Source organism: Pinus tabuliformis, chromosome 6 (assembly GCF_031772625.1).
Source record: "Pinus tabuliformis cultivar Carrire ecotype Pingquan chromosome 6, CPIR1, whole genome shotgun sequence".
NCBI classification, from domain to species: domain Eukaryota; kingdom Viridiplantae; phylum Streptophyta; class Pinopsida; order Pinales; family Pinaceae; genus Pinus; species Pinus tabuliformis.
In genome coordinates, this window is record NC_142292.1 from 254,121,803 (window position 1) to 254,265,981 (window position 144,179).

The following is a 144,179-nucleotide window of genomic DNA, read 5'->3' on the forward strand; positions in this document are numbered from 1 at the left end:
CATGGAGAGACATCGTCTGATTACCAGCCATTAATGTAAGCCATTAACGTACACGAGAGGAATCACCGATAATGATAATGACCCTCAAGGTACTGCAGTACATTTCACATGGTGTGAATAAATGATTTGATGTCAAACACCATACGAAGTCTTTCGGTCGAAGGCCATTGAAGTCAACCTATCATCGGAAGCGATAAACCTACCATTGATGAATGCAAGCCTCAAGGTACTGAAGGGGTGTTTCTAAGTCAACTTCTTGGATGATGTGTTGATGTCGACAAGAAGTGACTCGTCGAAGGAGGGCCTTGATGTATCCCACATCAACGACACGAAACAAGGTAAATGATTTTAGGAGATGAAACATCGACTAACGACACAAGGTTTAGGAATGGCAGACATGAAATCAAGGTTTATTGTATTGCAAACGATGAAGTTTTGCACTAAATGGCTTCTCTTGAACATATTGGCGACACTAAAGTGAATTGGTAGCATTGACCCAAAACAAAGTGATGGATGGTATGATAGACCAATGGTGTGATAACCATCAAGCTGAATGACCCAACCCACATTGTCACGGTGATGAGGTGAAAGTGTCATGTTCAAGAGTGACCTACTACCATAAAGTGCTCCCAGCTTTTTCCATTTTCCCCAGTCATTTCTGACCAATACCTCTTTATTTTTAATCAATATTGAGGGGGATAACATATGCTTGTTGTATAATTTCACCCTTCGACTGAATCCATCACTATTTGGTGTTCTAATGAGTCTAGCAAAGGTGAAACTCAGTCTTGTCTAGATGGACAAGTTTGTCACTATTTGATGCTTTTAACAAGTTTAACAACTAAGATAACTTGGTCCTTTTCAAAATTAGAGAGTCTGAAAAGGGACTAAAAGAAAACTCCAAAAGTTCTTTTTCGTACATTTGTCTCTCAAGCTTGAAAAAGAATAAAACAATACAAGAGATAACCTATTGATCATGTTTGACCAATGAGTACCTTTTTGCGTAGTTAATCTATCTCAGCCCGAAGAAGAGGTAAAACTATACTAAGTAGATATTGATTCTAATCCATTAATGAGCTAGAAACAACAAGTGCTTGGAAATATTTTCATGTTTAGAGAGTCTGAAAAGAGCTTAAAGAGGACTCCAAGGGGGTTCCTTTTTTGTTTTTAACAAAGCTCGAAAAAGCGATAAAAGTTTGCTTTCTGGTCAAAGATGTTTAATTTACACGTAAGCACATCATAACTACTTACGAGTTGTTAATCCTGCTCAAGATTCCATCAAAAGATTAAAAAATACATGCTCATGGATCAAATAAATGAAAACCAATTTTTACTCGATTAATGTGCAAGAAATAAACATAAAAATAGGTTCTGACCATTCATTTTCACCATCTTGTTTTCACCTTTTGATCTCTGGAGCAGTTTTTTCCCGAAGTTCACGAGTTTATTGCAGAGGATTGGAGGGATCATTCCTTGTGCTGTTTGGACCAGGTAGAAACTATCTCTATTCTCTTTCATTTCACTCTATTTATCTCCTATTTTAGTCAAGAACATTTTAGGGTTTTGAGTGTCCCTAGGTTTTCTTTTTCCAATTCAGAAATTTGAAATGGTAATCATATGGAGAGAACTAGAGCATGAAGAACAAGATATCATAGCCTTGAGAAATCAGGGAACAGTCCAGGCCCTAAAAAATTGTGGGTTACTCAAGTATTTTCAATTATCCAACATGCGGCAATAGATGGATCTTCTATGATTCCTTGCTCAATCATTGGATCCAACCGATCAGTGTTTTCACATTTGAGACAAAGAGGTCCCTTTTACCATCGATGATATATACTTCCTAACTAGACTATCGAGGAAAGATGCCCCCATCTCACTAACATGTCTTGCCCACGAAGGTAGACCAATGAAATATTATGTGCGACAGTTCTGTAGGCCGGGTGCCCAGCTTAGCAGAAACGGAATGATACTTATCAAGGATGTTAGTGACTTACCACTAAGGACGATCCTTTTTACCATTACCAGATTGGCTGGCAGTTCCACGCTTCATTTGGCCAACAAATTATACATGCAGTATGCCTTAGAATGTTTAAATCCAAAAGTATTCAACTGGTGCGGGGTTGTCTTTTCATCTGTGAAAGAGAAATTGACCAAGGTGAAAGAAGGAAAGATCAGGAATTTTGGCTATGGGTCAATCGTGATTTCTTTTTCCTTGGAGATAATACCTCTCTTGTAGCCATAGCTCATTTCACTGGGTATATCGAGACTAAGAGACCCACGGATGTAGAGGTGGACAGATCTTATGGCTAGGCATGGTGCCCATTCTTCGATCATTTTTACCCCTACATTATTTGAATGGTTCAATTGATAGGAGATGACTTTCACAGAATATCCATATTTAGGAATGGATTTCCTCGGTGATCCCGATTTACCACTACTAGTTGGAGCAATGTGGGGTGCTATTGGTAAATTGTTTGACCAAGTGTTTTTAGATTTTAAAAAGTTTTTGCATTTTTTATATTTTTAATTAACTCCAAGACTAAACAAGATCAATGTTTTATGTATAAATATATCGGACATGTTCAACCCATGGGAGACTCACGAGATGTAGCTAGACCAGCACAGAGAGATGTAGGGAGAGAAGTTCTCCGAGACTTGGATTTGGCCGAGACTCTAGCTGAATTGCAAGATCACATAGAGGGATTAACCCTGGGTATTCTGGATGTTCGGATTGAGGAGCTACCTATGCGATTGGAATGCCACACCATCAGTGTACCGGGTCATTGGATGAAACTCTTGCTCATGATAGCACAGGTAGTGACCTTCTATCATGAGCACCACTAGTTTATTAAGATACTTTTTCTGCATACATTCTAGTTTTTTGGTCAGATGACCAATTTTTGTCTTGGACACAAACTGTTTGTAATTTTTTTTTACAATTTACTATTTTACTTTTAGGGTTTTATTATGGTTGAGTGATGCAATCCTATTCAATTGATGATGCTAATTGAAAATATTTACTTTACATATGTTGCAAATGTATGTTTAACACGTAATTTGCTAGAGAGTCAGTTAATGTGTTCAAACTTCTGGAAATATGTTGATATTAAATAAACTCAAAATACCTTTCCAAAATACGAACTCTAAGGAACATACGATGAATGGCTGGGTTTTGGACAATATAAATGCCAGTAAGATGTAGCAAAATGAGCTGTGAGTCTAGCCTAATGATGATTCTGCAAATGCCAAGTGAAATGGAATTAGAGAGAAGTTCAATCAACACGCTATACTCATAGATATTGTTTGTCGATCGTCCAATACAAATCCCTCTAAAACTCATTAACTCACTGTTTGGAGCGAAAATAGTCCATGCTATAGAAGATAGGTTCTGCGTACTACGACTAGCACTGTCGGCGTAACCAACAAATGGTTCTGAAAAGTTTTACATATGCAACAAATGCGAAGTGGATTACTTAACCAAATAAAATCCCTGAAAGAAACACACTCACACATGCAATCCAAGCATATTTACATGATTTTTACCATACTTAAGTAAGAATAGTAACGTTTTAAATACAACCCATTTGTGGGTTTAGACAATGGAATTCTGTCATAATCTACTAACTCATACGCACCTTTTGTCAAAATGCCCTTAACAATATAAGGGCCCATCCAAAGTGGTACGAATTTTCCTGCACCAATTTTATCCAACTCTTGATCATAAAGCAAGACTACATCACCTTCTGAGAAGAATCGAGGCTTGACATTTTGATCATATTGCGTCTTTATCCATTTCTTGTGCGCTTCATTAGCCAATGCGGCATCACGATGAGTTTCATCTACATGGATTAATTCCAAGAAATGTGCTTCTTCGTCAGAAGTGTCAGGTAGTAGGTCAATTACAAATTTGAGTGATGAAATTTCACATTGAATCAGCAAGACTACTTCCAAACCATACACCAACTGAAAAGGTGTGAATTCGGTAGCATTTCTCACCGAGGTCTAATATGCCCACAAAGCCGAGTACAAGATTAAATGCAAATTTCTTTTGTGAACTCCAATCATTCCTTGTAACATGCGCTTAAGGACCTTGTTGATAGCGTCAAATTGTCCATTAGCTTGTGGATAATATGGAGTAGAACTATCATGTAACAATCCTAATTTTGTAGCTAACTCAACCATCATGTGATTGTGAAAATGTGACCCATGATATGTAACTATGGCCTATGATACACCAAACTTGGCAACCATGTGGTTGAAGAAAAACAATGCATCCATTCCACCACTGTCGTTTAATGTAGACATCACCTCGACCCATTTGGTAAAATAGTCAACAACAACTATAATAAACCCATGTCCCCCAGTCGAGGTGGGGTTACATGTCATGAAATCAATGCCCCATTTTGTGAATGGTCCAATAACAACTACCAGATGCAAAGGTGCACGTGGTAGTCTAGCTTTCCAATCGAATATTTGACATGCATGACAACGTATGATGGAAAGTATGAGATCTTTGAATATTGTTGGCCAAAAGTATCTAGCACATAGAATTCTCTGTGTTGTTACATATCTAGAAACATTTCCACCACAGGCACCTGAATGACATTCATTCAAAGCTTTCTCAGCCTCCTCATGAGTGAGGCCTAATTGATAAAGCGTTGGTCTACGAAACCAGAGATTTTTGGTTCGATCCCCAGTGGAGTCACCATTTTGTTTTGGGCAAATTTAGTGTTTCTTCAAATGCGTAACCCTCTAGACCTAGTAGCTAGTATACAAACAATAGACAAAGTAATTTGTTGCTTTTCCTATAATTAACAGATAAGAGAAGGAAGAAAATGAACCAACCTGTAACTTTTGCTCGATCCCTCTCTCCTTTGACTGATTTCACCACTCCTTTCCGTACTTAACTCACTTGGATAGTACCTACACACAAGCCGAGACAGAAACCCATCAAAGCATACAATAACGATCTGTTAACTAAACATATCATAGAATCCAGAATACTATATGCATCATATAAACACATGAATGGAAAAAATTTAGAATTCTTTATTAATAGAAGGAAGGATTACAACCCATGAATATTCATGCTTGATTCAGTGTCATCCTTCTAGCTTCAAACCCTTCTCTCCTCATGAAGCAACAATTCGACATCATTACAATACTCTTACTAATCTCATTCAAACAACATTTCCTTAGCTCAAGAAATTACAAACTAGACCAGCCTTTGAATTCTTGGTCAATTTATACCTGAATGGAGGAGGTTAAGCCATTAATTCCCCTCATGAATGCTCTGCCAAAATTGGGAAGTGGTTCCATGGAGGAAGGGATGATGGATTAAGGTTCATTCATCCTCTTCCTCATCTAAAAGCGAGCTCAATCCATCTCGAAACATCCAAAAGCTTTCATTGGATGAGGAATCCAAAGGATTCATTTCAAAAATTCGATGAATCTCGCTCATCGTAGGTGAAACAAAGGCCAACTGTGCTATAGTGCACCCAGACAATGAAATTCCTGCATTGCAATGCAGCTTGATAAAGGGCCACCTGTGATAATCTCCTTAGGGGCATTTTTTGGATGAATGGTGACATGGAAACTCTTGGGAGGCAAGCATGATCTGGGTTGACCTCATTAGGGAATTACAACAACTAAATTAGGGATTGGTGGACCCTAATAATATGGATCTGGAAGATGGGGTTGATGTGCCCAAATTGACCTGTAACAACTGTTATAGTTAGAGGGCTCATTATAGATCTCGCCCTAGAGCTCATCAGTAGGGTAACCACACTTCCCCTAGGAATTCCATGGAGAAAAGAAGAAAATGCAAACATTCAAGTGCCAAAAAGGAAATTTTTTTTAGAAGGTGAAGAACCCACAGAGGATAAAAATGGAGTAAGGAGGGACAATCTACCATACCCATGGAGTGAGGTAGGTGAGGGTAGATACAATGTTGTTTATGGATACCATTTTAGAATGATTGAAGAATTAAGATTTGGGGTAGAAACACTATTTCACCAAAGACTCAGCATACCCTATTTTTTGATGAAATCACTAATAGACTCAAATATTAAGGTAAAGGAAGGGAATTCCCAACATTTGGATCAACATGGGTTGATGAGGTTCCTCATTGAGGATGCCCTCCAAAACGTCAGGATCCCTATAACATGGTCAGTATTTAGAGAGTTACCAGTAGAGGATAACATCAAAAACCTCACTTATGATGTTAGTCCTTCTATTAGTGATGAGGAGGCAAAACAAGAAGAAGAAGATACAAAGCTAGATGGGGATGAGATGAATGAAGAAAAAACTAAGAAAGAGGAATATTATGAAGCAGAAGACAATGAGGATGATGCTAAAACAGAGGAACAAATGAAGGAATAAACTAATGGAGATGAGAAAGAATAGCAAGAGGAAGAAAATAAGAAAAATAGAGAGGAAGAAGGCATTGAAACAAAAGGGGAAGAAAGCAAGGAAGAGTTACCTAGGGTGTCTCTAGAGGTCCCTGCGAGGGAGGAAATAGCTTCCCTCACTACTCTTAGCACCCCAGTCAAGAAAAAAGGGAAAAGAAGGAGGCAAACCCCTCTATATTTCAGAACAAGAAAGAGCACAAGAAGAAAACAAGAGAAGATCAAGGAAATGGACAAAGAGCTAAGTGGCTTAAGAGACAAAGAAGCAATAATGAGAGATCAACTCGAGAGGCAAAATGCATGGCTAAGAGAACAACTGTAGGAAAGAGAAACCAACTAGCATGTTGGGTGTGGAGCCTAATTATCTTCTGTACTCAAAGATTTCAGTCGGATGTATACCCCAGGAAGACTGTACACCCCTCCATGCGATGGGATATGGGGGGGCTAATCCCCCCTAGCTGGGGGGTCCATGGGCCACCGGTCCCCCTGCAGGGGTTCGGGGGCAACACCTCCAAAGCTAAAGTAGATGTAAAATTGCGTTGTAAAAGTCTAATAATTTCTATTCAATCTGGGCCGTTCATTAGGCAGATAATCTGACGGTAGAAGTATATTTAATTTAGGGTTTTTGGCCCTAGAAGGCAACCCCTCACTATATATGAGGGAATTGTATTGCGTCTATGTAGATCTGTATTTTGAGTGAGGAAGAGAGAGGAGATTGAGAGCGAAGAGGGAGTTACAATGGATCTGCTGTAGGTTGTATCTCTTCAGTTTGCTAGATAATATAATAAAAGAAGGACTGGCTATTTCTCTATGGACATAACCCAAACTGGGTGAACCATGTATATCTATGTCTCTCTTGTTTTATTCGTTTTCTGTGTTTATATTTCTGCAATATTTTATGTGTTCCATTGATCTATAATATATAATTTTATAACAACTGCTATTAGAGACGAAGGTCTATTTGGTTGATAAACTCATAGGAGAGAAGGGTTCCTAGGTCAGGTGGGAGCAATGGCGGAAGATGGTAGGTTTAGGGTCGAAAAATTCAATGGCCAAAACTATCAGCTGTGGAAGATGCAGATGGAATATTATCTGTGTCAGAGAGATCTGTACCTACCATCGAATGGAAAGACAAAGAATTCAATGAGTATGACAAACACATAATGGGATATTCTTGACAAGAAGGCGCTTGGAACAATACAGCTGTGCCTAGCAGTGTCTGTAGCGTTTAATATTTCAAAGGAAATGAAAATAGAGGGTTTAATGTCAGAATTGGCCAAACTATATGAAAAACTCTCGACCTCAAATAAGGTGTTTCTTATGAGGCATTTATTTAATATGAAGATGTCAGAAGGTGGATCTATTGCAGACCATTTAAATGATTTTAATATAGTTACAAGTAAGTTAAGTTCTGTAGGGGTAAATTTTGATGATGAAGTTAGGGCTCTGTTATTTCTATGCTCATTTCCAGAAAGTTGGAATGGCTTAGTTATGGCCATTAGTAACTTTGTATCTAGATCTAGTACTTTAAAGTTTGATGATGTTGTCGGTGCAATCCTTAGCGAGGAAATGTGACGGAAAAGCTCCTGTGAGACATCAGGTAATGCTTTGACTGTGGAGACTAGGGGAAGAAAAATGGAAAGAGGAAAGAACCCACGATATCACAGTAAGTTGAAAGAAGGCAAATCCAAGTCCAGATCAGGGATAGTGTTCTAGAAATGTGGGAAGAAAGGACACCTGAAGAAAGACTACAAGTCTTGGAAGGGAAAAGAAGGAGACGCACAACAAGAAACTAATCATGAAGTGAATGTGACAGGTGATGCATTTCAAGATGCTTTGATTCTTTCATTAGAAAATATTATTGATGCTTGGTTGGTAGATTCAGGGGCCTCATTCCATACCACACCTGATAAGACACATTTTCATGATTATGTTCAAGAAGATTTTGGATAGGTTCGATTGGGTGATGATAAACCCTGTAAAATCATTGGAATGGGTACTGTTTTCATAAAATAGTAGAATGGAAATCAATGGCTATTGAAGGAGGTAAGGCATGTTCTAGATCTGAAGAAAAATCTGATTTCAATAGGGTAGTTGGGAGGTGAAGGTTGCATAAGTACATTCACAGATAAAACCTCGAAGGTCACTAAAGGATCCTTGGTAATAGCGAAAGGAGGAAAGGTTGGTACATTGTATTTATGCAATGGTATTTCTAATTCTGTTAATGCTTTAACCTCTACAGGAGAAGATATGGCATTGTGGCATCATAGGCTCGAGCACATGAGTGAGAAGGGGATGCAGATTCTTCACTTAAGAAATTTGTTGCCAGGTTTGAAGCATGTTAATTTAAAATTATGTGAAAATTGTGTTTATGGAAAACAGAAGAGAGTCGGATTCCTTAGAGTTGGGAAATAAAAGAAGAGTGAAAAATTAGAGCTTGTGCATACAGATGTATGGGGACTTGCTCATGTATCATCTCTTGGTGGCTCTCATTATTATGTTAGTTTTATTGATGATGCAACCAGAAAAACCTAGATTTATTGTATTCGAAATAAATCTAATATATTTGATACTTTCAAGAAATGGAAAGCTTTGGTTGGAAATGAGACAGAGAAAAGGTTGAAGTGTCTCAAATCAGATAATGGAGGTGAATATTGCAAAAAAGAGTTTGATAGGTACTGTTTAGAGAATGGAATTCACAGAGAGAAGATAGTTCATGGAACACCACAAGAAAATGGTGTGTCAGAAAGGATGAACAAGACAATCATGGAGCGTGTAAGGTGCATGAGATTCCATGCAGGATTGCCTTTACAGTTTTGGGAAGATGTTGTAGGCACTGCTATTTATCTAATAAACAAAGGGCCTCCAAGTTCCTTGGATGGTGGTATTCCAGAGGAGGCATGGACAGGTAAAAAGGTAAACTACTAACTTTTAAAGACTTTTGGTTATGAAGCCTTTGTCCACATTAATAATGAAAATAAAGCAAAGCTTGAGGCAAAATCAAAGAATTGTACCTTTACTGGATATGGTGTTAATGATTTTGGTTACCGCTTATATCATTATGAAAATCACAAAATCATTAGGAGCAAAGATTTAATATTCAATGAAAAGGTCTTGTATAAGAATCAGTTGCAGGAAAAGAAACAGGAAAAAGAAAACAAGGAAAACACAGTTCTTGATGAGATCACTGAAAAAGAAAAGGTGCTTGAAAATAATAATAATCAACAATCACAACAACAACAACAACCACAACAACAAAAAGCATCTCAAACACCTGAAAGTGATGTTAGAAAATCTACCAGGATAAGTAGACCCCCTGAACGATACTCTCCTTCATTATATTATGTATTGTTGACTGATTCTGGTGAACCAGAATATTATGAAGAAGCAGTGCAGGGTGAAACCAGGAAGAAGTGAGGGCAAGCCATGAAAGAAGAGATGGACTCCTTAGCACCTAACCATACTTGGGACTTAGTCAGGTTGCCTACAGGTAAAACAACATTGCAAAATAAATGGATTTACAAGTTGAAGGAAGAAGATGGAGGTAGAGAAAGGTATAAAGCTAGACTTGTGGTGAAAGGATTTGCATAGAAAAAGGGTATAGACTTTGATGAGATATTTTATCCTGTTATGAAAATGACTTCAATCAAAACTATTCTAAGTCTAGTAGCTGCTGAAGATTTACATCTTGAGCAGTTAAATGTAAAGACAACCTTTCTCCATGGGGATTTGGAGGAAGAGATATATATTCAGCAACCACAAGGATATGAGGTAAAAGGGAAGGAGAAACTAGTGTGCAGGTTGAAGAAGAGATTTTATGGTTTAAAATAGGCTCCAAGGCAGTGGTATCTAAAATTTGACAGGTTTATGTCTGAACAAGGTTATACTAGATGTCACTCTAACCATTGTGTTTATCTCAAAAGGCAAAATGATGGCAGCTATATTATATTGTTATTGTATGTAGATGACATGCTTGTTTCAGGTTCTAACATGCAAGAAATAAATATTCTGAAAAGGAAATTGGCAAATTCATTTGCAATGAAGGATTTGGGTGCTGCAAAGCAAATCCTTGGTATGAGAATAACTAGAGACAAGAAGAATCACAAATTACATTGTCTCAAAGTGAGTACATAGAAAAGGTGTTGAAAAGGTTTAATATGCAGGATGAAAAACTAGTTAGTGTACCTTTGGCTAGCCATTTCAAATTAAGTAAGGAGGCGTGTCCCAAGACTCAGGAAGAAATGACTCATATGTCTAAAGTTCCATATGCATCAACAATTGGAAGCTTAATCTATGCAATGGTATACACAAGGCCTAATATTGCACATGTAGTGGGAGTTGTACGCAGGTACATGAACAATCCAGGAAAAGAACATTGGATGGTAGTGAAGTGGATTCTCAGGTATTTGAGAGGTACCATAAATCAAGCATTATGCTTTGGTGGTTCAAACATTGCTCTACAGGGATATGTTGATGCAGATATGGCAGGTGATAGAGATAATAGGAGGAGCACTACAGGATATGTATTTACTATAGGTGGAGAAACTGTCAGTTGGGTTTCAAAAATCCAAAGTGTTGTTGCACTTTCAACAATAGAAGCAAAGTATGTTGCTTCTATAGAGGCTAGTAAAGAAATGATTTGGTTACAAAGGTTTTTGGATGAGTTGGGTAAGAAGTAGGAGTTGGGTAGCTTATACAGTGACAGCTAGAGTGCCATACATCTTCCAAAGAACTCTACATTTCATTCCAAGACTAAGCATATACATCTCAAGCACCATTTCATGCGGTCAGCATTGGAAGATGGACAGTTGAAGCTGGAAAAAATACACACTAGCCAGAATCTTGCAGATACGTTAAGAAAAGTTGTAACTAGGGAGAAACTGAGAATCTACTTATTTTCAATTGGTCTTCAAGTATGATGAAGAAGATGAGAAACAACCAGGTCCAAAGCGGAGTCATTGTCTAGCAAATGAAGCAGCAGTGGAGTTGCTATAATTAGTCTCCAAGTGGGAGAGTGTTGGGTATGGAGCTTGATTATCTTCTGTATTCAAAGGTTTTAGCTGGATGTATACCCCAGGAAGACTGTACGCCCCTCCAAGCGGGGGGTGTTCCCCCTGTGGGGGTCCAGGAGGGCTAATCCCCCCTGGCTGGGGGGTCCAGGGGCCAGCGGTTCCTTGGCAAGGGTTCAGGGACAACGCCCCCGAGGCTAAAGATAGATGTAAAATTACCTTGTAAAAGTCTAGTAATTTCTAGTCAATTCGGGTTGTTCATTAGGTGGATGATATGACGATAGAAGTTATATTTAATTTAGGGGTTTTTGCCCTATAAGGCAACCCCTCACTATATATGAGGGAATCGTATTGTGTCTATGTAGATCTGTATTTTGAGTGAGGAAGATGTTAGCGCTCGAATCTGCCTCAGGCTAAATGAAGGAGAGGTTCAAGGCAACATCAAACCAAGCTCAGTCTGGTAGCTAGCCCTACCAGAGCAGGAGAGGGCTCTCTCCAAGTCACATTCAGTGAATGGATAAGAAAAATGGCCTGAGATGACTTACAATGCGATGCTTACCTTAGGCTAGTAAGTGAAAAAGAGTTTTAGAAAAGATTTTTGAAGTGACCGAGCTTCTGGGATGTATATGGGACTGGCGCTTAGAAAAGAACAGAGAATTGAGAATGAAGGCACAGATTATTCTGTGAGGCAAGGTAGGCGGGAAGTGCAGCAATTTCAACTTAAGGTGACGCAAAATGGAAAGATTGCTGAAGATAGCTAAAAGGAAATGGTCGCATGAATCCTTTTCAACAGAAGAATAACACTGCACATGAAATTTTCCCATGGGTAGAGCAATATAAATTGAATTCTACCTAATCTCACTTAGAAAATATCACTGAAATGAAACATGAAATTAATTATGAAACATAACAAGATACATATGGAACATAAGAAACATTTTCTACACTCACAACCACAAGAATCTCATGAAACAGAGCCGCTTCCTTTCATTAACTCTCTGTCAAAATATACACAGTGCAAAAACAAAGTTTCTTTCCCACAGTCTCCCAGAAGTTATAAGCCAGCCAACCCTTTGCAAATAACTTGCATACAATATATAAAAAGTGTAGAGAATAGATGGAACGCCCAGGGGTTTGGAAGTTACTCAAATCATTTTGAAAAGGAGATGGAGATCCAACCATCAGCTACAGGTGCAGCGCTCTCAAGCATGACATTTGGCTATGGTGACCCTTTGCATTCTTTTGCCACTTGGATAGATGCCCACCTGGAGAGAATAGTCTTTAAAAGCTTCCCTTGGTGCCAAAAAACTGAAGAGTAGATGACTGGGCTCACTTGGAGAAGTCGCGACCTGAAATTTCACGAAACGGAAGCATTTTGGCCGTTCTTTCCCCTGTGCGCCGCGCCAAATTACCTGTGCGTCGCACCACATTGGAGCCTATTTTGGGGAACTTTCAGGTGTCCAAGATGTGCCCAAGTGGGCTTGCTGGAAATCCTATCTTGTCTACTTTCCAACCCAACTGGAATTTCTAAATTTGAAGCTCATTTGCCCCTTCAAAACTTCATTCTGCCAAGACTTCTTTTTGTGTGTCCAAAAAGTGGTAGAGAGGCCATTTTTGGGTGTTTTTTGACCTTTAGGAGACCCAAAACTTGTCAAAATTTCTTGCTCGGATACCAGTAGACGTATTTTTCGATGCTGAATCCAAATATGCAAGCAGTTTCTTCTTTAGAACCCTATAATTTTAGCGTCCCTCCAGTGGCGCGACGCACAGGGAGAAATTTCCTGTTTTGTGCCCAAAAATTTTGCCTGTGACAAAAATTTGCCCAAATTTTTTGAAATTTGGGCTGGAGGTTCCCTATGAAGTGCTTTGCTGTGCCAAGGAAGCCTCAGCCAAGATTCGAAGCTGATCTTGCTCCTTTTCCTCCTCTGCCTCTTTCGCCTCTTTTCTCGCTTTGTTCAATTTTGCCTTTAGACTCCTTATTCTTGCTTTGGAACTCATGTTTCGGGCCTGGTAGTGATGATTCATGCGCCTCAGCATGTATTTCTCCCTATTTTCTTTGTCCAACCACTACTCCAAGTTAACGTTCACTTTCTCTAGCACATACTCACAGTCTTCATCTCTTTGCTCCATAGGTCTGCCTTGCGTTGCTAGGATGTGTCGCCGCTTCTCCTTGATCATTTATAACCCTATCTCAGCTAGCTGATCCTCAAGTTGCTTGTTCCTTTGCTCTAGATACTGCACATTCCACTTGGACCTATCCAAGTCTAGTGATAGTTTCTCAATCATAGATTGCTGCTCTTGAATGATCTCTCCTAGCTCAGCATTTGTAGGTTTTGTATCTGTCTCATCATCCTGGAGGAGAATAAGCTCGGTCTCTTGCTCACCTGATGGCCCTTCTTCCTGCACTGGCTCCTTGCCCTTACCCTGCTCCTGTGATGCTGATGGCGAAAGTGATGCCCCTTCCACCCCGGGTGGAGATAACACCCGCTTTGTTGCTGCAAACAACGGTCTGGTGCCTTTCGGATAACCTCTATGATATGTGATGAAAACTGGCATGGTGGCAGTCTCATGGCTCCCAAATTGATGTGAAGGACTCTCCATCTCATGCTCAAACTGATGTGCAGGACCTCCCGTGTCATGCTCAAACTGATGTGAGGGACCTCCCACCTCATGTTTTGCCTCTGATATCACCGGTGCAGCACTGAAGAAATCACGGGAGATGAAGTCCTCCCAAGCAATACCCTGCAATCCCAACTGATTGTCCACCAAAATCCGGATGAGAGAAAAATGATAGACACTGTTTAGCTGTTGTTGTGTGGTCTTGCACTGCATGAAATTTTTCATCTTCTCAATGTTGTTGCAGATGAAGAATGGGAGGCTCATCATCCTCACCCTGGTGAAGTGCATGAGCAAGCGGATGTGATAGGCATAAAGGCAAGAAAACCTCCCCTCGCAACTGAAATATTTCATGATCAATCTCATGAGTGGGGCATACTCCTCCCTCAAAAATCTGAATGGAAAAACTCTAGTGAGCTGGCTCAAGCAACTGTTCTTGATGTAAGGGTCATAGTGATGCCTCTCCACCTTCTTTTTCTTATGCCACTGCTCCCCAACGTTAGGTATCCCTGTTGCCACTGATATAGCCTCCGGTGTCAAGGTGAAAGTGACCCACCCAGGACAGATTGGCCTCCCTGTAGATGAAGTGCGAAAAGGTAGGCCAACTCATGATGTACTCTGACATTTTGCACCCTTTGGAAAAATTCATAACTTGCCAAGTGTTGGAAACAAGACATGGCTTGTGGGCATGCCTGTAGCTCTGTGACGGTGTTGGGCTCGTCTTTGAGATTTTTGCCACTCTGGTGATGTATCCTATGGGCCCTCTCTCCTGAAGATGTGTCACTGTGTGTCTCCCCCTCATAATCTGATGAATTTTCTGATGCCATCACTGCTGCTTATACCCTGAGTTTAATGCTACCCTTTGAATCCAATGACACTGATGAATGCTCTAAAAATATGTTGCCAAGGGGACAATAAAACAGGGTAGTGTTAGGAGGGGAATGATGAAAAGGGGAATAAGGGTTTAAAGGAGAAATTTATCAGGGATTTGGGAGTGTTTGGGGTATGGTTTTGACGGGGTAGGGTTAAGGACATTTTTAGCTATAGGAGTAAAGGGGACAAAGGGATATGTTTACAATGTAGCTAGGGTAACTATTAGGAAAACTTGCTCCAGGATAATTTAGCTAATAGAGATAGGATAGGAGCATATCTAGCTATCATGTTACTGTAGCAAAACCCTAGCTCTTTGTCCCTCTTTGTGTCATTTTTGTGTTTGCTTAATAAAAATTTTCCTTTGATTTCAAGGCCACCAAAATATATTTTTCTTTGAGTTTAAGGATCAATGTTGAAAGGATGTATGGCCACCTCTGCAAATTTGAGAGCCATTTATGAAAATTTGGGAGATTTGGTGCTTTTTTAGGCTCACAGGCCTGTGCGCCGCGTGCTTTGCCCAGTGCGCCGCGCGCCGGGTATGCGTCGCGCCAGTGCAATGTTGACACTGTGGCCGGGCTCCCAATGCACCATGTGCCCTTAGTGCGCCGTGCCACCTTGTGTGTGCATCGTGCACTGTCAAACGACACAACTTTGCTTGGAACTCCGGGGATGGTTCTTAGTGGGGGCTTCTAGGGGGTTTTCCTTGGGAGACAAGGTGGCATGGAGGTGAAAAATGATGAGGAGTGAGGGGGCGAGGGGATGGGAGCAACCTTGGTGGCATCTTCACAAATTTGCAAAACCCGTTTATCATCTTTGTTTTGGCGATTATTTGCATGAATGGTCAATATGCTTTGGATCTTTTCAACATCTTAGAAACACCATTCATTGACCAAATTGACAGAGAAGAGGTTTGATTTGAGCCTACCTCTTGCTTGCTAGCCTTCAACCGGGATATAAAACTAACTTGCAAGTGTTATTGAGCTCCCTGGCTGTGTGCGCCATGCGCCAAGCCCAACGCGCCGCGTGCCCTGAGTGCGTCGTGACCTTGTTGAATTTACACTGCGGGCTGGCTGCCAATGCATCGCGCCTTCCGTGTGCGTCGTGTGCCCTGGTGTGTGCACCGCGTCCTTTGGAAACCAGCTCTCCTCCACTCAAACCCTCATGAATTTGCTTTCTCACTTTTCTAATTTCTCTCCAAGCTATCCAAAGCACAAATGATTTTTGTTTTGGGCCATAACATGTATATATAGGCTAGGGAGAGGTGAGTTTGATTTTTTCTTCTTTGCAAACCCACTTTATAATGTTTAAGTTTTGCACTTTTTATTGACTTTAAAAAACTCTGCTTTTTCCCTTTTTCTTTGAAATTTTGGCTTTCATGATAAATTTTTCGACATTTCTTTGCGGTGACTGTGTGATTCGGCACCTGGCCATGAAAACCTTGACTGCATCTGAAAAATCAACTGGCGATTTTTTGGAAAAAAATTTCATAGTTGAACTTGTTTGACTTTTCTTCAAAATAGAGTTTTGAAGAAGAGTCGATGTCTCTTCAAGTGATGATGATGCTTTCTGAACTATAGTTGTATAAGATCTCCCTCTGACCTACATGGCTTGTTTCTGGACATGTTCTTTCAAAGACCACATTGATGATTTCTTAGACCCAACAATAAAAATGACTCTGTGTTGTAATATGACCAGACCTTGACTGTCATGAATTTCATTGATTACAGACCAAGACCTGAACCAACATAGGCCAGACATGAGGGGAAATGAGTAGCATGACTTTCTCCGTCAGATCATGGCATGTCCCTAGTGAAATATAGCTGAGTGGATGGAGCGGGACACCTAAAATTGAAATGCACAAAGAGCTTTGATCTCTGACGGAGGGCTGACTAGACCGACTCTAATAGAAGAGAGAGGAGATTGAGAGGGAAGAGGGAGTTACAGCAGATCTGCTATAGGTTGTATCTCTTCAGCTTGCTGGATAATATAATAAAATAAGGACTAGTTGTTTCTCCGTGTACGTAGCCCAAATTGGGTGAACCACATATATCTGTGTCTCCCTTGTTTTATGTGTTTTCTGTGTTTATATTTCTGTAATATTTTATGTGTTCCATTGCTCTGTAATATATAATTTTCTAACATAGCATGTATGGTTAGCCTATCCTTCGAGGTCATCCAATGTATGATGCCAACTAAATACTGTGCTCTTTACCTCATAGAACAATGACTGCAATTTCAGATTAAAATGCTAGCACAAAGTGGCACCATGCCATTTCAGGACTACAGGCAGTCTATTGATCTTTGTGATCAAAGTACACTAGAGGATAGGGTCAAAATGGTTGAGTTTTACTTGCACAACATGTCCCTCACAGACATCAATGTTTGGGATCCTAATGTCGAGCTAGGAGATCTACAATTAATGGATTTGGCATCATGGATGAACCATGTGGAGTCAAGGGTTGCAAAGATGAAAAGTATATTATCAAAAGAGAAAAATGAACCTATTTTCATCAGAGCTGAACAATCAAATCCCATGGCCCTAATCAACAACTATAATCTAATTCCAAATAATCCGCAGCTGGCACCTAGATATCTTACTGCCCAAGAGCAAGCTGTTTCACATTTTGAGGATATGTTTAGGCTACTAGTAGATGATAGTATACATGCTTACTCCAGGAGATGGAAAAAACTACCACACAACTTGAAGATCAGATAATATCACTCCCCTTAAAGGTTGAGAGAGGCACTCAATAGGACACCTATGTATAAGAAATCAATGCAAAGGTTGAAGTTGAATTGGATAGGCCTAAAACTCAATCCACCAGTACTCCTAGGGATTCTAGAAGGGAGAGAAGAAGAAGAGGAAAAGAGTTAGTGGGAAGAAGTAGAAAGGAAAGAAGGATTCTATGAACAAGAAGAAGAGACCACAATAGAAGCATGGGATGTCAGAGAGGCTACCAGAGCCATGAATGACATGGACATTGACTAAGTTTCTTAGATGATGAGCAACACTTGCAGTAGGGGGGTGATGATGAGCCTCATAATAGGATAATTATATGGGCCTTAATTCACCTCCTAGCCTAGTCAAACCAACTATTCTCACAACTTATTGCGTACTTCTGATTATATTTTGTTTATGAGATGAGTTAGAGTTGGGTATTTTTCTTTATTGTCTAATGTGCATGTAATTTAGGATTAAAGGATAAAAGCATGGAATTTTAGAAAATACCTTGGTCAAAACTCAAATGGGACTAGGGAGAGGAATTATAGGAGGAAAATCCTCCTCATTTACTACCCCTCTATTCGAATATTCCTGCATCAGCTCAGAGTGCAACCAACGAAATCATGAGGATTAGAAGGTAGCCGAGTGAGTGGAAGTCAAGGCACCAATTTATCTCTAGTTCGAGAGCTGAGCCTCCCTAATTTTAAGGAAGTCGTTGAGGACTTCAGATGCATAAGTAGAGAGGCCTAGGACCTCAGTAGGATTCACATTTTTAATTGTAAAACTCTACTTTATTTTTGAGCTGCAAGACTTGTGACAGTTTTTGATGTAATCCATTGTTTTGATAATAAGAATGAGTTCCGTTTCAAGCCAGCATTGAGTTAACTCAGAGGGTTGAAGCTCTTGGGTTAGGGCCCAACCCTAGTAGCTAAGGCTCCTCTTTATTGTACATTTATGTTAGCATAGATTCATGGTTTAATAATTCATTTGCTTAAGTAGTTGCATTTCCATTACATTAGTGTAGTGTAGATTGGTGGTGTTTTAGTTTGCTTTCATTTGTACCTTTTTCTTTAGTTAGCAGGTTAGCAAGGATTATACCCATAGATTTCCTTTCACAACAACCCTAAACAACCACCGTCAACTATGTGTTGCATAGATTCTTCGTATTCATTTCAATGTTTAAATTCATGTGCTCCAAATCTCCACCGTGATTCTGTATAGTTGGATCCGACAGCTATTGCATCATCTCGATACTTTATGCGCTCCCAATCTCCACCATTGATCAAACCCACATGATCTGACAGCTATCATGCAATCTCGCACAACTTATTGCATGGTCGATATCTGCTCGAGAGCACGCGAGAAAAGTGGTTTTCTCATGCTTCATGTCACCTAGTGAGTCTAATCATGTAAAATTTTGGAATTCCTCTTACAGCCTTGAGGGCGTGCGAGAAACTTCTTACCGCCTACGAAAACCCGCTTCATCATTCTATGCATTTTTCCTACAATAAGATCTCTATCGCTCATCCTCCATTAATAATGTTCATCCATCTATTACTTAATCTCCCGCAATAAGATCTTTGTCGGTCATCTTCTATTAATCCTGTCATCCATCTATTCACTCAATGTCATGAGATAGGATCTCCAACATTCATCTTCTGAGTAGTTCTGTTTGTCCATCTCTTGACTTAACCTCCTGCGATAAGATCTCCACCATTCATCCCTCGTTAATATTATTCATCCATCTATTCACTCAATCCCCTACGATAAGATCTCCACCGTTTGTCTCCCGTTAACCCTGTTCATCCATCTATTCATGTAATCTTCTATGATAAGATCTCCACCGCTCATCTTCCTTTAATACTGTTCTCAATCGATCCAACAATTCCTATGCACTTCTTCTTCATTACGTCCTCCCTTCACTGATTTCAATCTTCACTTGCTCTTCTAGTTGACTCCTTGCATGCTTGATTTTACCAAAACACCAAAAATGTGAAAACAGACTTAGTTCACTTTCATTGCTACACATTAGTTTGTTTTGATGCTCTTTACTTCTGTAACTTAGATAGCAGCATTAAGTTAGTGTTGATTTAGGAATTCTTCTCAGTTTAGCTGTTTAAATTGTTAATTAGGATATGGTGTGATCTAGCATTACATGTTGTTTTATTCATTACTACAGTAGAGTAGCTCTCTTAGAAGAGATTTTTTCTTCTTCCATCAAAGGATCAAGCTTCTTCTAACTCTATAGAAGTTTGGATTGGAACCTAGGGGTCTCTATGCAAGATGAAGAAGTTACAATAGGTAGGACCTTCACTTCTACTTGTGCATATAGCACTATCACCTCCAAGTTTGTATGAACCATGGGTTGATAAGTAAAGTTGGTAGCCTACGAGTTGCAGCATCCTTGCTGAAATACTGACAGTCATAAAAATCATGGTGCAACTCCTTCTATTAATTCCAATTTGAAAATATACATTTGAGTTCAAGTCTAGCCTAGAATGAGGGCAACAACGAAATTACAAATAAAGCAAAAAATACAACTATCTGCTATCGCTATCGCTTTCTAAATTATTTCTATATGAAAGCTACATTTTATACAACCCTTCGGCCTGTGGCTGTAACCAAAAATTACAGTCATTCCAAATAAAGCCTTTCGGTTGAAACGAAATAACAAACAAAATTAAAAAATTAAGCCAATGGCTATAATAAGGTGCGAACTATTTGTTTGCCATAGACCTGATCCTGGGCCATATCCCTGATTGTCCTCTGCTTTGAGTTCAACTCCGGATGACTTCAGCCAAATTGGATGACGTGGACCAAGATTCCCGTATGAAGTGATCGAATTGTTACGAAGATCACAGAACAGATAATTGTTGGTGGTGAAGGAATCTACCTACACTAGATCAAGCTAGCATAACGATTAATACTTTCGCTTATCAAATACTCTAGGAACGTAAATATAAGTTCCAAGAAATATTAAAGGTGTGAAATCTATTTAAAATAATTAATTAAGCACTTAATAAACCTTAAACATGAAATCTGAAGTTTATGTAGGAATAGATAATATTCTTGGACTAGTGCAGGAATGAGGAGGTTTACGTAGATAAACAGATGTTAATGATTGTGGTTTTGTAATAGGAAGGCGATAAAAATGGAGCATTTCGGCCTACCAACAATTGGTAGCTATGAGGATCCATTTTTGTTGGTATGATGTGGTGGATGGATTTCTCCAATGAAATCTAATCCCCATTGTTGGAAAGGACTTTCAATAGATATGGCTTTTAAAGGGAGAGGCAATAATTTTCTTTTTCCCTTCAAATATTTGGCATTTTTGGAAAGAGGTTACTTTCTTATGAACATCAGGGAAAAGAGTAGGCCAGTAGAAACCATCTCTAAGGATCTTGTTAGCAATGATTTTCTAGTATAGATGTCCACCGCAATCACCTTCATGGAATTCCCACATGGTTCTTTCTGCATCATCCTTCAATAGACACTTTAGTAAAATAACACCAGCATCTTTCCAATATAAAACATTATCTATGATGCAAAATTTCACTTCTTTTAATTTCAAAAATATATCCTTTGTCTTAGTTAAACCAGGAGGAGCATTTAAATTGAATAAAACAAAAATGAGGTTTTGCATATTAGAGTGAGGTTATAAAAGCTTGATCTAATTGTAGATTTGCTTGTTCCTCTTGATTATCTAATGCAATTACAAAGTTGATATCCAATGCATTAAAATCAGATTCAACCATCAATTTGGCTAATCCTTGGCCTTTGATAAGCTTGGTGGGTTTGATTTCTATGTCACACTCAAGAATGATGGCAATCCATTTGCCTCTTTTACCATCTGGTCCATTTTGGGTTAAAATATCCTTGACCACAACATTTGTTACATAAGAAACTATGTGAGAATGGAGGATATAGCCCCAGAAATATTTTATTTCTTTTATTAATGCAAAGGCTTGTTTTTCCATTATGTTATATTTCAATGCAACATCCCTTAAAGCCTTGTAGAAGAAAGCAATGGGTTGTTCAAATCGATCATTGCTTTTCTATAAAATAACAATTGCAATAGTGTATTTAGATGCAAATGAAAATATTATAAAAGATGAAGTCTCGACTGATTAGGACTAGTGATTTTGTGAATGCTTGTTTAACTTGATCAAATGATTTCCTAGCTTCAATGTTCCATCTTAGTTTTGAATCTATTTTCAACATATTTGTTATGTTTCTGAGGAGTTCTTCAAGGTTGGGGATGAATCTCCTTAGGAATTTTATCCTACCAATAAATGATTGAAGTTCCATAATGTTTCTAAGATGGTTGATTTTCAAAATGGCTTCAATCCTTTTGGGATCAATTCTAGTGCCTTCCTAAGAGATGATATGACTGAGAAGTTTTCCCTCTTCAAGTCCAAAAAGTGTTTTCTTAGGATTTAGTGAAATCCAAACCTTCTGCATTTCTCAAATACTCTTCTAAGATGTAACCGATGTTCTTCATCAGTCTTGGAATAAACAGTAATGTCATTTAGATAGATCACAATAAACCTGCCAAGTTCATCGGCAATGGAAAAATCCATTGCTCTTTGAAATGTGGCACTAGCATTTATTAATCCAAAAGACATCTTCACATTCTTGAAGGTACCCCATGGAGTAGTGAAAGTTGTTTTATATTGATCATCAGGGTGAACTAAAACCTGATTGTAACCTAAGAAACTGTCTAATAAAGAAATCCTAGAAGATCCACATACATTATGTAAGATGTGATCCATTTTTTGCAAAGCATAGTTGTCCATTAGGGAAACTTTACTAAGATTTCTAAAATCTATGCATAATCTTATTTCACCTATTTTCTTCCTAGTTAGTACTATATTGGAAACCCATTAAGAGTAAATAAGAGGAACTATGATTTTAGCATTATACATTACTCTAATTTCTTTCTCAATTAGAGGTATCAGTCCTCGATTGACTCTTCTAAGTTTTTTTTTAAAATGGTTTCTAATCCTCTTTGATTGGAATTTTATGTTGTATAACATCAATATCATAAGTTTTTAGATCTTCATAGCTCCAGGAAAAAGCATCACTGAATTCTTTGAATAAATAAATGCATTTTTGTCTTTTAGCAGTTGGTAGTGATTTGGATAGTTTTATCATTTTAGGATCTTTTTCACTACCTAAGTTGCACTCTTCTACTGCTACCCCTATGAGCTCAATCTTAGGCTTCTTAGCTACATCATTGAATCAAATAGTTCTTCCAGTGGAATAAGCCTTTAGGTAAAATGTTATCCTTTAACTGAAGTGCTTCAAACTCTTCTTTCTCTAGATCTATCTCAAGTAGTTCTAATTTATTTACAATTTTATTTATTTGTATATTTACATATAAGTTATCTAAAATCCTTTCTACACTAGAATGTACAAATATTTGATTTTCTAATTCACACTCTAAGTCTATACTATTGTCTTCATATTCATCTTTAGACCACAGAAAGCTTTCCATTTGTTTATAATTTCCAAACACTTACCAATACCTCATATTGTCTGGTACAACTAGTTGATGTTTCACTTCCACTGTATATTGTTGATTAGGGTAAGGCATTTTACAGGAGCTGGCTGAAAAAGCCAGACTATTTGCAAGGATATTTTGATTTCTAGGAATTGCAGAAAGGTCATATTCCACAAAACTCTCTAGAAAATTGAGCACAACATTTTTGTATGCTCTCAATCTAGGGTGTTTGGCCAAATACTCTCCTTTAATTTGTTTTATGATTAACTCAGAATCCCCCTGAATGGAGATTCTCTTGGCACCCAATTTTTTCAACAATTGCAATCCTATTATAAGTACTTCATACTCAGCTATATTATTTGTACATTGAAAATTGAGTTTGTATGAATGCCCTTCAGCATGATTTTTTCATGTGTTTGCAACCCACAATACTACTCTAGAACCATCTTCGCTACAAGTGCCATTAAATCTCACGTTCCAAAGAGGTTCATGAAGAGTGTTTTGTTCTACCACTTGTGTTTGGTTTGCATCCATTTTACAAATATCAGTTTCTTCTACAGTATTATGAGTGTTGATGTCTCCATCATTATAAAGAATGAAAGAATCTAAATGTTATGAAACCAGCTCACAAAATTATATAAAAGATAGATCAACACCTTAGAAATAAGCCTCTTCGAGGGGGCCACCTCTTAGATGATACAAATGAAAAGACCTCCTTTCTATATATAGGAGTCTAAGGGGTCATAATATAATCAAAGCTGACATAACAATAATAATTTAAGGGCACAATAATAACAATAGTGGGCTTCTATGGGGCACAATAGTAACAATATGGGGACTACATGGGTGCAGCAATATAATAAGGGTGTTGTACTAAAAACAATAAGGGGTTACACTAGTAGCATAGGGGCCTAACATGCCCCTCTCCTTCAGAAAGTGTTGTCCTCAACGCTTGAGTAGTTCTTGATGCTTCTGTATAAAGTTCTTGTCCTCCCGTGTGGAATCTTCAGAGGGTAAGTTCTTCCACTTGATGAGATACTCTGAAATTGATCGATTTCGTAGCTGTTGGGTCCTTGTTTCTGTGATTACGCTAGGTTCCAATATGATTTTTCCTTCATCTTCAAGTTTTGGCAATATTGTTTGAATCGGGATCTTCTGCAACTTTTGAATGAGTGTCCATACTTCTTCATCCTTCTTCCATTCATCCCTTGGTTTTTTTATCCAATCTGGTTGGATAATAGAAATAGCACAAAAAAATGCTTCCACATCCTCATCCTTTCTTGAGAGTGCATATGAAACAAAATTTTGCTTCCCTTTTCTATAGATGATGTCAAAGTCATAACCCAACATATCTGTGATCCATTTTTTTTGTTCTTCTAAAGATAATAGTTTTTCTAAAAATTATTTAAGACTATCATGATCCATTTTTACCTTGAAGTGTTTTCCCACTTTGTAAGGTCGCCATTTCTGAAGTGCGTGTAGTATTTCCAACATTTCCTTCTCACAAATATCTTGCTTGAGATGCAGTAGTAAAAATACCCAATCACCCACATCAAAACATTTTTCACTACATTGTTGATCTACCTATTGTTTCATTCGATTTTACACCAAAGTGGCGTTATCCTTTAAAAGTTGGAGAACTGGTTGTTGATGCTCAATGTGATCTTTCACTACTTGAATATTTTCTTCTGGATATGTCCTTCTATATTGAGTGTTCGAGGAGTGGTAATTTCTTACAATGCTTTAAAAGGTATGGTCAGATTCATTTCTTGATGCTTGATGTGATCTTTCACTTCTTGAACATTTTTCTTCCTGATATGTCCTACCCTGATAGTTTGAGGAGTGGTAATTCTAGCCAATGCATTACAAGATATGGTTGGATTCATTTCTTCTTTCTTGATGTGATCTTTCACTTCTTGAACCTTTTTCTTCTTGGTATGTCCTTCTATCTTGAGAGTTCGAGGAGTAGTAATTCTTGCCAATTCTTTACAAGATATGGCTGAAATCATTTCTTCTTTCTCTGGGGTTGGGTCCTGGTGTATATCCTCTTCTTTTGATATTTCTTCATCCTTTTCTTCCTCCTCTTCATAATCTATGTAAAATAATTTCTTCTCAGCACACTTATGACCTTTAGTGCATATGCTATCACAATTGTAACAAAGCCCTTTTTCTCTTTTTTCTTCCAATTTTTGTGGTGTAACCGTTGTAGGTTGTGGAAGGCTAGGAGAAACAACACCTCCATCTTTATGGTTGTGAGGGGTAGAATTCCTTGTTGCCATGATTTTTTCTTTCCATTTTTCTTGCTAACCTGAATGCCTTCTCTAATGAATCAGGTTCCCAAAAGCAAACCTCATGTTGGATATTATCCTTTAAAGTCCCTATGAACACATCAATCCTATGCTCCTCTGGAATATCTTATACCCTTATGTTCAATTTTTTTGAAGTCTTCAATGTGCTCCATCATTGAATCCTTTTGTTTGAGACTTATCAATTGGCTAAAAAAGGTGTTTCTTTTTGTATCCTCATAATGTGCTATCATTTCTTCTGTAAAAATTTCCCAAGTGACAATTTGTTTACGAGATAAAAGCCATCGATACTATACAAACTTATTTGGTTCCAAATATAAAGTTGCAATACGTACCTTTTGTGTGTTTTGCACATTATGTAGATCAAAAAATTGCTCCATTTGTAGTATCCATGTTGCGGGATCCTTGCCATCAAACTTCGTCATATCAATTTTTGGAATATGGTGGGTATTCAATCCAACATTAGAGTCTATTAAATCATGATTAACATTTTTTTGTTCTCGTCATGAGTTTCCTTTACTACCATTTCACCATTAGTGACCATTTCTTGTAGCAACTTGTTCAAATTATCTTCAATTCATCCATCTTATCGTCCATGCCATTCATCTTAGCTTCCATCTTAGCATCCATTCCATTCATCTTAGCTTCCATGCCATTCATCTTAGCTTCCACATCCTTCATCTTAGCTTCTATGACTTTCTTTAAACCATCCATCTTAGCTTCTGTTACTTTTCGTGCTAGTGAAATTTGTTGCACTTGGTCTCATAATTTTGATATATCATGTTGCACTTCTTCCTCTTCTTCATGAGTCATGCTAGAGCTTTCAAGTTGCTTACTAGGTGTTTGCATTTTCTTTCCTCGGGGCATCAATTACTAATAATAATGCTTTACTATGCCCTTTGAATGTCTTCAAACTAGTTTTTCAAACCAAGCTTACGCAAAAATTCGAAAAAACTACACACCTTTTTTTCACTTTGTCGGAGCTCAATATTGAATCTGATGTATCTCTATAAATTTGGATCTCCTAGGTCTGAAATTTCTTCTTGTGGTACCCTTATAAGTAATCATTCTCACCCCACAAGTCTAATCAATATTGGATTCTCCAATGAAGAGTTATGCCAAATCTCCCATGGTGACCTGAGTATAGACTAGTTCAGTAGACCGAACTTGTATGACATGCCATGGATCACTGTTTCAACCTTAGCTTCTGAAAATGATACTCACAAAGACTACAGTCTATCGTATTTTTGTAACCTCTTACAAAAAATCAATCTAATATTCAAAGCAAAATTTATGACTATTTTCCCAATGTGACCTATTTGAAATGTACTGCGGGGGCCTACAAAAACCCTAACTTCCTCAGATCATATATTTGAAAAGATAGTGAGAAAAGATCTGAAATTTGGACCCACACTTATACACGATTTCGACTCAAATGGGTTTAAATTGCAGGGTCTGAACCTTCATAGAACAAATATGATAGTGAAACTTCCCCGATGACCTATTTGAAATGAAATTATGGATCTTGCAAAAACCCTAATGTCCTCAGATCATATCTCTGAACATATAGCGAGAAAAGGTCTCAAATTCAGACACGAGCTTTAGACCGATTTTGTCTCAAATGGATTTTTTTTTAGCTTCTTAGACTTCGTAGTGAAACATTTATAGTGAAAATTCCACAATGACCTATTTGGACAAGTGAAACCCTAGAATCCACAGCTCTGATACCAAATGTTATCAAACCAGCTCACAAAAGATAGAAGATATAAATCAATGCCTTAGAAATAAACCTCCTTTACATTACAAAAATGAACAATTCTTGGATGATACAAATGAAAAGACCTCCTTTATATATATAGGAGTCTAAGGGGTCATAATATAATCAGGGCCGACATAACAATAATAATGTAAGGGCACAATAATAACAATAGTGGGCTTCTATGGGGCACAATAGTAACAATATGGGGACTACATGGGTACAACAATATGATAAGGGGTTTGTACTCATAGCAATAAGGGGTTACACTAGTAGTATAGGGGCCTAACACTAAATATGAGTGGACAGAGTAAAGAGGATAGTTGTGGGGCTTATCCTAACGACTCACCATGAATTTCATCAAAGTTTCCCTATACAATCTTCTTTGTTGACAAAAAAATGGTATGGTGGGAAAGGTCATATCCTTTTATAAGGTCCCTTGTAACTTTGCTCCCCTTGAGCATGGCAACATCATGCCATACTTAGGGGGTATATCTACAACCATTATGTCCATTACGAGACTTTTGGCCACAATTTGAGCTAAAGTAACACATAGGCCTTTGATGAGACCTAGACATCTTACTTTGCTGGAATCAAAGGAATATAAATCTTTATAAGGTGTGGGAATGTCGAGTCCTATTTTCTTCCATTATAGCTTTAGGCATTAAATTGTGTGAAGCACCTAAATCTAACATTGTTAGGTTGTGTTATATTCTTTTCACGACTAGCCCATGTAGTTAACCGGGGGGTTAGAGGGGGGGTGGAGCCACCCTTCTTTGTGCTGATTGCATAGCAGGGGCATCACAGGGGGTTTGAGGAGTGCAGGTAACCCCACTGTATGGGGTTTTGTTTTGGACCCTATGTTAGGTTGGTCGGACCTACCTATGGTTTTGTGCATGAATTTTGCACTTGGTTTTGGTCGCAATGGTTTTCGGTCCATGGTTTTGGACGTGATAGTTTTTAGTCCATGGTAGTGGATGCTTTAGCATGTATAAATATGTATTATAAAATTAAAAGGAACATAATGAAAAAAATCAAGCTAGTAGTCCTGGTTTTGGGATCCAGGGGAAAATCTATATGTATATGTGTTTTATGTGTTATGCTCTCACATTGTTTCTTTTTTGTATTTTAGAATTCGCATGCAGGTAGTTTATGTCCGGGATTAAAACCTACATTTGGTATCAGAGTTGCTTTGGCTTCAAGGGGACACCTTTGTTGCTGAGGGGTTTCACTCAGGCCTGTGGTAAACCCTGTTCAGTGGGAGATTTGCGAGATCAATTCTAGTGGTGAAAGAATATGGCGACTAGTGGAAAGATAGAGATCAAGAAATTTAATGGTCAGATTTTTGAGTTGTGGAAACTCAAGATGGAGGATTTGTTGGTGGATAAAGATCAGTGGATTGTGGTAGATCTGTTATAGACATTTTTGTGCCTTACAGCTTTGAGCATGAAATGTCCATAATCCAAGGGATCCAAAGTCCCTAAAGATGTTGTTACAACTCCTAAAGGAACAAGGTCAACCAATGACAGCTTCTCCCACAAGTTCTCCACCAAAAACTACAAAAAACTAGTTAAATCAGGATCAATTCAGAAGCTCCACTAGCTGCCTGCGTTGCAAAGCACCTAAATGCACTGGCTAGGTGCGTTGCAACGCACTTGAATGCACTACCCAGGTGCGTTGAGCGGGAAAGGACAAGTGGCAGAGTCATTCAACGAGGTGGAGAGACAATGGAAGCTTCCAGAATCTTCTCCAATGACACTTGCCTCACTGAATTCGACCAGTGATGAGTAAGAGGCTCTCAGTCTCCAAGTGGAAGCAAGAACTGATAGAGAGAAGCCACAAGTCAAAACATAAGCTGACTCATCCTTTCTGCTTACATCTATATATGGATTCCTCATCCCAGAGATCCAGAGGCTGGAATTTTGTACTTTGCAGAGAATTGCTGTTGGTTTGAGATTGAGATTAGTACATTGGGTGATTTATGCTTTGTTGGAGGAGAGGAAGGGATTCCTTTGCTGGGAGGTAGATGCTGGATTGGGACTCACTTGGTTGTATCTCCTCTTGGACTTTCTTATCATATCAATAAAATTATTTGAGTTTCTCCTACATGCTGTGTATCAATGATGCTTTGTTATATTTGCATGTTTAGCTTAATCTGATCCTAAGCTTTTTATGAATGTAAATCTATATCTTCGTGTAGTTTATCTCTTTTGTGATCTTGCAGGAATTCAGTGAAGCTAGGCCGGTAAGGGAGCAAGGAGCTGGGAGCTATTGAAGAGAGGAGCGATTGGATCAACAAACTAGCGAAAGACACAGGTTAGTTACATCCTTCCTCTTCATTTACATTTCATAAAGAAGAATACTCAAGTAGTTTTCCTTGTTTGTTGCTAAGGCACTATCACACCTTAGAGTGGGATAGGGGCATTCTGAATAGATACTTTTCCCAACAACAAATTGGCGACTCCACTGGGGAACGTATCTAGTTAGTTTATTTGTGTTTCTATTGTTGTTCTTCTCATAAACTTAGGAGTGGTGAATCGAACTGCATTTGCCATTTACAAATGCAAAGTAGAGATGTACTACTCTAGTCCATTCACTGGGCCTGTTTATGATCTGAACAGATGATCCACAAATGCTCTAACTGCCCTTCGTGATAGCTCTTAGTCCTCCTTTAAATCATCCTTCTAATTGTACCTTATTGATAGCTTTTATCCGGCCAAAAACCATAGATCAAACTGCAAACCGTGACCCAGAACCCAGAGAAAATTCTTGTTTCTGCTTCAGCGCAGGCTCTGTGAAGAGGTTCTGCATTTCAACGTAGGTCCCGAGAGGGCTACCTGAGCTGCAATTCAGTTTCTCTGTGCAACAGGTGCGCTGATCAGCCTTTGCCCTGTGCAGCTGTGGTTCTTTGCTTCATTTTGTTCAGTTTTATCTCTGATTTTTGCAGCCTGTTATCAGTGTGTGTACCTATCTGAAAACCCCTTTTCTTTGCCTTAATTCCGCCTCAGTTGTATAAAAGAAACTGTATTTGTTTTTGTGTATTTGTTACATCATTTGCAGTTTCCCATTACAAAAGTAAACTAGTCATACTATCGCCCTTAGATCTAGACCTGCCGTAAGTGTCGTTTTGATCTTAGGAATAAATTTGTTTGTTGTTGACAGTTGATTGCGCTTTTACTTTTGTCTTTTGGTTTGAATGTGTGAATTTCTAGTGTCAAAACAAGTGTTTACTTCAAAATCATAAAGTGTCGTAATCGTCTTTTTGATTTCAAAAAGAAACTTGTTTGTGTTTTCACTTGAAATCGAATTCAAATTTGTACAACAGCTTTAATTTTAGGCATCAATATTAAGAAAGTGAAAAAAAATACATGCATTTGTGCATTTGCATAATGATAGTTTGTATGGTTTGATTTAGGAAAAGTGCATTTACAGTGTCCTCTATGCTCTTTGAGAAAAGATTGTGTCTTTCTTTTCCCCTTGTAGCTAGGATTTTCATTGTTGAAAAGAGATAAAAGCTTGCTTATCATCTTTAGACTGCATTTAGGAATTGTATCTACATCTCGTGGTGATCCAAAAAGGCAAACTTCTAAGAAAGATCAACCTAAAATAAATTGAATGAACTTAACAACGCTTTGTAACTTAACGCACAACATAGAGGTCTAGGCTAGAGACGTGTTCCGGCGTCGTAAAACCTGGTGACTGTCGGCCTCACTGATGGTTGGGTGATTCCTCCTGAGAGACGATAAGTGCCAGTACGGATTGTGCTCCCACGTACAGTCGAGTATATATTGGGAGACCCCTATAGGCATAAAACCTTTATCCATAGGAAGCCGTGTCGGCCGCCCTACTGATCGCAATGCAGTGAACACAGCATTCGGGAAGATTGACCGCCCGTACCTTAAAAAGTATTCTGCGGTTTTGCGATTGGTTTGGCACACCCTCTACCTAGAACTCTAGAGTAGTCCCTTTCGTTCCTTTTCAGACTCCTTAACGGAAAAGGTCCATCTGAGCACTTGTCACTTTAGGCTCATTAAAAATCGAAGGAGACTAGAGTCATATTTTGTTTTTTCTCGACTCTTAAAAACTGAAAAAACAAGTTGTGTCTAAAGCGTCTAAAATTCATTTAATTTGGAAACATTTTTCCCCTTTTGTATTTTAGTTGATTGAGTAATCCGTAATCGTGGAAGAAAGTCAATTGAAACCCCGTCGTTCGCGGAGGCTTACGAGTCAACTGTCTTTGTCTCCGGAATCGAAAACAGTACGGACAAAGCGAACTCGTTTAACCGGTTCGAAATCTCCTATTAAAGTTAGAACAAGTGTTCCAACAACATCCGAGATTCCGGTTACTCCAAACATTTCTAGAAACCCTACCTCTACAGAAGATGTTCAACAGCCACAGAGGGACAGTGATACTGATCCTAGTCCGAGATCAAACACTTGTGTTACTGAACCAGTTCCATCTACAACCGGTTCGGAGAGTCTTGCTCCTCAAACATCTGTCGCTGTCGATTCAACCCCTCCTTCGGCACCAGAAATATTTTACGGACCTGACGGTCTTCCCCTTCCACCTGGTTTAATTGCGATAGAGGAAATTGTAGAATATCCGCAAGCAAGTACTCCAAATTGGAGTCGGGGTCACTCTATTTCCTTCTTCGTCAAAAGTTGGTCTACCACCAGCAGAAGTTCCTGTGGAATCACTAGGCAATCTTTTGGATAGACTCCAAATGTCTGAACAACCGTCGACATCCAGGACTGTGTCGTCTGACACAGCAGTGGCACAACCTCCTACTACTACTCCAACGATGTTCAATGGTATACCATCTGTCCCGGCAAGTTATCAACAACAAGCCAGAGTCCCATCAGGGACTGCTTCGACGACATGGTTAGCTCCTATTTCTTCATTCGGATTATCATCTGGTATTTCTTATGTTGAAACTCAACAAATTGATCCAATGTGTCTTCAAAGGCCAATCTACCCTTTAAGTACTGGATTGCCACCATATGGAGGGAAGTATGCCTTTTCATTGTTCCCTCCCGGAGAACAACCATATGGGAGTTTACAACAAAGTTTAGGTCAAACTGGAATTACATCCAGCGGTTGGGTACCAATACTGCCTCAGCAACCAAGGGTTGCATATTCAATGCAACCAGTCCACCCTATGTCGAATATTCCCACTATACCTGGTATGGTGATTGCGTCGCAAGTACAAGCGCTACCCGTTGTATGTCAACCCCAAGTTTCTCAGGTTGCAATACAACAACCTCTTGTCTCGACAACTCAATCACAACCTCAGGTTAGTGCCTCCTTATCTAGAGCGACTCAGGCTCAAACAAGTACTATGACTCCTCATCTTGGTCAATCATCCAGTATTGGACAACAGCAAATGGTCCAACAACCAGGGCTGGTTCAATCTCAACAACCGCAATTCCAGCAATCATATCAAGGACCTGAGCAACAAGTCTTTGTAAGTAATGGGCAACTGCATTTCCAAAGCGGTTATCAACAACCATACTATAATGGTTATGCCCATCAACCTTGTCAAAGTTGCCAGCATCAAATACATTATGCTGGTATGAAAAGACCCACTGCTCAGGCGATTCCATCTTATCCTGGGTATGCTTTGCCTAACCTGAATCAACAGTTGCCCTTTGTAGCAACTCTAGAATTACCAGATCTAAACCGGCTGATGAATGATCCAATTGCTTATGCCCCTTGGTGGCCAGTGATTCTGCATAAACGTCCGTCAGATATTCCTAAATTTAATGGAAATCCGGGTGAAGATCCGTCGAATCATGTGATGACATTTCATCTATGGTGTTCATCAAACACCCCGAATGATGATTCGATAAGACTTCGCCTTTTTCAGAGGACGTTAACTGGTCTGGCAGAAAAATGGTACATCGAATTGCCTAGAGCTTCATTCGACAACTTCAGTACCTTAGCCACGACTTTCTTAACCCATTTTCAATTACCGATAAGGTATGAAACGGGAACGGAACTCCTAACCAACTTCAAACAGACAACGGCCACTCACATATCTGATCATATACATGAGTGGTGACGTCATCGTAGGATGGTAAAAACCTACGTTCCCGATCAGCTATTAGCTAAATGGTTTATCAAGTCCTTACTTCCTACAATCACGGAAGATGTGGCAAAGGGGGGAGTCGTAACGGAAGAGCAAGTCATCGCTCGTGCGCAATATCTGGACTTGGTCTATACTCAGTCTGGCATGCTCTACGACAAAATACTTGACGCCCCTAGACCGGAATTCTCAATTCCTCCTCCTCCTAAATCAAACAATGACTCTCACGCCGGTGATGGCGTGATTGGCACGACAAACGCAAAATCGACAAAGGCTATGTCCAAGAAAGCCTGTAAGATTTCAGATCAAAATGCAAAAGACAAACTTCTCGCCTCGGATGTAAATGCCGATAAGGGTAAACAACTGAAACAACCAGGGGGAAAGAAGAGAAAGAAAGGGAGAGAAAAGAAGCACGATAAAGATTCTACAAACCCTTCTGGGAAAAGGAAACCCCCTGCGGGGTGTCATATATGCGATGAGGATCATCAGACGAGAGATTTTCCACATAACGCTGAAGTTAAGAAACTATTTAAGAGTTCAAAAACCTTAGCAGTATTAATTGATCTGTTTCCAAACTCGGGAACCAAACTGGTTGCTAATCAAAATGCTTCTCGATCCCAAGTTCTTATGTTGTCTATCTTAGAGCAGCAAAATGATGCTTTGACAAGGAATAAATATTACGGGAATCCACAGATGTCGAATAACAAGGCTAATGAACAACCTGGTAGTTCGACAACAACTTTGACTGAAGTTGTGCCACCCATCATTCCTGAACCAATGATAAAGTCGCCAAAGGGAGTAGTACACAAATCGACATTTAATCCTAGTGCAAAAGTAGCACAAAATTATAATATAGTAGAGGACTTGGCCCAATCGCCATCCGCTATGTCGACACTTGAGGAACCGCAAAATTGCCCCTGCCAAAAGCAAGATTTATTATCAGCAATAGGTGGGATTGGCCCAATGGATTCCAATCTTGTGGCCTTTGATATCATAAAGGATATGACCCTCAATTACCAGCTCAACTAGCTTTCCTTATTCAAGTGAAAGCCCTCAACAAAACTGTTCATCGAACAACTATTGATGAGGGGGCATCCACATGTATTATGTCGATGAGTTGCTGGAAAAATTTAGGCTCACCACCCTTGTCACGATCTTCAACAATGATAAAAGCATTTGATGGATTATCATACACTCCATACGGGATTTTAAGTAACTTGAAAGTTGAACTAGGGGGCAAAACAGTAGAAGTTGATGTTGAAGTAATCAACCAAAACCTCAATTACAACATCCTACTAGGAAGGCCCTGGATATATGCCATGGCCGCATTTGTGTCGACCTACTTCAGGAAGATTGCATTTCCCTTTCAAGGAAGAATTACAATCATCGACCAACAAACATTTCTCCCCAACAGTTCACAAGTTACGGGAAGCATTCCAATGATCCATGGAAGCGATCATCCGCTTCAAAATATTGGAATAGGCCTCCTAAAAGACCCTTCCTTAATGGGTACTTTTTCCCTACCGCCTGCAAGTAATCTGGCAGAAGTGGCCACAGTGGAAACCTACAATATGAAATCTTCTATATCTAATGGATTCCAAAGATTCATGAACATTTTGTCAGCATGGATCATCGCCATTTTAGAAATATTGTAGCAATCAATTTTCTTGGCCTGGGGGGCAACCCCAAATCAATGCTCATCAAGCGTTTGGATAGATAGATCTAAAGAATATGGTACCCCTTCAGATCCTTGGTCACAAGTGCATGTCACCGATGAAGGAATTGTCCAATCAATGGTAATTGACGGGGCACCATGGAATGATTCCCACCATTGTTCCCTTCTCCCGGATTGTGGAGAAGATACTCAAGATGACCTTTATCATCCTTCAGTTTTCGATTTTCTATCAAATACTGTAAATACAGTGGGCTCCGAGGATGGTTCTTATCTCGTGTCAACCTCGTTAAAAAATGAAACAAGGAGTCATCAGGATAGTTCTTTTACTGTGTCAACCTCATTAAAAAATGAAACAAATCCCCTTTTCAAATCTCAGAGGTAAACCTTCATTCCAACCACCGAGTTGAATGCAATGAAGCTTGGGGGGCATGCACCTCGATTTGCGTTATTATGCTGGGGGCATGCAAACTTATCATCGAGCAGTTTTAGCGCATAGTTCATGCTCGTTAAAAAATAAACATAAGATCGAGCAAGTGTTTCAACCCGCGTTTAATCTCGTTAAAAATGAACTATCCTCCGGTAAATAACCACCGTGAATGTAACATTATCAGCCATTAAAACCTTGGTCGTGTTTGCACCGTCACCTCCAATTTTCCATTGGCCGATCATTCACCTCCATTTGATTGTTTACCCATTTTGAGGAACAGCTGCGAAGAGTGATTTCACTAGCCATCCTTGTGACACTGCCGTGCTTGGAAAATTCCAACCCTTACCTGGAATCAGCTGCTACCCATTTTATCACTCGTTCCTCAAAAGACGAGTCTTCTTTAAGCTCTTTTCATCCGACTCGTAAAATATGAAAAGATTGCCGAGTTTTGGCCTTCTAGCTCGTTAAAGCGACAGGAAGTGCTATCCCTCCTCTAGATTTTAATCTTTTTGGACCTGAGGGATTATTGCACAAAAAGATCGAGCGCTTGTTTTGTTCGGCTCGTTAAAACTATTGAAAATTCATCCCTTCTGTATTGTTTTATACTTTTTCGGACTTAAGGGATTAGATGACGAAAGAGGAACTCCGGAGTTAAATTTACGTACCTTTTCAGACTCTCTAAAAATGAAAAGGACCAAGTTATCTTTGTCGTTAGACTCGTTAAAAAGATTAATAGCGACAAACTTGTCTTTAGACGAGAACGAGTTTCACTATCGCTAGGCTCGTTAAAACATATCGATGGGTTTGCCCGAAGGGCAAATTATAGAACAAGAATATGTTATCCTCCTCAAGCTTGACAAAAATAAAGAGGTACTAGTCAGCAATGACTGGGGAAAAATTGGGAAGAAACTCAAAGAACCTTTATTGGTAGCAAGTCGATCTTGAACATGACACTTCCACTCCGTGCCTGAGTCGGGTTGGGTTGTTTCATTCACCGGTCACATCACCATGATCTTGCCATACCATCCACCTTTGGGGTAAATGCTACCAATCCATCATATAAGTGTCGCCGATATGTTCAAGATAAGTCATCCAGAGAAGTCAACTATGTCCCATCCACTACCATACATTATACTTCATTCTTTCATGACCGCCACCCTGAACCATATATCATCAAATCGTTTTCACCTCCATCAAAATCATTTGCTCCGTTTCGTGTCACTGATGTGGGATACATTAAGGCCCTCCTTTGACGGATCGCTTCTTGTCGACATCAGCTCATTATCCAAGAAGTTGATCTAGGAACACCTCGTTCAGTACTTTGAAGCTTGCATGCCTCAATGGCAAGTTTCTCACTTCCGGCGACAGGTATACATCAATGACCTTCGACCGAAAGATTTTGCGTGGTGTTCGACGCCAAGTCCTTTATTCACACCACGTGAATTGTACTACAGTACCTTGAGGGTCATTATCATTATCGGTGATTCCTCTCACGCTTGTTAACAGTTTACATCATTGACTGGTAATCAAGCGATGTCTTTCCATGTTCGACTTAAAAACATTTCTCACATGGATCGACTTGTATTTCGAGTGAGGATCGGACGAGATTGAAGACCCTGGATCTAGTTTCATCCATCCGGGCTGCGATATATATTCAGGAAAAATAAAGACATTGACATGTACAGCACTGCAGAGTAGATAATCATCCTACCAAAAGGATGATGATTTCATCAGAATCATCAGTCTACCATCAGACGATTATTTGTCCTATGTACATAAAAATGAATTTATAAAGTTGAGCATGGGAATGCCTGCCTCAGCTAGATCATGAAAACAGTATGAAAAATAATGTATTGTATTGTATCTTATTACAGGTCTCCTCCCAGCATTGAAAGAACTTCAGATCCTCCTAATAAAGCATTTCACCCGATAAACGGCCTCATACTTTAGGGGGCAGCTATTATAGACATTTTTGTGCCTTACAGCTTTGAGCATGAAATGTCCATAATCCAAGGGATCCAAAGTCCCTAAAGATGTTGTTACAGCTCCTAAAGGAACAAGGTCAACCAATGACAGCTTCTCCCAGAAGTTCTCCACCAAAAACTACTCAAAACTAGTCAAATCAGGATCAATTCAGAAGCTCCACTAGCTGCCTGCGTTGCAAAGCACCCAAATGCACTGGCTAGGTGCGTTGCAACGCACTTGAATGCACTACCTAGGTGCGTTGAGTGGGAAAGGACAAGTGGCAGAGTCATTCAACGAGGTGGAGAGACAATGGAAGCTTCCAGAATCTTCTCCAATGACACTTGCCTCACTGAATTCGACCAGTGATGAGTAAGAGGCTCTCAGTCTCCAAGTGGAAGCAAGAACTGACATCGAGAAGCCACAAGTAAAAACATAAGCTGACTCATCCTCTCTGCTTACATCTATATATGGATCCCTCATCCCAGAGATCCAGAGGCTGGAATTTTGTACTTTGCAGAGAATTGATGTTGGTTTGAGATTAAGATTAGTACATTGGGTGATTTATGCTTTGTTGGAGGAGAGGAAGGGATTCCTTTGCTGGGAGGTAGATGCTGGATCGGGACTCACTTGGTTGTATCTCCTCTTGGACTTTCTTATCATATCAATAAAATTATTTGAGTTTCTCCTACATGTTGTGTATCAATGATGCTTTGTTATATTTGCATGTTTAGCTTAATTTGATCCTAAGCTTTTTATGACTGTAAATCTATATCTTCGTGTAGTTTCTCTCTTCTGTGATCTTGCAGGAATTTGGTGAAGCTGGGCTGGTAAGGGAGCAGGGAGCTGGGAGCTATTGAAGAGAGGAGCGATTGGATCAACAAACTAGAGAAAGACACAAGTTAGTTACATCCTTCCTCTTCATTTACATTTCATAAAGAAGAATACTCAAGTAGTTTTCCTTGTTTGTTGCTAAGGCACTATCACACCTTAGAGTGGGATAGTGGCGTTCTGAATAGATACTTTTCCCAACAACAAGATCTGAGTACTAAACCAACAAGAGTGTCTGTTGAAGAATGGAAGAAGATGGATCAGAAGGCAAAGAGCATAATACAATTGTGTGTCTCTGATTTAGTATTATTGAATGTATCAGGGGAAGCTATGGCGAAGGCTTTGTGGGACAAGTTAGAGACTTTGTACCAATCTATGTCTCTTGTGAATAAATTGTTCCTGTGGAAAAAGTTGTATAACCTGAGGATGAAAGATGGAGACTTAGTGATAGAGCATCTGAATGCATTTAATACCGTGGTAAGTCAGTTATTACCTAGTGATATTAAAATTTCAGATGAAGATAAGTACATCAGTTTGTTGTGTTCTCTACTAGATTCGTGGGATAGTCTGGTTAGTGCAATAGGTAGCAATGCAACTGCCTTGCAGTTTGATGAAATAGTCTCATCCTTGCTATTATAGGAAATGAGATGGAAAAATATGGAGAGCCAGAATGGTGATGTCTTGTCTGTATGAGTACGGTCCCAGAATAGAAACAAAAATAAGTCATCGAGTGGGAGATCTAAATCTAGAGGGAGATCTAAATCTCCAGGAAAACATGTAGAGGTGGTGTGCTAGAAATGCGGAAAGGAAGGGCACTACAAAAGGGACTCTAAATGTAAAGCTCCTAATAGAGGAAAGGGATCTGATGATGCTCCTTCTGCAAAGGTGAAAACCACCTCAGATGAAGGTGGGGATGTGTACTTGGCTTCTTCAAGTACACATGTAGATCATGAGGCATGGTTGATTGACTCAGGTGCATCCTTTCACTTCGATCCCCATAGAGAGTGTTTCTACAAGTATGAGAAATATGATGGTGGTGATGTATTCTTAGGGGATGATAGGAAGGCTAGAATCATTGTTCGTGGAGAAGTAAAGTTGAAGTTGCAAGGTGGAAGGGTCAGAACACTTCTGGGTGTTTTGTATATTCCCACATTGGCCATAAAACTGATTTCTGTAAGCAAGCTGGATGGTGCAGGTGTAAAAACAGTGTTCGAGAAGCATACTTGCAAGATGGTTGGGGGGGAACTAGTATTGATGCGGGGACATTGAATTGGAACTTTGTACAAGCTGCAAGGTAGCAATGTTGTTGATGGGTGCAATAGCTCTATGGTTCTTGAAAGTGGAGCAGAAAATATAGTGGTCTCTAGAGAGAAGACCATGATGTGGAATCAAAGGCTTGGACATATTGGAGAGAAGGCCCTTCAAATACTTCATGGTAAAATTATGGTAGAAGGTATGAGTAATAGTTCTCTCGATTTTGATTTCTGTGAAAATTGTGTATATGGGAAGCAGAATCGGGTGAGTTTCCCCTCTGGTGGTAAAAGGGCGAAACAGATATTAGAACTTGTGCACAGTGATGTGTTTGGAACTGTGAAAGTTCCATCACTAGGTAAGTCTGTGTACTATCTATCATTTATAGATGACTTCTCAAGGAATACATGGATATATTTCCTTAAGAATAAATCTCAAGTCTTTGACAAGTTTAAAGAATTTAAGGCTCTGGTGGAAAACTAGACAAAGATGAAGATAAAGGTGTTGAGGACAGATAACAGTGGAGAGATTTGCAGTAAGGAATTCGAAGAATTCAGTAATAAGTGTGGTATAGCACAATAGAAGGCTACTCCATACACACCTAGGAAAAATGGAGTTGCAGAAAGAATGAACAAGACATTGATGGAAAGGACAAGCAGCATGCTTAGTGGTGCCTGGTTAGGACAATAATTTTGGGTAGAGGTGGTGGAGATAGTATGTTACCTAGTCAACAGATCACCTTCATTAGTGTTGAAGGATAAGACTCCACAATAGGTATGGACTAGTAAGAAACCCTCTTTTTCACATTTGAGGGTATTTGGATGTGATGCACAAAGACATGTTCCAAAGGAGAAATGAACCAAGTTGGATATTAAATCTGAAAAGCGCATCTTTATTGGGTATGAGGATGGTTTAAAGGGTTATAAGCTTTGGAACCCGGTAACAAGGAAGGGTTTGTATAGCCAAGATGTGGTGTTCAGAGAGGTAAAAGGTGTTATTAAACATGAATTCCAACCAAAGGAACCTGAGAAGATAGAGTTTGAGCTTAAGGAGGAAGAATCAGACTCTACAACAGAGGAGGAATCAGAAGATGAAGAGCCACAAACTCCAGGCATGAGAAGATCAGCTTGAGAAGGAAGGCACCCAGAAAGGTATAGTCCATCTTCTTTCTGTTCAAATTTTTCTTTATCTATTACTGACAATGATCCTAGAACTGTAAAGAATGCAGTAGATTCAGATGATGGAAAACTCTGGAAAGAGGCCGTGGTTGATGAAATTACATCTTTGCACAAAAATGAGGCTTGGGATCTGGTGGAGTTGCCAGCTAGAAGGAAACCCATTAGCAGCAAATGGATGTTCAAGAAGAAAACAAATACAGAAGGAATGTTGGAGAAATACAAAGCTCGGTTGGTAGCAAAAGGTTACTCCAAGGTGGTGAGAATTGATTTTGGTGATAGTTTTTCTCCTGCTTCCAAGGTAACTTCTATTAGATTACTTTTATCTATTGTTGTTTCTTTTGATTTTGAGGTAGAATGGATGGATGTGAAGACAACATTTCTTCATGGGGATCTGGAAGATGAAATCTACATGAAGCAACCTGAAGGCTTTGTGGTGAAGGGTAAGAAATAACTGGTATGCAAGTTAAAGAAGTCTTTGTATGGGTTAAAACAATCACCAAGGATGTGGTATCAAAAATTTGATACATTTATATTGAGACTTGGCTTCACCAGAAGCAAAGTAGATCATTATGTGTATTTTAAATTAATTGGTGACTTGTTATTTATCTGGTGTTAGATGTGGATGATATGTTGCAGGCTGGAAATGACAAAGAAATTATCCAGGATTTGAAGACCCAATTATCCTTCAAATTCGACATGAAAAATATTGGTGCTGCAAACTATATTTTGGGCATGGAAATTAAAAGAGATCAGGCAAAGTGGAAGCTTTGGTTAAACCAGAGGAAGTATGTCGAGACAATACTGCAGAGGTTTAATACGCAGGATAGTAAACTAGTGAAGGTTCCTATTCCTGTAGGTGTGAAGTTATCTGCTGAAGAGTGTCCTAAGACACAAGAAGAGGAAGAGGACATGTCCCGTGTTCCATATGCAAGTGCATTCGGTAGCCTGATGTATGCAATTGTCTATACTAGACTAGACATTGCACATGCAATGGGAGTATTGAGCAGGTTCATGTCAAAACTAGGGAAGGAGCATTGGACGGTAGTGAAGAGAGTTTTCAGGTATTTGCATGGCACTAGTGATTATGGTTTGTGCTACCAAGGAAGACCAAGATTGGACATAGTGTTAGATATTCGTGGATTTGTTGATGCTGACTGGGCTGGAGATGTAGATAAGAGAAGATCTACAAGCGGCTATGTGTTTAACCTATTTGGAGGCGCATTTAGTTGAATGAGTAAGAAACAATCTGTAGTGGCACTATTAACTACAGAGGCAGAATACATGGCAGCCACTCATGCAAGAAAGGAAGCAATTTGGTTTCAAATATTGTGTTCAAGTATGGGGTTAGTGATGAGCCCCAATTTTTGGTATAATTTGGGCTCATTTGGCCTACTTGTTTTGCTCAAACCATTCACTTTTTACTGCTTATGCATGCATTTCTTAGTTTATTCGTGTTGTTTGTAGGAAGAAGGGTAGACATTTTATCTACGTGACTAATGCATTATGATTTCAGGTTTTTGCATTAAAAGGGAGAAAAGACCACGTGAAAAGGAGACAAGGAGACAATGAGGTGGCACTGCTGGTTTTTAGGAGAGGATGTCCACAGTCTTGGGACCCTACTCGTGATTCCCACCATAGCTCCGAGCTCCAATCCATCTCCCCACCGAGCTTAGAAGCAGCCAGCTGTTCTACAGGAACAGCCGTTATAACTGTTCTACAGGAACAGCAATTATGACTGTCCTATAGGATCAGCAAGTTACACTTCAGTTGGACAGCCGAGCTCCTAAAATCAAGGACACCTGTTGGATGATCGTTTTTGCATAAGTATGGAGGCCGTGGCCTTTGATAGGTTGTTGAAACTTTCGCATTACTATTGTAATTTTTGAGCACAGCTCGGTGTAGTTCTTTTTGTAAGCCAAGTTTGGCATGACATCATATTATGAATAAAGAAGGCAGATTTTGATCTAGTTCTGAGTTTTCTCCAGGAGCTATAGCTCTCAGGTTAGGGCCCAACCTGAGAGCAATAGATCTCCTCAGTGTTGTAATGTGTTTGCATTTCGTTCCAGCACTTTGAGTTTGTTTATTTTCACATGCAATTCGAATTCACAGTGTGGTAATTTAGTCGTTTTCATGAGCATAGATAGGACTAGTTTATGGTGATTTGCTTTCAGTTACTTCAGTTTGATAGGAGGATAGATATAATCTCTTGGAGCTCCAGTAAAAAAGGTTGAGAAAGTCTCCACTGCCAACTCTGTTTTGAGATTGGAGTGTAGCCTATACCAGCCACAAAAATACGCAGTTCTTCACTTCATACATGCTGCAACATAGTCTCGTTTATGATAGATCTTTCCATGCACTTCACTCTTGCACCACACACCCTCATCACCGCTTCATGCACATTCCTCTACACGCTTTATACTGCTGTTCATTGAGTTCAGGTAGCTTAGGTTAATGAATTTTCATCTTGGTGACAGTCATAAGCCATTTGTTTCATTTACACTGCTTTTCATCATTCTATTACCTCCTTCTTCGTCTTGATCACGCATACAACCACATCCTCGACCTCTGCTCCACTCTGTTATCTCCCAAACTCCTCCACTCCTCACGTAACTCCATCCTTTAGACATTTCGTTGTTATAACCTTTCATCCATCAACCCACTTCACACACTCGTTCTCCATCCTACTTCTCCACTCCTGAGCCATCACCAGCCTTATTCCTACCTTACACATCTCCCCCTACCATTCCATCACTCCACCATCACTTCAAACACCCACGGTAGGTCATCCTGTAGCAATTTGTAGACTTCCTGTAGAAACCCCTGCGTTTCCTGTAGAATCCCCTGCAGACATCCTGTAGGAGGCCACTCACTCGGATGTTGAGCCTCTGAACATGAGGAACCTCTGTGGACTGATGCTAAGGATCTCTGGGGACCTCTCCTAGCCTCCCCAACCTTTCCCAAGCTTTCCTTCCTTCCGCATCACATCTGCACAACCAAACCCTAATAAGCACAAAATCACAATCACTCCATCCACTTAAAGAAAAAATACAAAAACATGTCTTTTAAGCTGCAAGTAGATTAGATTCATGCATTTTCACTTGTTAGAAGTAATGGCATCATTGGTAGAAGTTTCCTTCACATTCTTTGCATCATAGAGGTTAGACTAGTCAAATTAGGGTTTCCTAGGGTTGCCATGTTTTGATTTGCTTTCAGTTCATTTTTGCCAAGTAGATTAGTCTTCTTTGAGCTAGCTTTCGTCCATCATTGATAAAGCTTCTTCTGTGAGCCTATAGAAGTTGGCTTGAGCCCTAGCGGACTTGTGCCAGCTGACCAAGTGACAACTGCGACAAGAGCTAGTACTTGTGCATAAAACACCGTCACTTCCAAGTTTGTACGAACTACCGGGTTGATAAAATTAAGAGACAGGAAGCCCCAGGAGTTGTAGCATTATTGTTACAATACTGGAGCTCACCATCTTTTTGGCGCCCTTGCCGGGGACGCGTCAGAGTATTAGTAATTGTTGCTTTTCTTCTACTTTCTTACTCTTGCCTTCTGCTAGTAGTTTACTTCATTTCCATTCTGCAAAAGTAGCATAGACATTTCCTGCTTTCATAGATTAGCATTTCCTGCTTTCATAGATTAGCATTTCCTGCTTTCATAGACTAGCATTTCCTTTCTGCAATTTCATTTGAGCAAAGTAGATTAGTTCTTTCCTGCTTTCAGTTAATTTTGCATCTTTCATAGTTAGTTGTAGATCAATCTGTCTCAGTTTTGCAGGTACCAAAAGCAAAAGCAAGCAAAAAGAAAAAGAAAGTCTTTTCCATTTCATGCCTCGTAGGAACCGAGATAGATCAGGCAAATTCCTACCAAACACCCCCACCACATCACTGAGTCACCCTTCTCTCTTCTTTGGTGACAGTGACCCAGAGGAACCTATAGGTGAACAACCTGAGATATCCAAAGACCCTATAGTAGAAGAAGAGTTAGAGACCAATCCATCTGAAGCTATGGCTGACAATAGAAGAGAAGATGAGAGAATAGAAGGTGCCTTCCCCATCCGAGAGACCAATGGAGAGATGAAAATGAAAAACATTAGCCCCTCCGCCTTACCTCACTTCCATGGGTTGACCACTGAAGATCCAGATACCTTCCTATTTGAGTTTGTTGTCCTTTGTAGAACCTATGACTATACTGAAGACGAGCAAAAGTTGAAACTTTTCCCTTCCACTCTCAAGGATGCAGCACTACGCTGGTTCATGGGTTTACCTGGGAATAGTATCACTACTTGGGCTCAGATGCAGCAAGCTTTCAACACCAAGTACCGAGATTACTGTAGGTCCAAGGAAACAAAGGGGGAAATCTTTCGGATGTCCATGGGAAATGATGAGTCCTTAGAGGATTATGAGCAGAGGTTCCAACTAAGCTATAAGCGGGCCAGGTGCACACTTAACCCTGAATCCCTCAAGTTGGTCCTACTCCGAGGAGTCCCTGAAGATCTCTTAGATACCCTTCACATGTTAGCTGGGGGGGACATTTACCAACTGCCTTATGAGGACGTCAAGACTGTATTTAGAAACCACTCCAGGGCAGCTCGGAAATGAGGTAGAGGAAACCACCTCTCCACTAGTGTCCCTTTCTCCAAACATGAGCTTGCAAACCAATTAGAAGATCTTAAGAGTGAGGTGAGACAAACCATTGCCATGCAGCTTGATACATTCAGGATTCAGCAAAAGAAAGAAGAGGCTGAGAGAGCCTTGGCTGTCTTCTGTCCTAGGTGCAGAAGGAGGCACCCTAAGAACGAATGTCCATTGCATTCGGTTGAAGTGTGTTTCGTTTGTGAGGAGGACCATCCCACAAATTAGTGTCCAACCTTACCTGGGTTTAAAGCCATGTACCAAGGGACCAAAGCTTCCACAGAGCCTCTCTATTACCTCAACCAAAGGAGGCCACAAGGATCTAGACCTTATCAGCAGGGGATGCAAGGGGCATCTCAAGCTTATTACAACCCCAACCAGTCAACTCCTATGCCTTCCTGGGGTCCCCCTGCTCATCCTTCATGGTCCATGCCTCCTCCATGGTCTTATCCACCTCAGTACCCCACTCAACCTACTTCTCATCCATATCACTCACATACCCAGCCACAACCTCAATGGAATGCACCTCAGTCGGGGTGGAGGCCCCAATACAACACTCCTCCTGCCATTTTGCCTCCACCACCAGTGCAACCTCAACCATTACCTCCGGCTCCTCCAAGGCAACCTCAAATGCCTGCTCAACCGAACCCAAACCCCAACAATAGACAGGCCCAGCAGGTATACACTGGGGAAACCTCATGCCCTACCTATGCTGTGGAGATCCAGGAGATCAACCTTAGATCTGGAAAGACTCTTCCAGATCGCCAGCCTCCTCCCCCAGAGGATGAGGAAGACCATCAGGAGAGTGAACCAAAGCCTATTCCACCCTTTCCTGAGAGACTAACAGCCACCACACAACCTAACCTAGAAGAAGATGAGATTTTGGGTGAGCTCAAGCAGTTGTGTGTAAAAATCCCACTTCTCCAAGCCATCAAGGATGTGCCCATATATAACAAGCTGGTTAAGGAGAAGTGTTTCAAACACCCAGGCAGATGGAAGAAAGATGCCTCAACTATCAATGTCATAGGACAACTGTCTGACCTTATGCTAGGACAAGTCATCTGCCCAAAGTACCTAGATCCTGGAAGTCCTGTAGTAGATGTTCACATCAATGGCACCATTATCCCCCACACCTTGATTGATCTGGGGGCGGCCATCAATGTGATGACCAGGGATACCATGCTTAAACTCAATCTTCAGGGTTCCTTGAGGAAGACCCTGACAGTACTGCAATTAGCAGATCGCTCCACCGTGACTCCCGAAGGGATTGTGGAGGATGTCATGGTCTCCATTGATTCTTGGGAATACCCTGCAGACTTCCTGGTTCTGCAACCAAAGGCCAAGCTTACTGGATATCCTCTCATTTTGGGAAGGCCTTGGTTAGCTACTGTAGATGCTTACATAAGTTGTCGGGCAGGAAACATGACCATCAAAAATGGTCCCATGTCCAAGCAACTAGTCCTATACCCTCCTGCCCAACCCTCTTTAGAGCATGACTTACCACTCTGGTTGGAGGAAGGAGAAGAAGACGAGGTGTATTCAGCACCTCTGTGTACCCTAGATACTACTAGAAGAAACCCCCCAACCGAGGATGACTTGATCGAGAACTTGATCCAAAACCCACCTACCAGTGCACTACCCTTAGAGGAATTGGTGGAGGATGCCCAAGCTAGCACCTTAGTGGATCTCTGTACAACCAACCCTGTTACTCCCAGAGTCAAGAACGTGGAGTTCGGCCCTGAGAGAGCATTGAAAATCAGCTCCTCCTTATCTCCTTCCCAGGAAAAGGAGCTGTGTAGTCTGTTGGCCAACCACCTAGATGCTTTTGCTTGGAGCTATAAGGAGATGAAAGGAGTCCATCCTTCGGTCTATACTCATCACATATATATCAAAGAGGACTGTAAACCGGTTAGGCAACCGTAGAGGAGAATGAATCCTGCCCTTAAGGACATTGTCAAGGAAGAATTTCAAAAACTGTTGGATGCCGGATTCATCTACCCCATCTCAGATAGTGAATGGGTGTCCCCTCTAGTGTTGGTTCCCAAGAAGAATGGGAAGTGGAGAATATGTGTGGATTACCGTGAGCTGAACAAAGCTACCAAGAAAGACCATTTCCCTCTACCTTTCATAGATCAAGTGTTGGATGGACTGGCAGGAAAGAAGTTCTTCTCTTTCCTGGATGGGTTTAGCGGGTACAATCAAATCCAAATCAGCCCGGAAGACCAAGATAAGACCACCTTCACTTGTCCTTGGGGTACCTTTGCCTACCAAGTCCTTCCCTTTGGGCTATGCAATGCTCCTGCTACTTTCCAGAGAGCTGTCTTAAGCATCTTCTCGGAGCTGGTCCATGATGCAGTGGAAATATACATGGATGACTTCACTCCATATAGGGCCAACTTCCAGGAAGCATTGTCCAACCTGGGGAAAGTCCTAACCAAATGCACCGAGATGAACTTGTCCCTTAGTCCTGAAAAATGTGAATTCCTGATGACTGAGGGGACCGTGCTAGGCCATACCATTTCTTCCCAAGGATTGCAGGTGGATCCTAACAAAATTTCTCTCATCAAGAGGGTTCCACCTCCTCAAAAGGTAAGGGATGTCCAGAGTTTCTTGGGATTAGCAGGATACTACCGGAGATTCATTAAAGATTTCAACAAGCTAGCCTCGCCATTGTTTGGTTTGTTGGCAAAAGATGTGGAGTTTAAATGGACTGACGATTGTCAGAGGGCTTTAAATGAGTTGAAGGACAAGTTGGTGTCAGCCCCAATCCTGAGAGGTCCAAACTGGGCCCTACCTTTCCACATCCACACTGATGCCTCGAACAAAGCCATAGGTGCAGCTTTAGGACAAGTTGAGCAGAAACTTCCATATGCCATTTACTTTGTTAGCAAAAACTTGTCCAAAGCTGAGTTGAATTACACTGTAACCGAGAAGGAATTCTTGGCTGTGGTCCATGCATTGAACAAGTTCCGACATTATATTACTGGTTACCAGACCTTTGTACATACTGACCATGCCGCTATTAGATATTTAATGAATAAACCAGATGTGAATGCTCGTATCATTAGATGGTTACTTTTATTGCAGCAGTTTGATCTAACCATTGTTGATAAACCAGGTAGAGAAAATGTTGTTGCTGACTTCTTGTCTAGATTGGATTTGTCTGCAGATGAAGATGGGACGGTGGATGACCAGATGCCTGATGAGCATCTGTTTGCTATCTCAGTACTCTCTCCATGGTTTGCTGATATAGCAAACTACCTTGTTTCAGCTCAGTTCCCTCCGCACCTCTCTTCAAAAGAGAAGAGCAGAATCATCAGAAAAAGTGCCTCATTTACTTGGATCGGGGGCAACCTGTTCAAGCTTGGCCCCGATCAGATCCTAAGGCGTTGTGTAAGGGAGGAGGAAGTCTTTGATATCCTCCTCACTTGTCATGATGGGCCTTGTGGAGGGCATTTTGCAGCAAAGAGAACTGCCTTCAAGATCCTGCAGGCAGGCTACTATTGGCCCACACTTCATCAAGATGTCAGAAGATATGTCAGTCAGTGTGACCAATGCCAAAGAATGGGGAAACCGACCCAAAGGGATGAGATGCCTCTCCAACCTCAAGTGACTCTTGAGCCATTTGAGAAGTGGGGCATGGACTTTGTGGGTCCAATCAATCCCTCTTCGAGGCAAAGATCCTACATCATTGTGTGTACTGACTACTTGACAAAGTGGGCAGAGACTAAAGCAATCAAAGCAGCAACAGAAGAGAAGGTGGTCGAGTTCTTAAGAGAGAACATCTTCTACAAGTTTGGCTACCCAAGAGAGCTGGTGACCGATCAAGGGAGCCAGTTCACATCCAACTTGGTTGAAGACTTACTGGCTCATCACAAGATCAAGCATAGGACTTCCACTCCCTATCATCCTCAAGCAAATGGGCAGGTTGAAGTCACCAATAGAGCATTAGAAGGGATCTTGACCAAAGTGGTGAGCAGCAGCAGAAAAGATTGGGCAGATCGCCTGGTTGAGGCCACATGGGCCTACAACACCACTTGGAAGACCACCACCGGTTTCACACCATATGAGCTGGTCTATGGGAAGAAAGCTTTGCTGTCCATTGAGTTTGAATACAACACCTTGAGGATGGCAGCTCAGCTGGACCTAGATCTCAGCCATGCACAACAAGAGAGGCTGCTGCAGCTAAATGGCCTGGACGAGCACCGCATGCAGGCCCTCCTTCACTCAGAAGTGGTTCAACTTCAGAGGAAGGTGTGGCATGACCAACATCTCCATGACAAGCAATTTCAGCCGGGAGATTGGGCCTTGTTGTATGACTCCAGGTTCAAAGACTTCAAGGGGAAGTTGAGAACCAGATGGTTGGGACCGTATGTAGTGGAACAATGCCATGACAATGGATCTGTCCTCATTCAAACCATTGATGAGGAAGCCATTCCCATGCTTGTCAATGGGCATCAATTGAAGATCTACAGGAGACCTCTCTCAAGACAAGAGTTTATCAAAACTATGGAGAAATCTGTATTGGTCATAGAGAAGGGTTCTGCCTCTGCCTCTGGCACACCCTGAAAGAAGATCTAAAAAAAAAAAAAAAGAAAAAAATAAAATAAAATAAAGATCCTTGGGTGAAAACCTCTCTGAGGCGCCCAAGGCAGGTAGTAGGGGTGAAAACCTCATTGAGGCGCTCCTATTGCTTTTTCAAAAAAAAAGAGAAAAGGTTGAAAAAGATCCTTGAGTGAAAACCTCTCTGAGGCGCTCAGGGCAGGTAGCAAGGGTGAAAACCTCTTTGGGGCGCCCCTGTTATCTTTTCAAAAAAAAAAAAAAAAAAAGGAAAAAAAAGAAAACACAATAAGAAAAATATGGTAAAAATTGCAGGTTACAGATGCTCTATGGAGAAGAGGAAGCCCTTCAACTCACAGCCAAGGGTCCTTATCATGCTGTCAAGGAACCTCATCAGTACCTCCTCCAAGAGCACCCATGTTTTTCAAGGTATGTGCAATTTTATCATGGTTTGAATCTTCTACAGGAAGCTGCTGTCTTTCTACAGGAAGGCGCAGTCTTTCTACAGGAGGGCACAGTCTTTCTACAGGAAGGCGTGGATTTTCTACAGGAAAGTGCAAAATTTCTACAGGAAGCTCTGTGTTCTACAGGAAACTTCCTGTAGAAGTTTGGGACGGCCAAAAATTTGTTTCAAACGGAGATCTAGCGACTAAGGAACGGGTTGGATGCATGCATGCCACTATTGGCACCCCTGAACATTGCTGTTACCTTGCTCCACCATCCTCGTCGCCATGCAACCAAGATCCCTGCACCAGTAAACCAGATCAATGAGTTCTCGTGGTAAAGCCATTTGTCAAAGAAAAACAAGCACCGAGAGCTCATACCACATCCATGTCGAGCATCAGAAGCTCCGGGAGCATGATCAAAAGATTCTATCCATCGTCGTGCAGCATGCACCCAAGGAGGCGAGACTGTTACAAGGCACCCCGCGGGAATCCTGTAACAGTCAAACCTGCATGAGTGGATACCATTCACAGCACCGCCCTCTGCAAACAACACACAGGCGCAGGCAACCAGAGCATCCACTCCATCGCCAGCATCCTGTAACCATGAGCCTCCGGGACTGTGTAAGCCGCATGCAGCAGGTAGATCCGCTCCCCGTCATCCAAAAACCGAAAATTCGTGTGCAGCCACGCGCAGGTAAGTGTCTCAACCCTTCTTTCCACCAAATCGCATGAGTATTACTTTGATTTGTTTGCATGGCATAGAAATGAATGGTTGAGCGGCCGTATGGCCAGTTGACTGGCCACGTCGGCTAGTTATGGCATAGTCGGATGCTTGGGTGGCAGCCACGACAAAGAAAATACGCAGCACGCACATGAGGATAGTCCCGTCAACCGAGAAACGAGTTTAACCGAAAAGGGCGGTGGCAAATCTGTGGGAATGAATGCGGCAGCGACTGAATATGCAGGTGAATGATGGGTGACGTCGCCCAACGGTCCGGCGGGGACAGCTCACCCCCCGCGCCACGAGCTGCGCCGATTCAAAATCTAATCGGCTAGATTATGCGCATGTATTCATCAACCTCCACTTCAAAACTCGAGTGGCTCTTCTGATTTCCTCTGCACGTTGATACGCCGAGCTTTCGGCTACCAGAATGCCGGTGAAGCACATCTCGACCGCTGGCCAACTACAGTCCTCCCCGAAGTTTGCACACTGCTCCTACAGGAACAGGTTCTACCGGAACGCAGTCCTACAGGAAGCAGTCTCTACAGGAACGCAGTTCTACAGGAAGGTGAATTCCTCACGTAAGAAAAGGTGGAAGAAAAAAGGTAACCCTGAAACTCCTTCTGCAATTGGCTTTTAAAGGTGGCAAGATCATTATTCACAGTCTGGTCATAAAAATATCGGATTGCTGTGCCTATACTATCGCTTCTACAGGATAGTAGTATAATTAGACTGTGGTTTGTGAATTGTATGCATGCTCTGCCTAAAATAGACCGAATCTCCTTTGCATTAGTCACCTTTAGTCAAAACCCCCGTGTTCATCATGCCGGGTGGGTTTATCAGGCGGGAACCCACAGATTCCACCAAATTAAGGAGAAACCCCACAGTGGTAGAGCTCTTCACCAGAGCACAATGGATGCCTTTTTGTGATAAGCTGCAGGGCTACGATGATGAGGTAGCCGAGGAATTCTTGCAGGCTTTGAAGCCTAAATCCCAGACACTGGCCACAGTAAGCTTCAGAGGTCTAAGCCTCAAACTCACCCCAGAACATATCAGTCAGATCACAGAACTTCCTATGGGTTTGCCGTGGGACAAGGAAGAACGAAAGCAGAGCCAGCAAGCAAAGAAAGAATTCTTTCCACCGGAGGAAGAATTCTCGGAGGATAAGAATGGAGTACGAAGGACCAGTTTGTTACCACCTTGGAATGAAGTCAGTTTGCAAATCATGAAATATATTACTTGTGAAGGCCGGTTCAGCATCGTGTATGCATATCACTTTCGGCTACTCACTGAGTTGAGGCACCGAATTGACCTTCCTGTAGAGCAAAAACTGAGCATCCCTTATTATCTCCTGCAGTCCCTAATGGAATGTGCTACAAAGCTAAGAGAGGGCATACCTGATCAGATAGCCCACCATGGGTTAATAAAACTGCTTGTGGAAGATGCATTGCACTCATATAAAGTTCCCCTCTCCTGGGAGTCATTTAGGAATCTAACACGAGATGGGGACATAAACATTCTAGTCGAAGATAGTGGCTCCTCCAGCAGTGAAGACAAGGAAGCAGTGGCTGAGGAAAAGAAGGACAAAGAAAAGGGTGGCACACCTATTCTGTCAGCAAGGGAAAAGAGGATGAAGAGCAGAATGGACAAAGCAGAGGTGGCCCACGTCAGCCCAAGTACCTCAACAGCACCTGCACCCAAAGCAAAAAGCAAAACTCAAGCAGGCAAGCAAGCGGAAGTGGAGACACCTGTCTCTACAGGAAAGCAAAAACAGGCTTCTACAGGAAGCCCGAAAACACAAACACAGGCTTCTACAGGAAGCCCAAAGATCAGTGAGAAACAGGCTTCTACAGGAAGCCCAAAAGCAAAGACCAAGGCTTCTACAGGAAGCCCAAAAGCAAAGACCAAGGCTTCTACAGGAAGCCCGAAAATCGTTGGAGAACAGGCTTCTACAGGAAGCCCAAAAACGGAGACAAAGGCTTCTACAGGAAGCCCGAAAGTGCAACCACAGGCTTCTACAGGAAGCCCGAAGACAGAGACAAGGGCTTCTACAGGAAGCCCGAAATTGGAAAAAGGGGCTTCTACAAGAGGCCTGAAAGTCATTGAGAAACAGCTTCCTACAGAGAGTCTGAAGACAAAGAAAGAATCTTCTACAGGAGGCCGGGAAGTGGGCAAAGCAGGGTCTTCCACAGGAAGCCCGAAATCTGAAAAGGAAGGGCCCTCTACAAGGAGCTCTGAGAGAGCAAAACGCAAGAAAGAGAAGGCTGGCATTCTCGAAAAGGAGGCAGCAGCGGCACTGGCTGCCCTCAGCACACCTCCAAAACCGAAGGAGAAAAGGGAGAGGGAGACCCCTCTACCATCTGAAGCCAGGAGAAGCAAGAGGATGACCACGGGCAAGCCACAGCCTCCACCCAGCAGCCAAACCACTTCAGGGGACGTCCCTACTTCACCCAGTGCAAGAACACCCTCTAAAACATCAGCCACCCCCGAAAAGGGGAGCCCAAAAATAACTTCCTGGACACGAAAGATAGGCCAGTCGCCTTCCGAAGCCCGGCTCAAGGAAATAGGAAAGGGGAAGGAAGCATCACCTTCGTCACCACCAGGGGCAGCAAAGGCAGGGCCGCCAAAAACGGGAAAGGAAGAAGTGCCACCCTCGGCAGAAAAGGCAGAACCACCAAAATCAGGGGAGGAAAAGCATGTTCTGGGCTCTGGTTCTCGGCCAAAGATGAGGAGCCAGGGCAAAGTTGCTCAAGGATGAGCAAATAGTTTAGCTGGGGGGTGATGATGAGCCCCAATTTTTGGTATAATTTGGGCTCATTTGGCCTACTTGTTTTGCTCAAACCATTCACTTTTTACTGCTTATGCATGCATTTCTTAGTTTATTCGTGTTGTTTGTAGGAAGAAGGGTAGACATTTTATCTACGTGACTAATGCATTATGATTTCAGGTTTTTGCATTAAAAGGGAGAAAAGACCACGTGAAAAGGAGACAAGGAGACAATGAGGTGGCACTGCTGGTTTTTAGGAGAGGATGTCCACAGTCTTGGGACCCTCCTCGTGATTCCCACCATAGCTCCGAGCTCCAATCCATCTCCCCACCGAGCTTAGAAGCAGCCAGCTATTCTACAGGAACAACAGTTATAACTGTTCTACAGGAACATCAATTATGACTGTCCTACAGGATCAGCAAGTTAAACTTCAGTTGGACAACCGAGCTCCTAAAATCAAGGACACCTGTTGGATGATCGTTTTTGCATAAGTATGGAGGCCGTGGCCTTTGATAGGTTGTTGAAACTTTCGCATTACTATTGTAATTTTTGAGCACAGCTCGGTGTAGTTCTTTTTGTAAGCCAAGTTTGGCATGACATTAGATTATGAATAAATAAGGCAGATTTTGATCTAGTTCTGAGTTTTCTCAAGGAGCTATAGCTCTCAGGTTAGGGCCCAACCTGAGAGCAATAGATATCCTCAGTGTTGTAATGTGTTTGCATTTCGTTCCAGCACTTTGAGTTTGTTTATTTTCACATGCAATTCGAATTCACAGTGTGGTAATTTAGTCGTTTTCATGAGCATAGATAGGACTAGTTTATGGTGATTTGCTTTCAGTTGCTTCAGTTTGATAGGAGGATAGATATAATCTCTTGGAGCTCCAGCAAAAAAGGTTGAGAAAGTCTCCACTGCCAACTCTGTTTGGAGATTGGAGTGTAGCCTATACCAGCCACAAAAATACGCAGTTCTTCACTTCATACATGCTGCAACATAGTCTCATTTATGATAGATCTTTCCATGCACTTCACTCTTGCACCATACACCCTCATCACCGCTTCATGCACATTCCTCTACACGCTTTATACTGCTGTTCATTGAGTTCAGGTATCTTAGGTTAATGAATTTTCATCTTGGTGACAGTCATAAGTCATTTGTTTCATTTACACTGCTTTTCATCATTCTATTACCTCCTCCTTTGTCTTGATCACGCATACAACCACATCCTCGACCTCTGCTCCGCTCTGTTATCTCCCAAACTCCTCCACTCCTCACGTAACTCCATCCTTTAGAAATTTCGTTGTTATAACCTTTCATCCATCAACCCACTTCACACACTCGTTCTCCATCCTACTTCTCCACTCCTGAGCCATCACCAGCCTTATTCCTACCTTACACATCTCCCCCTACCATTCCATCACTCCACCATCACTTCAAACACCCACGGTAGGTCATCCTGTAGCAATTTGTAGACTTCCTGTAGAAACCCCTGTGTTTCCTGTAGAATCCCCTGCAGACATCCTGTAGGAGGCCACTCACTCGGTTGCTGAGCCTCTGAACGTGAGGAACCTCTGTGGACTGATGCTAAGGATCTCTAGGGACCTCTCGTAGCCTCCCCAACCTTTCCCAAGCTTTCCTTCCTTCCGCATCACATCTGCACAACCAAACCCTAATAAGCACAAAATCACAATCACTCCATCCACTTAAAGAAAAAATAAAAAAACATGTCTTTTAAGCTGCAAGTAGATTAGATTCATGCATTTTCACTTGTTAGAAGTAATGGCATCATTGGTAGAAGTTTCCTTCACATTATTTGCATCATAGAGGTTAGACTAGTCAAATTAGGGTTTCCTAGGGTTGCCATGTTTTGATTTGCTTTCATTTCATTTTTGCCAAGTAGATTAGTCTTCTTTGAGCTAGCTTTCGTCCATCATTGATAAAGCTTCTTCTGCGAGCCTATAGAAGTTGGCTTGAGCCCTAGCGGACTTGTGCCAGCTGACCAAGTGATAACTGCGACAAGAGCTAGTACTTGTGCATATAGCACCGTCGCTTCCAAGTTTGTACGAACTACCGGGTTGATAAAATTAAGAGACAGGAAGCCCCAGGAGTTGTAGCATTATTGTTACAATACTGGAGCTCACCAGTTAGTACAAGGAGCTATAAGGATAGACTTTGATAGCCAAAGTGCAATTTTCTTGGCAAAGAACCCTTTCTATCATTCAAAGACAAAGCACATTGATGTTCAGTATCACTTTGTGAGGGATATGATAGAAGAAAAAAAGGTGTTGTCAGTAAAGGTGGACACTTTGAAGAATACTGCAGATGCATTGACAAAATATGTGAGCTCTGATAAGTTCTCTCGGTGTAGAGAAACAATGGGCATTGCAGGGCTGGATAAATGACTAAGGTCTCTTGTGCCTCCCTATGGAAATAAAACAACAAATGGAAAAATGTTGGGTTGTGTCATGTTATTTCCACAACTAGCCCATGTAGTTAACTAGGGGTTAGAGAGGGGGTGGAGCCCCCCCTTCATTGCGTTGATTACGTAGCGAGGGGATCACAAGGGGTTTGAGGGGTGCAGGTAACCCCACTTTATGGGGTCCAAGGGCAGTGCCTCGAAAATTTTTGGTTTTGGACCCTATGTTAGGTTGGTCGGACCTCCCTATGGTTTTGTGCATGATGTTCACACATGGTTTTGGACGCAATGGTTTTCAGTCCATGGTTTTGGAGTGATGGTTTTTAGTCCATGGTATTGGATGCTTCAGCATGTATAAATATGTATTGTAACATTGAAAGGAACATAATGAAAAAAATCAAGCTGGTAGTCCCAGTTTTGGGACATGGGAAAATCTCTATGTATATGTGTTTTATGTGTTATGCTCTCACATTATTTATTTTTTGTGTTTTAGAATTCGTATGCAAGTAATATCTATACAAGGTTAAAACCTACAAACATATAATTATGGAGGATCTTGTCATGAATATTTAGGCTAACATAGAATGGAGGAACACCTACTTCTTGAGGTTTTTCCTCAACTTTAGGCCCAAATAAGAGTTCAGGCTAGTCATCATTCAAATTAATAGAGTCTGGGTTTTCCCATATGTTTAGGGCTTTCATCACTTGAGACCTATACATATTTTTGTTCATTAACTCTGTTAGAGGAATGGGAATTTTTAGTTTTTCTAATTCGTTCTCAATTTTGAATGATGTTTGAATCTTAATCAGGTTGGGATATCAGTTTGAGTAGTTCTGGAAGTATTATCACCTATATTTTTGGCAAGAGTTTCTACTTTCTTTTTGCCAGAATTATCAACAATTTTCTTGGGAGAATCTTCTGTGGTTTTCCTAGTATTAGCATGAGAGGATTTTAGTAGGATTCTCAGAGTTCTCACTGTTGAGAGCGTCTAAAGTATTTTTTCTCCTAAGATTATATTGCCTATGGACTTCCATAATGGCATTCTCAAAACCTTATTTATATTCGTATAATTCCTTAGAGTCAAGTTAGATTTGAGTTAGGAGGAAAATCTCTTTCTCTTATTGAGTGAGAAAAACAGTTTCATCATCATTTATTCCCATCATATTCATTTTATTGTCATCTAAACCTTCAATTATATTACCCTCATCATCAATATTTTTTCCTGAAAAGGAGGCCGAACTTGTTGGTCTGGACCCTTTTATTCTCATTGTTTGATTTAGGGGATAGGGAAATTTTTAAGGATACAAATTTATTGTAAAGTTTAGAAACATTGGTGAATCTTAATAGTCACTAACATGCAAAGTATAAAATGTTTGAAGATACTTTTCTAAAATATTCAAATTTATAATGATTTTATATAGTGTTTGTAAAATTTTGGCAATTTTTAAGGCAAAACATTTTTTTATTATAAAATTTGGGCGAATTAGTTTTAGAAAAAAATGGAAATTGGAAAATATTTCTTTTGGAAAAAATATGGAAAATTAGCCCACCTACGAATATTAGCCCCTAAAATTTTCCCTGCTGGGAGATATTCCTTCTGAAGTTTGGGTTCCTATTTTGAGGAGTAGTTTGACTTTCTCTCATTTGAGCTTGATAATTTATGCTTACTCTTTCCATCATCTTTTCAACTACCCTCACTAGATTATCAATTTTGTGATCACAGGTAGAAGTGGAAGGTTCTTCTGTAATGGTAACCCTACGTTAAGATTTTAGTTTGGCCTTCTTAGCTAAGATATCGGCTTCAACTTTTATAGCGTTGCTTTGCATTTCTTTTGAACTAGCAGGGTCTCTCTCTCTAAGTTGATACTCCATGTCTACATCAAAACCATCAGGAAAATCAATCAAATCTAGGCCATGTGAGGGTTTGATGTCTGTAGGAATTGTGTTGTAAACAATGTTAAACCATTCACAGTATTCCTCCAGAGTTTCATTCAGTTTTCTTTTAAGTCTTTTATATTCATTTAGGAGTTGAAAAAGAATTTTCTTGATTTCCCTTCTAGCTAAGAAAGTTTGATGGCATGCATCAAGGCTAGCTATACTTCTTGTAGGTAAAGCTCTAAACCATTTTTTGACATCACCTCCTAAACTTTGAGCAAACAATCTCATCTTTACATCAGCCTCATCTACTTCCTGAAGGTCAAAAACATCATTCATTCTATCTATGTGTTGTTGATCAGTTTGAGGACTAGTGTTATCAAACGTTACAATTTTCGATGGATAGTATGCTGGCATAGAATTTAGCTGGCCTGGTAACATGAAAGGTGCATACCTCGTTGCCATAGCTGGTCTATGAATTTGACTTGAAGATGGACCCATGGGAGGTGTAGTTTTAGTGACTACGGGGATAATATGAAAAAAAGTCTCAGTTGCTATGGGTGAAAAAGTAGAGACTATAGAATGAGTAGGACTAGGGGGTTGTACATTAAGAGACTGGAAAGACTGGGTGGAAAACGCTGTTGTTGCAATTGTTAAGGCTAAAAATTCAACAGATTGTTGAATAGAAGCTTCTTTAATGACTTGGTCCAAAACTGAGATTAGACCCTATAATTTATCAAATTGTAGTAGCTGCTCTTGATCAGGATCTAATTTAGGGGGCTGCGTTTAGGGTATATATGGTCACAGTATAACTTCATCAATGACAAAATGATCTACAAAGCTCTAATATTTTTTTCTAAACAAACTATGCTCGAATGGATAATCAAACTCTATGTCTTGAATATTTTCAAACTTTTGAGGAACAGAGTTAGACCTAGACAAAGGACTATTCTCAGGAATAGAGTTGAACCTAGACAAAGGACTATTAGTACCCTAGCTGTATGTAAGATTTATCTTTCTCACTAATTTCTCTAGATTATCTAAAAATTCAGCAGGGTTGGGATCTAGGCATGCTCTAGTGAAAACACTTTTAGAAGCGATATCTATTGAAAACTCATCACACAGCTAATAAAATTAAAACTAATAACACAATCAAATATATACAAATATTACAACCTCAGATCAAGTATTCTAGTGTGATATACTATAATTTTGATTTATTGAAATATTGGTTGACTACCAGGGAATAATTAAATTCAATTTAAAGAGCATTCTTCCCCAGTATGGTGACCACTATGTTGTCGTTCGGTATTTTTGAGGTTGAGGGAGTAAACACATAGGGCAACATCAAAACCACTTTGGAAGCTGGGATCTAGCCTGCCCACTTCAGAGAGGGATCTCTCTATAAAATTTAGCTATGTTTGATGGAAATTTTAGGCTAGTTATTACTACACTCATTGTTTTTTATTGGATTTCTTGGTTGATTAAATTGTTATAATTCCATTGGGCTATCGAGTCTAAATATTAGCTATACTTGCATCAAATTTTAAAGGAGTTTCACAGGGTAAGCTAGGTTGCACTAGTTGGATCTTTCAGAATTTTAAATGGATTATGAAATAGAAGAAATGTAAGATTCAATAGAAACTAAGGAGCAATGAAGGATTCCTTAATTTGACTTCAGTAGAAAACATATAAATTACTAAAAACCAAAATAGGGTGTTCTTGATAACATATCATATTCCTCCAAGTTTCTCTTATGTAATCAAGCCTTTCAAAAATGATAGAGAAAGAAGACAATGATTAAACACATGAACATAATAAAAACATCACCAATTCGTACACCACATGACACATGTGAAGAATTTCCTTATATTATTGATGCTTCTCGCAACTTAGGAAATTACAATTCAAAGAGGAAATCATATTAAAAATTCAACCTGTAATACTTCAAACTATGAAGTATTTACAGAATAATTTAAAAATGATTACAAAATCGTTGTCTCAACTCACAGTGTATTATTAGCATTATAAAACCATAAAGTCGATATTTTGTAGAATCATAGGCAAGGTGGACAATTGCATGAAGAGATGGCTCTGTTTTGGAGGATTCAGTTGCTGAATCAACCAATAACTATGTTGTGGTGGCTGATGTGCTGGCTGGTATTCTCACTGTATTCGAGTCACTTTTTAGCCCAATAGATCACATAGTTTCTCCCACCTTTTTTAATCTCGAATGGTTAACTTGATTACCCTTTGGTGAATCTCATCAACCTCATTATAATTTGAAAATGTTGGCTTTACTATGAAGATATGTGTTACCTCATGATGGATAAAGAAGTCGTTTCCTGTTGTCTCTAAGAATTCTCTAGATTTCATGCTGCATTTTATACCACTCAATTTAATACTACTTTTGGCCACTTCCTTCATCTTCATAACATAATCTCCTTGAGTAATTAGTTTTTCATTAATCACATATATGATGGGAAATCCTTTCTGAATTAATGATTCAATCGTGTTGAAAATTTTGTTCACTCCCAATTCCATTGTTTCACATTTATCCTCCAATTGAGTAATGAGGTTTCTTCTAGTTAACACCTTCTTGACTTCCAAGATGGTGGAAGTCCTATCACCAATTCCTAAGTCTCCAAGTTCATACTTATTCTTTGAATTTATGAACTTGATGATGTTGGAAGCTTCTATAGGCATGTCTCCCAACTTCTCCATTACTTCAATAATGGTTTCAATGGCCTTTTATATTAGTTCCTTATGTTCACAAATGATTTGGATGCATGGGAAAATCTCATTCATGGAATCCAAAATATCCATCCAAATGGCTTCTTTGGCTTGGGCAAAGGTTTGACCAATTGTTGTATCCTTCTCCACCATATGTAACCTCTCTAGCAGCCTTTGTGACTTCTGTACTTCAACCAAATGAGAAGCTTAAGTTCTGGCTTTTTTTTCTTGAAGAGCTTAGAGCTGCCCATGCAACTTATTTATTTCTTCTGACTAGATTGACATATTTTCAAGTTTTTTTGTCACCTTCTCGGCACTTGTAGCTTGAGTTGAAGAGGTTGTTGCAGTTACAGTTCCTGTAGTTGGGATTTGAGTGATGGGTATAGAATGAAGGGGGACTGTGGCTACCCTTTGACTATGTTCTTTCTGTTTGATCATTTTCTCCATTTCTACCTCCATTTGTCTAATCTAAACATTCTGCTCCATGATTAACTTCATCATGTCAGCATTTTGTGTCTCATTTTCTTCAATATCTTTAGTCAAGGGATCTAATTTCAGTTTCTTTCTCAATGGATGGAAGTTTCAGTTGCTTTCTCAATGCAGCAATGTAAATATTTTTCTTCTTGATGATCTCCTTTGCATCATTTATATCTTTAGGATCATATCCTTTCTTGACTACCAAATATTCCAAGTATTTGATCCTATTTTCCTTTGCTAAAGAATATATCTTTTCCATTTTTAACTGGGACTAAATGTTTGCATATGAAACCTGCAACTTTGACAATGGCATGGCAGTATTAGTTAAGGTAGAGGAAATCAACTCACCAGTCTATTTATGCATCTCCATTTGATCAATGGGATGGATATATTTGGTGCTGAATTCAAATGTTGTGCTCTTGTAATCTGGTGGTGTCATAGGATGTGGAATTTGGGCCTCAAGGAAGGCCATCTGCATCCTTCCTTATTCCTTATCAAAAACTGACAATAGTTCGCTCTATGAGCTGGAAGCTTGCTTCGAAAACTAGGAGTAGGTGTTGTTCTTAAGAATTTCATTCTTAAGTTTGATCTCCCGGTACCTGTCAAAAACACTTTTTTCATTTTCTCCTTCGACATTATGTGAAGCTAGCTCTGTATTTTTTTGACCTTGTGATAGTGAAGGCTCAATAGGAGATGTAACAAACTTGCTTCTTGTAAACGGTGTTTCTCCTAAGTATGGTGGCAGCTTGATCTTCTGTTTCCTCCTTTCCATCTATCCTAGGATTCATCTTAGGTCTTTTCTTGTAACTATTTCTGAACTTCTTGACCTCACTAAATGTTGTTGATGATGATCCCTCCTCTCTCTACCTTTTACTTGTTTTCTGTTGAGGAGTGGGAATCTATAAATTCTAAATAGAAAATAATTTCTCTTCAGCTTGTTGTAATGTATTCTCTACCCATATTAACTCATTCACATATTTCTCTATCTCAGGCCATTGGGTGTGAATATATGGAGTAGTTATGTTTTCTACTCTTAGCTTAGAAATGATACACGAAGGGTCATAAGACCATGTGAAAATTAGGTTGAATTTCATCTCAAGGATTTTATCTGCCTCTTCTCTTGCTGACCTAGTGTTGCATCTGAAAGGACCCACATGTCTATTTATTTGAAACTGAGACCTTCTTTTCCACCACAAAGTGAATATCATATAAACTTAAAGTTTGTTTGATGTATTCAAGGGAAAAAATATTATTGGGAGGTATTTTGGGAGATTTTATGGTGCTATGTCACATCCATAAAATCTGATTTCTGTGTAATTCTGGTACAAATACCAATCTCTGGTCCTAGATTAATCTATCAAACGTAGAATCCTCTTGATATCTTCACTGGTTCTAGGTTCTGATGAGATTTTTAGGATACTCATAGTTGGATGAAAAAACTCTTCTATGAACTATTTATAGGAGAACTCTTATTTCTCTTTCATCACTAAAGATGTCCAAAATATTACAGACTATTGGTTTCCTTCTTCATCCAACTTCTGCATGGCAAAGTTGAACTTGTTTTCCTGATAATACAAAAACATATAAACTAAAATTGAAGTGTACTTAAACACTTGTTATGTTGGAAATTTAAGAAACTTCTCATGGATGTTATCAGCGAAGAACTGAATGAAATTAAACAAAATAGATGGTTTTCTATTTGTGGAAAATATGAAAAGGAAACCTAGAATGAGTTAATCTACCCACTCATCAGAATAATAACCTAGAATATATGAAATTATGGTTATGATCTGTTTAGCCTGATTAGGGAAGATTGAGGAAGGGTATGGAGGATTCTTGTTTAGCAATTGGGCGTTTTTTGGTAAGCGGATATAAAAAATCTTAGCTCTTCTAACAAAATCAAGCTTCTGAGTGAATTCAGGGGCATGGAAGGTCAGAGGGACAATATAGCCAGGAAGATTGGACTCAGAGAGTCTAATTTCATCTATTTTATCAACATGTGTATCCTCCAACTAGCAATAAAGTTCCAACAATTCATGGTCGTACATTGTCTCACTCATCTTGTAGTCCCTATCAGCTAATGGAATATGGTCTAAGTCTATAGATGGGGGTATTAATGGATTGACAGAGTCCTCTAGGTTCTTTCTCTTTGGAGGCATAGTTGATGAGTGAGTCATTAATAGCGATGGAAGGAAATGCTTACCAAGAAAAAAATTTAGGTTGGGAGTCATCAGGGGAGGGGAAAACAATGCTGACAGATGATCTAGCTCAGCAAATGTTTTGAAACTAGGTCATTTTGCATAAAAACTTGTGAATTGTAGAGAATAAGTAGGTGGAAATGTATAATGAGGAACGGTTTAGGGTTTTTAAAGAGGTGAGTGGCAAGTTCCATTGAAGGTTAGTGCAGGACCATTGAGGTTGAACGATTACGCAGGTGGGAGAAATTAAATTCTCAATGGTAATTTTTCTGGGAAAACATTTAATTGGGCAAGTGCTAGGGGACGTGGTGGGATAGGAGTGGCAGAGGTTTCAGGTAGGGAATATGGTAAAGGAATGAAAGGGAAGTGGTTTTTCATAGCGGTAGGGAACGGTAGGTGGTATAGGTTGGGGGGGTTTGAAACGCAGAGAGGAGGCCACATGGTGATGGGGCCTGGTGGAGAACACAGCCTTTTTAGAACCCCCCTCCGGGTGGTAAAGCTAGGATGGAGAGGGGGTGATGAAAATGAGTTTGCACTATCAATCGAAAAAGTTGTAGAACCCCTGCTTCTTTTAGTTGCAGCCCTTTTGAACCATATGCGACAAAACAATTTCGTTCAGATGCACTTTTTTATAATGCCTTCGAAACTTAGGATAAAGGGAAAATAAATATATTTATAACACCAAACTATTTTTGCCTACCCTTTAACTAAGCTAATATTTTTTATTTTTCTAGAGGGTGCATTTATACTAGCAAACCCATAATTATTTTCTTTTATGGAAAATCAAAAACTACTTAAATCCTATCACTTATTTCTCCTAGTGAATCAAATTAAACAGTGGAACCAATGTCATTTTCTACCTAACTATTTATTTACCAAGATTAAACTATTTGGAAAATATTTATTCTCTAATCTAATGTACAGAAATTCAAACATGATTAACCATGCTTATACTATATGATTAAACAAATAACTAGTCATTGTGGCATTTTAAAAAAGTTGCACATAACCTTTATTTATCAATCATGAAGGAAACTATCTATCAGTAGTAGAATTTAAATTTGCAACACTTTCAGTATCATTTTTTTTTCCTCTGTTTTTCTTTCTTTGATGGGGTTCTATATTTTATTCCTTTTTCAATGTTTTTTGTTTTCCTTTTTTCTTTCTGTTTATACCCTCTTTTCATTTTTATTCTATTTTTCTTTTTGAAAATCATTTGTAGATTGACAATTATTTACAATATGATATTTATGAAATAAAATACTCAATCACCTTAAGATCCTATAAATTATAGGACCCTAACAGATTAGAATATTTTTCTTCATTAGTTGCATCAATAACAAATAGCTTTTTGGTTTTCCCCTTGCTTATTTTTCTTCTTCTTCTTAGCTTCCTCATTACTAGAATCCAGACTTTCACGAGGCGAAGAGGAAGAACAGGGTGAAGAAACAAGTGAAGAAAGCGAGGGGTCAACTTTAGGATTGACATGAGGTTGATGTTTTTAAGGTGGAGTATAACTTGGTTGAAAAGTAGTTTGGACACTCGAAATCATCGAGGCCGAAAAAACCAAACTAGTAGTCCAATGGTTAATCCAGGAAGGGACAACGTTTCCATATACGGAGCACCAACATTTCTAAAATAAGGAAAAGGACTAGGATTCCCGTGAAGGGGATTTACTTGGTTGGTAGACCCTGGAAATTTTTCCATTTGTATCAACCTTATATCTACTAAGGAGTATTCCCACAGGAAGGATGTTTTTCCATGGTCAATTAATTGATTTTAGGAATTAACAAGAAAAAAGGGTGTAAGCTAGGTAGGAGGTTCTACCAAGTATTCATGGACCATTATATACACCTTAGCCAAAACCAAGGACTTAATGTATAATAGCCAATCTCCCTGAATGATGTGTTCATTATATCACGTCTACAAGGTGCCTGACTCGGTTACCTATGGGTAAAGGATAGCAACCTAGTGGGTTCTCCCAATATATACTCGATGGTACATGGAGAAAAATTCCATGTTAGCGATGTCTAATGCATAACCATTTGATGAGAGTGTTCCCATATACTTGTCATATGTGGAGCACCTCCGATATACCCGAGAGTGTTAGAGAATGATCCTATATACTTTCGTACGTTGAACGAGATTTCACCCCTAGGATACAATGTTGGCAGATAACAAATATTGGGTCTAGAGATGCCAGAACACATCTCTAGCCTAGACCTCTTAATGTTTTCATTAAGTTCCAAATGCTCCTTACATTAATTAATTAAATTCTAATGTTTATCTTGCATTATGTTTCAATTTTGGGCTCAAAACGATGTGACCTAAATCCCTAAGATGAAACTATATGAGAAAAAGAATACTTTTCATTTCAATGAAAGCTAGACTAAACAAGGGAAGAAATTTCAATCAATAATGCATCAAACAACATGCCTTCCACTAGATTTCACTTTCACTTTCAAAATGCAATACCCAAAACTTAAATCGATTTCCACTTTTCACTATCCTAAATGCAACTTATCAAAAGAAAAATGATGTTTACTTTACTAAAATGCACTTATGTAAATGATTTTTCTTTAAATTTTGAATTCTCTAATGCAACTAAAACACCAACTAAAGAGAAATGAAGATTTGATTCAATTTCTCTAATGCAACTAATGCATCAACCAAAGCAACACCAAATCCAATTCGAAAGGACCTTAATGAAAATATTTTCATTTTCCCTTTTGAAATAATGAATGATGCACAAAAGACACAAAAAATACCTCAGGGACCAAGAAACGCTAGATTTTGATAAAGAGATCCTATTTTGTTCCAAAACTCTGAGATCAGCGTGGTTATAATAACCAAATCTGTGCTAAAATGGAGTTCAACGTGATTTTTCCAAGAAAAAATGTGATAGAAGCATGACTATGTAGATAAAAAAACACACTTGGTGAGGGATGTGGGAAAAAATAAGAAAAAAAAACAATCGATACTCAGCACTTTAAGGTAGTAATCAATGAATGTACAAACCTATAGAGGTTTAAGCTAACTGAGAACTCAATGGTCTCCAAAAGTGATCAAAAGACCAAATCAAGAAAAGAGATTGAAGAGGCTATAGCTTCCCAAGCAGAGTCGCCATTTTGTTTTGAAGATAAATCCCCTCTACGGATAGAGGCGATATCTCTATCCCAATGAGTGGGTCCAACAAATAGAGAGAGAAGGAGAAACCTACCTCACTCTGATGCTAATCGCTCGATCCTTTAGTGATGGATTCAATCTCCTAGCCTCGAGGATCACTCATTGATTTTTCTTTACATCTGAGTACCTATAAGAGAGATCAAAAGATGACACAAGATACAAGAGCATACATGGCATATATGTTGGGCATGGAATCCCCCCACAACATCATTTCGGGCTCAAAGCCCAAGTTTTGAGTAATATTGTTGTAAAGACTCCACAAATTGCAGGCACAGAGCGTGAATTGTATATTAGAGTCATACGGTTGTCTGCCTAAGTTTTGAATGTAGTGTTGGCCTACCCATGGTCCATGGACCATGGGATTGTATAAATAGAGCGAGACTCTAAGTTGTAAAGGAATGCAGGGAATGGAATCTAATACATAGAATAACATAGCGATAATAGAGCAAGAGTTTAAGTATCTTAGGTCATAGTAGTAGGAGGAGGCTCTGCAACTGAGTGCACAGAGGCCTAGTAGAGTCCACAGCTGAGTGCGTAGACCCCTACAGCTAATTGTGCAGGGTGGAGTCAAATTTTTAACCAAGGAAGAAGAATAATAAAGAGAAGTTTTATCTGAATTTCATGTATCTGTTCTTGTGTTATTACTTGCTTTATATCTTTTGCAATTATATTGTTTATTTACTGTGCACAATTGTATGAATGGTGAATATTTTTAAGTATAACTAAAAGCATACAGATAAGCTAAGTTAATCAACTAATATCGAGTTACTAGTAAGGATTTCAGTAATAACACTATTCGGACCTTGAGTAGGGCTGCACGAAGGTAGCATCCCAGGCTGCGAGGTACTGATAAGCGCGTGTAGCGACGTGTGTGCAGGGTCAAACCGCGGACCACTTGGAACCCATAAGACATCCCCAGGGTGCAAATACCTGGTTCTACCACCCTCCCATACTACTTTAGATGAGACCTCAGTCCATGCTCCGTGGACTGTTGCCGAAAGGGCCAGTAGTACTGGGATTTGTTTGGCTAAATCATCTTTGAACTTGGGTTGACCCCAACAAGCTAACAAATGGTTCCATTTCAAGGACCAGGATCTGCATAAGGGATGTCTAGTGTCATGTCACTGGAATCCAATGAAGAAAGAAATTGAAGGGTGGTTAGACAAAAAGATGCACAAGTTTGCGATGCAAGAAAACATGAATCCACGAGTATCGAAGGAATAGTGGTTGGATAACTACTTATATAAGGAAATCCACGAAATTTTCTTTGCATCCTTTCCCTCTGAGTTGTATGAGTGGATCGCGAAGCTAGTAGGCAGTCAGGGAAGATGTAGGCTCAACAAACCGATTGTGTGGACTCCAAAATTAGTGCACCAACAAGAAGCATCGGAAGATAATATCACATGTGCTGTGGACCATTGGCTTAATCAAATTATAGTGGAATTTATCACCAAGTTCACTGTAGACACAATAATTAGCTACAATGAGGTGGAACGACACTTCCTCAAAGGACCCCGAGGTAAGTACATTAAATATTTGAACACCTGGATTAAGATGTTATTGTGTGAAAAGAAGGTTATGTGAATAAATTGATGTTTGGGGCTACATGAAGTGGGAGGATATATAGAAATGAAGTTAGCACAAAGATAGAAAATAGCCCCTTGATTTTGCCTCGATGGGAAAGCAAGGAAGAGCTCATGGAAGTTTCTCCGAGAAGTGCAGTAAGTCTGATAAGGTAGAAAATTCCCTGCCTACCACCCCGACCTACACCACCACTAGCCTCACCATATTCACCTTCATCTCTACCCACACCACCTCTTCCACCACCATAGTCCAATATGGTGAGCATGATAAAATTTGCGGTATTTAGGGCAGTAGGGAATGAAGATCCAGACCAATTTTGGTTTGTGCTAAGGGCCATATGGGAAGCACAAGGAGTCATGGATGAAAATATAGAGAAGGCAACATTGGTGAGCATGTTGTACGATCGCGCACTGACATGGTGATAGAGGGAATTACTCCCCTAGGGCTTTTTGGGTTGAAACCCTAGCAGACTGAAAGTTATCTATTCAAAGAAACATACATTCATACAGCCATTATGCTATAGTAAGCAAATTCTATGATAAGGGTACGTACCTTTGGTCCTATGTTTGAGAAGGCCTTTAGGGTCCAAACCCTTCTTGGAGTTCCCTTCTTCTCTTTTGTCCTACAAAACAACCAATTCAAAGAACACAGCAGTACATGGACAAAACTTATAAAGAAACCATCTTCATGTTATAAAGAAAGGTAGTTAGTTATGGAATCCAAACAACCATTTACATATGAATTCTAAACATGACTATCATTAACATAAAGAAGATTCATTTCGGGAACCAAGACATGTGTTTCTTTTATTATAGACAAATAAAATACATAAAAAGGAATATGTTCACCTGAATCACCTTCAGCAGGCTCCAAGCAAAGCTTCATTCCAGATCCGTTCTAGCCTCAAGCCTCTAACAAAACTCCTTCCATGACTCTCTCCATGATGTCATAAATGGTGGATGAACATCAACACACAAGGAAACAAAGGTTTGTTGTACAAAATGGGGGAAGTGCAGAAGGCACAAGGGACTTCAAACCTGGTCAAGGGAAAAATCTCAGCATAATAACCTTTCTCTCTATTCTCTCCCCCCTTAGGCCTTCCCTTTGAGGTCTTTTTATACCATCTCTAAAGTAGTTTTTTAGTTAGGAGTTGGTTGGGAACAGTTGGGCCACGGGCACTAACAGGTGATCGGCAGGTAAAACCCGCGATCTCCACCCAAAAATGAGGAGTTTTATATTTTTTTAAGTGTTTTAATACATATACGCGGGTTGGCTATACACATACCCGCGTATACACGTGTTTAACTCAGGGAAATGTCGCGTATAAGGGATAAAACACTGTTTTTTAAATTTTAGGACCAGGTCTGGAAGGAGGGGTTGCCCTAGGCCATGAGTACAGCATCACAAACCATAAGAGTGAGATTTGGAGCTATAACAGATGACCCCTAATATATGAGGTTAGAAGGGGTACATGATGGCTGAAATATATTATGCGAGTACATGGAAAGGAAGTCTGTCAAAAACCAGGGAGGACTTCACCAGAATTCAGCTGCCAAGCCACCAAAGGAGATCAGAAAGAAACACTGTCTGAGGTGGGAATACCCATGCTCAGAAAACATGAAGCATGTACGCATATCAAGTACAAGCGGATCCACTAAGTATACAAGTATAAATAACTGAAAGATACATAATGGATCATCTGATCATAATGAACAAGTACATGTCTGAATATCACATATAACACTGTCAATGATGCTGAAAGATGCAACAGATCACTGATATCAAAGACTGATCCCAAAAGGTACCAACTGAACATGATGGAATAGGATGGTACTACACTGCAAACTCAGGTTCCAGCATATAGAATGTCACCATGACTGACTGCAACATATAAAGTGGAGTGGTATCAACTAGCAGCAACAGGAGCAATTGTCAAGTGAACCAATGAATGCTGATACAACCTGAGGTCTTCACCGACCGCCGTGGTACATTTCTACAACATGGGAATAAATGATCTAAAGTCGACCATGTGAGAAATCGTTTGATTACCGGTTATTAATGTATACCGTTAACAAATGCAAGACTACTCACCGATAATGATAATGAGCGTCAAGGTACCCAGTACAATCTAACAAGTGTGAATAGATGAGCTGGAGTCGAACACCTGTAAGAATCTATCGATCAGGAGACAATGATGGTTTCCCACTATTGATAGCGAAGGATCTGCCACTAATGACTGCAAACCCCAAGGTACTGCCAAATAGACTCTAGATCTTTGCCCCAGAGCGATGAGTCGGAGTCGATAGGGAAAGATACGCTAGAAGGAAGGCATTAAGGCATCCTTCATCAATCTAGCGCGAGTGTAACCCGTAGGCCAATAATGTGGAAGGAATCGGACGAAAAAGATGTAGTAACTCAACCGAAGTACGTTTCCGGCGTACACAAGATGTGGCTAGCACACGACAAAACCCTCTGAACCAACCAATAATGAAAGCTGACACAGAGGCGAGGTATCCACCAATAAGGTCAAATGGAAACCAAGGTACTGCATGAATCCCAATGTGTGATAATGTATGCTGATGTCAAACACAAGGGAAACTACTCAGTCAAAGACCCATGATACTAATCGATGCTGAGCACAAGGTAACCTATCAATAATGAAAATAGGGCTAGGGTGCAGCTCTAGGCCTGTCCTTAGAGCAAGATGTCGTCGTCGATAAGGACAAGACCCGCCAGCAAGAAGTCAATGGGTACCTTCTCAAACCGGCACGAGTAAAGGACCAATATAACTGATGTGATGATATACATGACACTGACAACCAGGGATGGTTGACTGAAAAATGAGTCAAGAGACACCGCAGAGAGGCTGACTCAGGCTAACTTCCCTTGAACAAAAGCACGACTCAATGTGACTATGTGGCAGCATATGATGACTCTGTATAAGTTCGCCATGCAGGTGGCATGAACGAACCCTCCATATGATTGGAAGAGAGAAACAATCGGGGGAGAACTGACTCAATAACAAGGTTATGGCGTACCTAAGTCAAACTAAATCCCACCCATGCGGAGGAGACTTTGTTTTGAGTGCTTTGTTCAAGGGCGACACGACTCACTCTAGCTGCCAACAATAAATGGAAATAATGTCCTGTTCTCGCTCTTTTTGGAATATTTAATTTTTTTGTCTTTTTCTGTTAAGCCGGAAAAAGAATAAAAGAATGCTATGGTATAGTGGAAAGAACTAGTGTCGGTGAAACAGATGATCTAGTTCTTGGGAAAGGAACGTTCCTATGCTCAATGCAGGGAGGTGAAAACTGGTCAGTGATACTCAAAGGTATGTTCCTTCCACGGGTCAAGGTGCGTCAAGCTGTAGAAGTCAAAGGTATGCAAGGTTGATTTTGCAGACGTCATGGTCAAAAGTTGGCTTAAACATGAGTCCAAGTGAAGCCGGCTCTAGGCCAAAAGGTGCAAGTGGTCAACATGCAATGCAGTAGTAAAACTCAACACAAAGGAGCCTCTAGGGTATAAGGCCAAAACAAAGTGGAGAAGCTAAGAGGAATGAGTCTTCAACGCATAATTCATGGCGGGACTAAAGAGGACTCCCGAGCCTAGGGATGAAAAATCAGCATGAGTGCCAAGCGACAAAAAGGTACTAACTAGGGCACCAATGATAAGGTAGGCTCTACCACACAAGTCATGATAATTCTAAGCAATGAGAAGGTTCCGCACCATAACTTGGTGGGGTCGATCCTAGGGCCAAATGGGAAAGGAAACTGATAAGTGCACAATGCAGGTGAAAAAACCTAACCTATATGCCAGTTTCGAGAACCAATACCTGTCAGAACGGACCAACCATAAACTTCCAAAGGAGAAATCTTCCAAGTTCTGTAAACATAAATAGGAACACTAGACGAGACGTTAATGCATCCCACATATAAACTTCATATAAGATCTTGCGTTATAGAATACAAAACTTGAAAATGCGTACCTCATATGTACAATATGGTACAGGAGACCACGCAGCCTTGCGGCTTACGCATAATAGTTCTTCTGGACAAACCTCTTGCAGGGATCGAACCAAGGACTCCTTTGGTAGTCATAACTCATGGCTTCAAAGAGTTCCTCCTGTGAAGGAAAAACAAGTTCTAAGAAATCTTGAGAACTACAAGGATCGAAAGAGGGAATTAAAGGGTCCCATGTCCCTATAGGATGAATCTCTTGGTCAACTGCCGAGAGCAAGTCCCAAGAAGGAGAATAATAAGTCAAAGGATCCTTCTCAGAAGGAATTGAACATTGAGGACTCAATGCCACATAATTCACTCGTGGCGGGGTAGAGTCTACTTGAACACTTGGAACAAACCAAGGGGCATTCTGCAGTAAAGTCGAATTAGGGTGGTGATTATCAGATGCAAGCTGATCAATAGTGACAATATTCCCGTTATGAGGAAAGCACATTCCTCGAAAGAGTGAAGACACCACATCATTCATAGCATAGACATAATCACGCCCAAGTAGCATATTAAAGTCTAAAGGGCTATCAACCACCATCATATCGATTAAGACAGTCTTCCCACCTAAAGTGATAGGAAATTGAGGAAGAACACCCATAGATTCACCAGGTCTTCTATCATAGGCTAACAACTAACTCTGAGCTGTCAAAAACTTTGGGGAACCCAAAGCTTTCTAAGTCAAAGAGGATATAATACTTGCAGAGGATCCTTCATCCACCATACATCGATAGACATTTGTGGAATTAACTCTGACCTTTATTTGGAAAGGTACAATGGAAGGAAGACAAGGCTCAACAAGACTATCCCAATCAAAGGAAACACTCTTAGAACTTGGAGGGGGAACATTCGAAGAAACCGGAATGCCCCCTATACTAGAAGACTCTGTACAAGAGATCAAATAGACTCTTTTGTTAGGAACTTCACCCCCCAAAAGAGGAGTGTAATCGGCCAGCGATTGCACTGGCTCTACCACATTATCAACCAATGGTTGATGGGATTGATGAGAAACCATATCAGGTTTAGGAGTAGAAGTACTTTCAAACTCAGACCATATCCTTTGAACCTTTGGAATACCAGAGCATAAATGAGGAAGATGGTCTCCCTTGCATGTCTTACAAGGGAACTTAGGTTTAAAAATTCTACGTCTAGGTTTCTTATCAACCTCCATTCCACCAACATGATTAGGAGTGGTTTGCGGAGAGTCTTGAACATGACTTGCAGAGGTCGGTGACTCTTTGCTAGTATGACTTGCAGTGACTAGACTCATGCCCCTAGCATGACTTGCAGCGGCTGAAGACTCATCTTCAACATGACTCGCAGAGGTTGATGATGAAGTGTTAGTGTGACTCACAGTGACTAGACTTGTGCCCCCAGCATGACTAGCAGTGGCTAAAGGCTCATCTCCAACATGACTCGCAGAGGTGGATGATGAAGTGCTAGTGTGACTTGCAGTGACTAGACTTGTGCCCCCAGCATGACTTGCAGTGGCTGAAGACTTATCTTCAACATGACTCGCAGAGGTTGAAGATGAAAGGATAGAATTATTCTTCTTCCTTGACTTCCTCTTTCTCCTCTTTTTAGATTTCTTTCGACAAGAAGGAGGAGAAGAAGGAACCCCAGATTTCTTTGTGAGAGAAGATGAACAATGAGCACCCATGTGATGCCCTTGAAATAAAGCATTCAACTGAGAAGCTTCAAGAGCATTTGGAATATTCAGAGTGGACCATAGCCAAATGGGTAGTCCAAAATTCAACCCAGGAATATTCAAAGTGGCCATCAAGGGAGTACCAACGTTTCCAAAGAAAGGAAAAGCACAAGGATCCCCTGTTGGAAGGGTACCTTGGTTGGCTTCCACAGGAATATTGGCCATATCTAACTAATCCAAAGACCCTTCCCTCACAGGAATATAGAAATAACTTTTCAAGGAATATGGATAAGCAATCAAAACCTTTGCCCTTGAGGAGGCAACTCCACAACTTCTAAAAGAACAACCAAAAGCCTTTCAAGATCGGTAGAGTGGTAAGCCGGTCACTCAGAACACAAAGTCCAAATGTGACTAGACAAAAATACCTAAAGCCGACTATATACAAGGAACAAATAGCACACACTGTAAAGTCCCTAAAGATAATAGCCAATCAAACAACTTCCAAGTATTTCCGCTCCAGGTGATGAGGACCAGACACCAAAATACAAGAAAGTGGAGTAAGGGGCCTTCCGAAGATAGTCTGGGATAATGACGGCCCAGTCCTATCAGCGAAGGTAACAGAGGAAGGTATGCTGACCTCCTAACAACAGCCTGCGCCAGTGCAAGCCCCAAGCTTCGCAAGGGTGCCCTCCAGTAGTACTGTTGAGAGTGATGCAACGTCAACCTCAGGTGCCACGGGATTCCCCTCTGCAGCCACCTGTGTAGTTCCCTAGGAGCAGCAACTATGGATACCAACTCGTCGTAGAAGCCAGGCGGAACAATCGTGAGGAAAGTTCGGACAAGTAGGAGAGGGGTGATCTCTCTTCCTTGTCTTCACAGACCCTCGTGCTTAACTCCCAGATCTGGAGCTTCCCTAGTCTTCCTAACGCTATTGGATTTTCTCTCGTTATTCAGACTCCTACGTTTGACGTTTATATGGCCTTGGAGAGTTAACTCTCCACTCGCCTAATCCAAGGCCCTAAAATCCTAATATTGTTGGTGTAACTAACTAAAACAAAATGTTCTAGTGAATTTTAGGTAGCACTTGATTTTAAATTAGGCTATTCTTTAAGTCACAAGGTAATGGAAGTGAAACTAGTGGTGTTTTTTGATGCAAAATAAATTAATAAAAAATTAACTACATGCACATGCACTTTTTCGTTTTTCGATGAAGAGCAATTTCTATAGGGTTCAGAGGTACTTCTAATAAAACAAAATTTTCTTTTTCTTTTCAAACTCCACACTCACAAAAGTTAACAAAACTATGGATGCCTAAAAAGATATGCAAATCTATCGTAATGCAACAAATATATGCTGATGCAACAAAAAATGAAAGTTGCTTGCTTATCAATCTTTATCTTGCCACTTAAAATGCCTAGATGGAATATGAGATGTTACCATCCATTTCGTCTAAACACTAAAAACAAGTACTAAGACAAACATAAAGCACTTTCACTTCACTTAAAAGGAAACCAAATGAAAGGCAAGTTCAAGAAAGCAAAACTAAGATTTTCAAAAGATTTTCTTCAAAGCAACAAACAAAAGAGTCTTTTCAAAAGATGCTCTCAACACTGAAACTTGTGATTGAAGAATAGGCAATCAAACACTTTTGCGAATTGACATCACTCAATGGATGAAAACTCAACAAAACTAAATGTGTTTAAAATGGCTCTTAAAAATCAAAAGCAAAAATGAAAGCTTTGGCAATGAAAACCAAAAGATCAAAAAGACAAATTCCAAGAAAGTGTCAAACAACAACTTTCATGAAAGAAAGAAGTGAATGGTCACAAAAAGCGATTTTGTCAAGCAAACAAAAAGTCACCAAAAGCAAGATTAACACAAAGATGTTATCAATCTCCCTACTCTAATGAAACAGAGCAGCCAAGATTCCTAGCAAGAAATCTTGCGTGCTTTAGCCAAAAACGATGATGCTTGCAATCAACAAAAAACAAGACCAATACTCCTTATAATCAGAGAGAATTCAGAACGAAATGCTTGCTGTAAAACAAACAACTAATACTGGAAAATGATTGTTTCAGACTGACTCAAACCACTAGACAAGCCTTCAGAGACTAAAAAGATTTGTAAATCTCAAAAATTGCAATATATACGCGACTGTACTTAAGTACAGATTGCATGTATACGCGACTATGTTTGAGGAAACCTGCGTATACATGGGTTCACTCAAAGAAACAAGCGTATATATGCCTCTGTATCTAAGAAAAACAACGTGTATGAAAAGCTTCAAGAAAAATAAAAAACAAACTAAAGAAACTGGCAAAGCTTAAAGTTCAAGAACAGACCAGACAGTAACAACAAGCAGACAAGGCAGGTGAGCCCTGATTGGCTTGAAAAATACCCAAACTAGGAACAACAAGAGTGTTGTCCCCAGTGGAGTCGCCAATTCTGATAGAGGGAATTACTCCCCTAGGGCTTTTTGGGTTGAAACCCTAGAAAACTGAAAGTTATCTATTCAAAGAAACATACATTCATACAACCATTATGCTATAGTAAGCAAATTCTATGACAAGGGTACGTACCTTTGGTCCTACGTTTGAGAAGGCCTTTAGGGTCCAAACCCTTCTTGGAGTTCCCTTCTTCTCTTTTGTCCTGCAAAACAACCAATTCAAAGAACACAACAGTACATGGACAAAACTTATAAAGGAACCATCTTCATGTTATAAAGAAAGGTAGTTAGTTATGGAATCCAAACAACCATATACATATGAATTCTAAACATGACTATCATTAACATAAAGAAGATTCATTTCGGGAACCAATACATGTGTTTCTTTTATTATAGACAAATAAAATACATAAAAAGGAATATGTTCACCTGAATCACCTTCAGCAGGCTCCAAGCAAAGCTTCCTTCCGGATCCGTTCCAGCCTCAAGCCTCTAACAAAACTCCTTCCATGACTCTCTCCATGATGTCGTAAATGGTGGATGAACATCAACACACAAGGAAACAAAGGTTTGTTGTACAAAATGGGGGAAGTGCAGAAGGCACAAGGGACTTCAGACCTGGTCAAGGGAAAAATCTCAGCATAATAACCTTTCTCTCTATTCTCTCCCCCCTTAGGCCTTCCCTTTGAGGTCTTTTTATACCATCTCCAAAGTAGTTTTTTAGTTAGGAGTTGGTTGGGAACAGTTAGGCCACGGGCACTAAGAGGTGATCAGCAGGTAAAACCCGCGATCTCCACCCGAAAATGAGGAGTTTTATATTTTTTTAAGTGTTTTAATACATATACGCGGGTTGGATATACACATACCCGCATATACATGCGTTTAACTCAGGGAAATGTTGCGTATAAGGGATAAAACATTGTTTTTTAAATTTTAGGACTAGGTCTGGAAGGAGGGGTTGCCCTAGGCCATGAGTACAGCATCAAAAACCATAAGAGTGAGATTTGGAGCTATAATACATGGTACATTAACCATTCTAATGACCATATGAACATGGGGATAACAGATATCCAGGTCATGCTAAATGGGGAATTTAGCAGGACAAATTCAGAGAAACAGTCAATTATCGGATTTAAGGAGATCGTGATGGTTTCAAGTGAGACCCCATGGGATCTAGATCAGAGACTAAAAAGTATGATTCACGCAGCCAACATGAACTTGACAGATGGGCAACATTGTGCATGGTTTGTAATGTCCCTAACACTGCATCTAAGGATGACGTTGTCGCCACAGAAGTTATCCACCCAGGCCGAAGCTTTGGAAATTGCAATGAGACTACACGAGACCCTAATACAAGATCCTGGCCTGGGAGTCCAACAAATCCATGTGCAACTGCAAAATTTGTGTTTGGAAATGAAGATTTTGAAATAGGACAAGACAACTTGACGAGAGGAACACGAGGAGATATGGTGCATAAAATGCAAAGGCCAGGGCCATGACAAGGACCATTGTCCAGTCTTCGTGAATTACTTAGCAGGAGGAGGGTTGATGCCATTAAGACCAGAGTTACAAGCAGGATTGAGCATGGCGACCAAATTATGGTGTGAAATTTGTCAGATAGGAGGAAAACATGCACTAGATAATTTTCATCTATTGCAGAAGTATACAAAAACATCCCAACAATTGTTCTGTAATTTCTACAAGTCGATAGGCCATGATGAGCACACCTGCAGAAGTTACAAGTTGATGATGGATCAGACTCCTGCCTACAGAGTGCAGACCGAAACAGGAACCCTCGACCCAAATGCAGGAATGGCACGCGCTAGATTTCAAGGGCGTGGACGAGGTCAAGGTGGAATGGGACCAGGAAGGGGTCAAGAATAGCTAATTTGTTACAATTGTGGAGGGCCAGGGCACTATGCCTACGATTGTATGAATCTGATGAGAGAATCATGTTTATATTGTACTCAGTTTGATCATGAGACAAAGAACTACCCTACATTGATAGCAAGGATGCAAGATAAAGGGATACTCCAGCCTCCCCAGACTCAGAATTTGCAAATGATGAGGTCTGAGCCACGTGAAGATGACTTGAATGTAAACATAGTGCTCAGAAGTGGTATCACGATAGGAGATGACAAACTTAAGCAGCTTGATGAAAGTGCGTGGGTTCACAAGGCTCCTACAAAGGAACCTGAATTTGATTTGGAGCGCGTGAAGGAGACATTCATGGAAGCTAAGAAGAGCTTCAAAGAGGCCTCCACTTCACGTAGTAGGGATCAACTAGAGCCGAAAATGGATCCTTCAATTGTCACTACCTTTCTAGAGACATGTATGAAACTGTTGCATGACATCAAGGCTGTGAAAGGACTACAAGAACTTATCACTAGGTCTATTGGGTTAGGAGAACCTAGCGTAGTTTGCAAGCTCGGGAAACATACTTCGGGAATAGGAAGGGAAATGAGATTGACTGCGCAAATTGGGGAGTATGAAATGGATCAAGTAATTTTGGATCTAGGATCAGATGCGAATGTGCTACCAAAATAGACATGGGAGTGCATGGCTAGGCCCGCATTGCAATGGTTCCCTATTCAATTACGGATGGCAAATGAGTAGAAGATGCTACCGACGGGAATATTGGAGGATAACGGTAGACATCGAAGGTGCTAGTCCGCTTGCATATTTCAAGGTGATAGACATTGTTGATTGCAACAATCCCTATCACGTTCTACTAGGAATAGATTGGGCCATTGATATGAACGAAGTGATAAATCTAAAGAAATTCAAAATGATCTTTAAGAAAAAGTCACTATGCATTTTGGTACCTTTGGACCGTGCAGAAGGATCGCGCTACACAGAGCCAATGCATGACGATGAGAGTGATGATGAGCTAGACTGTATCTACAAGATAACCACTCAAGAACAAGATTGGGTGAATCCTACAATGGGTGGTTGGATTTCATGGGAGTGCGAAAGCTCCTGCACATCAGATTCGGATGAAGAAACAGAACAATGGCAGAACCAGTTGCATGAGATAACCACTCTGAATTGCAACGTCATGGTAAGATCATTGCACTGCATGACAACATAGGTAAGGGATCTGCCTATGTATGATGGGTTGATGGCCGTGGATGAATTAATGAGCAAATTTGAGAGCGAAGTACTAGAACATCAACGGTTCAATGCTCTAAAATGGGCACTATGCACTACGCCCGCAAGTTGGTGGGGTATGCATCAGAGAAGTATTGAGAGCTGGCACAAATGCACAAGGGGGATGCTTATATGATTTGGAAAACCTTGGCTAAAGATGAGAGCCGGTTATGAGGGGTGAAGTAGCTTGTGCGCCCACCTTTCTAGATGGGTACAGGCATATAGTACGCAACCCGCATGAACTCACACTGCTATCACGATAGGAAATAGGAACAAAAAGCAGAAGCAGGAAAGACAAGTGCACAAATGATGAAGCATGATAAAACCTAGCATGCCAAAACTCATACACAAGGAAGCCTTTGATAAGGTGTGCGAAGTGCTGAACAGGGTCTACCATGTGAGACACACCAACTGGGACCTATGCATACCAGTGATTGTATGGGCTTATAGGACCATGTCAAAAACTCTCACCGCGCAAGCACTTCCGAAGCTAAAGTATGAAGCATGGGTTGTAGTCCTTGTGGGGCATGAGAAGATGAGTTCGTGCATAACAACACCCATATATACGATGGTTTGTGTAGACCGAAATGAAGAAATCACAAAGTTTGTGAAACAGAACATATAATACTTGAGGAAGAAATCTAATTGTGAAACTTTAGACTTTGCAAACTTGAAAAAGATTGGGTACGGCTAAGGGAGAAAAGTGCTTTAATGGATGCAGAGCTCAAGAAATTGGAAAACAAAATAAAGGAAGCATTTCTTATTGAAAAACCAAGGATGGAAAGGCAAGGTGTGTACAGTCATACTTACAATATCGAAAGCTATCGTCGTGAATTGGTTAGTCTGTTGTCATGGATGAGACCACATCTCGCCAAATGTAGTGACCAGGGCAACATAGTGCAAATAGTAGAGTGCACGATGCCGATTACTACAATGGAAGATGGGGATTCTCGATGAACCATGGTGGATGACGAGATGAAGCTCCAGATAGGTGGTGCGCCCCCTAACTATCCATAGGAAGGATAGTGTTAGCACTCAAGGCAGTTGAAAGGGAGCGCAGGACTATAAAATATTCTTCCTAGGGGCTGCATGATATGAGAAATGCATGCAAGAGTAGGAAATCATAGGGTTCACAACCGCCCATGGGGGGTTGCACTACTGTGTGGGTCAGCTGGGAAGTGACCTTTGGTGTCACTGTTCATGACAAGATGTCTGATTAGAGGCCAAATGGAGTGGGCGACAGACATTTAAGACGAGAGTTATGGGAAAGATTTGGGAAGCATTGATGGCCCGAAATTGGGGGGAACGATCAAATTTGAAGTAAAAAGGCACTATAAAACTCTAAGGGCTGGCTAGCGAACAACACTTAGTCATTTGATAATTGAGCCCTTGAGCAGAGCACAGAGTGTTGAAAGCCGAGCGATAATAGGGCCCCTAAGTTCACGACAGACAGCATACACTGTAGAGATGATGATGGCCACTAAGGATGGGTTGGGAATTGAAGAAGGAACCGTCGGCGAGGCCGCGTAGACCCCCATGGTACAGGATGTTCCCGAATGCACTGGGGTTGTGAGAGAAATACCCAAATCACAATGGATGCTGAGGCCAAAGAAGGATAACCAGGCAATGGGACCAGTATGCATGTCCGCGAAAATTTATGGCACAACAAGTTATCAATGGGAGAAAAGGGGAAGGCAGTCATGATTGAAACAAATGAAGATGAAGAAGATTTTCAAGCCCTGATTGCCACCGCAGAAGAAGAAGAAGATGTGGAGGAGGACATCCAACTATTGCACTCCGTAGTGAAACTACCCACGTATGTCCCTTCACAAAAATGGAAATCCAAAGTATCATAGGATCTAGATGCAACAAAGAGTTCACTCCAAACCCTGCTCCTCCTCGATGGCATTGTATTTTAGGGCTCACACCTAGGCTGCATGCCCACCATGAAATTTGAAGACTGGGACCTTACAAACAACGAGAAGTTCCCGCACCAAGAAATGATGAATCTGATGAAGCAGAATACTGAGGGGTCGATGATAGTGTTAGAGCCACGAAAATGGCTGCCCGGTGTGGGAAAAGTCGGGTTTTTGAACTTGTTATAGATTCCACATTTCCACTACGCGCTCATCACCATTTTCATCATCAGGAAACTATTCTGCCTGGTGCATGATGGGTATCTATGGTTGGAGGAGCCTATTCCCATCACGACAGACCTCATCCACCATATTTCTCGGCTTCCCTGTATGGGAAAGGACCCCACAATGATAGCCAGAAAAAGTACCAATTTGGCTCTCGCAAAAGCCATGAAGGAAAAATATAAGCTGAAGAAAAAGAAGAGGGGCTACACCATCTCCAGCATCAAGGACAAGGGGGTGCGCATAGTAACACAACTCCTAGCTGATAAAGTGATGAGAAAATGTTGCACCAATGAGGTACCAATGTTAGTGGTCGTGTTGGCTGAACAATGTACAGAGGGGCTCCAGTTCAACTCGGTCGAGTTCCTCTGCGAGGAGTTTTTGTTAAACTGTCGTGAGACCCAGGAGCAAGGTAAGACCTTCCACTACACGTGGTTGCTCTTATCCATCTTGCTAGTAGCTAGAGAACTGCAGGAGGATATTCAGTTCCCAAACATTTCTCAAGACTTACAAAAGGCTGCGAAGCATGCTTCGCTCTAGGCCACCAAGGACGTGAAACATATTCACGATACAAAAATTTTCTGGGTGCTTATGGAGGCGAGCATCCAAATGTGGATCAACATGAGGCCACACCTATCACCTATGGTGCACAATAGTTTGCAGCGTTTTGCATACTTCAAGGCAGATATGCACAACATATACATCACGGTGTGAAAGGATCTGGCACAGCAGTGGACAAAGTTACCATTTGTAGTCATTGATGATGCAATGTTTACCGTATTGGAGACATGGCCTCCTGAGTGGCGGCTTGAGATTTGGTGGAACTAGAGAAAGTGGTAGCACATAAAAGGAAGGATGACGCCAGGTTGCATATCACCCAGCTAACCGAGAGAAGGCATAACAAAAAAGTAGTAGTTGAGGTAAGAGCAGTCTGCGAAGTGACACAGGAAGCCACAGAGCAGACGAAGGCCACAGAAGCAGCAACAGCAACAGTGCAGATAGCAGAGGTTGCAATGGTACAAGTAGAGGAGGGCCACACAACGTCCTCAGGGCAAGAGGCAGAGGACACAAAAATAGCAGAAGGAAGTGCAAACCTAGGGACCACGTTGTTATAGACATTTTTGGGCACTGCAACCCCAAGCATAAAATGTCCATAAAACAAGGGCTCCTAAGTCCCTAAAAGTGTTGTTCTAACCCCTAAAGGAACAAGGTCAACTGATTACAGCTTCTTCCAAAAGTTCTCCATGAAAAGCTGCTCAGAACTGGTCAAAACAGGATCATATAGACAAAGTCCGTTGCATCTCACCTTAGTACACTCTATGGGTGCATTGCATTTCAAAAATCCCTTCTATGGGGTGTGATGGGCGAAAAGTGACAAATGGCAGTGTCAATCCGTGAGGTGGAGAGGCATGGAAACCTCCAGAAACTTCTCCTGTGACACTTGCCTCTCTGAATTTGACCAAGGATGAGTAAGAGATCATCAATCTCCAATTGGAAGCAAGAACTATCAGAGGGAAGACACTAATCAAATCACAAGCTGACTCATCTCCCTTACAGATATCTACATATGGATCCCTCATCCCAGAGATCCAGAGGCTGGAATTTTGCATCTTGTAAGGAATTATTGTTGGTTTCTTAAGACAACATCATAGTGTTTGGGTGATCTAAGCTTTGTATGAGGTGAAGAAGGGCTTACTTGCTGAGAGGATGATGCTGGGTTAGAACAACTGGTTGTAACTCCCTTGGCTCTTTCTTGATTATCAATAAAATCTATTCAAGTTTTCCTCCATACTCTTGTGTCATTTATGTTTTATGCATTTGTATGGTCAATTTACATCTGATCCGAGATTGTTTATGATTATAGATCCATGTTCTTGTATAGTGTTATGCTACTCTAATTCTACAGGTACTCTGTGAAGCTGGGCGTACAAGGAAGAAAGTAGCAAAGGACTATCAGAAGAGAGAGGAATCGAACTAGGAGCCAAGCGCAAGACAGAGGTTGGTCTCCTTTGTTCTTCTCTCATCTATATTTCATAAAGGACAAATGAAAGTAGCTTTACTTTGTTTGTTTCTAAGGTAGCTGCCACACCTTAGTGGGATTAGCAGTTCTGCATATACACTTTTCCCTGTAACAAAATGGCGACTCCACTGGGGAGCGACTAGGTTGTTTGTTCATCTACCTTGTTTTTATTTTATAAACTTTTAGATGGAGCCTGAAGTCGAGCCAGGTAGCTTTTGAACTGCATTTGCTATGCAAATGCAAAGCAGATAAATTCCGCATCAATCAATCTCCGGGTTTTGTTTATGAATTAAACAATTGATTTACAAACTCTCTGATTGCCCTTGTGGTAGCTCTAGTAACCTCCTTAGATCTACCCTTTATTTTTTATTTATTTATTACCATTTGCTCGGCCAAAACCCCTAAAATGAACTGCAAACTGTGACCCAGAACCCAAGCAAAGTCTCGTCTCTAGCCCAGCACAGGCTCTGTTCTGTGAATCTGAAATTCAGCGCACTTCCCAAGTGTAGTAGGTTTGCTGCATTTCAAGTTCACTGTGTTACAGGTGCGCTGATCAGACTAGGCATTGTTCCTCAGTTTTGGTTTCTGTGATTCATTCTTTTCAGTTCTATTCGTGAGTTTTGCTGCCTGTAATCAGTATACCTCTGTTTGAAACCCCTTTTCCTTACTGATATTCCGCCTCCATTGTGCAAAGAATTGTAAATGTTTTTGTGTATTTGTTGAGTCATTTTCAGTTCTCCTTTGCAAAAAAGTAACATAGTTGTACTGTTGTTTCTCGATTTGAAAGTGTCGCAAGTGTTGTTTTCAGTCGTAGAAGAGAGTCTGATTTCTCTTGATAGTTGATTACCCTGTTACTATTGTATTTGATCTGAATTTTTAGTTTTTCTAGTGTCGAAAGCAAGTATTCATTTCCGAATCGTAAAGTGTTGTGATTATCTTCATTTTTTATTTTGAAAAGAAACTTGTTAGTAATTGTCGCTTGAAAAGTAATTCATATTTGCGCATTAGCTTTCTTTTTATCATTCACATATTAAGAAAGCTGAAAACAAATACATGCATGTGCATTTGCATTTAGACTGTTTGATTGGTTTGATTTAGGATAGTGCATATAGTGTGTGCTCTTTGATCTTTGTGAAAGAATATTGTCTCTCTTTCCTTAGTAGCTAGGATTTTCATTGCACAAAGAAGATAAAAGACTGTTTATCATCTTAGATTGCATTTTAGGAATTTTACATCTACATCACGCGGTGAACCTGAAAGGAAAATTTCTTAAGCAAGATCAACTATAAAATAAATTTAATGAATCTAACAACACTTTGGAACCTAACGCACAACATCTAGAAGTCTAGGCTAGAGACGTATTCGGGTGTCGTAAAGCCTAGTAACTGTTGTTCTCACTGATGGTTTGGTGATTCCTCCACTTTGAGACGATAAGTGCCAGTACGGACCTGTGCTCCCACCTACCGTCGAGTATATTTTGGGAGACCACAATAGGCTTAATCCTTTATCCATAGGAAGCTGTGTCTACTGCCCTATCGATCGCAATGCACTGAACACAACATTCGGGAAGATTGACTGCCATACCATAAAAAGTATTCTGCAGTTTTGCGATTGGTTTGGTAATCCCTCTACCTAGATTTCCAGAGCAGTCCCTTTCATTCCTTTTCAGAATCCTTAACAAAAAAGGTCCATTTGAGCACTTGTCACTTCAGGCTCATTAAAAATCAAAGGCGACTAGAGTCATCTTTTGTTTTTTCTCGACTCTTTAAAATTGAAAAACAAGTTGTGTCAAAAATTAGTCTACCGCCAGCAGAAGCTCCTGTAGAATCGCTAGGTAATCTTTTGGATACACTAGAAATGTCTGAACAACCGTTAACATCTAGGACTGTGTCATCTGACACAACGATGAAAAAACTTCCTGCTATCACTCCAACAATGTTCGCCGGTATACCATCTGTCCCAACTAGCTCTCAATCGCTAGAAGGAGCCCACTTAAGGGATATTTCGACGGTATGGTCCATTCCTATTTGTTCATCTGGAATAATATCCAGGAACTCTTATGTTGAGTCTCAACAAATTGATCCATTTGGAGGTCAATTTGGGCAGTCCGGTCCTCAAGGGCAAACCATTCCCTTAAGTACCAGATTACCACCGTATGGGGGGCAGTATACCCTTTCATTGTCCCCTCCGGGAGGACAACCATACGGGAGTTCACAACAAAATTCGGGTTATGCTGGAATTACGTCAAGCAATTGGGTACCGATACTACCTCAACAACCAAGAGTTGTATATTCGATGCAACAATGTTTACCTATGTCAAGTATACCAACTACACCAGCTATTGTGATGGTGTCGCAAGTTCAAGCGCTGCCTGTTGTATGCCAACCTTAGGTTTCTCAGGTTGTAATGCAACAGCCTCTTGACCCTGCAACTCAACCACAATTGCTGACTGGTGGAATGACACAGGTTCAAATGGGTACAATTACCCCTCATCTTGGTCAAACAGTTAGTATCAGGCAATATCACATGGCTTCACAACCATGGCTAGTGCAATACCAACAACCGCAGTTCCAACAAGTATACCAAGGTTCTGAGCAACAAATCTTTGCAAATAGTGGGCAGCCGTATATTCAAAATGGTCAAAATCAATCATTCTACAATGGTCATGCCCACCAACCTTACCAAAGTTACCAGCATCAAATGCATTATGCTGGTATGCAAAGACCAACTACTCAGGCGATCCCATCTTATCCTAGGTATGCTTCACCTAACCTGAATCAACAGTTACCCTTTGTGGCAACTTTATAGTTACCTGATTTAAATCGGTTAACAAACAATCCAATCGCTTACGCCCCTTGGTGGCCAGCGATTCCGCATAAACTTCCATCAGATATTCCTAAATTTAATGGAAATCAGGGTGAAGATCCGTCGAATCATGTGATGACCTTTCATCTGTGGTGTTCATCAAACACCCTAAACGATGATTCGATTAGGCTTTGCCTTTTTCAGAGGACGTTAACTGGTCCAGCAGCAAAATGGTATATCGAATTGCCTAGAGCTTCATTTGACAACTTCAGTACCCTAGCCACCACCGTTTTAACCCATTTTCAGTTACCGATAAGGTACGAAATGGGAATGGAACTTCTTACCAATTTCAAACAAACAACGGCCACTCACATATCTGATCATATACATGAGTGGCGACATCATCGTAGAATGGTAAAAAATTATGTTCCTGATCAGCGTCTAGCTGAATGGATTATTAAGTCATTATTGCCTTCCATCACGGAAGATGTGGCAAAAGGGGGAGTCGTCACCGAAGAGCAAGTTATCGCTCGTGCACAATATTTGGACTTGATTTACACTCATTCTGGCACGCTCTACGATAAAATACCTGACGCTCCTAAACCGGAATTCTCAGTCCCTCCTCCTCCTAAATCAAACAATGACTCTCATGCTGGCGATGGCGTGATTGGCACAATAGACACGAAATCGACAAAGGCTACATCTAAAAAGGCCTGTAAGATTTCCAGTCAAAATGCAAAACAGGAACTTCTTGCCTCGGAAGTAAATGCTGTATCGACAGATAAAGGCAAAGAAACCAAGCAACCAGGGGGCAAGAAGAAAGGCAAAGGGAAGAAGAAGAAACAAGAAGAACCATCACCTAAAAAATCTTTTGCAAACCCTTTTGGAAATAAGAAACCAAATCATCCATGCTTTATATGTGATTAGGATCATTGGACATTAGATTGTCCGTATAAAGCTGAGCTTAAAAAATTCTTCAAGAATACAAAGACCTCAGTAGGTATTAACTGATCCGTTTCTGAATCCAGGAACAAATTTGGTTGACAGTGGAAATGCTTCCCCGTCTCAAGTGTTGATGTTGTCGGTTTCCAAATAGCAAAATGATGCTTTGATATCGACAAGGAACAAAGATTACAGAATCCACAGCTGTCGAACAACAAGAATAAAGATCAACCTAGTAGTTCGACAACAACTTCGACAGAAGTTGCGCCACCCATAATTCCTGAACTGACAATAAAACCGCCAAAGGGAGTAGTACACAAGTCGACATTTAATCCTCATGCTAGAGCAGCACAACATTATAATATAGTGGAAGATTTGGCCCAATCGCCATCCGCTATGTCGACACTTGAGGTACTACGAAATTGCCCATCCCAAAAGCAGGCTTTATTATCAGCCATCGGTGGGATAGACCCAAAGGATTCCAATCTTGTATCCTTTGATCATAAAGGATACGATCCTCAGTTACCAGCTCAACTAGCTTTCCTCATTCAAGTGAAAGCCCTCAACAAAACTGTTCATCAAACGATTATTGATGAGGGGGCATCTACATGTATTATGTCGGTGAGTTGCTGGAAAACTTTAGGATCTCCAACCTTGTTGTGATCTTCGACGACATTAAAAGCATTTGATGGACGAAAATATACCCCATATGGTATTCTAAGTAACTTGAAGGTGGAACTAGGACGAAAAACAGTAGAAATAGATGTTGAAGTAATCGACGGAAATCTCGATTACAACATCCTACTGGGAAGACCATGGATATATGCTATGGCTGCTGTTGTGTTGACCTATTTTAGGAAGATTGCATTTCCCTTTCAAGGAGGGATTACAATCATTGATCAATGAAACTTCTTGCCCAATGGTTCTCAAGTTACGAGAAGCATTCCAATGATCCATGGAAGCCCCCATTCCCTTCAAAATATCGGAGTAGGCCTACTAAAAGACCCTATATTAATGGGAAATTTTGCCCTTCCACCTCCAATCAATTTGGCGGAAGTAGCGTCGGTAGGAACCTGCAATATGATATCTTCAACTAAAAAGATATCAGAAAACAATATCAACATGGACCATGCGCAGGTTTTGCCTCCAAGCCCAACAGAAATATTGTAGCAATCAATGTTCCTAGCATGGGAGGCAAACCCAAATCAATGCTCATCAAGCGTTTGGATAGATAGGTCTAAGGAATATGGCACCCCTTCAGATCCTTGGTCGCGAGTGCATGTCACCGACGAAGGAATTGCTCAATCAATGGTAATTGAAGGGGCACCATGGGAAGATTACCACCATTGTTCGCTTCTTCCAGATTGTGAAGAAAATACTCTTGATGACCTCTATCATCCTTCCGTTTTTAATTTTCTATCAAATACTGTAAACACGGTGGATTCAGAGCGAAACTTGTCCAATATTGAAGAGATTATCACCATAAATATCTCGACCAAAACAGATGTTATATAGAATATTTATGTTGGCAAATGTTGTTCTCCTTTAGAACTGGAAATATATAACACTCTTTTTCGCGAGTTCAGAGATGTCTTTGCTTGGTCATATAATGAAATGCCAGGCATTGACTTGAGTATCGTTGAACACGAAATCAAGATGTTTCCAGATGTCAAACCAGTACAACAACGGCTACGGCAGGTGCACCCCAAGAAAGTCGCTGCCATCATGGCAGAAGTTGAAGAACTTCTCCATGCTGGTTTCATTTACCCAGTTCCTCTAACAGATTGGGTATCAAATATTGTCCCTGTTATGAAAAAGCAAGGAACAATTAGAGTATGCGTCGATTATAGGGATGTAAATCAAGCTTGTCCAAAGACAACTACCCTACACCCTTCATCGACCAGATAATTGATGAATGCGCTGGATGTGAAATCTTTTGTTAGGCCCCTATACTACTAGTGTAACCCCCTATTGTTGTTAGTATAACCCACTTATTATATTGATGTACCCATGTAGTGCCCATATTGTTACTATTGTGCCACATAGAAGCCCACTATTGTTATTATTGTGCCCTTACATTATTATTGTTATGTCGGCTCTCATTATGTTATAACCCCTTAGACTCCTATATATAGAAAGGAGGTCTTTTCATTTGTATCATCCAAGAATTGTTCATTTATGTAATGTAAAGGAGGTTGCCCCCTCAAAGAGGCTGAATTCTAAGGCGTTGATCTTTCTTTTCTATCTTTTCTTGAGCTAGTTTCATAACATCTTTTCATTTATGGATGGATTCTCCAGGTATAATCAAATAAATATCCGCCCACAGGACCAGTCAAAGACTACATTTATCTGTCCGTGGGGCACATTCGCATATCGAAAATTACCTTTTGGTTTAAAGAATGCAGGGGCAACATTTTAGAGGGCAATGAATTATGCCTTCCATGACATCAAAAACATCGTTCAACCGTACCTCGACGACCTTCCGGCTCATTCGCGAAAGCGGACTAATCATCCGCAACATTTAAGAGCAATATTTCTACGTTTCCGACACTACAAGATACGACTCAATCCACACAAATGTGTATTTTGTGTCAGTTCTGGTCGTTTACTTGGCTTTGTACTCTCGAAAGACGGGATTCGTCTCAACCCATGTAAGGTTCAGACAATCACAAATTTGCTTCCACTTTCCAATTTGCTTCAGATTCAGAAACTCCAAGGGAAAGCAAACTTTCTGAGGAGGTTCATTCCAAATTACGCTGAACTTGCTAAAGGTTATAAGTGTCTTTTGAAAAAGGAAGTACCCTTTGTCTGGGATTAGGTTTCACAAGCTTCCTTTGATTATTTAAAAGAATCCCTAATGAAAGAATCATTAATGTACGCTCCTGATTATCAAAAAGACTTTAACCTGTATCTGGCTGCAGCGGATACAACCATCGCAATGGTTTTAGTTCAAGAAGAAAACGGAATTGAACATCCTATATATTATTTAAGTAAGAACTTAAATGATACAGAAAGCAAATATTCTTATGTTGAAAAGCTAGTGCTCGTAGCTGTTCAAGCGATACAGATATTTCGACACTATGTCCTCTTTCGAAAAACTACCATTCTCTCAGATTGCAACCCCATGAATTATATATTGTCGGGACAGTTTCTGGGGGGTAGGTATTTAAAATGGATAGCAATTCTACAAGAGTTTGATTTGGAATTTGTAAAATCCAAGTCAAAGAAAGCTCTGGTTTTCGCAAAATTAGTATGTGATCTCCCATCGTCGTCCAACAATGAAACATCTGAAGAAACGATTGTGGACGAAAATTTGTTTCTGATATCTTCAAGAAATTTGTGGTATGTGGATATAATCATTTATCTCCAAACCCAAAAATATAGGCCAAATACCTCTTGCTCTGAACAAAAATTTATTTGATACCAATCAAAAGACTACATGATCGTCTGTGATGCACTTTACCATCGTGGTGTCGATACAGTTCTACGGAGGTGCCTCACCCATGAGGAGGCCGAAAAAGTCCTGAATGATTGTCATTCAGGCACGTGTGGGGGGCATCAATCCAGTTACGCTACAACACAAAAATTTTTACGAGCAGGATACTTTTGGCCAACAATGTTCAAAGATTGCATAACCGCAGTCAGAAGTTTCCATGCTTGTCAAATTTTCGATAGCAAAACCAGAATACCACCCGCACCTCTGCAGCCAATAGTTGTTGTTGGGCCATTCGTCAAATGGGGCATCGATTTCATGACATGTAACCGCACCTCGACCAGGGGGCATGGTTATATCATAGTCGCAGTTGACTATTTTACCAAATGGGCCGAGGCAATGCCTACATTAGATAATACTGGTGAAACAGCTGCCCTCTTCTTTTTCAATCATCTAGTCGCCAGATTCGGCATCCCACAAGCTATAGTTACAGATCATGGATCACATTTTCGCAATCACATGATGGTCGAATCAGCTGCCAAATTAGGGTTGTCTCACGACAGCTCTACTCCATATTACCCGCAAGCCAACGGACAAGTTGAAGCAATCAACAAGGTCCTGAAGCGCATGTTGCAAAGGATGATTGGAGTTCACAAAAGAATTTGGCACCTAATCCTGTACTCAACCTTGTGGGCTTACCAAACATCGGTAAGGAATGTAACTGGGTTTAAACCTTTCTAACTGGTGTATGGCCTAGAAGTAGTCTTACCAATCCAGTGTGAAATCTCATCCCTCAAACTCGCAATTGACCTTCTCCCCGGGACTTCAGAAGAGGAGGCTCGTTTCTTGGAACTAATCCAATTGGATGAAACCCGTCGTGATGTCGCTTTGGCTAACAAAGCCCATAAGAAACGAGTCAAGGCGCAGTTCGACAAGAATGTCAAACCTCGTGTCTTCTCAGAAGGTGACTTGGTCTTGCTTTATGACCAAGAATCCGATAAATTGGGGGCAGGTAAATTGAAGTCTTTATGGATGTGCCCCTATATTGTTAAGCGAGTGTTAGCAAAAGGAGCCTACGAGTTAATGGATTATGACGGGATTCCACTGGCACAATCACGTAACAGGTTGTACCTTAAGCGTTACTATGCGTGATTCAGTATAGTAACCTATATGCTTTTGTTATGTTTTTGTTTTCGCTAAAGTATTTGTTTTGGTCAAGTAATCCACTTTTTACATTTATTGCAGATTTCAAACCTATTGGAGTCATGTGTTGGATATGCCGACGGAGCGAATCGTAGTTCGCGAAACCTATCTTCTGCGGCCTAGGCCATTTTTGATCCAGGCGGCGAGTTAGTAAGTTTCAGAGGGGTATGTATTGGTCGATCGACGAATAACATCGCTGAATATAGCGCGTTGATAGAACTTCTCTCTGATGCCATCACACATGGTATATGCCACCTGATTGTCAGGCTAGACTCACAACTCATCATACTACAACTCACTGGTATCTACTCTGTTCGAAATCCAGCTATTTATCGCATGTTCCTAAGGGTTAAGATTTTGGAAAGGCAATTTGATTTTGTTCAATATCAGCATATTTCTGGAAGCTTAAACACATTAACTGACTCATTGGAAAATTATGTGTTAGATAGACATTTGCAACATTTATAAAAAGAAGCATCCCATCAATATTTGCATTTGGATCATGTAACTTAACCAAAATAAAACTCCGAAAATCAAAAATATATATATAACTATTATGGTTTACACATAATGTTCTGTAACCAAGACAAAATTGGTCAAATGACCCAAAACTCAAAATGCTAGGGGGCACCCTAGTCTAATGATGCTCGTGATAGCAAGTCACGGCTTGTGCGATCATGCGCAAGAGCCTAGTACATCGTCTTGGCACACCAGCAGTATGCTGCTGCAACCTCAAAGGCAGCTCGTCAGTCCTCAAATCTGGAATACTGAGAGTGAAGCCCTCGACCTGGTCCTGTAATGCTGTAAGAGTCTCAGCCACATCGAGGTTGTGAAGGATAGCCCTTCCAACAACCTCTCCTGCTGGGGCGGCAGCTGGCACTCTCAGGCGTACTACTAGCCAAACGGGACTGACATCTGCATGAACACATGAGTTTTGATTAGTTTTGATAGAATAAAACACAAGGACATTATAAAAGAAAAACGATAAAGAGGAATATGGTCAAAGAATTTACCAATGGCACCCCACTGTTCGCCAGTCGGAAGTACTAAATCTGGGTCACCCCGGAAGTCCATACCAACATATGGGTACTCGGAATAAACCATCTCCTGACGATCAAATCACCTGACGAAGGCATCAGAAAAGGAAATCTGAGACTGACCAGCATGTCTAGACATATGGTCGGCCCCTCTCTGCATACGTGGTTCGGTCGGTGAAGGTAAATCGAGTGCAATATATTGCGGCTGCATCAGTAGTATCTTTTCCAAGGTGAATGCGGTCAAGATAGAACCATATCCAAAGTTCTTCAACCTCCCACTTTTCACCTTGGTCATTGTTCTTTCATCACAAGGAGTACTGCGTCGCACCAGTTGAACACCTTCGCTTGGAGAAATTCTAAGGCGTACTGCATATAAGATCGGTTGGCTACATGAAGAGCTGCGCCACCAGCCATCCTACCAAAAGTAAATAGAATAGTCCTCAGGGACCTGTCAGTGACATCACGGATGATGATCTTGCCGTCTTTACTCGGCTGAGATCCCTCTCTGCAATACCTGTGAACATAATCTCTCACAGATTCACCTCCTCAGGCCGAAGCTGATAAAGAGATGGGGGCACCCCGGCTCGACAAGGCGATCAAGAAATAGATGTCCACTACAGTCAAGGGGATGGATTTGCCCCTTATCTGGAACACCTGGCTGGTAGGATCCCAAGCATCGAGCAAATACTGCAGCAAGTTGATTTGTTGTCTCATGCTAGAAGTGCGGAAAAACTTCAACAAGCCACAGTTCCGCAGTGCGTTTACTGTAACCGGATCATGTAAAGCAAGCATGTCCTCTTCTTCATGCTCATGTTCTCGCCATGTAATAGTCATCTTGCTCCAAAAATCTCTGAAAACAAACAAGAGAAGAGTTAGATCCTGATTTGGTGAGAAACAGGCAAAATTTCCATCAAAAACTGTGCATAAATTTCCTTCCTTGCGCCTATCGCACCTACAGTAGTGTTCTGGGTGTGTTGCATGTCAGTTGGCCAGTAGACAGGCTAACATCCAACGCACCTTTCGATACAAAAGGGGTGCACTGAAGCCAAGGCAAGTTTTTCAAACCCCAGAGGCTCAGAAAAACCAGGGATCAAGCTCAGAATGCAAAATGGAAGGCATGAAATGAAAGAGCTTAGGTTTAGCTCTTACCTGGTCCAGACGGCGCCGAGAATCATCCACAAAATCTCCCAGAATCAGCTGATCAAAATCAAGGGGGAAAAACACCTCCAAAGCTCCAACAATCTAAAGTTCAAATGAAATGGTAAAATGAGAGGTAAAAGCACTTTTAAATTACTTTTTATGTAATTCGAGTAAAATATTAGTGTTCTAACTCACTTTTCAAAGATATATTGTTCATTTCTAACTAGTTTGATGAAGCAATTGAAAATGCAGTACAATATTTGAAAGAACGAAGATATTTATGGTAAAGTCAAGAAATGACCGTTGTATCGAGTAGTTTTAGCACATAGTTCAAGCTCGTTAAAAAATAAACATAAGTCATGAGAAAATGTTTCTCCCCACATTTAAGCTCATTAAAAAATGAACTATTTCCCGGTAAATAACCATCGTGAATGTAGTACTTCAGCCTTTAAAGCCTTGGTCGTGTTCTCATCATCACCTCCACTCTGTATTGGCCGATCATTCACCTCCATTTGATTGTTTACCCCTTTTGAGGAACAGCTGCGAAGAGTGATCCCACTAGCCATCCTTGTAACACTTACGTGATTGGAAAATTCCAAACTTTACTTGGAATCAGCTGCTACCCAATATTATCACTCGTTCCTCAAAAGACGAGTCTCCTTTAAGCTCTTTTCAACTGACTCGTAAAATATGAAAATATTGTCGAGCCATTGGCCTCTCTAGCTCGTTAAAGGGACCGGAAGTGTTATCCCTCCTTTGGATTTTAATCTTTTTGGACCTGAGGGATTATTACACAAAAATATCGAGTGCTTGTTTTTTTCAGCTCATTAAAAGTATCGAAAATTCATCCCTTCTGTATTGTTTTATACTTTTTTGGACTTAAGGGATTAGATGACGAAAAAGGAATTTTGGAGTTTCCTTTACGTCCCTTTTCAGACTCTCTAAAATTGAAAAGGACCGAGTTATCTTTGTCATTAAAATCGTTAAAACCTAATAGCAACAAACTTGTCCATAGCAGACAAGAACGAGTTTCACTATTGCTAGGCTCGTTAAAACATAGCGATGGGTTTGCCCGAAGGGAAAATTATAGAACAAGCATACGTTATCCTCCTCAAGCTTGAAAAAAATAAAGAGGTACTGGTCAGCAATGACTGGGGAAAAATTGGGAAGAAAACTTGAAGAAACTTTGTTGGTAGCAAGTCGCTCTTGAACATGACACTTTCACTCCGCATCCAAGTCGGGTTGGGTTGTTTCATTCACCAGCCACATCACCATGGTCCCATCACACCATCCACATTTGGGGTTAATGCTACCAATCCATCACGTCAGTGTCACTGATATGTTCAAGAGAAGTCATTCAGAGAATTCACCAGTGTCTCACCCGCTACAATACGTTTACAATTCATTCTTTCATGACCGCCACCCTGAACCTTATATCACTAGATCGTTTTCACCTCCATTAAAATCATTTGCTCTGTTCCATGTCATTGATGTGGGATTCATTAAGGCCCTCCTATGACGGATCGCTTCTTGTCGACATCAGCTCATTATCCAAGAAGTCAATCAAGGAACACCCCGTTCAGTACTTTGAAGCTTGCATGCCTCAATGGCAAGTTTCTCACTTCCGGCGACAGGTTTACATCAATGGCCTTCGACCGAAAGATTTTGCGTGGTGTTTGACACCAAGTCCTTTATTCACACCACGTGAATTGTATTGCAGTACCTTGAGGGTCATTATCATTATCGGTGATTCCTCTCGCACCTGTTAACGGCTTACATAATTGGCTGGTAATTAGGCGATTCCTTTCCATGTTCGACTCCAGAACATATCTCACATGGATAGACTTGTATTTCGAGTGAAGATCGAACGAGATTGAAGACCCCGGATCTAGTTTCATCCATTCGGGCTACGATATATATTCAGAGAAATAAAGACATCAAATGTACATCGTTGCTACACAGATAATCATCCAATCAAAGGGATGATGGCTCTACCAGAATCATCAGTCTACACTCAGACGATTGTCTGTCCTATGTACATGAAAATGAATTTATAAAGATGAGCATGGGAATGCCCACCTCAGCTAGATCATGAAAAAATTATGAATATAATGTATTGAATTGTATCTTATTACAGGTCTCCTCCTAGCTTGAAAGAACTTTGGATCCTCATAATAAAGCATTTCACCCGACATCAAAAAAAAAAAAGATTAACGACCTCATGCTTTAGGGGGCAACTGTTATAGACATTTTTGGGCACTGCAACCCCAAGCATAAAATTTCCATAGACCAAGGTCTCCTAAGTCCCTAAAAGTGTTGTTCTAACCCCTAAAGGAACAAGGTCAACTGATTACAGCTTCTCCCAGAAGTTCTCCATGAAAAACTGCTCAGAACTGGTCAAAATAGGATCATTTCACCTGCTCCATAGACAAAGTGCATTGCATCTCACCTAAGTACACTCTGTGGGTGCGTTGCATTTCAAAAATCCCTTCTATGGGGTGCGATGGGCGAAATGTGACAAATGGCAGTGTCAATCCGCGAGGTGGATAGGCATGGAAACTTCCAGAAATTTCTCCTGTGGCACTTGCCTCTCTGAATTCGACCAAGGATGAGTAAGAGATCATCAATCTCCAAGTGGAAGCAAGAACTATCAGAGGGAAGACATTAATCAAATCACAAGCTGACTCATCTCCCTTAGAGATATCTATATATGGATCCCTCATCCCAGAGATCCAGAGGCTGGAATTTTGCATCTTGTAAGGAATTGTTGTTGGTTTCTTGAGACAACATCATAGTGTTTGGGTGATGTAAGCTTTGTATTGGGTGAAGAAGGGCTTATTTGCTGAGAGGATGATGTTGGGTCAGAAGAACTAGTTGTAACTCCCTTGGCTCTTTCTTGATTATCAATAAAAGTTATTAAAGTTTTCCTCCATACTCTTGTGTCATTTATGTTTTATGCATTTGTATGGTCAATTTACATCTGATCCTAGATTTTTTATGATTATAGATCCATGTTCTTGTATAGTGTTATGCTACTCTGATTCTACAGGTACTCTGTGAAGCTGGGCATCCAAGGAGGCAAGTAGCAAAGGACTATCATAAGAGAGAGGAATCGAACTAGGAGCCAAGCGCAAGACAGAGGTTGGTCTCCTTTGTTCTTCTCTCATCTATATTTCATAAAGGAAAAGCAAAAGTAGCTTTACTTTGTTTGTTTCTAAGGTAGCTGCCACACCTTAGTGGGATTAGAAGTTCTGCATAGACAATTTTCCCTGTAACACACGTCCACACAACTCAAATGGCCACGCATCACAGAGAGATCGGGCCCAAGGAAGAAGGTCAAGGCCTCGAAGCTAGCCATTGACACGATCACCTTAACTGAAGGTGATCTCCATGACAGTGGCGTGACAGTTCGTAATGTCACCAGTGAAGCGCTTCAAGAATTTATGACAAAGCACCAGACTGTGTTGGGGGCCCTCAGGGTGCAACTGTAGGAGTTACAGGTGTGGCCCCCTCAGGAAGGTACCCTGTCTACCCACGTCGCCGTAGGCACTTCAGTAGTAGAGCTGATGCTGTGCACGAGGATGGAAAACACAATAGTGTTTCCAGAGGGAGTGTTAGTATCATCAGATGTGATGGCCCGAATGAAGGTTAGCATGATGAAAGGCCTTGCCCTTAACCTAGTTTCCCTTCCCTCAGAAACACTCTATCAGCTACAGGATGGAATAACAACAGAGCTATGTGCTAGGGAGAACCACGCGATCCAAGTTCTTAGTGAACAAAAGATCAATAGGGATCATCTCAGCTTGTAGGGCGATGAGTTGGTGTTGCAAAACCAAAGGTTGGTGCAGACAGTAGCTGACGCTTGCTAACACATCCTAGAGTTGGCTATCACAGTAGATATACCTGTGGAAGTGCAGATCCATGGTTTGGCAAGTGGAGTCCGCGATGCGAGAGAAGAGACAACAAGGGTGCAGCTGGAGCTAAATCTCTAGATAGCTATGTTGCGGTTGAAGGCACAACTTTCCACTCCACTGGAAATCAAATAACAGTGCACCAACACAATTATAGTAGGGTTGAAAGAGATGGGAGGTGCAATGCGCGACTGTACCAACATGTTGGAACATGCACTTGAGGTCCTCAAGACGTTGCGGGAGGACCCCAACATCCAGTGGTTGGAGACAAAGGCATGCAAACTCCAACAATAGTACGACAACATCAAAGGTACTACACAAAAAATAGTCCTTACTCAATGGCTTACAAGGATGCAACAAGCCAAGGCACTAAAGGAGCAGGTGGATGGCGCACGCCATAAGGAAGCAGTTCTCAAAGCGTGCATCTAGCCATGGATTGATGAAGCCTTCACAATCACGACATATATTGAAGGAAAGCTTGCACAGATTCAGGGGATGCATGTACAGATGTAGCGCAGCACACTAGAAACATAGGTCTCAGAAGGGAGAATGTAACAAGTTTAGCAAGCAGCATCTCAGTGCATTGCATACATCAACACTAGATGAGAACAATTGGAGGGACTCCGCGCTAAGATCAACAAACCAACAGAGTGACTCAAGGGCAAGTCATGATGTTTTTGTTGGGGGCCTGTTGGGCATGGAATCCCCTCACAACATGGTTTAGGGCTCAAAGACCAAGTTTTGAGTAATATTGTTGTAAAGGCTCCATGAATTGCGGGTGCGGAGCACGAATTGTAAGTTAGATTCATAGGGTTGTTCGCCCTAAGTTTTGAATTGGTTAGCCTAACCATGGTCCGCAGACCATGGGATTGTATAAATAGAGTGAGGCTCTAAGTTGTAAAGGAATGAAGGGAATGGAATCTTATAGATAGAATAAGATAGTGAGCATAGAGCAAGAGTCTAAGTATCTTGGGTCGTAGTAGTAGGAAGAGGCTTTGTAGCTGAGTGCGCAGAGGCCTAGTAGAGTTTGCAGCTGAGTGTACAAAGGCCTAGTAGAGTTTGCAGCTGAGTGCGCAGACCCCTATAGCTAAGTGCGCAAGGTGGAGTTGAATCTGTAACAAAGGAAGAAGAATAATAAAGAGAAGTTTTATCTGAGTTCCACATATCTATTCTTGTGTTATTACCTATTTGATATCATTTGCAATTATACTATTTATTTGTTGTGTACATTTGTATGAATGGTGAATATTGTTAAGTATAACTGAAAGCATACAGATAAGCTAAGTTAATCAACTAATATCAAGTTACTAGTAAGGATTTGGGTAATAACATTGTTCGACCCTCGAGTAGGGCTGCGTAAAGGCAACATCTCAGGCTGCGAGGTACTAATAAGTGTGCATAGCGACGTGCACGCAGGGTCAAACCGTAGACCACTTGGAACCCATTAGACATCCCTAGGGTGCGGAAACCTCATTCTAGAACCCTCCCATACTACTTTGGGTGAGACGTCACTCCGCGCTTCGTAGACTGTTGTCGAAAGGGCTAGTAGTACCCGGATTTATTTGGCTAAATCATCTCTGAACCTAGGTTAGGCCCCAACAATCCAACAATATATCAAACATAAACTACTTAATAGATAAAGGAGTATTAAGCTAAATGCATAAACATGTACACATTTATAGAAAGTGAACATGAGATGTATATATTAATAAATAAAAATGGAAGCATACAACCAATTCCTTGATGTTGGAGACCTCCTTTTGGTGAATGTCTAGGTCCAAGCCAAGACTCTCTAAGCATTGCTTCTCTAAGTTAGATCGACATCATTTAGGCATAATCTCTGCATAGGAATGCATACAATCAATGGCCAACCATTTGGGGATGGAAGGGATTTGATCTATAGGAAGGGAGAGGGAGTTAGGGATCCCCAAAAGAGGGATGGAGGCCCACATATCAAAGGGGAGGCCCTTAAAGGTAGGATTAAGAGCTCCAAATGGGACAACTCAACCATATCTGCAACCAACAACATCCAACTTGTTGTTTCTCAAAGTTTCTAGCATATGAGGATTCTCCTCAATTTTCAGAAAACTTACCATAAGAGGTTCAATGTGGCTTTCCATATCATAACTCACACTGGAAGCACTAGATAAAAGAACTGCATCCTGCCATCAGCACAAGTAGGCAATGAATCAAAGCGCAATGGTCCGGAAATTTAAGGTTTTAGTCAACCTTCTCCATAACTGACTCACAGTAGTTTCTCTTCCATTCTTCAAGGACGTTTCAATATGTGTTGCATGATGAATACAATTCTCAGTTGTTAACATTCTAGCACTTCAAGATGTGGAACAGGAAGTGAACAGGAGGTGTGACAAAATATTGTGTAACATACCCAATTTTCCCAACAATTTTTCATGAGTGCCTCTTTATTTTTTTAACAAGCTTAAGGATGATAACATATGTTTGATATGTAAGTTTACCCTTTGAATTAATCCCTCTAAGTATTTTTAATGAACTCTGAGAAGGAGTGGCTTGGTCAAGTCATGTTCAATAAGTCCATTATTTTTTGATGCTTTTACGATTCCATCGAAGGTCTAACTTGACTCCTTTTTCATATTTAAAAGGTTTGAAAAATAGGTGAAAAATAAAAATCTAAAGTTTCTTTTTCATAGAGTTGTCTCTTGAGTCTGAAAAGGTAGAAAATGATACTCAGGAGAACCTCTTAGCCATGTTTTACTAAGCTGTTCTTTTTTCTTAAATAGTCTATCTCAACCAGGAAAAGGGTTAAACTTATACTGAGTAGACGTCGTTTCATTTACTTTAACAAGTTAAAAAAGAAAAGTTCTCAACAATATTTTCGTATTTAGCGAGTCTGAAAAAGAGATGAAAGAGGACTCCACCTGGAGGAACAAGTGGTAGAATGTGTAGTGAATGGTTCTGGTCATGATTGAACTTCTCGAAAAATGAAAAGGTCAAGAGGTTGGCTAATGAGACCACTCATTGCAACGACTCATTAGGAAAGGGTAAATCAACCAAGTGAAAGCATATGATCGACCAAGGAGTTGGTGACGATGGAAAGAGAAAGCCAAATCTAATATACCATAAACAGGTTGATAAAAATAGAAATCGCAAAGGATAGGATGAGAATGGTTATATTTTTACACAAGATTAAAACATGGGAAGCTATGCTTGAAATTGATTTCACTTTTTCACAAGCTTGAAACATGAGAAAAACTATGCCTGAGACTGGTTTGATTTTTACAAAAGCTTGAAATAGAGAAAAACTGTGCTTGAAATAGGATTGCATGTCCCCAACGTAATGACAAAATTCTAGGAACATGCCCCCAAGCTTCATTTCATTCACCTAAGTAGGCTACTAGTTACTTATAGGTGGATGGAATGAAGGTTAATTATGAGATCAATTGAAAGACTTGACTGGGAATTTACAAGATCTAATCAAAGACCCAAATTGGAAGGGGATCTTTTTCATTTTTCAATGAGATTGGCATAAGAAAAAAACTATGTTCATATACCTTGTTTAATTTTCTAACAATATTAACACAATAAAAGGAACTCTCCTCTGAGGACATTGTTTCATTTTTCAATGATCTTGAAATAAGACAAGTAACTCTTCCCATGGCACCTTGTTTCACTTTTTAATAATTTTGACACAAGAAAAGAAACTCTACTCCAATATCTCTGGTTATATTAATCATGACTACCCAAAGTCCATGGCTTCCAAGAAGCTCCCATGATATGGTAGAACACTTTTTTGAAAGAGATATCAAATGATCTAATGGAAAGATCAAGTTGTAATGCTCCCAATAAATTATTTATCATATCACCTACTAGATCATCAGTAAACACAAGCATGGAACATGTTGCCACATAATTAATCTGTGGTGGGGGAGATACCACTTGCATATAAGGGCCCTTTAGGGGAATTTATATAGAGTGAAATTAGTACTAACAAATTAAATTTGGTCAATGGTGATGCTTCTTTCTTCATGTGAGAAACACATCACATGAAAGAGTGAAGATAAAAGAACTCCCATGTCATAAACATAGTCATTCCTAAGGAGTAAGTTAAAATCCAAAGGGCCTTGGACTACCATCTTTTCTTTATAGAGAGTCTTTCCTCCCAAAGTAATAAGAAACTAAGGAAGGGTCCCTAATGGCTGACTGGTTCCTTTTTTAAAGGCCAACAAATTCTAGGTAACGGACATAAGCTACGGAGATTCTAAATGTTGCCAAGGAGTTGAGGAAAGAATACTAAAATATGTGGCTTCATTTATGATGGTGCTACATACAGGCACATTATAAGCATGTACTCTGATCTGGAAGGGCATGTAAGAAGGAAGAAGATACCTTTCCAGTGAACTCCAACCAAAGGAGGTGACCATACTACATGGAGGGCCTACCATGGGAACGAGCGAACTACTCCCTTGCACTATAGGAATGGGAGAATTTTCCCTTGTATTGTTGGAACAAAAGGATTTCCCCCGAGTTCATTGGAAATCGAAGAAATGAGAGGAACTTGAGTGGTATGAGACTCACTCTATACAAGAAAGGTATGATTAACCAATGGTGGAATAAAGTCAATCATGTTCTCTACCAATGGTTGGTCGGTAACGTAATCACAGGATTTACGTTCAAAGAGTGTATGATTCACTGGAGACAAATTGTGATCAATCACTTCATGAACTAGTGGATGATTAGGGGAAATATTTTGGTAGCAAGTGAAAAGTTTTAGTTGAGAAATAGTAATGTTTCCAAGAAATTTGGATACTTCATCCATATAAGGGAAAAGGTGAATTTCATGATTCCATTCACATAGCCTGCATGGAAACTTGACTTTACCCTTTTTTCCATGAACCTTATGATCACTAGTCAATGGTTTGTCACTAGCATGATTTCCATAAGCTGGCGACAAAGGCTGACGTGAGCCTATCGACCACACTTCTAATACCTTGGGAGTACAAGGAAAATATCTAATAAGTTGAGCACCCTTACATAACCTGCAAGGGAATTTAACTTTGAGAGGTTGATTGTAATATTTGTCCATACTAGTTGCATCAGTAGCAATGGTTGCTTGGTTTCCCCTTGCTTATTCTTCTTCTTCTTCTTCCTCTTTTTCTTCCTCTTCTTATCATCCTGGCTACTAGAATAAAGACTTTCACTGGGTGAGGAGGAAGAAAGGGATGAAGAAATAATAGGTTAAGAATGAAAAGGGTCGACTTTAGGATCATCTTGAGGTTGATGTTGTTCATGTGGAGGACTACTTGGATAAGAAGAAGTTTGGACATGCAAAACCATATGGGTCAAAAACAAACAAACTGGAAAACCAATGGTAAATTGGGGAAGGGACAAATTTTCCATGTAAGGAGCACCAATATTTCCAAAAGGGGGAAAAGGACTAGGATTATCGTCAGATGGATTTCCTTGATTGGTGGAATCAAGAACTGTTGCCATTAGTCTCAACATAAGATCCACTAACAAGTTGTTCAACTGGGAGGATGATATTCGAGGGTCAATTAATTGATTTTAGAAATTAACGACACAAAATAAAACAAAATAGGGATAATTAGAAAAAAGGGTTTACCACGTAACTATGAACTGTAATATACCACCTTGGTGAACCAAGGATTTACATATGGGTAGGAAATATCCTTGAATGTTGTGTCTGGTGTATCACAATGTAAAAGGTAGTCGACACGGTTACTTAAGGTATGATAGAAACATATAGCGTACTTCAAAAATATACTTGGAGATATGTGGAAGCACAGTCCATAGTAGTATTATCTAATGTGTAACAGTTCGATGAGAGAGTTCCGATATACTTATCATGCGTGGATTTCCATACGATATACCCGAAGGTACGTGGAGAATGGTTCGATACACTTATGTACGTTGAATGAGATATCACCCTCCATTATAACACTGATAAGAAACGACAACTCCTATTTTTAAAGAGGTTAGTACACGTCTCTAGCCTATACCTCTGTGTGTGTCATTAAGTTTCAAATGCACCTTAGGTTAATTTAGGTGAATTTAAGAGTTTATTTTGAATTATGTTTTCATTTCCAGGCTCGAAATTCAATGCCACTTGAGCACACCTATAATGAAACTAATATGGCAAAGAAACTCTTTTTTTTTTTTTCCTTTTAAGAATGAAAGGCCTAACTAGGTAGAGGAAGAAGAAATCAATCAACAATGCAACAAACAAGTGATGAAAAAATCGATCTCCTCAACTTCACTTTTCCAATCTAAATTAAAGCCCAATACATAATGAAAATATTATTTTTCCTTTTATTTCGTTTTAATGTTTCAAATTCAAATAAACATATGAATTTTGTTGGGTGTGGAGCCTGACTATCTTCTGTATTCAAAGGTATTGTTGCATTGGACCTTTGGGAGGCCCCCCTTGGCAAGGGGATCGGTGGCAGTGCCCCCAAAGCTAAGAATAGATGTAAAATTTCCTTGTAAAATCTTGTACTTTTGTAGTCAATTTGGGTTGTTCATTAGGCAGAGATCTGATGGTAGAAGTTATGTTAAATTTAGGGTTGTTTTTCCCTGGAAGGCAAATCCTTGATATATATGAGGGAATTGTATTATTTTTATGTATATTTGTATTCTGAGTGAGGAAGAGAGAGGAGATTGAGAGCGAAGAGGGAATTACAATGGATCTGTTGTAGGTTGTATCTCTTTAGTTTGTTGGATAATATAAAAATAATGACTAGTTGTTTCTCTGTGGACGTAACCCAAACTGGGTGAACCATGTATATCTGTATCTCTCTTGTTTTATGCATTTTCTGTGTTTATATTTATGCAATATTTTATGTGTTCCATTTCTCTGTAATATATAATTCTCTAACAAATTCAACTTGAACGTTGATGAAAGGAAACCATACAAAACTTAACTGTAATGTAAAAGTTACTTTTCAAATTAAACAATCAATGTATGCATGCAACCCCTAGTTTACAAGAATAAATAAATAACAAAACTAAATCTTATCAACAAGACAATGAGACTCAGAGATGATTAACCCTTGCACACAATTTAGCCACCCCCCCGTGATGATTGAGGGGGATTTATTTTTTCCAAAAACATGAAATTTCACACAAGGGATTGACTTTACAGAGGTAGGGACATAGTCAGATCCATAAGGAAATTAGTTGCACCAAAGAAATTAAAAAAAAAAAAGGAAAAAAAAAGAATTTGTTTACATATTACTGGGTTAGCACAAGTGTATAACAAGAAAGTGCATTACGGTGCAGAACAAAAGAAAGTGCATTATACTGGATCAATGCAACTACAAGAAAGGATGAGGTGTGCTGGGGTGCCCTGTCTCTAGATAAAGGGGAGAGATGATACAAATCCTTCCAAATTATGACACAAAAAATCAAATCAAGATCAGAGAAGGGTTTTCCTAGTGTCAATCAAGATCTGAGTGAGGCAATGAAGGTCAGTTCAAGATGTGAAGCAAGTGCTAAGGTCAAGGAAACCACTAAGGGAAACAAGTGTACTTAGTGGATTGGCTAATTTGTTATACAAAATTTATTATTGTGGACAAAAGTATCTTTTGTAGACGTAGTGGACTGGTCTAAAACAACAGAAATCAAAGAACATAGGTTCTCCCTTAGAGAAATTGAAGAATGGGAAAGAGGCATGCCTTGAATACATCGAAATATTTACTTTTCTCATGGCTTGTCAACTCCAATTGTGGCTACAGATGCCATAATTAGGACCCGCATATACAACCAAAACAAGCTAAGGATCCACAACATCTATGTAGCATAATTCAATTACTCTATTTAATGAATCAATGAGGCACTGAAATACATGAATGTAAATGTAACATAACACATATAGGAAAACAATATATTATTTGTATTAATAGAAATAGGAGAGATTTTACAACCAAGGATAGTAGTTGATCTTTTAGAGATCTTTCCAAGTTGACTTGTCCTTCCTTATCTCGAAACACACCTCAATGTCATCCTAATGCATCAAGATGATGACCTTCTTAGATTCAAGGCAACAAGATGAGGGAATGATTAGTCTCCAAAAGCCAAACCCAATGCTATGGATAGTAGTAAATTTATAGGAGAGGGATGGTAGTTTAGGATTTACCATAAGGAGCTTGAGTTCCACTTATGATGGGAGGATGAACTCAAGGGATAATAGGTGAAGTCTCCAAGGTAGGATCAAATAGGTCTCAGCCTTCTTATCCAAGTTAAATGATTAGAACACCCCCTGTAAGCTTTTTCAAGAGGAAGCTTTGGGATTCCTTTTACTTTTCACAAATTTCTAGAATCATCGCACCTCCAACAAGGAGGAAGTTGTTGCTGATCAACGTTGGTGTAGAAAGGAGAAATTTGTTGTTGAACCCATTCTCTAAAGGGGCAGGGTGAGCCCAAGTTTAAAAGAACTGATTTAAAGAAGTTAGACCTAGAAACTCAATTATTTGGAAAGGTCGTGCTTAGGTATTTATGTAGGGATGATGAAAACATGTTCATGGATGATGATTGATATGGTTTGTAAGCATATTGACCATATGTCACAAAATGGGCTAATAGAAGGGAAATCAAGTGGATTGAAGAAAAAGGAGAAATAAGAAGTTGATAAGGAGGGGAGGAAGAGGAAAAAAGGGGGAAAAGATAAAAATACAACAACCAAAACACACAAGTGTAAATATCCTAGCAACCACTCTAATTATTTCAATATTGATTTCCATGTAGAGGAAAAGTGTTGGAGGTTGCACCAAGAGTTAAACCTGGAGAACAAGAAGAAAGATAATAAGAAGAAGAATCTCAAGATCACAAATTTGAACAACCAAGTTGAAAGAAAATCATATGTGGATGACAAGATTGTATGTGCATCAGTGCAGAAGGATGTGAATCTAAGTAGCCTTCAACAACAACAGGAGGATGAACTGAATATAATATTCCTTATACACATACAAGTCAAGAAGGCAAAGTTTGATGCTTTGTTTGACCCAATATCACAGCTAAATTGCATTGTAGTAGAGCCCATCAAGAAGTTGGGGCTCAAAGTTCATGATCATCCAAAACCATATCTGTTAGGATGGTAAATAAGGATGCAGAGCTGAAGGAAGCAAAATAATTTAAAATTAGATTTTCTATCAATGTGGATTTTATTGATCATGTAGGTCTAGATGTGGTTCCCCTTGATGTATGTGGAGTCATGTTTGGGACTTCATACATGTACATACAAAATGCAATATTCATGAGGAGATCGAATCAGTACCGACTCATCAAGGATGGAAAATTGTTCATCATCAACGCACAAAAAGGCAAGTTCAAAACTTCACTAGTAAGTGTCAACCAAGACAAGAAATTGATTAGTTCAAGCAAGAAGTTTTCTTTATTGTTTTTAAGAGAGAGTTAGTTTGAAGAGGAGTCAATAAGAGGCAAGGAATCCCTGGAGGGGTGTACTAAGAAACACAGACTATAATTGGAAGAGCTATTACAAGCATAAAGGGATGTGTTTTAAGATCCTAAAGTGTTACAACCTAAGGGAGAAGTGGACCATGATATACAACTATTACGAGATTCCCCATTGCCAAATATTTGGTTGTACAGGCAATTTGTTATAGAAGCAAGTGAGGCAAAGAAAAAATTGCAACAACTATTGGACAGGGTGCCATTCAAACGAGTACATTACCATGTGGGTCACCCATCATCATTGTGTGAAATAAGGATGGGACTTATTGGATGTGTATAGATTAGAGGGAATTGAATAAAATCATTCTCAAGAACAGATACCCCCTGCTTAGGATAGAGGATATGCTAGATGATTTGCAATAAGAAAAGTACTTCAACAACTTGGACATGAAGTCTTCATCTCACCACGTTCGAGTGAAAAAGGAAGATACATGTAAGATTTCCTTCAAAACTAAGCAAGGTTTTATGAGTGATTAGTTATGCCATTTTGCCTATGTAATGCACCAGCTACATTTATGAGATTAATGAATGATATACTGCACCCTTTTATAGATTCATTTGTTATTCTCTATTTGGATGATATATTGGTATATAGTGCTACCTAGGAGGAGCATATTTCACATTTGACATAGGTGTTGAAAACATTGAAGAAGCACCAACTATTAGAAAATCTCAAGAAGTGTGAGTCTGCACAATAGTCCTTGGTGTATTTAGGGTATGTGATTAGTGGAGGACAATTGAAGATAGATCCTTCCAAAATGGAGGCCATCATGAAATGGTCAGTGCCTACTAATGTCTCTAATGTCAAGAGGTTCATTGGGGAAGCACAATACCTGAGGAAATTCACATCCTCATTTTCATATGAAGCAGCACCACTCCACACCATAAAAGCAAGTGGTAAGAGTTTTGAGTGGGGAAAGCCCAACAAAAGGTTTTCGGGAAGCTAAAGAAAAAAATTAGTCAAGCACTAGTTCTGGCATTTGTACCAAATTTGGAGTGACCCTTTGAATTGGAGACAATTGTGACTGAGAATTCCATGGGAGCTATCTTGATGTAGGGAGTGTTAGAGCCTAGATTTGTCTCAGGCTGAAAAGACAAGGTTCTAGGTCCACATCAAACCATGCTCAGCCTCGTAGCTAGCCCTACGAGGACAGGAGAGGGCTCTCTCCAGGTCAATATCGGAAAACGGTAATCGATGAGGCTCAAGATGACTAAATTTGCAATTGATCTTAGGCTAGGTATGAAGTTAAAGGAGTTTGAGGTTGATTTTTGAGGTTTTTTTTGAATCAAAGGAAAAGGCAATTTTGGGTGCGGGGATGAGACACAGTTTTTGCAGAGGTCTACTTGGGGAAAGGTAGGCAATCATCTTGATGCTTTTAAAGAGAATGAATGGCTAGATCTGACTGATGATAATCTAAGGAGAGCAAGAAACTTTCAAGGATTCTCCTTAATGAGACGAAAACATAGAAAATCAAACAAACTTAAAGGTAGAGCATAACAATCTATGGATTCTACCTTAACACTTCATTTGTTCAATTGCAGAAGATGAGAGAAGAAAAATGATGCACATAACAACTTACATTACTGAAAGAAGCACACCATCAACATATAAATCCACAAGGATCCCAAATAGTGCTGCAAAACCCTAGTCTTTCCTTTGCCAAAAAATGTAGAAGTGAATGTATAATAGAGTGTCAAGCTTTTCCCAAGAGTCCAACCCTGAAAATGACTTGAAAATTACATAATATAGGCAAGCCAACCTCTTCCCTTGCCTCTAGTGGTCTATCTCATCATTCTAGGAGTTGTTTCAACCAATTCTAAACAAAGCACTACAATCTAGGCAGTCAAAACAACTTGCCTCTATAAGGTAGGAAACTGATTCATTCATTAAATTTTCACTCTTTGGTGAATGAATCTTCTAGAACAAGTAAATAGGTGTCAAAATTATATCATGTTCAATTAATTACATCAATAAAAGTGAAAAATTACATCACAAATCAAAACTGTTCAAACTAGCTGAGTTTTTGAGCTGAAGGATGAAAAATAGGGCAAAAACGCTATATGCGACACGCTGATTTCTATATGTGTTGCGCTAATTTTCTGCTGTTTTTGACGTACCTGTAGGAGTCCAAATTGAGCTCATGTTAGCTTGTTGGAAAGCCCTGTCTGTCTACTATCCAACCCAAGTGGAATTTTCAAAATTGGTGTCCATTTGCCCCTCCAAAAGTGAATTCTCCCAAGACTTCTTCCTGTTTGTCCAAATAGGGGCAGTGAGGTCATTTTTTGCATGTTTTTTGACCTTTTGAGGAGCCAAAACTTTCCCAAACTTCTTGTCCAAGTACCAAAAGTCATGATTTCTCATGAAAAATCCAAAACTGCAAGCCATTTGTGATTTGGAGCTCCCAATCCTATGGGTCGCGCAAGGTGCGTGATGCATATAGGGAAAAAACCTGTTTTTTAAATGCAAAAATTTCAAAATGACCAAAATTGCCCCAAATCTACTGAAATTTGGGCTGGAGTTCCTTCATCAAGTGTGATGATGAGCTAAAGAGGCCTTGGCCAAAATCTAAAGATGATCGAGCTCCCTTTGCTTCTTTTGCTTGCGAATTGCCTTCTTCAATTTTGCCTTTAGATTTCTTATCTGAGCCTTGCAAACTTGGTTCCGTGCCCTATAATGAACAACCATATGTCTCAACAATGCATTATCTCTATTGGCTTTTCTCAACTGCTTCTCCAAGTAAATGTTGACCCTTTCAAGATTAGACTCTCGATCCTCATTGACTTGTCGCTCTAGAGAAGTGAACTGAATCCTCATATGTCAGGCAGCTTGGCGATTCTCTCGGATGTTCTATAGCTCCATGATTGCATGTTGATCTTCAAGCTACTTATTTCTCTGTTCTAGATACCTGATATTCCATTTATCCATCTCCAACTGGATTTCCAAGGCTTGAATGCCTGTTTCTTGCTCCTCAATCATCATTCTAGACTTCTCTAAATCCATAGTTGTCTGAACATCAGGAATGATAACGAAACCTGATGGCTCACCTGAAGACCCTTTCTCATGCATGGGCTTCTTTCCCTTTTCCTGTACCTATACCTATGGTGTTGATGTTGGAAGTGAGGCCCCTTCCATGCCAGGTGGAGATAACACTCGCTTTGCTGCTGCAAACAAAGGTCGAGTACCTTTCGGATAGCCTCTCTGATATGTAATGAAACTAGGCCTGGTTTCATGACGCTCATACTGCTGAGAAGGTTCACCTTCATGTTTCACCTTTGATACTTCTCGTGAAGCTCTGAAGAAATCATGTGAGATAAAGTCATCCCAAGTGATGCCCTGCAAACCAAGCTGATGAACCACCAAAATCTTTATAAGCGCAAAATGATATACATTGTTGAGTTGCTACTGAGGGGTTCTATGTTGTATAAAGGTTTTCATCCTCTGTATATTCCGGCAGACGAAATACAGAATGTTCATTATCCGCACCCTGGTGAAATGCATAAGTAACCTAATGTGATAAGCATAAAGACGAGAGAATCATCCCTCACAGATGAAATATTTCATGATCAATCTCATGAGAGGAGCATATTCATCCTTCAGGTACCTGAAAGGGAACACTCTTTTGAGCTGCCTCAAGCAATTGGGTTTGATATATGGCTCATAATGCTACTTTTCAATCTGTTGTTTTTCTGCCATAGTTCACCAATATTTGGTATACCTGTTGCTAGCGAAACAGTTTCTGGTGTGAGTGTGAAGGTGACTCCAACCAAGGTAGATTGGTCTCCATGTAAATGCAAGACAAAAAGACGAGCCAACTCATAATAAAACTAGACCTCAGCTACGTTTTGACAAAACTCATAGCATGACTGATGCTCAAAGCACTGCATAGCAAGAGGACAGGCATGCAGTTCTATAAGGGTGACTGGTTCTTCCCTGACATGTTTGCCACTTTTACGAGGCCTCCGGGGTTCTTGTTCACCTACGGGAGAATCACTTTGGGTTTCTGCCTCATATTCCGATGAGTGACCAGATGACATCACTGCTGATATACAAGCTGCCTCAAATGAATGCTGAGAAGTGAAACTGTTTTTGGTAACTGAATATGGACAGTTCCTTTGATTCAAACAATGTTGTGACCAAGGGGAAACAATGTACAAGGGATATTAGGAAAGGGAAAACATCAGGGAATTGGGGAATTTTGAAATGAAATGTATTTAGGGATATGAGGGGAAAGGTAAATATGAGATTAGGGTTTTAGGGTTTGGGATATTAAATAAGATTAAGGAGTTTTTTATAGAGGTGGGAGATTAGGATTTCATGGATTGTAGTGTAGGATAATGAGGGAATTGATGGAGGGAATTAATGAGGAAATATGAGGAGTGGGTTTGTGAATAAGGAACAAAGGGAAATGGGGAAAAAACATAACCTTGGTAACAAATTGTTTTCAAACCCTATAGCACTTTTATATCGATAAAGGGATGCTTTTAAAATTCGGTCTGCACGGAAATCATCTATGAACCCATCACATTCACCATTAAAAACAAAGCCAAGGCAATGGAGGCAAGCCTACCTGACAAATTGATCTGAAGAGAAGGCGATTTGATGAGTTTTAGAACAAGTTACGGGCTCCAAACTGTAAGTGCCGCGCTCCTTACCCAGTGCGCCACACAAGTTATATGCGCCGCGCTGGTTATAATTTACACTGGCCTGGACGACTGTGCGCGTCGCGCAAGTTATGTGAACTGCGTAGCCTGTTATATGCGCCGCGTAGAGGAAATGACTACCAATCCGCTCCAAAATGCTCAAACGCGACTTGCAATTGCTTTATCCTCATTTGGCATGCACAAATGACTTGAAACCTCATTGAAAACCATTATATAGACACCAATTTGATTTTTGCCTCTTTCATAACCCACTTTGTTATGTTTTGTAATTGACACTTTTTTAGGATTAATAGAATTTTGACCTTTTTGTTTCCTCTTTAAATTTGGTTGAAATAATGATTTTATTTGATAAATTTTTGCAGGGATAGCTATGATATGATCTGGTAAAGGAGACCAGGGCTGCGCTAGGACATTTCAAGAACTGAAATTTTTGAAAATTTATTACAAGAATGAAATATCGACTTATCTTCAAAACAGAGTTTTGAAGAGAAGTCAGAATCTATCCGTATAATGATAAAAATCTCTGAGATAACAATCTAACAAGGACCTCCCTCTGGCCTGCTGCCTTCATTTAAACTTTATCAAAGACCTTATCGACTTAACCCTACACCTAATGACCGAAAAACTGTTATGAGCCAGAGACTAAAACAGGACTGCAAATGACTGTTTCAAGATTTAATATTTTAAAACTAGACCTAAGCCAACAGTGCCAAGCACGAGGGGAATGAGTGACACAAACCTCTCTGTCAGATTTATGGCATGCTCCTAACGAAATAAAATTGATCAAAACTGATGAGACACCTAAACATGAAATGCAAAAAACAGTTTTGATCTCTGACAGAGGGATAACCAGACCGACTCTAAGATTGGCTCCAATGGGGATGGTAGCTCCTCGGAGATGCCAAGAACATCAGATCTCTGTAAGAGCCAGATAGTGCCTTCATCCATTGGGCTATGAAGTCATGATTTCGACAAACAATCCAATATGTTGACCCAATTTATTTGACTGAAAATTAACTTGCAAATGACTCAAGAATATGACTAACTAACCGACTCGACAAACTGAACTCAAACTGAAATCCTTCCTCAGAATTATAGCCTTCACTTCAGGCCCCAGACTGAAGAAATTATCATAGCACACACTTGCATTGAAACTGAAATGAAATGGTATTTACAATGCTAATAGGACAACAGAAAAACTCAGAAAATGTACCGCTTGAGTAGCTGACCATTGACCGGCCCTCCTGGAAAATCATCCCCGTTCATTTCCTTAAGAAGAAAAGCGTTCTAACCTCGAAATGCTGCAATCTTAAAAGGACCTTTCCATAGATTTTCAAACTTGTTGTGTTTTCCCTTTTCTTCATTTCTTGCATCCCACCTTAACACCACATCATCCAACTGAAATGTATCCTCCTTTGCTTTTCTGTCAAAAATCCTTTTAATACGCTCCTGCAACTTACAGGTGTTCTGAAAAACATCTTCCCGTGTCTGTTGCAAGTGGATCATTTGATTTAGCCTTCGCTGCATTGGATCCTCTTCACTACCAGCCTCTTGAAGAAGTTTCACTACCAGAGCTGCAAGAGAAGTAGGGAACACTGTATCGATTCCATAAACTAATTCAAAGGGGGACATGCCAATGGATTTCTTTTGACTCACCCGATCCACCTAGAGTGCAAGGACCAACTTCTTATGCCAACTTTTCTTGTTCATTTCCAACATTTTCTTAATGATATTAACCAAAGATTTATTTGAAGATTCAGCTAATCCATTTCCTTGCAGATGATAGGCAGTTGAGTGTCCCAAAGTAATATGATATTTATTACAAAACTCAACCATCTTTTTTGACTTAAAAGTTGCTGCATTATCAATGATTAACTTATTTAGACAACCAAAACGAGACAAAATATTATTTTCAAGAAATGAAACTATTACCGCATCCGTAGCTTGCCTGGTGGGAATTGCTTCGATCCATTTTGTGAAGTAATCCATACCTGTGAGGATCCATCTATGTTGACCTGAAGAAGAAGGATGAATTTCACCAATAAAATCTATCCCCCACTGCTGAAAAGGAGCATTCACCTCAACGGGCTTAAGCGACAACGGCTGTAGTCTTTGTTTCCCCTCAAAAATCTAGAAATTATGGAAGCTCTTGACAACCCTAAACACATCAGCAAATAATGTCGACCAATAGTATCCAGCCCTCAAAATTTTATTTGCCGTTGTTTTCCAAAAACGGTGACCGCCACAATCACCTTTATGGAAATCTTCTATGACTTGTTTTGCTTCTTCTTCCACCAAACAATTTAACAAAACACCACCGGGATCCTTCCAATAAAGTGCAGAATCTAAAACACAAAACTTAGCAACCTTCAACTTAAGAGTTCTTGCTTTGTTTCTAGCCATCCCAGGCGGTGCAGACAAATTTTGAAGAACATATATGATATCTGAATACCATGGAGAAAGAACAAACATTTCTGATACCTGAAGTGAAGAGCTTTCATCATTTTCATCGGACAAGGCAGCGATCAAATTGATGTCTAAGAGACGCAGATTTGATTCAGCCATCAATTTTTCCAATCCCTGACCTTTAATCAGCTTGGTAGGCCTTATCTCCACATCATACTCCAACAAGGCCACTATCCATTTTCCACGTCTTCCTTCCGGGTCGATATGAACCAAAACATATTTGAAAACAGCATTAGGAAAATAAGCTAAAATATGAGAATGCAGAATATACACACGGAAATATTTGAGTGCTTTTACAAGGGCAAGGGCTTGTTTCTCGATAATGTTGTATTTCAAAGCAGCGTCTCTTATGGTTCGGCTGAAGAAAGCAATGGGTCTTTCATGCTCTTCTTTTTTCTACATTAACATAGCTGCCATAGTATGCTCCGAAGCAAAAGAAAACAATATAAAATCCTAAGTATAATCTGGGCTGATTAGAACCGGTGCTGAAGAAAGAATCAATTTAACTAAATTGAATGATTTCACCACCTCTTCTGTCCATGACACTTGGTTGTCCTTCTTGAGCAAGTTTGTAATTTCTCTAAGGTGCTCTGCAAGATTAGGAACAAAACGGCGCAAAAAATTCATCTTACCATTGAACGATTGGATCTCCTTTTTATTCCTGGGCAAGTCAATTTGCTGAATTGCTTCCACACATGTTGGATCAATATGAATGCCATCCTTTGAGATAATGTGCCCAAGGAGTTTACCTTCATCCATGGCAAAGAAACTCTTCTTGGGATTCAGCGACACACCATATTTTCTGCACTTTTGAAAGACAATTTTCAAATGATGCAAGTGTTCCTCATTTGATTTGGAAAACACGGTCAGATCATCAAGGTAAACCACTAAGAATACATCTTTCTCATTAGTGAAAGCCAAGTCCATTGCCCGCTGAAAAGTAGCACCTGCATTCTTCAAACCAAAAGGCATTTTCGCATAATGAAAGGTTCCCCACGGAGTGGTGAAGGCTGTTTTTTCTCTGTCATCTTCATGGACTAAAATTTGGTTATATCCGGAATAACCATCGAGTAGGGACATGCGGGATGCACCAACTACTCGCTGTAGTATATGATCCATTTTGGGAAGCGGATAATTATCTTTCAAGGAAACTTTGTTGAGGTTTCAAAAGTCAATGCACAAACAAATCTCACCGGTTTTCTTACGCGCCGGCACCAAGTTTGATATCCAATCAGAAAAACATATGGGAACAATAATTCCTGATTTGTACAATCTATTTATCTCTTTTTCAATTGATGGCAGCAATTTTGGATTAAGCCTTCTTAACTTCTGTCTGAAATGTTTTTGATTAGGCTTAATAGGAATGGTATGCTGAATTATATTTGTATCATACGTCTTCAAATCAGAATAGTCCCAAGCAAACACATTGACAAAAGATGACAACAAGTTGATATATTTGGCTTTTACCTCTGGTGGCAATGTTTTAGAGATCTTTACCATCTTCGGATGCTCAGCTGTTCCAAGATTCACATCTTCAACTCCCTTTTCTGTTGGCTGCAATGTTGGTTTGCGGGCTACATCATCATGATCAAAGAGCTCCTCTAAAGGTATCAAGCCTTTAGGAATTACATTATCCTTGAGCTGCAACACTTCCATTTGATTTATTCGTACATCAGTGCTACCGTCATCATATTCTACATCCATTGAAGTATCCTTGAACTTACCTTTGCTTTGTAGAAAATCATTGATCTCCTCATCATCTTGGAAAACTTGCCAATGTCTTTGATTGTCTGGAACAGTCGGACGATGCTTGACATGAATTTCAAATTTATTGTTGGAATTCATAGGGATCTTCAAATTGCTAGCTACCTTAGCAAGTGCATCTGCAATGCTATTTTGAATACGAGGCACACATGTCAATGTATAATCTGAAAACACTTTCAAGATATCCAAAACAGCATTCCGGTAGGCCCGCATCCGTGGGTGTTTCGTTTGATATTCTCCCTTAACTTGCTTGATCACTAATTCAGAATCACCATATACTGCAATCCTCTTAGCATTTAGCTTTCTTAAAATTTTCAGACCAGCAATCAAAGCTTCATATTCAGCTTCATTATTCGAACAATCAAAAGCAAGCTTGTAAGAACATACCCGCACATTACTAGGCACTTTGTCTGAAGCAGAAAAAGGACTACGTACCCAAATACCAATCCCAGCACCATCATTGCCCACTGCTCCATCAAAATCCATGGTCCACAAACCATCTTCCTCTTCTACCAAGTGCTGAAAAGTTTTTTGCTGTGAATTTTCTGCTTGCTGTCCATTACCTCCAGCTGATTGCTCAATGACGTTTTGCTGTTCTTGTCGTTCTTTCTTCAAAACTTCTCTAAAATTCTCTGTTATCTCTGGAATATCATCTACTACAACTAACTCACTATCAATATCATTGAAACTATCTGAATACAAAACAAAAGACTCTAGATCTGTATGTACATAACTGATGGGATGATTAATTGGTTTCTCCTTGCTGGTGATCATGTATTTCATTTTTTGTTCCCAGTACAACTTTCTCATTTGGCCAAACACGGGAATCGTTGCATAGGAGAAATCAAGCTGTATTGTTCCTTGTAATTTTGCACCCCAAGATCTGGAAAGGAGCATGCCAAAGCAGGGAGGAATGTCAGCCACAACAACATCCATCAATATATTCTTTGCAGGGATCTAATCCAAACTTACAACCAAGTCTTTAATTAGCCCAATATATCTCACCCTGCTGGAATTAAAAGAGTAAAGATCATGCTATTTCCCGGTGATGTCCAAACCCAACTTCTCCATGATAGCCTTCGGCATAAGATTGTGGGAGGCGCCGGTATCAAACATAGCATTGTGCAACACAAACTCATGCACTCTCAAACTGATATTAAAAGGAGGTACTTCAGACTCACCACTCAATGCTGGTCCAAATATTAATTCCGGTTGATCATCTTCTACACTCACCATATCAGACATTGGGTCAAAATTCAGAATTTTGGAGACTTGACCTCTATAGCTGTTGTTCTTCATGAGCTCAGTCAAAGGAATAGATACTTTCAATTTAGAAATTTCATTTTCTAAACTAAAAGTAGAAGCCTTGTCCACTTCTTTGGCCGGAACATCTTTCTTTTCAGGTTTATCCTTTGATACAATGAGTTGATTTACCTTTTCATTTGCTGGTGGAGGCTTGCTAGTCATAGGGTCAACACTCTCTTTTCCTTTCTTTGATGCAGCCGGTGTTTCATCTTTAGATGTTGGAACTTCTTTTCTTTTCTGAACTGGATTGATGGGAACATTTCTGCCTCTAAGTGAATACTGACACTGTTGGGCAGACAAAGCATGCATGTAACCTCTTTGATACTCATCCGACTCTTCCTCCAAAACTATATCATTTGCCAAGATAAAATCTGCATCATATTGTACTGCTGAACTTGTTGCCTTTTCATCATCTTCAGTGATAAATGTGGGCATATCATCGGGAGTAAAGAAGTGATTTTCTTCTCCAACTACATTATCTTCATCATCTGACTCGGGACCAACAAAATTCTGCTGAAGTGGTGTCTTTACCTGCTGCTGTTGTGATGCCGTGTCTTGTGCTCGCTGCTCACGCTGTTTGATCCTAAATTGTGGCTGTTGTTGACCACGGAAATTGGGATTTCGAATCTGTGGTTCAGGCTTATCAAGTGCTAGCCTTTCAATCATCTTTTCTACCTTGCGGAGAACTTGATCTGATGTAGAGGCTTCTTCTTTTATTGAGACTTTCTTCTCGGCTTTCATTCTTGCTCGCTTATCATTCAAGTTTGCCTCAACACTAACATCAACTTTATGCATTTCTTCTAAGGTAGCCAGATCTCTCTCCCTTACTTGATAAGCCATGTCTGGATCAAAACCATCCTGGAACTTGAGCAACGCTAATTTTTTAGTTGGTTTTAAATCATCTGGAATTGCATTATATGCTGCATTGAATCTAATGCAGTAGTCTTGAACGGACTCTCCAACATTTTGTTTGATCTTAGTATCTTCGGATTTGATTTGCAGCGGATCTTTCTTTACTTCCCAACATTCTAAAAACTGCCTCTTCAGATCTTCTAATGTAGGAACACTTCTGGCCGGGAAAGCTCTAAACCATTTGCTTACCTCTCCACCAAAAGTCTGCACGAATAGCCTCATGGTCACATTTTCTTCATCAATCTCATGGAGATCAAAGAAATCCGCCATTTTGTCGACATGCTGTTGAACTGTGATATTCTGAGATGTACCATCGAACAAAGGAATTTTACTTTGATAATCTGCAGGCATGTCATTTAAAACTTGAGGAAGAGCGAAAGGTGCGAACCGAGCAACCATTACTCTTGGAGGATTTGGTCTGGGAGTTGCTAGAGGAGTGGATGCAGCTGAAGTATGAGGAGTGTGAGGAGGTGTATGCGGAGGAGAAGCCATGTGAGATGAAGAAGGAGAATTTTCTGTAGGCTTTGGATAAGTGATTATAGGTTGTTGGGGAATACTGGAAATGAAAGGGGATTCGGTAGGAACCTTTGAGGCGGAAGCCGTGATCGAAGATCCAATGTTTGCAGATGCAAATTCTAGGAAATCAGCAAGGCTTGAAAACTAAATGTCTCTCTGAAGGCACCCCAAGATAAAATTTTCAATCAACTTATTGTTTCTTTCAACTTCAAGGGCCGCAGCAAAATCAGGATTTGGAACTAGAGAATCAAGTGCACTTTCATATTTGGTTTTAAACAGCGACAATTCAAACCTTTTGTCAAAATCAAGTTCTTCAATATATTTGAAAATTGCAAGACATGAGTGGGATTTAAACACAGGAGTCACAGAGCTCTCTTGACGTAGAAGTCTTGGAATCAAATTGGGATTCTTGTAAACAGGAGGAGGATTAGGATCCAGATTAGCTCTGGTATATCTCTTTGAAGCCAGCATGTTATTTTCACGAAATTAAAGGAACATAAACAACTTTTTCAGCCTATCAAACCCTAAACTTATCATCCAGGAGCTTAGAGTTTGCAGATGTACTCGAGTGTTTCAAGTGTCATAATTACAAGCTAGATCAGAGATTGACTGAAGTAGCGTTTATCTACTTGCGCTAATGCAAAGAAAAAGTGTTTCAAAGGCTACCTGGCTAATCTTCAGGCTCTGTCTGTAGCTTATAAAACAAATGACATTAACAAACAAACCATTTTCCCCAGTATGGTCGCCACTATGTTAGAGCCTAGATTTGTCTCAGGCTGAAAAGACAAGGTTCTAGGTCCACATCAAACCACGCTCAGCCTCGTAGCTAGCCCTACGAGGACAGGAGAGGGCTCTCTCCAGGTCAATCTCGGAAAAAGGTAATCGATGAGGCTCGAGATGACTAAATTTGCAATTGATCTTAGGCTAGGTATGAAGTACAAGGAGTTTGAGGTTGATTTTTGAGGTTTTTGTTGAATCAAAGGAAAAGGCAATTTTGGGTGTGGGGATGAGACAAAGTTTTTGCAGAGGTCTACTTGGGGCAAGGTAGGTGATCGTATTGATGCTTTTAAAGAGAATGAATGGCTAGATCTGACTGATGAGAAGCTAAGGAGAGCAAGAAACTTTCAAGGATTCTCCTTAAACAGACGTAAACATAGAAAATCAAACAAACTTAAAGGCAGAGCATAACAATCTATGGATTCTACCTTAACACTTCACTTGTTCAATTGAAGAAGATGAGAGAAGGAAAATGATGCACATAACAACTTACAATTACTGAAAGAAGCACACCATCAACACATAAAGCCACAAGGATCCCAAATAATGCTGCAAAACCCTGGTCTTTCCTTTGCCAAAAAATGCAGAAGTGAATGTACAATAGAGTGTCAAGCTTTTCCCAAGAGTCCAACCCTAAAAATGACTTGAAAATTAAATAATATAGGCAAGACAATCTCTTCCCTTGCCTCTAGGGGTCGAGCTCATCATTCTAGGAGCTGTTTCAACCAATTCTAAACAAAACACTACAACCTCGGCAGTCAAAACAACTTGCCTCTATAAGGTAGGAAACTGATTCATTCATTAAATTTTCACTCTTTGGTGAATGAATCTTCTAGAACAAGTAACTAAGTGTCAAAATTACATCATGTTCAATTAATTACATCAAGAAAAGTGAAAAATTACATCACAAATCAAAACTGGTCAAACTAGCTGAGTTTTTGAGCTGAAGGATGAAAAATAGGGCAAAAAAGCTATATGCGTTGTGCTGATTTCTATATGCGACATGCTACTTTGCTGTTGTTTTTGAGGTACCTGCAGGAGTCCAAATTGAGCTCAGGTTGGCTTGTTGGAAATCCCTATTTGTCTACTATCCAACCCAAGTAGAGTTCTCAAAATTAGTGTCCATTTGCCCCTCCAAAAGTGCATTCTCCCAAGACTGCTTCCTGTGTGTCCAAATAGGGGCAGTGAGGTCATTTTTTGCATGTTTTCTGACCTTTTGAGGGGCCAAAACTTTCCCAAACTTCTTGTCCAAGTACCAAAATTCATGATTTCTCATGAAAAATCCAAAACTGCAAGCCATTTGTGATTTGGAGCTCCCAATCCTATGGGTCGCGCAAGGTGCGCGGCGCATATAGGGAAAAAACCTGTTTTTTAAATGCAAAAATATCAAAATGACCAAAATTGCCCCAAATCTCTTGAAATTTGGGCTGGAGTTCCTTCATCAAGTGTGATGATTAGCTAAAGAGGCCTCGGCCAAAATCTGAAGACGATCAAGCTCCCTTTGCTTATTTTCCTTGCAGATTGCCTTCTTCAATTTTGCCTTTAGATTTCTTATCCGAGCCTTGCAAACTTGGTTCCGTGCCTTGTAGTGAACAACCATATTTCTCAACAATGCATTATCTCTATTGGCTTTTCTCAGCTGCTTCTCCAAGTAAATGTTGACCCTTTCGAGATTAGACTCTCGATCCTCGATGACTTGTCGCTCTAGAGAAGTGAACTGAATCCTCCTATGTCAGGCAGCTTGGCGATTCTCTCAGATGTTCTGTAGCTCCATGATTGCATGTTGATCTTCAAGCTGCTTATTTCTCTATTCTAGATACCTGATGTTCCATTTAGCCATCTCCAACTAGATTTCCAAGGCTTGAATGTCTGTTTCTTGCTCCTCAATCATCATTCTAGACTTCTCTAAATTCGTAGCTGTCTGAACATCAGGAATGATAACGAAACCTAATGGCTCACCTGAAGGTCCTTTCTCATGCATGGGCTTCTTGCCCTTTCCCTGTACCTGTACCTGTGGTGTTGATGTCGGAAGCGAGGCCCCTTCCACGCCAGGTGGAGATAACACTCACTTTGCTGCTGCAAACAAAGGTCGGGTACCTTCCGGATAGCCTCTCTGATATGTAATGAAACTAGGCCTGGTCTCATGACGCTCATACTGTTGAGAAGGTTCACCTTCATGTTTCACCTCTAATACTTCTCGTGAAGCTCTGAAGAAATCGCGTGAGATAAATTCATCCCAAGTGATGCCCTGCAAACCAAGCTAATGAACCACCAAAATCTTTATAAGCGCAAAATGATATACACTGTTGAGTTGCTGCTGAGGGGTTCTACGCTGTATAAAGGTTGTCATCCTCTCTATATTCCGGCAGACGAATTATGGAATGTTCATCATCCGCACCCTGGTGAAATGCATAAGTAACCTGATGTGATAAGCATAAAGACGAGAGAATCATCCCTCACAGATGAAATATTTCATGATCAATCTCATGAGAGGAGCATATTCATCCTTCAAGTACCTAAACGGGAACACTCTTTTGAGCTGCCTCAAGCAATTGGGTTTGATATATGGCTCATAATGTTGATTGTCAATCTCCTGTATTTTCTGCCATAGTTCACCAATATTTGGTATACCTGTTGCTAGCGAAACAGTTTCTGGTGTGAGTGTGAAGGTGACTCCAACCAAGGTAGATTGGTCTCTGTGCAAATGAAAGACAAAAAGACGAGCCAACTCATAATGAAACTGGACCTCAGCTACCTTTTCACAAAACTCATAGCATGACTGATGCTCAAAGCACTGCATAGCAAGAGGACAGGCATGCAGTTCTATAAGGGTGGCTGGTTCTTCCCTGACATGTTTGCCACTTTTACGAGGTCTCCGGGGTTCTTGTTCACCTACGGGAGAATCACTTTGGGTTTCTGCCTCATATTCCGATGAGTGACCAGATGACATCACTGCTGATATACAAGCTGCCTCAAATGAATGCTGATAAGTGAAACTGTTGTTGGCAACTGAATATGGACAGTTCCTTTGATTCAAACAATGCTGTGACCAAGGGGAAACAATGTACAAGGGATATTAGGAAAGGGAAAACATCAGGGAATTGGGGAATTTTGAAATGAAATATATTTAGCGATATGAGGGGAAAGGTAAATATGAGATTAGGGTTTTATGGTTTGGGATATTAAATAAGATTAAGGAGTTTTTTATAGAGGTGGGAGATTAGGATTTCATGGATTGTAGTGTAGAATAATGAGGGAATTGATGGAGGGAATTAATGAGGAAATATGAGGAGTGGGTTTGGGAATAAGGAACAAAGGGAAATGGGGAAAAACATAACCTTGGTAACAAACTGTTTTCAAACCCTACAACATTTTTATATTGATAAAGGGATGCTTTTAAAATTCGGTCTCCACGACAATCATCTATGAACCCATCACATTCACCATTAAAAACAAAGCTAAGGCAATGGAGGCGAGCCTACCTGACAAATTGATCTGAAGAGGAGGCGATTTGACGAGTTTTCAAACAAGTTACAGACTCCAAATTGTAAGCGCCACGCTCATTACCCAGTGCACCGCGCAAGTTATATGCACCGCGCTGGTTATAATTTACACTTGCCTGGATGACTGTGTGCGCCGCGCAAGTTATGTGCGCTGCGCAGCCTGTTATATGCGCCGTGCAGAGGAAATGAGTACCAATCCGCTCCAAAATGCTCAAACGCGACTTGCAATTGCTTTCTCCTCCTTTGGCATGCACAAATGACTTGAAACCTCATTGAAAACCCTTATATAGACACCAATTTGATTTTTGCCTCTTTCATAACCCACTTTGTTATGTTTTGCAATTGACACTTTTTCAGGATTAATAGAATTTTGACCTTTTTGTTTCCTCTTTAAATTTGGTTGAGATGATGATTTTCTTTGACAAATTTTTGCAAGGATAGCTATGATATGATCTGGCAAAGGAGACTAGGGCTACGCTAAGACATTTCAAGAACTGAAATTTTGAAAATTTATTACAAGAATGAAATATTGACTTATCTTCAAAACAGAGTTTTGAAGAGAAGTCAAAATATATCCGTATAATGATAAAAATCTCTGAGATAACAATCTAACAAGGACCTCCCTCTGGCCTGCTGGCTTCATTTAAACTTTATCAAAGACCTTATCGACTTAACCCTAGACCTAATGAACGAAAAACTGTTATGACCGAGAGAGTGAAAGAGGAGTGCAAATGACTGTTTCAAGACTTAATTTTTTAAAACTAGACCTAAGCCAACAGTGCCAAGCACGAGGGGAATAAGTGACACAAACCTCTCCTATTGAATTGAGACTTGTGTGATCCATAACAGTTATAAGAAGAGCTTCGACGTTTGTGGACGCGTTTCGAACCAACAAGTGTGGTTCATCATCAGGACAAGTTGAAGAAATAGATCCAGCTTAGCATGTTAAATAGTCTGAGCAGAGACTCCAACGGCTAAATTGAACAACGACTAATTTTGACCTTAGGATCCAGGTCAAATTATTATTCATTAATTTAATATCATTATTATTTTTAATATTAATACATAAAATATTTTTAATGGTTTGTTTTAAAAATTAATTAATATATATATATATATATATATATATATATATATATATATATATATATATATATATATATATATATATATTAAAGTTATAATATTAGATTATTAAGATAAAAAGTTAGGAAAAAATAAAAAAATAAAATAAAATAAAATAAAATACTTTTAGAGGTTAGTATAAGAAGATAATTTACTTATTTATTTAAATTATTTAATAATACATATATAATAATAGGTTGTTAAGGACGAGAATAATTTGAATGGTTAGCTAAAAATAATTTATTTATTTATTTATTAATAATCATATATATATATATATATATATATATATATATATAATAAATTAAAATCATAAAGTTAGGGTTAAAAATATAAATAAATAAAATAATTTAAATGGTTAGTTAAAAAAGGTAATTTATTTAATTTAATTAAATTATTTATTATTATATATTAATAATATAGTCTTAATGTAGGTATTTTTTTTAATATAATTAATATTATATTAGTAATATAGTCTTGAAATTAAAATATTAATAATATTAGTAGTCAAATTATTATTTATTAATTTAATATTATTATTATTTTTAATATTGTTATTATTATTATTATTATTATTTATGGAAATAAGTTAAATTAGGTAAAAATATATAGATACATAAAATATTTTTAATAGTTAGTTTTAAAAACTTTAATTTAGTTTATTTAATTAAATTATTTATTACTAATTATATATATATATATATATATATATATATATATATATATATATATATATTAAAGTTATAATATTAGGTTATTAAGATAAAAGTTAGGTGGGACCTAACTTTTTTACAAACAAGGTAAATGTCAAATAAATAATAATAATAAAAATCAGCAAATAAATAAATAATAATAATATATTCATTAATAGATAAATAAATAAATAAATAAAATTAAAATTAAATAATAATAATAATAATAATAAGTAAATATATATTATTTATGATAATAAATACCAATATCAATCAAGGAAAAATGGAGTGACACAAAATACACAGTAGAAGTACTGGAAAGAGTCCAGAGCAAGAAGGATAAACCATAGGAAGGCTCCAGGGGAACGACGAAAGCGAAAAAAAAAAAATTTGAAAGAGGGGGGTGGAGACTAAGATGAAAGGGAAGGGATCCAACATCTACTGATCTTCCAGCCGTCATCTCTATTAATATTGTTAGGCCTTCTTTTAATCTCAATAGCTTCCCTGAGTTTACGATGATGGAACATGACAACTTTGGCAACAACCTTAGCCTCCTCAATACTAACGTGATGCTTGGTCTTATCCACATGCTCTGTTAGCGTTGAAGACTTGGTTCTCACATGTCTTAGGTTAGCTGCATGTTCGCTAATCCTCTGATGGATGGAGCGCCCTGTTTCCCTGATGTAGGGGGTCCCACAAGAACAAGGGATCAAGTAGACACCCTTCATGTCCTTGGGGTTAATGGGATCCTTAACCGATTGGAGGGAATTACGAATAGTTTAGTTTTGAGGGGTCTAAATGAAGAGGGAATATCATACCTCTTAAGGATCCTGGAAATCTTGTCTGTGGTTCCTTGGACATATGGAAGGTTGACACCTAGTCGGCGCTCCTTAGGCTCTTTCCTAATAACTGCATTTCTAGATGCTTTAAGGAAAGCCTTCTGACCTAGGTGCCTACTATATCCATTTTCCACAAAGACATCAAGGAGATGGGATTTCTCCTTATCAAATCTCTCATAATCAGAAATCGTGAGGGCACGAAATGTGTCAACAAAGGTCTTTCTATATGTGATTTACGCCGAAGCTCTTCTTATAACAAAACTCTCCGTCAGATTTATGGCATGCTTCTAACAAAATGAAACTGATCGAAACTGATGAGACACCTAAACATGAAATGCAAAAAAGAGTTTTGATCTCTGACGGAGGGATAGCCAGACCGACTCTAACAGGGAGGAAGACTTATATGCTACCATTTTGAAGTATTTCATGGGGAAATTCTTAAATTCCCTACCTACAAGAAGGAGCTTTATGCAATGGTGCAAGTTGCGAAGAAGTGGAATCACTATCTCATGGGAAAGGAGACAATAATCCACATAGCTCACCAGTCATTACAATACTTATAGGCCCAAAGTAAGCTACATTAAGCAAATAATTACAAGTTGATGGGGTTTTTATAAGAGTTTCATTTGGTGATCAAATATTAGAAGGTAAATGCAAACAAGTTGGTTGACATGTTGTCAAGGCCACCCACTCATGATGCATAAAAATATGCATATTGAAAGGATGGGTCTTCAAGGAGGTGTATCAATAGTTACAGAGTTAGAGTCATGTGCATGATGGCAACAACACCATTGAATACCATCTCTAATATGGGTTACTCTATAGGCTGGATAAGATATGTGTTCCTCAAGGTGAGTGATTGTAGCTGATTAGAGAGGCTCACACCTTCAAGGATGTGGGAAACTTTAGTGTAGGGAATACCGTGGTTAGCTTGCAGAGGTATGTGTATCGGCCCAAGATATAAGAGCAAGTAGGCATGTTCATAAGAGGATGCATGCTTTGTTGTAACAACATGAGTAGCAACAAGAAACATCATCTATATCATCCCTTACTTGTACCTGTTAATCCTTGGGAAATAATTTCCATTGACTCTGTGGGAGGTTTACAAACAACCAGGAAACAACATGACTACTTGTTCATGGTAGATGACATGTTGAGAAAGATATGTGTTCGGATGCCCTGTAAAAAGACCATTAGCAGAAAGAAGCAACAAACCTTTTCTTTGGAAGGGTATGGTTGCACTTTTGGATACTTAGAAGCATTGTTTCAGACAAGGATCCAAGATTTCTCAGTTCATTCTAGACTGCATTGTGAGAGAAGATGGACACAAGGTGCTATGAAACCAACTCACCAAAAAGATATCGAATATAGATCAACGCCTTATAATTCAGCGTCTTCGAGGGGGCAACCTCTTTTACATTACACAAATGAACAATTCTTGGATGATACAAATGACAAGACCTCCTTTTTATATATAGGAGTCTAAGGGGTCATAATATAATCAGAGCCGACATAACAATAATAATGTAATGGCACAATAATAAAAATAGTGGGCTTCTGTGGGGCACAATAATAACAATATGGGGACTACATGGGTACAACAATATAATAAGGGGGTTGTAATAATAACAATAAGGGATTACACTAGTAGTATAGGGGCCTAACATGCCCCTTTCCTTCAAAAAGTATTGTCGTCAATGCTCGAGTAGTTCTTGATGCTTCTATATAAAATTCTTGTCCTTCCATGTGAAATATTTAATAGGTAAGTTCTTCCACTTGATGAGATGCTTTGAAATTGATCGATTTTGTAGTTGTCGACTTCTTGGTTCTGTAAATGCTTTAGGTTCCAATATGCTTTTTCCTTCTTTGTCAAGTTCTGGCAACATTGTTGGAACTGGGATATTCTGAAACTTTTGAATGAGTTCCCACCCTACTTCACCATTCTTCCATTCATTCCTTCCTTTTTTTATCAAATTTGGTTAGATAATTGTACCAACCTCTATCATTTATGCAACCATATGTTCAATTTCTCTCCTTTGGGCATATGGATATCTATAAGGCTTGACGTTTGGAGGAACACATCCTAGAATAAAATGAATAGCATGATCATGATCATGAATATGTGGGAGACCTTTGGGAGTCTCAAATAACTTGGAATGATTGTCCAAGACTTATTGGAGATCTGGAGAAATATATGATTTCGATGTGCGAACAGTTAGCGAACAGTTAGCAAACATAATTGTGCAATTACACCTCATTGTTCTTTCTTTAGAAGCTTTTTCATTCTATCAGAGTTGATTATCTTTCCTGGTTTCCCTGTGATACCCCTTAATTCAACTTCCTTTCCTTTCGAAGAAAATTTCATAAAATGTTCTTGAAAATTAAAAGCTATTGTACTCAAGGATTGTAGCAGTCCAACTCCTAGTAGAACATCAGAACCACCCATTGGAACGGAAAACATTGGGCTATTCAATACATATTCTCCCATGGATAGCTTTATATTATGACACTTTCTAGAGAAATTTATGGTTCCTCCACTGACAACCATCACTTGATACTCTGATGCTGGATCTAGGAATCAATTCAAGTCCTTGGATATATTACAATTAATAAAATAGTGCGTACTACTTGAATCAATCAACACTATTACCTTTTTCTTCTTGATATGTCCTTTTATATTTACAACTTGAGGAGTGGTAATTCCGACGAATGTATTGCAAGATATGGTTGGATTCATTTCTTCTTTCTCTGGGGTTGGTTCCTGGTGAGTATCCTTTTCTTTCGATGTTTCTTGATACTTTTCTTCCTGATATTTCACTATTTGAACCTTCTTCTTCTTGATATGTACTTCAGTCTTGAGAGTTTGGGGACTGTTAATTTCTTCCAATGCTTTACAAGATATGGTCAGCTTCATTTCTTGATGCTCGATGTGATCTTTCACTTGAACATATTTCTTCTTGATATGTCCTTCTATCTTGATAGTTTGAGGAGTGGTAATTTTGGCCAAGCATTACAAGATATGGTTGGATTCATTTATTCTTTCTCGATGTGATCTTTCACTTCTTGAACATTTTTCTTCTTGATATGCCCTTCTATATTGATATTTTGAGGAGTGGTAATTTCTTCTAATCATTTACAAGATATGGTCGGATTCATTTCTTCTTTCTCATTATTGTCTTTCACTTCTCGCACCTATTTCTTCTTGATATGTCCTTCTATCTTTAGAGTTTGAGGAGTGGTAATCCTTGCCAATGCTTTACAAGATATGGTCTGATTCATTTCTTCTTTCTCTAGGGTTGGGTCCTGGCATATATCTTCTTCTTTTGATGTTTCTTGATCCTTTTCTTCCTCCTCTTCATACTCTATGTAAAATAATTTCTTCTCATCACACTTATGACCTTTAGTGCATCTGCTATCACAATTGTAACAAAGCCCTGTTTCTCTTTTTTCTTCCAATTGTTGTGGTGTAACTCTTGTAGGTTGTGAAAGGCTAGGAGAAACAACGCTTCCATTTTTATAGTTGTGAGGGGTAGAGTTCCTTGTTGCCATAATTTTACTTTCCACTATGCAACAAAGCCATTTTACTCTTTCCAATTGTTGTGGTGTTTCTCTAAAGAAGGTGTTTCTCTTTGTATCCTCATAATGTGCTATCATTTCCTCCATGAAAATTGACCACGTAACAAGTTGTTTACGAGAATAAAGCCCTTTATACCATAAAAATTGATCTGATTCTAAATATGAAGATGCAATACATACCTTTTGTAATAGTGGTACACCATGTAGATCAAAATATTGCTCCATCTAAAGTATCTAATTTACCAAATCCTTGCCATCAAAATTCCTCATATTGCCTTTTCTTGATTTTAGGAGCTTGATATTGAAATGACTATAACTTTGTAACTTTGGCTCTTCTAGTTCTGAAATTGCGACCTATAGTAGCCCTCTGTGTCCTCTTTCCAATGCGACCAGTCTGATTGAATTTAGATTCTCCAAGAAATATTTATGCACAATCTCCCAAGATGATCTGATTATATACCTTTTGAGAAGAGAAAACTTGTAGGAAGTGCCACGTGTCACTGTTTCGACCTTAGGATCTGAAAAATATATACACGAAACTACAGTTCGTCTTCTTTCTGTAAATTCTTACGAAATTTCAATCTGATGCTCAAAACAAAATGTATGACGATTTTCCCAAGGTCACCTATTTGGAATGTAATTCAGGAGTCTTTTCTTCACTTTTGAAATGTCGCTGAAAAAAATTACAGCGAAAATGCCACGATGAACTATTTGGAGTAGTGAAACCCTAGAATCCAAAGCTCTGATACCAAATGTTATGAAACAAACTAACCAAAAAGATAGGAAAGATAGATCAACACCTTATATTTCATCCTCTTTGAGGGGGAAACCTCCTTTACATTACACAAATGAACAATTCTTGGATGATACAAATGACAAGACCTTGTTTCTATATATAGGAGTCTAAGGGGTCATAATATAATTAGAGGCGACATAACAATAATAATGTAAGGGTGCAATAATAACAATAGTGGGCTTCTATGGGGCACAATAATAACAATATGGGGACTACATGGGTACAACAATATAATAAGGGGGTTGTACTAATAACAGTATGGGGTTACACTAGTAGTATAGGGGCCTAACACAAAGTTGAAGAGATATACAATGTTCCATCCACAGAGAGATGGGCAGAAAAAAGTAGTCAACGAGACTTTGGTGTAGCTTCTAAGGGGATACAACTAGAAGCATCCAGGGCCCAGGGATGAAAATCTAGTATAGATACAACATTCCTACAACAAATTAGTCCACACTTCTATAGGAAATTCCCCATTTGAATTTGTTTTGGATATTTTGCTCCTTCACCTTTGGATATTTCATATGGGAAATAAGGAGAGAGGGAAGATATTACATGAGATTATTTGAGGGTTGAAAATTTTATAGATAAGATCATGCAGTTCCAACTACAGGTACAAGAAACACTGCAGAAATCACTTGAGAATTATAAGACTAGGCATGATCAGCACAAACCAAAGAAATCATTCAACTCAAAAATTATACAACAAATAGTACATTTTCCTTGCACTATAGTCTCAACTGGGTCTTTGTAAGAATCAACATGCATGAATTTATGATGAGGTAATCTTCAGTTAACTGGAGTAGTACTAGTTCAATGCACTAATGCATCAACTCACTGGTAACTCAATATTAGTTCCTCAAGTAGTTTGGAACTAATTTAACTGAACTTAACTCAATAAACTAAGTTAACTAATTACCACTCATACTTAACTCATCCCTGGACCCCTATAATATAGGGAGAACATATAAATGACTTCAGGAAGACTTCCAACTTGAAATTCCTAAGCTAACTAAGTCAACTCACTCTAGTTAACTATTACAAGTTTTTATGAGAATAAAATTCGATTTTAATTCTTAGCTTAATTCAAGGACGAATTAAAATGGAATTTCTCGATTCTTTTTTTATCATTTATTGTTGCTATTTTCAACAGCATGACCTTTTACATATTAAGTTGAAGGGACAAATTCCACACAAAGCTAAATGGTGCACTAGATTGAAGGTGTTAGAAAAATTTCCTCCCCTGATTTAGTAAAAGCTTTTGGGGACCAAAATCCTCCTAAAATGGGTATCTATGATATGGAATGGATCAGTATGTTGTTTTTTATCCATGATAGTTCATTTGGACTAGAAAAAATGGAGGATCATCTCATGGGATTGTTTTTACCAGGGGAATGCAGTTAGGCGAACGGGGTTTGAAACCTTCCAAGAATATTTTGAGGCATGGAACGATATTTTTTGGGGGTAAAACTTTGTTGCTTTATCGTCAAACCTTTCATGAATTTCTACACATAGATATATTTCCAATGGTATAATAAGTGTGTCAATCTAAGTCTGTATGCAAACATTATGCCACTTAGAAGTTGACCTTCATGTTTTCACACCTATAGTTCGAGAGAATGTTGCATCAGACCCCATTATTCATGGAAAAAGGGTTAGCCATGTGTTTTTGATGTAAAATAATTTAGAAGGGTCTATATTTTAACTCTAGTTAAAATTTGATGTAGTCAAACTTAACCACTAGTAGGCTACACAGTTGCATTATAACTATGCCACTAGGAGGAACAAGCATTCCATTCTTTCTAGAACATTTTGTTCCATAGCTAAGAAAAGATAACTACAAGAGATATGAGGTAGGGCACACACAGAGGATCTATGCACTATAGTAGCCCACAAGCCACATGCATTACTTCTTTGTACCTTCAACCATATTTCCAAATAGAGAAAGAGAGTGAATCGTCCTCACCTTCAGGATGGGTTTTCTCCTAAAATGGTTTCTGAGAGAATATCTTGTGTGTTATGTTGGTGTGTGTGAGCTTATTATGTTGTTCTCTGCTTTTATGCATATTTCCATTCATGTGCATGCACTAATTACTGTTAAATTTACAAATCTACAAACTTTGATAAAATTGTAACCATGTAAATATTCAGAATATTAATATATTATTATTGTATCTATTGTGACAAACTATCCAATGGAATATCAATGATAGTTTATTGATTAGTATGAGAAAAATCTAGATTTTGCTAGTTTTTTAGTTCAAAATTCCTATCCATTGGGCCATTGGTTCACTTAATGTATGATGTCCACATCATCTAACTAGAGAGATATAAGATCCAATAGTGGATTCTACCACTCTTGGAATTACTACAATGAATATGTTAAAAGAAAATAACATAAAGTACATGTAGGTAAGGAAATCACATAATGTAAATGCAAAATGAATCCAAGTAAACACGAATAAAAAAACATAATACTGTGATACTTGTTTAGAGAGTTTACTCATGTTCTAATGCTAATAAGAATTAACTAGCATTAGGAAAGTATATTTTGTGGATCCAACTACTTACGATAAATTGTAGTTTTTCTCCATCTAAGTGTTTATGGTAGAAAGAATTAATCCTATCTATGTTTTCTATTATAAATGGTCCCCTCAAAATAATGTCAACCATAACATGCTTCCAAGGTTTCTCTTGTTTTTTATCCCATGTATGTACAATATCACCTCATTTGATTGTTTTAACTTAGTCTTCTTATTAAAAAAAATCTCACCTTACCTTGAATTTCATGGAAGTGATCAAAGGTAGATCTTTTCTCATCTAACTAGATAATTTCATGAATTCTTTCTTGAATGAGTGTTTATCATTAGTAAAGTATTTAATTAAGTGGTTAATAGGTAATTTCAAATGAATAGGAAAAGTAACATGTACCACATACACTAATTCAAAACAAATATTCTTAGTAAATATTTTCTTCATTATCCTTTAAGCCTAATGATCATATGTTAGGCTACTATCCCAACTTCTCTTATTATCACCCACAATCCTCTTGACTATGACCATAAGGCTTTTACTATTATACAGAATAAGGGGATTACCTCATGGGTAATAATTAGAAGAGTGAGACTATATAATGTCATACTCAAAAAAATAATGTGGATGGATCTATTGATCTAAAATACTTGGAAATAAGTGTGGTTATCTTGGTTAAAACACCAAACAGAGTTATCATTTTATCTTCTAAGAATTCTTTCACCATAGTTTCTTGAGCAAGTTTAGTACATTACCTCCACAACCTCTTGAAATCAATTTCCATTAGGACCCACTTAAACACATTTCTTGAGTTATCTTTCAATTCACTGTTATGAAACCAACTCACAAAAGGATAGAAAATATAGATCAACGACTTCAAAATCAGCATCTTCGAGGAGGCAACCTCCTTTACATTACACAAATGAACAATTCTTGGATGATACAAATGACAAGATCTACTTTCTATATATAGGAGTCTAAGGGGTCCCAATACAATCAGAGCCTACATAACAATAATATTGTAGGCACACAACAATAACAATAGTGGGCTTCTATGGGGCATAATAATAACAACATGGGGACTATATGGGCATAATAATACATTAAGGGGGTTGCACTAATAATAATAAGGGGTTACACTAGTAGTATAGGGACCTAACATTCTCCTCTCCTTCAAAATTTTTTGTCCTCAACGCGTGAGCAGTTTTGGATGCTTCTGTATAAAATTCTCATCCTCCCATGTAGAATCTTCAGCGGTTAAGTTCTTCCACTTAATGAGATACTGTGAAATTAATCAATTTCATAGGTTTCAATTTCTTTTTTTTTGTGATTGCTTCAGGTTCCAATATTTTTTTTTCTTCCTCACTAAGTTCTGGAAATATTGTTTGAACTGGGATATTCTCACCTATAACCTTCTTTAAGCATGAAACATGGAAAATTTGGTGCACTCGAGAAGAGGCAGGAAGCTCCAATTAGTATGCCATAGTACCAATATTTTGTATCTCCTTGTGAGGACCATAGTACTTTGGTGATAATTTATTATCCTTCTGAGCTTGCTTCAGGGACATTTGTTTGTATGGTTGTAGTCTTTGAAATACCGAGTCACCTACATCAAAACTTCTTTCATTGTGATGTTGATTGCATGTTGTTTGATTCCATTCTGGGTGAAAGTGAGGTTGTCCTTTAAGAGTTTGAGAACTTGTTGTTGATTCTCAATGTGATCTTCTACTTCTTGAACGTTAGAATTTTATTTTAAAGATGATGTGATGGATGATGGATGATATCTATAAAGTGCGATAAATGTGGTTATTTTTCCTATAGTATGGAAGGAAGTGTTGTACCACCATTCAGCAAGAGGCAATCACTTGACCCATTATGTTTGTTTATCATATATAAAGCAACGAAGATATCCTTCAAAACATTTTTTCACTATCTCAATTTTCCCATCACATTGAGGATGATAAGATGAGCTATGAGCTAACTCAGTACCCAAATATTCCACCTCTTGTACTCCAAAGAAACATTTGGATATTTTTACATATAACTGTTTCTCCTCCAATAGTTTGAGCAACCTGTCAACATGTTGAACATGATCCTTCCAAGACTTTTTGTACATTAGTATATCATCAAAAATATATTGACACAAGTTTTCTAAGGGTTTGAAAATGGAATTCATCAAACCTTGAAATGTAGAAGGTGTATTGGTAATGCCAAAAGGCATGAACCAAAATTCATAATGACCCTCATGAGTTATAAATGTTGTTTTTGGAATGTCTTCAGCCATCATTCTAATTTCATGATATCATGAACGAAGATCCAATTTGGAAAATTAAATTTCTCCATGAAATTCATCCAATAATTCATCAATGACAGGAATCAGAAATTTATCTTTGATAGTAAGCTTGTTGATCTCCCTATAATCTGGACACATGCACCATGATCCATCCTTCTTGTGTACCAATAGCACTAGAGCAGAGAACGAGCTTTGACTAGGTTGAATTATACCATCCTCTAGCATTTTTGTAACCATACGTTCAATTTCACTATCTTGGGCATATGGATATCTATAAGGCCTGATGTTTGTGAGAACATATCCTGGAATCAAAATAATAGCATGATCATGATCAGGAATATGTGGGAGGCCTTTGGGAGTCTCAAATACCTTGGAATGATTTTTTATTTTTTTTAGAGATCTGGAGAAATAAATGATTTCAATGTGGGAACCTCTAGTGAACATAATTTTGCAATTACACCACATTTTTCTTTCTTTAGAATATTTGTGATGCCGTTAGAGCTACTTATCTTTCCCATTTTCACTGTGATAGCCCTTAATTCAACTTCCTTTCCTTCCCAAAAAAATATCAAGAAATGTTCTTGAAAATTAAAAGCTATCATATGCAAAGACTATAGCCATTGGACTCCTAGTACAACATCTACACCACCCATTGGAATGGAAAGCATTGGAATATTCAAGACATATTCTCCCATGGATAGCTTGATATTATGGCACTTTCTAGAGAAATTTATGGTTCCTCCATTTGCAACCATTTCTTGACACTCTGATGTTGGATATAGGAAGCAATTCAATTCCTTCGCTATCTTACAATGAATAAAACTTTGGTTACTACCCAAATCAATTAACACTATTACCTTTTTCTTCTTTATATTCCCTTCTATCTTGAGAGTTTGAGGAATGGTCATTCTTTCCAATGCATTAGAAGATATGGTCAAATTCATTTCTTCTTTCTATGGGAATGGTTCTTGGTGTATATACTCTTCTTTTGATGTTTCTTGTTCCTTTTCTTGCTCCTCTTCCACACCTATGTAAATTAATTTCTTCTCAACACAATTATGACCTTTAGTGTGTTTTCTATCACAATTGTAACAAATCAACTTTGCTCTTTTTACTTCCAATTGTTTTAGTGTCAACCTTGTAGGTGGTGAAAGGCTAGGAGCAGAAAAATTTCCATATTTATAGTTATGAGTAGTAGGCTTCCTTGTTGCCATAATTTTGCTTTCAATTTTTCTTTCCAACTTGTATGTCTTCTCCAATGAATCGGGTTCCCAAAGGTGAACCTCATGTTGGATGTTATCATTTAAAGTCCCTATCAAGACTTCAATCCTATGCATCTCTCACATATCATTTACCCTTATATTCAATTTGTGGAAGTCCTCAATGTGCTCTGCCATTGAACCCTTTTTTTTGAGATTTATCAATTGGCTAAACAAGGTTTTTCTCTTTGTATCCTCATTATGTGCTATTATTTCCTTCGTGAAAATTGACCACGTGACAAGTGGTTTATGAGAAATTTTTTTTCTATACCATACAAACTGATTCGGTTCTAAATATAAAGATGTAATAGATACCTTTTGTGGCAGTTTCACATCATGTAGATCAAAATATTGCTTCATCTATTGTATCCAAGTTACCAGATCTTTTCCATCAAATTTCCTCATATCTATATTTAGAATATGGTGGGTCTTCAATCCAAAGTTAGAGTCTATGAAATCATGATTAACATTTATTTTTTTCTCATCATGAGTTTCCTCTACTACCTTTTTGGCATTAGGAAGCCTTTCTTGTAGTGACTTCATCCCACCTTCCTTCAAACCTTCAAAGTATTTCTTGAAATATTCCATGTTGCCATTCAATTTTTATTCTATACCATTTATCTTATTGATCATATCTTTGATCACATTCTTAAAATCCTCCCTCCAATTGTGCTTACTAGGTGTTTCTATTTTCCTTATTCGAGTCATTCTTTTTCATTTATTTTAGGAGCTCAATCTTAAATCTGTTGTATCTCGGAAATTTTAGATCTCCAAGGTCTGAAATTACAATCTATGGTAGTCGAGTGCATCCTATTTCCAACACCACCAGTCTGATCGAAATTGGATTCTCCAAGAAATAGTTATGCCCAATCTCCCAAAATGACATGATTATATACTTTTTCAATAGCGTGAAATTGTACGAAGTGCCACGTGTCAATGTTTTAACCTTCAGAGCTAAAAAAGATACACAGAAAACTACAATCTGTCCTCTTTCTACAACTTCTTACTAAATTTCAATTTTATGATCAGAGATAAATTTATGACAATTTTACCAAGGTCACATGTTTGGGATGTAGTTTGGGAGCCTGCAAAAACCCTAAATTCCTTGGATCATATCTCCGAAAATATAGCGAGACAAGATTTTAAATTTGGACCCGAGGTTTATCAAGATTTCATCTCAAATGTTTTTTAATTTTATCTTCTAAAACATTGTAGAAAAAACATTATTGTGAAAATGCCATGATGACCTGTTTGGAGTAGTGAAACCCTAGAATCCAAAGCTCTCATACCAAATGTTATGAAACCAACTCACAAAAAGATAGAAAATATAGATCAATGACTTCAAAATCAGCCTCTCTGTTATCAAGAAAACTAGTGTCTATTCAGAGCTGCTAGTCCCACTAAGACAGGTAGCTATCTTAGAAAAAACAAATTAAAGTTAGTTGCGTTTTCCTTTATGAGAGATAGATGAGAGAGAAGCAGAGAGCACCAACCTGGGTCTTTCGCTAGTCTCCTTGCTTGTTTCCTCTCTCCTTTGATAGAGCTTTCACCACTCCTTCCTCACTTGTCCTGCTTCAGAGGACACTTGTAGAGCCAAGGCAGTAAGATACCATCAAAGCATAGAGATCTATAACCATAAACAATGTAGGATCAGATGTACATTAACCATATAAATGCATACACAAACAAGATTCAATGATATACAAGCATATGGATGAAAACTCAAATAGCTTTATTGATAGAAGAAGTAGAAGAGAGGATTACAACTAGGCTGTCTGATCCAACATCATCCTCCGAGCATGAAAGCTCTCTTCACCTCATACAAAGCAAGATCACCCAATAATATCTTCAAAGAGAAACCAATAGCACTTCCTTGCAAATTACAAAATTCCAGCTTCTAGACCTCTTGGATGAGGGATCCATATATAGATGTTTTCAGGAGAGTGAGTCAGCTTCTGGGATTTTGATTAGTGTCATTTCACTGATAGTTCTTGGTTCCACTTGGAGATTTCAGATCTCTTACTCATCCCTGGGAAAATTTAGAGAGGCAAGTGTCATATGAGTAGTTTCTAGAAGATTCTCTGGGTTTCCACCTAGCACACTGCTTCTGCCATTTGTCTTCTCTCTCTCATCACACCCTATAGAAGGGATTTTTAGTATGCATCACACCCCCCACGTGTAATAGGTGAGATGCATCGCACCCTATGCATGGAGCAGTCTGTATGGTCCTGTTTTGACTAGTTCTGAGTAGTTTTTCATGGAGAACTTCTGGGAGATGATGTAATCAGTTGACCTTGTTCCTTTAGGGTATGAAACAACACTTTTAGGGGTTTAGAAGCCCTTGGTCTATAGACATATGTGATTGGGGTTGCAGTGCCCAAATATGTCTATAACAATTACCCCTAAAGCATGAGGTCATAAATCCTTTTGATGTCAGGTGAAATGCTTTATAATGAGGATCCGAGGTTTTTCAAACTAGAAGGTGACCTATAATAAGATACAATGCAATACATTATCTTCATAATATTCTCATTATATAGCTGAGGCGGGAATTCCCATGCTTAGCTTTATAAACTCATATTCATGTACGTAAGACAGACAATCATCTTTGTGGCAGACTGATGATTCTGGTAGAGCCATCATCCTTTAGTTTGGATGATTATCTGTGCAACAATGATGTACAGTTGATGTCTTTATTTTCCTGAATATATCACAGCTCAGATGGATGAAACTAGATCTAGGGTCTTCAAACTCGTTCAATCTTCCCGAAGTACAAACCAATCCATGTGAGAAGATGTTCTGATGTCGAACATGGAAAGACATCGCCTGATTACCAGCCAATGATGTAAACTATTAACAGGTGTGAGAGGAATCACTGATAATGATGATGACCCTCAAGTTACTGCGGTACAATTCACACGGTGTGAATACATGAGTTGATGTCGAACATCATGTAAAATCTTTTGGTGAAAGGCCATTGATGTAAACCTGTCGTTGGAAGTGAGAAACTTGCCATTGAGGCATGCAAGCTTCAAAGTACTGAAAGGGGTGTCCCTAAGTCAACTTCTTGGATAATGAGCTAATGTCGACAAGAAGTGACCCATCGTAGGAGGGCCTTAATGAATCCCACATCTACGACATGGAATGAAGCAAATGATTTTGTGGAGGTGAAAATGATCTGATGATACAAGGTTCGGGGTGGCGGTCACGAAAAATGGAGAGTGAAGGTATTGCAGCGGATGAGACGTTAGCTAGGTTGGTGAATTCTCTAAGCGACATCTCTTAAACATATCAGCAACAATGAGATGGATTGGTAGCGTTAACCCCAAGGTGGATGGTACGGTGGACCAATGGTGATATGGCCGGTGAACAGAATAACCCAACCCGACTCAATCATGGTGATGGAGTGAAAGTGTCATGTTCAAGAGCGACCCGCTACCAATGAAACTATTCAAGTTTTCTTTCCTTTTTCCCCAGTCATTATTGACCAATATCTCTTTATTTTTGTCAAGCTTGAGGAGGATAACATATTCTTGTTCTATAATTTTCCCTTCAGGCAAGCTCGTTGCTATGTTTTAATGAGCTTAGCGACAGTGAAACTCGCTCTTGTCTCCATGGACAAGTTTGTCGCTATTGTTTTAACGAGTTTAATGACAAAGATAACTCGGTCCTTTTTTATTTTAGTGAGTCTAAAAAGGGACAGAAAGGAAACTCCAGTGGTCATTTTTCGTAATGTAATCCCTTAAGTCAAAAAAAGTGTAAAATAATACGAAAGGGATGACTTTTTGATAGTTTTAACGAGCCGAACAAGACAAGCGCTCGATCTTTTTGTGCAATAATCCCTCAGGTCCAAAAAGAATAAAATCTAGAGGAGGGATGGAACTTCCGGTCACTTTAACGAGTTGGAGAGGCCAATTTCTTGGTAATATTTTCATATTTTATGAGTCAGATGAAAAGAGCTTAAAGGAGACTTGTTTTTTGAGGAACGAGTGATTTTTTTTTTTGGATATCAACTGGTTCCAGGTAAAGTTTGGAACATTCCAATCACGACAATGGAAAGAGGGTGGCTAATAGAATCACTCGTCGCAGCTATTCCTCAAAAGGGTAAATAATCAAATGGAGGCGTATGATCAACTAAAAAAGAGTGGAGGTGATGGTAAGAACATGACCAAGGTTCAAAAGTTGATAGTCATGTGATCAAAATGGTTATTTATTGGAGGTGGGGTTCATTTTTTAATGAGCTTGAACTCTATGGAAATATTTGCTCATTGCTACATTTATTTTTTTAACAAGATTGAACTTAGAGTAAAATTTCTCATGGTGAGGTTTATTTTTTAATGAGCTTGAACTTTTCGTAAAACTGCTCGTGCGAGTGTATAATAAGGATGTCTCATCAGTAGGTTTATTTTTTAGGGAGCTTGCCCCATGCGCAAATTTTCTCTGGAGCCTTTTGTATGCAAGCTAGGAATGACCAACTAATGTCCCAGGGTTAAAGAACTACTAAGGTTAGGTAGGATAGCTTCTCAGTGGGAAACATCTCGTTTACTTTGCCATTTCTGTTGGTCCCGGCAAAGGTGAATGGTTGATCAGACCAATCACCTGACTTAAGCAGTTGAAGTTAGTAAAAACTACGGGGTTAGAGTTACGTTGTCTGTTTTTCACTTGCGTACAAAAAGGTTTGCATGCCCCTAGGTATAAAGTAGAGTTTCCAAGTCACCATATTGAAGTTCTCGCATTAGCGAGATTGTTCCATCCACGTTCCAGACAAAACCTTCCTTGGCGATGTCCATCGAGATGGACAAAGGTGACTGTTATCAATCCCAATCACATAACCTTTGATGGGGGAATCTTTTTCTAGTCCAAATCCATTTTCCTAAATGGACAGGGGTATCAGAGTAGTCATATTCCTACGCGGAAACCTATCTTATATCTAGGGTTATCCTACCAAAGCAAACCAGGGCGAATGCCTCCTGGTTTTAAATCATGATCACTGAGTCACTCGTGATCATCATCTGGATGAACTGGAGATTGATTAGACATTCCTTGTTCAAAAAGACCAGTTAGGGATGGCATTTGACTAATAGCTGTCTTTGAACTAGGGAATGAAAGTTGGTCAACTAGGTGGACCACTCTGCCTTCATGTGGAAAACGCATCGCTCGGAAGAGTGAGGAAATGATCACTTTCATACTATAAATGTAGTCACGCCCAAGGAGTAGATTTTAATCTAGAGGTCCTTCGACTACCATGACGTTCAGATAAACAATTTTCCTTCTCAAAGTTATAGGCAAATTTGGAAGGATCCCTAACGATCGACTCCTTCCTTTGTTGAAGCTTGTCAGATTTCAAATCTCAGGCAGAAGCGATGGCAAACCAAGTGCTTTCCAAGTAGTTGAGGAAAGGATACTCACAGAATGCCCTTCATCTATAATAGTACCGACCATGATCATTCTGTAAGCTTGTACTATGATTCGAAATGGTACATTAGACAGTAGGCGGGGTCTACCTAGAAGATTCCAATCCAAGGAAATGACTATATTGCTTGGAGGTGGGACCAAATAAATGGCCGGATACATCTCTGACGAAATTCCTTCTTGCGGTAAAGGAATGGGTAGATTTCCCCCATGTTCATCGGAGTTTATGTTTACGAAAAGAATTTGAACAGTGTCATTCTCATTCTCTTTAGTAATAGTATCATTTGAAGGTGGGTCCTCTAAAGACAAGCTTGGGTCAACTGTCATCTCGACTTGTTGACTTTGGTCCAGTGTGGACTCAGAGGGTCTATCTTCAATGATAGGTACTTTGATTGACAACAATGGTGTGTCAGTCGCGTTTTCAACTAGCGATGGACTCAGCAAGAGTTTCTTGTATCTAGGAGGAAGTCGGTGCAGTGATGCAAGATGGTTATCTAAGACTCTTTTAGCTTCGTCTAAGAAGGGACAACAGTGGAGCGCATGATCACCTTCAGACAGTCTACAAGGAAATTTGGATCTTCCTTTTTGTCCATTGACTTCGTTTTCACTAGTTGACGGTGTGCTTTCAACATGATCGTCAACGGTTGAAGACACCGGATTGTGCAAGCAGGGAAACCAGTCCCTTAAGATCCGTGGGATGTAGGGACAATCTCGATGATAGTGGTCTCCCTTGCAAATGACACATGGAGATTTAGGTTTGGATTGTGCAGTGTGTGGATTTTCACCAGACAATGCATAGTTACCCCCTTTCGCCATTGGCTTGTTCTTCTTCTTCTCCTTCCCTTTATTCTTCTTCTCATTTACTCGGTTTTTAGTGTTACTAGCTTCACCAAGCGAAGAGGAAGAAGGAGAGGGAGAAACAAACAAATTAGAAGGTGGGGGAGCAACTTCAATATCATCTGGTTGCTGATTTGATTGCTGAGGAACTGCAGTGTTTTGAACGACAGAGGTTGAGAAAAGCCATACGGGTAGGCCAATTGTCAGTCCTAGAAGGGACAATGTGGCCATGTGTGGAGCACCTTTTAGAGCTTAGATTTGCCTCAGGCTGAAAAGACAAGGTTCTAGGTCCACATCAAACCATGCTCAGCCTTGTGGCTAGCCCTACGAGGACAGGAGAGGGCTCTCTCCGGGTCAATCTCAGCGAAAGATAATCAATGGGGCTAGAGATGACTAAAAAACAAACTAATTTTAGGCTAGGTATGAAGTGCAAAGGATTTGATTTAAGTTTTCGGGGCTTTTTTGCTGGAAACAGGGAAAGGCAAATTGAGCTCGGGGATGAGGCACAGTTTCTGCAGAGATCTGATTGGGCAAGGAAGGAAATTGTTTTGATGCTTTAAATTGAGTGAATGGATAGATCATACTGGTGAGGAGCTAAGGAGAGCAAGAGAGTCTCAAGAATTCTCCTTAAACAGATGAAAACATGGAAATTTAAACAAATTCAATGGCAGAGCATAGCAGTTAATGGATTCTACCTTAATCACTGATTTGTTCAAATTCAGAAGAAGAGACAGGAAAATGATACACATAACACTAATGAACTTACAATTACTTAGAGAAGAACACCATCAAAACATAAAGCCACATGGATCCCAAACAGTGCTGCAAAACCCTGGTCCTTCCTTAGCCAAAAATGTAGAGATAGAATGTACAATGATATGCCAAAGCAATCCCTAGTGTCCAACCTTGAAAATGACTTAGAAAATACATGATATAGACTAGCCCAACCCATTCCCTTACCTCCAAGGGTCGAGCTCATCATTCTAGGAACTGTTTGAACTAATTCTAAACAAGGAACTGAAATCTAGGTAGTCAAACAACTTACCCCTATATGCTAGGAAATTGATTCATTCATTAAATTTTCACCTTTTAGTGAATGAATCCTCTAGAACAAGTAAACATGTGCCAATAGTACATCATGGTTATCAAATTACATCATGAAAGGTGAAGAGTAACTTCAAGAAGCAAAACTAGTCAAAAGTGGGCGAATTTCTGAACTGAACAATGAAAAATGGGCAAAAATTCTCTATGCGCTGCGCCTGATTCTCTATGTGTCATGCCACTTTGGAGCTGATTTTGAGGCACTTCCTGAAGTCCAAATTGAGCCCAAGTGTGCTTTTTGGAAATCCCTACCTGTCTACTTTCCCACCTAA